Here is a 144179-nt window from a genome sequence, read left to right on the forward strand (position 1 = left end):
TTTACTTTGCACTTCATTTCACCCAAATATCACAGGTGTAGAGCTGGTAGAGCCCTGGGTTGGTAGAGCTGACAAGGAGGCTGGACTTCCACCCACCCTCTATCTCCTGCAAATTTGCTCTCAGCCCAGCTAATCAAATCAAATCAAAAATCAAATTTATATAGCCCTTCGTACATCAGCTTATATCTCAAAGTGTTGTACAGAAACCCAGCCTAAAGCCCCAAACAGCAAGCAATGCAGGTGTAGAAGCACGGTGGCTAGGAAAAACTCCTTAGAAAGGCCAAAACCTAGGAAGAAACCAAGAGAGGAACCAGGCCATGTGGGGTGGCCAGTCCTCTTCTGGCTGTGCCGGGTGGAGATTATAACAGAACATGGCCAAGATGTTCAAATGTTCATAAATGACCAGCATGGTCAAATAATAAAAATCACAGGCAGAACAGTTGAAACTGGAGCAGCAGCACGGCCAGGTGGACTGGGGACAGCAAGGAGTCATCATGTCAGGTAGTCCTGAGGCATGGTCCTAGGGCTCAGGTCCTCCGAGAGAGAGAAAGAAAGAGAGAATTAGAGAGAGCATACTTAAATTCACACAGGACACCGAATAGGACAGTAGAAGTACTCCAGATATAACAAACTGACCCTAGCCCCCCAACACATAAACTACTGCAGCATAAATACTGGAGGCTGAGACAGGAGGGGTCTGGAGACACTGTGGCCCCATCCGAGGACACCCCCAGACAGGGCCAAACAGGAAGGATATAACCCCACCCACTTTGCCAAAGCACAGCCCCCACACCACTAGAGGGATATCTTCAACCACCAACTTACCATCCTGAGACAAGGCCGAGTATAGCCCACAAAGATCTCCGCCACGGCACAACCCAAGGGGGGTGGGCGCCAACCCAGACAGGAAGATCACATCAGTGACTCAACCCACTCAAGTGACGCACCCCTCCTAAGGACGGTATGAAAGACCCCTAGTAAGCCAGTGACTAATGGACCAGGCTCCCACCAATCACTGCATGCAAAGGAGTTGCAATGAAGTAGTTAAAACTGACCAAACTTGGTGGACTAGTGGAGAGCCAACAAAGTCAAAGTAATTGAAATACATATTTCAAATGCATGTACTTGAAATTCTGTCCCTGTAGGCGTATAGTTGAAATACTGTGTTGGCATGTAGTTGACATACTGTGCTTTAACTCAACCAGCAGCATAGATCAAACTATGTTGTCTCCATTGAAATAACACTGTGCTGTCTGTTTGTTCCAGTCAGAGTGTATTGGACTGGAGTGCAACTATCCTGTATCACAATGGCCCCCCAAAAAGTTGAGAGGAAAGCACTGACAGGTCAATATTCTGGACAGTTGGAAACCTTTCATGAAGTTATACTTTAGCAAGACAGCAGGTTACGCAGGTTTTCTTTTGCATGTTAACATTAGCTGCAATGTTTTAACTAAATGATAACATTAGCTGCAATGTTTTAAGTAACTGTTAGCTTCAACTATACATAGTCTATGTCACGTTGTCTCATACATAAAGAACATTCAGAGTCTCAAACAAACTAACAAACAAGTGTGTCTGTGTGTCTGTTCTATGATCCAAAATGTTTAACAGCAAACTCTGTCGCCTTCTGGAATATTCTACAAGAGAACAAAAGCTCAAAACAAGCATTTATATTTTTTCCCCCTGACGTGCTTCGCTGTATCGGTGCATGAAATCAGGTCTCGGTGTATTTGATGTTAACCAGAGAGCAATTAAACAGTAACTCTGCTGAGGATTGGTCTCCCCCACTCATCCGCCCACCTGGCCTCTGATTCAGCCCCGGCTTGGTTCTTCTCAGCCTTCTCCTTCTGTCAATCACCAGCCCTCTCTCTTCAGTCTCCACTCTAAACCCAGCAGGAAGTTCACTGCTAGTGGGCCTCGTGCGTCTTCAACAACTGCAGCTTTGTTTGGATATCACCACCAGGCACCTCAACAGAGGCTGCTCCTTATCCCTATCCTCTTGTTGCAGGGATAAATACACCAGCACAGTGGTAAAAAAACTCTAGTTTCCAGTTAATATCCCAACCTGGTAATGTTTGAAGATTTATTATCCAAAATGAGCAACCTGTTTGAACTCTCAGATTCCTTTAGTTCACCAAAGTTTTGGTGTTTGTATGATGTACACAGAGTGTACAAAACATTAAGAACACCTGCTCTTTCCATGACAGAGTGATGGCTATGATCCCTTACACCTTTATTTAACTTGGCAAATCAGAAAAAAAATATTATTTTCAATGACAGCCTAGGAACAGTGGGTTAACTGCCTTGTTCAGGGGCAGAATTTTTACCTTGTCAGCTTTTTACCTTGTCAGCTCGGGAATTCGATCTTGCAACCTTTCAGTTACTAGTCCAATGCTCTGACCACTAGGCAATAGATATCGCTTGTTAAATTCACTTCAATCAGAATAAGGGGAGGAGGCAGTTTAAATGATGATTTTCAAGCCTTGAGACAATTGAGACATGGATTGTGTATTTGTACCATTCAGAGGTTGAATAGGAAAGACAAAAGATTTGAAGTGCCTTCAAACGGGGTATGGTAGTTGGTGCCAGACGCACCGGTTTCAGTGTGTTAAGAACTGCAACGCTGCTGGGTTTTTTACACTCAACAGGCTCCCGTGTGTATTAAGAATGTTCCACCACCAAAGGACATCCAGCCAACTTGGCACAACCGTGGGAAGCATTGGAGTCAACATGGGCAAGCATCCCTGTGGAATTTTGACAACTTGTAGAGTCCATGACTCGACAAATTGAGGCTGCTGCAAAGAAAATTGCTAAGAAATTGCCCTTTGGGGACAAAGAACATGTATTGAAATCTATACCCTTATGGAAAAATGACATGATTTCATGTGGAAAATCACACTAGTTGAAATGTGAAATCATGTAAAACCATGTTTTTCACATGAAGTTTCAAGTGTGGATTTTAGCGTGATGACATAAAATTCCATAGGTTATGTCATGTTAACCAAAAGTCATTATGATACACAAAGTGCTTTTAACAGAGTGTTTTCAACTTGCATATTTGACACACTTTGACACTACATTGTGCATGTTTATTTAGTAATTATTATTAAACATGCCTTTACCTGCCTCCCGAGTGGTGCACCAGTCTAAGGCACTGCATCGCAGTGCTTGACGCGTCACTACAGATCTGGTTTCGATCCCAGCTGTATCGCAGTCAGCCATGACTGGGAGACCCATGAGGCAGTGCAAAATTGGCCTGGGTTTGGCTGGCCAGGATGTCCTTGTCCCACCACGCTCTAGTGACTCCTGTGGTGGACTGGGCGCATGCACACTGACATGGTTGCCAGTTGTATGATGTTTCCTCCCAGCACATTCGTGCTCCTGGCTCCGGGTTAAGCAAGCAGTGTGTCAAGAAGCAGTGCGGCTTGGCAGGGTTGTGTTTTGGGGGACGCAAGGCTCTTAACCTTTGCTCCGTACGAGAGTTTCAGCGATGGGACTACCAATTGGATATCACGAAAAAGGAGTAAAAAGTCAAGTTTAAGAAATTGAAAAATAAAGAAAAAAACTCTTTACCTGGGATTTGAACTCCCAACCTCTTGATTCACAGCATTCCAATCATCCTGCTATGCCATCATGTCTGCATCAGTAACTGAATTTACCTGTATTCCTACACTATATTCCTTATTCGTATTCGTACACCTGTATTCAGCTTTGCTAAAAAAATAAACTAAAGAAAAACTATTGTATTCATTCAAGAGTAACAACAAAACAGAATAATATGCCTCATCAACATTAGACAACTAAACAGAAAACCTCAAATTGCCATTGCTGTTACAACTACACAGAAAATACTGTTAGGCATTGCTGTTAATTTTGTGGTTTAAGGTACATTTCCACAGTAATATGACAGTGTATTAGTGTTTTGCAGTATATTTACAGTCAATCGCAATACACTCGGGTACTTTTTGGCCCGTCCTGCAAATTAACTTGGCATGCCTCACTTGCAAATGCATTTAAACAAATAGGATACATTAGATGCTCTTGTGCCATAAACTTTAAAAAATAAAATAAAAGTCATTTTATAGTAAGTTACAGGCTACTGAGTTGCGGTGATAAAAGTGGAAACAACTTTAGTTTTTTTCCACAGCTGAACTGTATTTTGTCAGTAAATATACAAAAACGAACTACACTACCGTTCAAAAGTTTGGGGTCACTTAGAAATGTCCTTGTTTTTGAAAGAAAAGCACATTTTTCGTCCATTAAAATAACATCAAATTGATCATAAATACAGTGTAGACATTGTTAATGTTGTAAATTACTATTGTAGCTGGAAACGACTGATTTTTAATGGAATATCTACATACAGTAGGCGTACATAGGTCCATTATGAGCAACCATCCCTCCTGTGTTCCGCTGGCATGCTGTGTTAGCTAATCCAAGTTTATCATTTTAAAAGGCTAATTGATCATTAGAAAATCATTTTGTAATTATGTTAGAACAGCTGAAAACTGTTGTCCTAATTAAGGAAGCAATAAAACTGTCCTTCTTTAGTTTAGTTGAGTATCTGGAGCATCAGAATTTGTGGGTTCGATTACAAGCTCAAAATGGCCAGAAACAAAGAACTTTCTTCTGAAACTCATCAGTATATTCTTGTTCTGAGAAATGAAGGCAGTTTCCAAGAAACTGAAGATCTCGTACAATGCTGTGTACTACTCCCTTCACAGAACAGCACAAACTGGCCCTAACCAAAATTGAAAGAGAAGTGGGAGGCCCAGTGCACAACTGAGCAAGAGGACAAGTACATTAGAGTGTCTAGTTTGAGAAACAGACACCTCACAAGTTCTCAACTGGCAGATTAATTAAATAGTACCCGCAAAACACCAGTCTCAACATCAAGAGTGAAGAGGCCACTCCGGGATGCTGGCCTTCACGGCAGAGTTGCAAAGATAAAGACATATCTCTGGAACTCTGCCGCGAAAGTCAGCATCCCGGAGTTACTGCACTTTGAAAAGTAGCTGGGGCATTGTGCTGGTGGGGCTCATTTGCATATTTGGGGTTCTAAAATATGCTGTATTTGTTTCCAACTGTTAGTGGAAATGCTGTACCAGTTTAGGTGGTTTTATCGTTATGTTGATGAAGCTTGAGCACCCATGTTGACATATTCAGATCTGTACTCTTTGTGAAAATTAAGCGGTGCATGGTTAAGAGATTACTGTGCATTTTCCAGTAGCTTAATGGCAGCTGGTTCAGAGAAAGTCAATGTTTAATGTTCAATGTCTGACTATCAAGTAGTTACAAGTGAGTTATTGTAAAATTCATCATCACTGACCTGACGGTCTGGTAGGAAAGTGAATATTAAGGAAATTGTTCACAAACATTGGCACATTCTAAGATCCGATGATAGAATCGGTAATGTGTTTTTGGACCTTCCCTTGGTCGTATTCTCTTCGGGCAGAGTCCTCAGAGATCAACTGGTAAACTCTGACTTACCACCCCAAGATATCGCTGAACAACGTGTATTTGCACCCCTACTGGGTGGAAACTACAAGTATAATGGCTGTGTTCAATGCAATGGCACTTATAAATGTACAGTAGATCCTTCAAACACCCCCAAACAGGGAAACAGATCCCAATCAAAGGTGTTATCATGTGCTCCACTGAGGCAGTTATTTATCTTATAACTTGTCCTTGTGGTAAAAATGATGTGGGTAAAACAAAGTGCGTATTTAATGTGCATATCTCGGAGCATCGTAGCACCATTAGATGCAAAGACTTGACTTACCCAATTGCGGCCCACTTTTTGGAAGAAAACCACTCGATTTCGTCTCTACGTTATATTGGCATCGAACATGTCACCTACCCTAGGAGAGGGGGTGACCTCAACAATTTATTGTTAAAACGAGAGGCTGCTTGGATCTTTAATTTAAAGACCCTTGCTCCCTTCGGTCTTAACGTAAACTTTGATCTGAAGCCATTCTTGTGGTTATTGTGATTTTGCTATTGTAAATGTTTGTAGGCTTATGTAGCCAAATTGTATCTATGATCGAATGCTATCCATTTATGTTTTTTGTATGCTATTTTAATATGAGAATTAACCAATGATATCAGGCCACACCCGGCCATGATTACAGACACCTGTGTGTCTTTTGACACTATAAAAATGAGTCATCCTGCAGTGTTTGTCATTATACCCTGATGAAGACGGCTTGTCTGTCGAAACGTTGGACATAAATATGTTTGCATCTGAGCTCCTAGAGTGTGTGGCTCTCCTTTATGTTTAGGAAAGTGAGTATTACAATAACATAGTTACTAGCTACAAATGACATATCTTAATATTTGTCTCAGGGAAGGTCAGCTGCATCCTCGTCGTCCTCACCTGGGTCTTTTAACTTGACCTTCAGTGGGCAAATGCTCACCTTCAATAGCCACTGGCACACTGGAGAACTGTGCTCTTTATGGATGAATCCCAGTTTCAACTTACCAGGCAGATGGCAGACAGCATGTATGTCTTGTGGGTGAGCGGTTTGCCGATGTCAATGTTGTGAACTGAGTGGCCCAATGGTGGTGGTGGGGTTATGGTATGGGAAGGCATAAGCTACATGATGCCATACACATGGTCTGTGGTTGTGAGGCCGGTTAGACTGCCAAATTCTCTAAAATGACGTTGGAGGTGGCTTATGGTAGATACATTAACATTCAATTATGTTAAGCTCTGGTCTAAATTTCTGCAGTCAGCATGCCAATTGCAAGCTCACTCAAAACTTGAGACATCTGTGGCATTGTGTTCTGTGACAGAACTGCACATTTTAGAGTGGCCTTTTATTGTCCCCAGCACAAGGTTCCTCTGTGTAATCATCATGCTTTTTAGTCAGCTTCTTGATATGCCACACCTGTCAGGTGTATCTTGGCAAAAGGAGAAATGCTCACTAACAGGAATGTAAACAAATTTGTGCACAGAGAAATCGTTTTTTGTGGGTATGGAACATTTCTGGGATCTTTTATTTCAGCTCATGAAATATGTGACCAACACTTTACATTTTGCATTGTATATTTTACACTGAACAAAAATATAAAGGGTCAACTCAAGGATGAAACCAGATCAATGTATGATGACCAAAGTATGAAAAATGTCTGTTGCTTCTACATTGATAAAGTTGGATCATAAAGTTACTGTTCCCCTCCCCATGTCAAACACTTGGATTCAACATTAAGGGGATAGGGTGACATCACCCCAACTCTCATTTTAATACACCCATGGTAACATGATATTCTCTTACGTAATTTAAATGAGTTCTGCCTTGTAATCAACACCGGAGAGCGTGTGGTTTATAAAGCCAGATAGCTACTCTACTGGTGCCAACATTTTACTGTATGGTGTCAGCAGCTATAATAAAACGTTTACCCTATTCATCTATTGCAAAGATACTTATATGTTTCCACTTTCATCTGTGTCTGGTGTTAGCTAGTTGCTAGCTAGGTCTTCATCCAGCATGGAACAAAAGGGGGTGAAGGGTCATTCATAACTCTGAAGCAGTTGTCAAATCAACACATCCATCAGGCAAAGCTCCGCCTTATCTCAGCTCACTGGTCACGATGGCAACACCCATCCGTAGCACGCGCTCCAGCAGGTGTATCTCATTGATCATCCCTAAAGCCAACACCTCATTCGGCCGCCTTTCGTTCCAGTACTCTGCTGCCTGTGACTGGAACGAATTGCAAAAATCGCTGAAGTTGGAGACTTTTATCTCCCTCACCAACTTCAAACATCAGCTAGCCGAGCAGCTAACCGATCGCTGCAGCTGTACATAATCTATTGGTAAATAGCACACCCATTTTCACCTACCTCATCCCCACAGTTTTTATTTATTTACTTTTCTGCTCTTTTGCACACCAATATCTCTACCTGTACATGATCATCTGATCATTTATCACTCCAGTGTTAATCTGCAATATTGTAATTATTCGCCTACCTCCTCATGCCTTTTGCACACATTGTATATAGACTCCCCTTTTTTTCTCTGTGTTACTGACTTGTTAATTGTTTACTCCATGTGTAACTCTGTGTTGTCTGTTCACACTGCTATGCTTTATCTTGGCCAGGTCGCAGTTGCAAATGATAACCTGTTCTCAACTAGCCTACCTGGTTAAATAAAGGTGAAATAAAAAATAAATAAATAAATCAGTGATGCTGTGAACTGCATCACAAAAGACATGCAAAATGGGGGCTGTAAAAAAAGAAGAATGAAATGACATTATTGATGCGATTTCAATGTTGTTTGAGTTGCTGTATCACCAAATAAGCTTGAGATGATTTTACTGCAACACCGCATCCAAGTTGCTTAAAATAGGCATTTTCAAAGAGCTGTCAGTCAAGGCGAGCTCATGAATATGAGCTCCCCGCCCACTCAGCCTGTCTTTTCACACTTCCTGGTAATCAGCCATGAGAGAAAAAGTCATTTTTCCCACATTTCGAGAATTTCTATCCAAAACAAATATTATGGGTGATATTTTAGTCACTCAAAAGGCTATTTTACATGGGAATCATTATGACTGTTAGGGACCTTTAAGTCCTTAGTGATTTGGACTCGGAGGACCTTGAAGCTTTCGACCCACTCCACTGCGGTCCGTCGATGTGGATGGAGGCGTGCTCGACCCCCGTTTCCTGTAGTCCGTGATCAGCTCCTTGGTCTGACTGATGTATCCAAGTGTGCCTTTAGAGTGAACACTGGAATTACCACCCATGACTGTGTTTGTCAGTGACAGAGACTTACTCAATTGCATTCACTTGCATGTGAAACCTCTATCAAGGGTTACATAAAACATGTGATTGTAAGTGTTCAACTACCAGAAGGTACATCTTTAATTACTTGTTTAATGCCTAGCACAGCCAAACAATATAGCTGACTCTCACACTACCTTAAGCCATTTTGAGAAATTATAATAACCTTCAGAGTGATGTTTAATTTCCCTTAAAACCCAAACAAATGTCAAATTTGCAATATTTTTATTAATTCTTCAAGCGCCTTTAATATTCAGACTGATTGCAAAGGTGGAGAGTTTGAAGTAGGCAAGACAACCTAAACCATATTAACTGTCTCCACCATCTCAATAACGGGTGCAATAAATCCAATCACTAAGAGATTAGAGCAGATTTTTTTTTTAAATGTTGTATTTGTTTTTGTTTGAATAACATAAATAACAATCAATGTACATCCAAAAACAGAGATATAGAAACAAAGAATTTGAAAAACGGACTGACAAAACAGCATTCTGGGAAATATGTTAATCAGCCCCCTTAAAATGTGTTTTTCCAACGTAAAAGTAAGCGATATAACTTGTTGTAGTCCTCTGTAGCTCAGGTGGTAGAACATGACTCTTGCAAAGCTAGGATATTGGGTTTGCTTCCTGGGATTGCCTTTACGTTAAAAAAATGTATGCATGACTGTAAATCGCTTTGGATTCAAGTGTCTGCTAAATGGCAAATGTTGTAGAATTATAAAGCAATGCAGTGTCAACGGGTGTATTAGAGGCGAAGTCAGGTGCACGAGAGTAGAGTGATGTAAACAGGCGCAATTTATTTTAGTTCCCAAACGAGAGCACTACATAAATGAAACACGCTCAAAACACGGAACATAACAAATGTAAAGCACGTAATAAAACACCACAATAACATGAAACAATTACACACAAAATATGATGGGAAACAGAGGGTTAAATACAAGTATATTGATTAGGGAAATGAAAACCAGGTGTTATGGAACAAGACAAGACAAATGGATATTTGAAAAAAGGAGCCGCGATGGCTAGAAAGCTGGTGACGTCGATCGCCGAACGAACAAGGAGAGGAGCCGACTTCGGCGGAAGTCGTGACAGTACCCACCCCTTGACACTCGGCTCCAGTGGCGCGCCGACACCGGCCTCGAGGTCGACCCGGAGGATGAGGCGCAGGGCGATCCGGCCAGCGACGGTGAAACTTCCGCAGAAGTTCAGGATCCAAAACATCTGCAACCGGAACCCAGCACCTCTCCTCAAGCTTGTACCCTTCCCACTCCACGAGGTACTGAAGGCCCCCCACTCGACGCCTCGAATCGAACGATGTACGGGGCCCCCTCGATGTCCAAACGGGGCGGAGGAACCTCCCGCACCTCAGATTCCTGGAGCGGACCAACCACCACCGGCCTGAGGAGAGACACATGGAATGAGGGGTTAATACGATAATCAGAGGGAAGCTGTAATCTGTAACATACCTTGTTCACCCTCCTCGGGACTTTAAATGACCCCACAATCTGCGAACCCAGCTTCCGTCAGGGCAGGCGGAGGGGCAGATTACGGGTCGAGACCCAGACCCGGTCCCCCGGTGCGGACACCGGGGTCTCACTGTAGTGACGGTCCACGCTGGCTTTCTGGCGACACGTGCTCGCTGGAGATGGACACAGGCGGCCTCCCATGTCTCCTCCGCGCACCTAAACCAGTCGTCCACCGCAGGAGTCTCGGTCTGACCCTGATGCCACGGTGCCAGAACCGGCTGGTACCCCAATACGCACTGAAAAGGGGAGAGGTTAGTGGAGGAGTGGCGAAGCGAGTTCTGTGCCATCTCGGCCCAGGGCACGAACGCTGCCCACTCCCCCGGCCGGTCCTGGCAATAGGACCGCAGAAACCTGCCCACATCCTGGTTGACTCTCTCTACCTGCCCGTTACTCTCAGGGTGAAAACCTGAGGTAAGGCTGATCGAGACCCTCAGACGTTCCATGAACGCCTTACAAACTCTCTACGTGAACTGGGGACCCCGATCCGACACTATATCCTCAGGCACCCCGTAGTGCCGGAAGACGTGTGTAAACAGGGCCTACGCAGTCTGTAGGGTCGTAGGGAGACCAGGCAGAGGGAGGCCTGGCCCACCTTGCCTGAGGAGGATTCAGTCTCCTCACTGCCCGGATGTACTCCAGGTTGCGGTGGTCAGTCCCGGTGAGGAAAGGGTGTTTAGGCCCCTCAAGCCAATGTCTCCACGCTTTCAACGCCTTAACCACAGTCAACAACTCCCGGTCCCCCACATCATAGTTACGCTCCACTGGGCTGAGCTTCTTCGAGAAAATAACCTAACTGGAATTATATTGCACATCAACTCCTCATTAGAAAACATTTAAACAATGTATATAATTATTTAATTCAAAACAAAGTTTGCATTCAATTTCAATGTTAAATGCATTAACTCCAGTAATTGCAATATGCACAATTATAATACAATTCAATTTTTCAAATTCTATCCCAAGGATGTTTTTATTTTCCAATTCAAATTCCGACATTTCAATTCCAATTCCAATTCCATTACAAGGATGGTTCATGTTCAATTCCAATTTCATTCCAGGGATGATTTTCTTTTACAATTCCAATTCAATTCCAATTCAGACAGTCTTAATTCTAATTAAATTCCCACATTTTTTAAAGACTGCTGCCATTCCTAAAGACTTTTGAAGACTGTACCACGTGAGCTCCTATGTGTACCTGTGAAGTGTACCTTTGACCTTTTTGTACCCCAGGTAGCAGCACTGTACCCTAAACATAAACATATTTTTTTAGAATATAGAATGAATAACAGGGATGTAACAATTCACATCTGTCCCCAATTCAAATGTTTAAGATAAGACTGTATAGGTCCAGGTACCCCAAACCAACCCAAATGTTTAAGATAAGACTGCATAGGTCCGGGTACCCCAATCCAATCCAAATGTTTAAGATAAGACTGCATAGGTCCGGGTACCCCAAACCAATCCAAATGTAGCATGCATCGGTCTGAAAATCAATTAAAACGTTACGAATCGCCTAATAAAAATATTTTCTTTCTAACTTCCAAAGATACCTAATCTTTTGTGACAACTGATGTGTCATCTCCTTCAGTGTCAAACTAAGCATGTAACTGTGTTGACAGTGATCTACAAGTCACTTTGCATGCTGAACAACCCCAGGGAATATCCGTAGCCTAGTCAAACCGCACACTGCGCCCAGCTTCATGCTGACCAATGCGAGGAAGGCAGCAAATGTTAGGCTTTATTAGTTGGGTGAACCTATGTAATTTGCTAGGTTATTGTTATCTATGCCCTGTTGAAAATGGTGTTTTACCAGAATAAAAGAAAGCTAGATCATCTGCATAGCTGTGGGAAGTAGGGGTGCTGAGCAATGTTCCCTTTAAAAAATGTAGCCGTTGAGCAAACTGCAGGTCTGCTGAGCACAAACTTTGAATGTTGTGAAAATTCTGTGCAACTTCCAGCATGCATTTGCTGTGAACACTGAAGCTGTACCCACTTTATAACAGCAGCCAAGTAGGCTACTGTGGCTATTTGATCATAATGTAGGCTTACCAGAGTGGCCTACCATCAGAACTAATGGAGAAAAACACGTCCCATAACATTTTAACATGTAAATAACTGTTATAATATTCAGCCTACAGTAGCAGTGTTGTAGCAATGTAGGCCTACATTCAGTGGTGTAAAGTACTGAAGTAAAACTACTTTAAAGTACTACTTTTCTTGTACATTACTTTACTATTTATATTTTTGACTACTTTTACTTCTACTTCACTACATTTCTTATGAAAATATGATACTTTATACTCCATACATTTTCCCTGACACCCAACAGTACTCGTTATATTTTGAATGCTAAGCAGGAAAATGGTCCTATTCACGCACTTATCAACAGAACATCCCTGGTCATCGCTACTGCCTCTGATCTGGCAGGCTCACTAAACACACATGTTTACGTTTGTAAATTATGTCTGAATGTTGGAGTGTGCCTCTGGCTATCCATAAATGAAAAAAACAAGACAATATTGACGTCTGGTTTGCTCAATATGAGGAATTTTAAATGATTTATACTTTTACTTTTGATACTTAAGTATATTTTAGTAATTAGATTTACTTTTGATACTTATGTATTACTAGGCTTCATTAGAGTTTACCAGCCTCAGAAATTGCAGCCCATATAAATGCTTCACAGAGTTCAAGTAACAGACACATCTCAACATCAACTGGCCTTCATGGTCGAATTGCTGCAAAGAAAGAGAAGAGACTTGCTTGGGCCAAGAAACACGAGCAATGGACATTAGACCAATGGAAATCTGCCCTTTTTATCTGAGTCAATTTTGAGATTTTTGGTTCCAACCTCCGTGTCTTTGTGAGATGTGAACGGATGATCTCTGCATGTGTGGTTTCCACCGTGAAGTATGGAGGAGGTGTGATGGTGTCGGGGTGCTTTGCTGGTGACAATATCAGTGATTTACTTAGTATTCAAGGCACACTTAAGCAGCATGGCTGCAGCGATATGCCATCCCATCTGGTTTGCGCTTAGTGGGACTGTCATTTGTTTTTTTTAACAAGACAATGACCCAACACACCTCCAAGCTGTGAAAGGGCTATTTGACCAAGAAGGAGAGTGATGGAGTGCTGAACCAGATGACCTGGCCTCCACAATCACCCGACCTCAACCCAATTGAGATGGTTTGGGATGACTTGGACCGCAGAGTGAAGGAAAAGCAGCCAACAAGTGCTCAGCATTTGTGGGAACTCATTCAAGACTGTTGGAAAATCATTCCAGGTAAAGCTGGTTGAGAGAATGCCAAGAGTGTGCATAGCTGTCATCAAGGTAAAGGGTGGCTACTTTGAAGAATCTAAAATCTAAAATATATTTTGATTTAACACTTCTTTGGTTACTACGTGATTCCATATGTGTTATTTCATAGTTTTTCTGTCTTCACTATTATTCTACAATGTAGAAAATAGTCAATTAAAGGAAAACCCTGGAATGAGTAGGTGTATCCAAACATTTGACTGGTACTGTACGAATTACATTTGAATTCATAGGCTAGGTTGTAGCAACCTCATGGGAAAAGGAAAACATTTGAGTATCATGTAGTCAATGTTACATTGAACTGGGTGAACGGAATATGATCGACAGTCCTCCAATATGTTGTAACAGAAATAAGGTCATGCTCATGAAGAAAAAATATTTGTCCTCCCTCATCTTAAACAGAACTGACTGCCACTGGAGGCCATGTTTCTAGATAGTATCAAATGGTTTTGAAAGGGAAAGTTGCACATTCCTGACGAATAACTATGAACCTGATGGTACTCCCAACCGAGAGGTCACAAGTTCAAATCCCTAAAGAATTCATGTGTACTCTATGACAAGTGTCCTTGAGCACGGCTAGTTTTACATTGATGTTTGAGTGTACTTACTCTTGCTCACAGATAAAACTGAAGAAATGCCAAATTTACATTACTAAGAATTGCAAAACACTCATTTAAAATACATAGCACATAATACAGGACAATTACAGGACATTTTTCATGAAGGACATGAAGGAAATGTTAAAGTGTGATCGCTAAAACGATAATTTTAGGGGGGAAACATTTAAGAACTAGAGCTCTGACAGCAGTGGTTAGAGTGGCGTTTCTAAAGCGGTTCGTACGGACAGTTATACAGGACAGTTCATAGCTGTTTCTCAGGAGTCTGGTGGTGCAATTACTGTACTTCAGGTCATTCAGTGGGTGGCCAAGAGTCTACATGTTCTTCACCAGGTGCACTGCAGCCTGCTCTCGCCTCGCAGTGATGCAGCCTGCTCTCGCCTATCGCAGTGATGGGAGCTGTGGTTGGACTGCTCCACCTCTGGAGATGATCCTCAAGGCCCTCCTTTGCACCCTGTCTAGCTGGGACTGCTGCTTTTTGCTGCATCCAACTAACAGCACTCCACCATATTCCAGACAAGGCCTGACCAGTGTAGTGTATACTGTGACCAGAACTTCAGTGGGTAGGTCATTTCTGGCAAGAACAGTCAAAACGTACAGGCGCTTTGAGGCCTTCCTCACTGACTGCTCCGCATGTGTCACCACTGAGATTAGAGTCTAGATTAAAACCAACATACTAGGGCTTCCTGAGTGGCACAGTGGTCTAAGGCACTATATCGCAGTGCTTGAGGTGTCACTACACACCAGGAGTTGATCCCTGGATGTGTCACAGCTGGCTGTGACCAGGAGACCCATGAGGCAGTACACAATTGGCCCAGCATCGTCTGGGTTAGGGGAGGGTTTGTCCAGCTGGGATTTCCTTGTCCATATGCTCTATTGACCCCTTGTGGTGGGCTGGGTGCTTATAAGCTGACAGTGGTCACCAGCTGGACGGTGTTTCCTCTGACACATTGGTGTGGCTGGTTTAAGTGAGCAGTGTTGCTTGGCAGAATTGTGTTTCAGAGCATGCATGCCTCTCCTGTAGGGGAGTTACAGTGATGGGACAAGACTGCTACTACCAATTGGATGTCATGAAATTAGGGGTAAAACATATGCTTGGTTGTTGTTACCACTGTCCTCCTAGGATGGGTGGTGATAATTTGACAGTTATTTTCTTGATTCTGGGCAGCTTTAAGCAAAGTGCACAAATGCAATCTTGCCAATAAGTTTGTGGCGATATTGCTATCACACTCCCAGATCAGGTGGTGTAGCTGCACTGTAGCAGGAAATTTCAGGTTGCTAGTGACCAAGAGGTTATGAGTTAAAACCCCATGTAAGGCTCAGTGTCCCAGTTTGGTCATAGTACAAAATAAATGTAAACAAATGTTTGTTTTTTTACACTAATTGAAATCAGAATACAGCAACATATTGTGGAGTTTACAGAAAAAAACACCTTCAAGTTGATTGTATATGTATACTTTATTTTTACTGCAACGTTAGGCAAAGTATAGAAATGTATTCTTTCCTATCGCCATTATGTCCACAGACCTGGTGGTGCAGCAGGAACTTCAGGTAGCCAGGAATAAAAAAGGGTGTGAGGTTAAGTCCCAAGAAATCAGCATGTTGCCCATTAACTTTGCTTTGATTTAGCTGTTCAAATACAGTAACTGGTTGTAGATTTATCGTATTTTCACTGCATTCAGACAAAAAACTCCAGTGGACCATGACACAACGTCCTAGGGGTCATCCCTGGAACAAACTGGGAACAAGACAAAACCTGCAGGGGACCATGATTAATGTCAAATATGTCTTTCACAGTAAAATATTCTAAAATACATTTGAAACCTGGGTTTTCACATGTGCTCAAATGCTGCCACGTGTAGTTTCACGGTATCACATTTTGCTTCACATGGTGCTTCACATGTTATCACATTAGCTTCACATTAAATAACGTGATCACACGTTCACGTGAAATTGTGTGGGTACTGTTGAGAAAGCTCTGTAATTCCACTAACGAGTAATAATGCTAATAATAATAACAACTGGACTTTATGATTCTATGTTGTTAGGAGTTGTTGGGGTTGAGGAGAGAAGGACAGGAGTGAAGTTTTTAGTGGTGTTGGACTTCTGCCAAGAGCAAACTCTTGCCTGTCAAACAACTTCAGGAGACATGGACTTGCCTGTTAATAGATATCCTCAAGAACACTCAAGCACGCTCATGCATGCACATACATGCACACACCCACGCAGTACGTACATACACACATAATTATACGTGCACATTTCCACGTACACACACAAACTCAAGGTTACACTGACTCAATGCCTACACAGGCTAATGGCCACACACCCCCGCAGTACATATACACACACATAGCATAACACGTGCACATTTACTAGGCTTGGGCGGTATACCATACATGTCAGTGGCGGGGGAGGATGTTTTTTGTTTTTTTCATGAGCATGGCCTTATTTATATTACAGGATATTGGATGACATTCATATTCCATTCACCCAGCTCAATGTAACATTGATAGTTTTGGGCTACCACATGATACTCAAATTTCCCCTGTACCCATCATGAGGTTGCTACAACCTAGCCTATGAATGAAAGTTTACAATGAAGAGAATTTTGAGTAATCAAGGTGACAGACAGTGACACATTCAATACCGCCTTGCATACTCTTGCCTGCATCTATCTGATTTATGGAGTAATCATTCGCCATACAGTTGCAAATGTGAATTTCTATTGGACAAATTCAGGTATTTTATCCCTGTTTCTTTCCGTTTGCTTCCATTTAAGCAATGTTTTTCAACAGAATCAGCGGAACGAATACATCCCTGATCACAAGCAAACACAGTTCACTTTCATAGCAGCCACATAAAAACAACATGATCATTTTGCTCATTGTATATATAATTCCTTTTCGCAACTAACTGCGTGCTCCTCTCACATTTTCCCTTTACTTGTGGACTTCAGTGCACAACACATCAGCTGTCTGTGACTAGGCGAAAAAACATTTCAGAGCCAAACCTTCATACTATATCATGATCGCTATAACCACTATACACAGCCTACATCATTGTCATGACATAGTCAACATATCTAGCTAGCTAGCTATCTACCTATCTAGCTAGTTGTAGCGATCTATCTAGCTAGTTGTATCTATCTACCTAGCTATCTACCTTGCTGTCTCTATCTACCTAGCTGTCTCTATCTACCTAGCTATCTACCTAGCAGTATCTATCTACCTAGCTATCTAGCTAGCTGTATCTATCAAACTATCTAGCTATCTGTATCTAGCTAGCTCTAGCTATCTTTCTAGCTGTATCTATGTCGCTCCAGTTAGCTGTATCGATCTAACTCTAGCTAGGTCTGTCTGTCTGTCTGTCTGTCTGTCTGTCTGTCTGTCTGTCTGTCTCTCTCTCTCTCTTTGGATGTAATTAATTTGTTCAAAACTGAATGTCTTTCTCTCTCTTTGAGTCAACTACTCACCACATTGTATGCACTGCAGTGCTAGCTAGCTGCAGCTTATGCTTTCAGTACTAGAATCGTTCTCTGATATATTGATTGGGTGGACAACATGTCAGTGCATGCTGTAAGAGCTCTGATAGGTTGGAGGACATCCTCCGGAAGTTGTCATAATTACTGTGTAAGTCTATGGAAGGGGTGAGAACCATGAGCCTCCTAGGTTTTGTATTGAAGTCAATGTACCAAGAGGAGGACAGAAGCTTGCTGTTCTTCGGCTACACCATGGTGCTACCCTACAGAGTGCTGCTTAGGCTACTGTAGACCCTCTTTGCCAAACAATTATTTGGTGATGTGAATATATTTAGTGAATATATTTAGAATAGTTTTACCTAAAAAGGATGGTCCTCCCCATACTCCTCTGAGGAGCCTCCACTGGTATATACCGTAGCTATATTTGTATCTATTTTTTCATTTGAATTTTTTCACCTTTATTTAACCAGGCAGGCAAGTTGAGAACAAGTTCTCATTTACAATTGCGACCTGGCCAAGATAGAGCAAAGCAGTTCGACACATACAACAACACAGAGTTACACATGGAGTAAAACAAACATACAGTTAATAATACAGTAGAAAAATAAGTCTATATACGATGTGAGCAAATGAGGTGAGATAAGGGAGGTAATGGCAATAAAAAAGGCCATGGTGGCGAAGTAAATACAATATAGCAAGTAAAACACTGATTTGCATTGGAAGAATGCAAATTAGAAATAAAAAGAATAAGGTGCAAAGGAGCAAAATAAATAAATAAATAAATACAGTAGGGGAAGAGGTAATTGTTTGGGCTCAATTATAGATGGGCTATGTACAGGTGCAGTAATCTGTGAGCTGCTCTGACAGCTGGTGCTTAAAGCTAGTGAGGGAGATAAGTGTTTCCAGTTTCAGAGATTTCTGTAGTTCGTTCCAGTCATTGGCAGCAGAGAACTGGAAGGTGAGGCTGCTAAAGAAAGAATTGGTTTTGGGGGTGACCAGTGAGATATACCTGCTGGAGTGGGTGCTGCTATGGCGACCAGCAAGCTGAGATAAGGGGGGACTTTACCTAGCAGAGTCTTGTATATGACCTGGAGCCAGTGGGTTTGGTGACGAGTATGAAGCGAGGGCCAGCCAACGAGAGCGTACAGGTCGCAATGGTGAGTAGTATATGGGGCTTTGGTGACAAAACGGATGGCACTGTGATAGACTGCATCCAATTTATTGAGTAGGGTATTGGAGGCTATTTTGTAAATGACATCGCCGAAGTCGAGGATCGGAAGGATGGTCAGTTTTACGAGGGTATGTTTGGCAGCATGAATGAAGGATGCTTTGTTGCGAAATAGGAAGCCAATTCTAGATTTAACTTTGGACTGGAGATGTTTGATGTGAGTCTGGAAGGAGAGTTTACAGTCTAACCAGACACCTAGGTATTTGTAGTTGTCCACATATTCTAAGTCCGAACCGTCCAGAGTAGTGATGCTGGCCGGGCGGGCAGGTGCAGGCAGCGATCGGTTGAAGAGCATGCATATGGTTTTACTTGTATTTAAGAGCAGTTGGAGGCCACGGAAGGAGATTTGTATGGCATTGAAGCTCGTCTGGAGGGTTGTTAACACAGTGTCCAAAGAAGGACCAGAAGTATACAGAATGGTGTCGTCTGCGTAGAGGTGGATCAGAGACTCACCAGCAGCAAGAGCGACATCATTGATGTATACAGAGAAGAGAGTCGGCCCAAGAATTGAACCCTGTGGCACCTCCATAGAGACTGCCAGAGGCCCGGACAACAGGCCCTCTGATTTGACACACTGAACTCTATCAGAGAAGTAGTTGGTGAACCAGGCGAAGCAATCTTTTGAGAAACCAAGGCTACAGTCTGCCGATGAGGATGTGGTGATTGACAGAGTCGAAAGCCTTGGACATGTCAATGAATACGGCTGCACACTATTGTTTCTTATCGATGGAGGTTAAGATATCGTTTAGGACCTTGAGCGTGGCTGAGGTGCAGCCATGACCAGCTCTGAAACCAGATTGCATAGAGGAGAAGGTGCGGTGGGATTCGAAATGGTCGGTAATCTGTTTGTTGACTTGGCTTTCAAAGACCTTAGAAAGGCAGGGTAGGATAGATATAGGTCTGTAGCAGTTTGGGTCAAGAGTGTCATCCCCCTTTGAAGAGGGGGATGACTTTGATTTTTAAGTAAATACCTGCAGTCAACATGTGCAAAATGTTAGGAGAAAAAGCAGATTTCCACCGGTCTAATGTCCATTGCTCAGGTGTCTTGTCCCAAGCTAGTCTCTTCTTCTTCTTGGTGTCCTTTAGTAGTGGTTTCTTTGCAATTCGACTATGAAGGCCTGATTCACGCAGTCTCCTCTGAACAGTTGATGTTGAGATGTGTCTGTTACTTGAACTCTGTGAAGCATTTATTTGGGCTGCAATCTGAGGTTCAGTTATTCTGTCCTCTGCAGCAGAGGTAACTCTGGGTCTTCCTTTCCTTTGGCGGTGCTCATGAGAGCCAGTTTCATCATAGTGCTTGATTGTTTTTGCAACTGCACTTGAAGAAACTTTCAAAGTTCTTGAAATGTTTCGTAATGACTTACCTTCATGTCTTGAAGTAATGATGGACTGTCGTTTCTCTTTGCTTATTTGAGCTGTTCTTGCCATAATATAGACTTGGTCTTTTACCAAATAGGGCTATCTTCTGTATACCAACACCACCTTGTCACAACACAACTGATTGGCTCAAATGCATTCAGAAGGAAAGAATTTCCTCAAATGGACTTAACAAGGCACACCTGTTAATTGAAATGCATTCCAGATGACTACCTCATGAAGCTGGTTGAGAGAATGCCAAGAGTGTGCAAAGCTGTCATCAAGGCAAAGGTGGGTACTTTGGAGAATCTAACTTTTTTAGTTACTACATGATTCCATATGTGTTATTTCATAGTTGTGATGTCTTCACTATTATTCTACAACGTAGAAAATAGTTAAAATAAAGAAATTATGGAATGAGTAGGTGTGTCCAAACTTTTGACTGGTACTGTAGAAAGTTGGAAAAATAGTCAAGAAGCATAGGCTCTGAGGATGCCTTCTGAACTGTAAATGCTTATCGCTTGGGCTTATGGCATCCCTTAGCTGTCTAGCCTATTTGATTAACTTGATAGACCTTTTCAGGACTCCTTGAACTAAGACAAGAAATAATCAACTATTCTTGGGATAGGCAGATTCGATTGAGTATTAGTTTAAGGGCAGAGTGGGAATGTAGTTTGACAATACCACCTCTTCATTAATGGAAGGGTAATGGGAAACAGTCCTCCCACATACTAAAGAAGACACACACTCACTCTTCACCCTCTACAGATAGATTTGTCCCACCAGGCCCCCACCGCCCTCCAAACTGGTGCAGGCGTGGGCGTGGGGCCTACTGATCAAAGCGGACACTAAGCTTCTCACTGCTTCTAAAGAACCCCTCTACTACTCCAGACACAACCTCTTAAGGCTTGCATACATCGCACCGAATGTGGATCTAGTGTTTGTCTGCTGATTGTTCAGCACGCTATGGTTTAGGGACCACCCGCTGTAGACTTCTGATTGCAGACGTTGTTCACACGATTCTACATGTAAAATTGGTGCAAACTTAACTTGGTTTGCAAATTACGTTCAGAGATACTAATTACTCTCTATTTTTACCCATCTACCAATAGGTGCCCTTCTTTGTGTGGTATTGGAAAACCTCCCTTGTCTTTGTGATTGAATCTGTGTTTGAAATTCACTGCTCGTCTGAGGGACCTTACAAATAATTGTATATTTGGGGTACAGAGTTGAGGTAGTCATTCAAAAATCAAGTTAAACACTGTTATTGCACACGGTGTGAGTCTATGCAGCTAATGTGACTTGTTAAGCAACAAAAAAAATACTTAACTTATTTAGGCTTGCCATAACAAAGCGGTTGAATACTTATTGACTGAAGACATTTCAGATTTTCTTTTTTTATTAATTTGTAAACATTTCAAAAGACATAATTCAACTTTGACATTATGGGCTATTGTATATGGGCCAGTGACCCACATTCTTTTAAATAAATGGGGCAGCAGGTAGCCTAATGGTTAGAGCGTTGGGCCATGGTCTAAGGACACACCAATAGCATATTTTCTTCTCCTCTTGCTTCAGCTATGCAGTGCGCATTGCAAAAGTGATTGCTTTCCTCGTTATGAAATTATGAACTTCACCCTATATATAAAAAATGACCGTATTCAGTGCCTTCAGAAAGTATTCACACCCCTTGACTCTTTCCACATTTTGTTGTGTTATAGCCTGAATTTAAAATGGATTAAATTGAGATTTTGTGTCACTGGCCTACACACAATACCTTATAATGTCAAAGGGAAATTGTGTTTTCAGACATTTCTACAAATTAATTGAAGATTAAACGCTGAAATGTCTTGAGTCAGTAAGTATTCAACCCTTTTTTTATGGCCTAAATACGTTCAGGAGTAAAAATGTGTTTAACAAGTCACATAATAAGTTGCATGGACTCACTGTGTGCAATAATAGTATTGAACATGATTTATTAATGACTACAGTACCTCATCTTTGTACGCCACACATACAATTATCTGTAAGGTCTCTCAGTCGAGCAGTGAATTTCAATCACAGATTCAACCACAAAGACCAGGAAGGTTTTCCAATGCCTCTCAATGCCTATTGGTAGATGGGTAAAACTTTAAAAAAGCAGACATTGAATCTCCCTTTGAGCATTTTGAAGTTATTCAACTTTGGATGGTATATCAATACACCCAGTCACTACAAAGATACTGTAACAACTCTCGTGGGTTGAAGAAGGAGAACAAGGTGCAGCGTTGTAGGCGTTCATGATTTTTTAATAAACTGAACACCTCAACAAAATAACAAAGTAGAAAAAACCGAAAGCGCACAGTTGTCAGGCAACAAAACAGCTAAACAGAAAATAACTCCCCACAAAACCCAAACGAAAAATTACAACTTATATATGATCCCCAATGCCTCTGATTGGGAACCACACTAGGCAAAAACAACAAAGAAATAGAAAACATAGATTCTCCCACCCGAGTCACACCCTAACCTAACCAAACATAGAGAATAAATAAGGATCTCTAAGGTCAGGGCGTGACAGATACAGGCGTCATTCATAACTCAGTTGCCAGAGAGGGAGGAAACCATTCAGGGATTTCATCATGAGGCCAATGGTGACTTTAAAACAGCTACAGTGTTTAATGGCTGTGATAGAAGAAAACTGAGGATGGATAAACAACATTGTAGTTACACCACAATACTAACCTAAATTGACGGCGTGAAAATAAGAAAGCCTGTACAGAATAAAACTATTCCAAAACATGGATCCTGTTTGCAATAAGGCACCTAAGTAAAACTACAAGAAATGTGGCAAAGAAATGAACTTAATGTTCTGAATACAAAGCGTTATGTTTGGGGCAAATCCAACACAAAACATCACTGAGTACCACTCTTCATATTTCTAAGCATGGTGGTGACTGCATCATGTTATGGGTATGCTTGTCATCAGCAAGGACTATGGAGTTTTTTAAAGAAAAAAATTTATGGAATAGCGCTAAGCACAGGCAAAATCAGAGAGGAAAACCTGTTTTAGTCTGCTTTCCAACAGACACTGGGAGACAAATTCACCTTTCCACAGAAGAATCATTTAAAACACAAGCAATCATTTCACTGTAACATGTGTACATGTCCAATCAACTTTTATTTGATTTGAGATAGAGGAACATCAGCACAATGAGACTGCAAATAGGCCTGCTTCCTCACTAGGAGAAATGGTACAGTACAATCTCAGAGCAAACTGATCTGTTTTGAGACCATAGTGAATTCAGAAATAATCTTTTGGGGGTGGAGAGGGGTGGGTAACTAAGAATGTTTACTTAGAGACTGAGGGGAGGAGGAGGAGGAAGAGAAAGGGGGGATGAGTGTCTGAAAAACAAACAGTGGTATTAGCATAACTTGGGGAGGCAGGCAGCAGCAAGCCAGGCAGCATATGTGACAGTAAGCCCTCAGCCCAGCGTGGGCGTGCCTGTCAGGAAAAGCCGCCGCCGTCGCCTCAGCATCCTAGAGAAATGAAAAAGCCGCCACGTGCTGCCTGCTGTGTGCGTCCGCCCACCACAAAAATCCCCCTTCCATTTTCAAAGGGCGCAGAAACAGCAACAAAAATGACATTTTCATCTGGCCTGCTTTTAAGTTTTTTTGGTGCTTTTTTTTGTTGCATTTTCCCTCTTTCCTTGTCTGTCTGTGCCCATCCTTGAGTATGTGGGAGGTGGGAGGTGGAGATACTTTCCATCTCCAGCAGCTTATATTTCAGTGTTGTGAACCATGGTAGGCTACTTTGGTGCTTTTAGCAATATGGGTGTATTTAAATACACCAGCGTTGCTTTCAATTGTATTGGGTTGCACAAAAACAGCCCGTGGGAAGCCAGACAATAAATACAATTCCGTTTCAATTTAATGTGCCGGTGAGCTGGGCGGTTGGTCATCATGACAGAGGAAATTTGAAGACATTTCTAAAGGATTATATTATTATACAGACTTTCCAAATGTGGGTCTATTGTAGACCCACTTCCTCTTTACTTACCTCATGTCAAAATGAAAGTCCTGCACGAGCTCCATATGTGGACCACAAATGAATAACTTGTGGAGGACTTTTATTTTGATGTGACATATACTAAGAGGAAGTGGGTCTACAACAGACCCACGTTTGGAAAGGCTGTTTAATAGTACAATCCTTTAGATATTTTGTCTCAAATTCCCCATCATAACGACCAACCTTCTGTCCCCAAAATATAAAAATAAATATTATTATTTTTTATTGTTAGACATAAAAGACTGTAAAAACACTAGGATATGAGCTCCAAGTGATTTCAATTTAAGACATTTGTTCCCAAGTATTCTCACACATAGGAAAACACGTGATCATATACAATGTATATAATCAATGAGTGTCATTCATACACAAAATGGGGACTCTAACATGGTACAGTGCAGTCAGTGCAATGCGGAAGCCTATTAATTGCAATTTTACTGAATTCTACACCTTTGTTGTTGGTTCAAAGGATTTATAGGAAGTATTGTTTTAATGCAACAATTAAACACTTACTGTAGGTTGAGGTTGATTCAGGTCCACACCTGCCCACCCGTCCAGCAATCCTACTCTGGACGGTTCTGACTTAGAATATACCTAGGTGTCTGGTTAGACTGTAAACTCTCCTTCCAGACTCACATTAAGCATCTCCAATCCAAAATTAAATATAGAATTGACTTCCTATTTCACAACAAAGCATCCTTCACTCATGCTGCCATACATACCCTCGTAAAACTGAGGAAGGAACGGTAGGATAGTTCCTACCGTTCCTTAACTTCAGTGATGTCATTTACAAAATAGCCTCCAACACTGTACTCGGTAAATTGGATGCAGTCTATCACAGTGCCATCTGTTTTGTCACCAAAGCCCCATATACTACCCACCACTGCGACCTGTATGCTCTTGTTGTCTGGCCCACGCTTCATACTCGTCACCAAACCCACTGGCTCCAGGTCATCTATAAGTCTTTGCTAGGTAAAGCCCAGCCGTATCCTAGCTCACTGGTCACCATAGCAGCACCCACCCATAGCATGCGCTCCAGCAGGTATATCTCACTGGTCACCCCCAAAGCCAATTCCTCCTTTGTCCGCCTTTTCTTCAAGTTCTCTGCTGCCAATGACTGGAACAAACGTCAAAAATCACAGAAGCCTCATATCTCCCTTACTAACTTTAAGCACCAGCTGTCAGAGCAGCTCACAGATCCCTGCACCTGTACATAGCCCATCTGTAAATAGCCCATCCAACTACCTCATCCCCCATACTGTTATTTATTTTGCTCTTTTGCACACCAGTATCTCTACCTGCACACTCATTTTCTGCACATCTATCACTCCAGTGTTTAATTGCTATATTGTATACTTTTTTCTATTGTATTATTGACTGCATGTTTGTTTCGTCCATGTGTAACTCTGTGTGTTGTTTGTGTCGCACTGCTTTGCTTTATCTTGACCAAGTCGCAGTTGTAAATGAGAACTTGTTCTCAACTAGCCTCTAAAATTAAAATTAAAATAATGAATTTCACATCTTCCTTAAGTATCCACGAGGGGGAACCACAGGGGGCACCCAAAGGTAGTCAGAGTCAGAAATCATCAAACTATCCCAGGCAATGGTGTTATTATTGATAAAATAATAACTTGATTATTTCTTGCAACACGTATTATTTTGCCATCAATTGCCTAAACACGCTCATTCTTGTCATGCTTTCAATTTCAATGCAGATGCTGATCAAGGCGAAAGCAATCAATCACGGTTGCGTGAACTACAACTGAAAATACGTGATGCAAGCTCAAGCTGTTAAATGATTGTAAAACAACATCAAAGCGTATAAATATATATTCAAATAACATACATGTAGATTGTTTGTTCACCAGAGAAAAACGTGATATGTTTATCAGTATCCTTTACTTTGGTCTAATTCGTAACCACCGAATTTGAAAGTACAGGGAACAACAATAGCTTGCTTGCTAACAACAACTAGGAATTATGAATCCTTGCTCCGATATATCAATTTTATCCATTTTAGCTGTACTGGCAAATGTCGTATGTGTACAAGTTGAAGGAAGCCTTGGCTTTTCAGACGCAGGTGAATGTTGTAGCTAAGTAATGACTGTAACGTTAGCTAGCCTATCTTGCTAACGACAGTATTTTTTTCCCCCTATCCACTATTGCTGTTAGGTAACGTAGTTAGCTAGTTGGCTATTTAGCTAACTAGTCGGTTTATTTTGTGTAACATCCATATTACTGTATGATTGGTCTGTCAATTAATTCAGAGCAACGTTTGCTAGTAATAACGTTAGCTAACTACATAAGTTAGCTAAATTATCCATCAACATTAGCTAGTCCATGAAGAGCAATAATCTTGGGAATTTACTTAGCTAGCTACTAGCCATTTTAGCTAGTTAACGTACTAGCCATTAGTAAAGTAACTAGCTTACTAATTTCACATTAAATATAGCTAGTATGTCTGATTAACAAGTTATTGTTGTATTCTTCCAGACTGCACATATCTTAAAGAAAATCAAAACACCACTCATTTTGGAACAAGATGTTTCTGTTACAATTCTGGCACAGTGATCAAATGGAAAGACATCTGGTCCACCTTTCAGGTAAGAAAGCTACACATGTCCTGTAGGTATACCATGGGTGCTTGCTTCACAACAGCTCAAGATTAACTGTTGATACTCATGTGTACACCAAACACGAGACACGTTTTGTGTGTGTCTATATGTTCCCATACAATAAATTAGGCAAGTTACTGCAATGACATGATAGTTGTCGTTACTATGTTGTAACAGCAACAAACCAAACATTGCTCATATAAAGCATCTATCTGACTCTTCTTCAAGGTGCGAGTGACAGGTGAAGAAGGGGTCTACATTGTGTACCCCATGGAGGGGACCAGGAACTGCTACGAGCCAGGCCACTTCCTCACGTTGTCCTGGTGCCTGGTCAACCACTATTGGCCTCCCAGCCCCAGTGTGGCCAGGGAGAAGAGCCTGGACATCCCACTGGAACAGGAGGATGTGTGCTTCATGGTGAAGACCCCGAGGGCCAATTCTGAGCACTCTCTACATGTTAGGGGCAAACGTGAGATTATCTTATTGTTGTTGTTGTTAATTGCAGTTAACCTACCGGTTTGGTCTAAAGTTCAGAATGAGTATTAACAGCCATACATACTCTTTACTTACAGGGTTAAATAAAATACGATTTGGACTCTTTGCATGTGGCCTCGCCCTCTTCTACTTTGCTGGGGCTTTGTGTAGGTAAGGTTTTACCATTTTTACGCTGTGTGTGTGTTAGTTATATTTAGTAATGCTCAATCCTATTGTCCTGGTAAACATCCAGTGTGAGACTTTAAAGGTCCAATGCAGACATTTTTATCTCAACATCAAAACATTTCTGGGTAACAATTTAGTACCTTACTGTGATTGTTTTAAATTAAGATGGTCAAAAAGAAACAAAAATAGCTTCTCAGCTAAATGCAATTTCTGAAGCAATAATTTTGCTAGGACTGTCTGGGAGTGGTCTGAGAGATGGGCCTAATTGGAGGAGCTTTATGGGAGGGATGTGCAACCTGAAAACGTTCTGTTATTAGCAGAGAGGAGGGCAAGCTCTCTTAGTTGTTGGTCTATTAAAGTATACATAAAACCCCCACCCAGCCAAACAAGCTGAAATTTCAGGTGGTCTTTTCAAACAGCTCTTACATTAAAAGTGCGTTATAATAATTTTCACAATTTCAGTATTATTCCAACCTCATAGTGTGTAAATATATATAAAACACAGGAAAAATCAAATTTTTGAATGCACTGCTCCTTTTAAAATTTGAATATTTCAGTAGCAGAATAACCATCCTGTAGGCCACATATACAGGGCATTCGGAAAGTATTCAGTCCCCTTAACCGTCCTTCTACATCTGCATTGCTTGCTGTTTGGGGTTTTAGGCTGGGTTTCTGTGTAGAACTTTATGACATCGGCTGATGTAGAAGGGCTTTATAAATGAATTTGATTGATTGATTGATTGATGAGGTCGAAGAAATTGTCTGTAGAGCTCAGAGACAGGATTGTGTTGAGGCAAAGATCTGGGGAAGGGTACCAAAAAATGTTTGCAGCATGTGGCCCCCATCATTCTTAAATGGAAGAAGTTTGGAACCACCTAGACTCTTCCTAGAGCTGTCCGTCCGGCCAAACTGAGCAATCGGGGGAGAAAGACCTTGGTCAGGGTGGTGACCAAGAACACGATGGTCACTCTGACAGAGATCCAGAGTTGCTCAATGGAGATGGTTGTCCTTCTGGAAGATTCTCCCATATCTGCAGCACTCCCCCAATCAGGCTTTTATGGTAGAGTGGCCAGACGGAAGCCACTCCTCACTAAAAGGCACATGACAGCCTGCTTGTAGTCTGCCAAAAGACACTTAAAAACTCTCCGACCATGAGAAACAAGATTCTCTGGTTTGATGAAACCAAGATTGAACTCTTTGGTCTAAATGCCAAGCGTCACATCTGGAGGAAACCTGGCACCATCTCTACGGTGAAGCATGTTGGTGGCAGCATCATGCTGTGGGGATGTTTTTCAGAGGCAGGGACTGGGAGACGAGTCAGGATCGAGGCAAAGATGAACGGAGCAAAGTACAGCGAGATCCTTGATGAAAACCTGCTCCAGAGCACTCAGAACCTCAGACTGGGGGTGAAGGTTCACCTTCTAACAGGACGACGACTCAAAGCACACAGCCAAGACAACGCAAGTGTTTCTTCGGGACAAGTCTCTGAATGTCCTTGAGTGGCCCAGCCAGAGCCCAGACTTGAACCCGAACAAACATTTCTGGAGACCTGAAAATAGCTGTGCAGCAACGCACCCCATCCAACCTGACAGAGCTTGAGAGGATCTGCAAGAATAATGGGAGGAACTCCCCAAATACAGGTGTGCCAAGCTTGTAGCGTCATACCCAAGAAGACTCAATGCTGTAATCACTGCCAAAGGTGCTTCAACAAAGTACTGAGTAAAGGGTCAGAATACTTATGTAAATGTGATATTTATGTTTTCTAAAAATCTGTTTTTGCTCTGTCATTATGCAGTATGGTGTGTAGATTGATGAGGATTTATTTTTGTTTTATACATTTTAGAATAAGGCTGTAACTTAACAAAATGTGGAAAAAGTTCAGGGGTCTGAATACTTTCCGAAGGCACTGTAGTTCTACAACTGAATTGACCCTGTGATTGAGCTATTCTAGGTTGAATAGTGGTACTACAGAAAACAATAATGTATATTTTTCTTTTTTGGCAGGAGTTCTTTGTTTTTTTATTCCTCAGGAATCTCAGTGGGAGTTCTCTCCATGGTTGTCTTTCTGTTGTTGATCCTGAAAAACGCTATACCGGTAAGAATCACCTTTAGGCTCAAGCTGTTATTGCTTTAGGCTAATTATAAAAGGAGCCCCACATTTCAATTTGACAAGCTTTGCTAATCAGTACGGTCAATGCACTCTACTTAATTTTCTTGCTTTGTTTTACCATAGCCCTTTACACGTGCATGCAGTGGCTGTATAGTAACATTCTATACATGACGTCAGAGCTCAGGGTCTCCACTTAACAGCTCTGTATGGGTTTTGACAGAAGTTGCTCCATCCCTCCTGCTAATGTGGCAACTTTTGTGGGTGAGGCTAGGTCTACATAAGGGAGCTCATTTTTTAAATATTACTAAAGATCTGACGAAGGCTGTGAGGCCAATACGTAAGCTTATTACATCAAGCTTGTGACTCTACAAACTTGTTGGATGCATTTGCTGTTTGTTTTGGTTGTGTTTCAGATTATTTTGTGCCCAATATACAGTGATGGGAAACAATGATTTGATCCCCTGCTGATTTTGTACGTTTGCCCACAGACAAAGAAATGATCAGTCTATAATTTTAATGGTAGGTTTATTTGAACAGTGAGAGACAGAATAACAACAAAACAATCCAGAAAATGCTTGTCAAAAATGTTATAAAGTGATTTGCATTTTAATGAGGGAAATAAGTATTTGACCCCTCTGCAGAACCCTTGTTGGCAATCAGAGGTCAGACGTTTCTTGTAGTTGGCCACCGGGTTTGCACACATCTCAAGAGGGAATTTGTCCCACTCCTCTTTGCAGATCTTCTCCAAGTCATTAAGGTTTTGAGGTTGACGTTTGGCAACTCGAACCTTCAGCTCCCTCTACAGATTTTCTATGGGATTAAGGTCTGGAGACTGGCTAGGCCACTCCAGGACCTTAATGTGCTTCTTCTTGAGCCACTCCTTTGTTGCCTTGGCCGTGTGTTTTGGGTCATTGTCATGCTGGAATACCAATCCACGTCCCATTTTCAATGCCCTGGCTGAGGGAAGGAGGTTCTCATCCAAGATTTGACGGTGCATGGCCCCATCCATCGTCCCTTTGATGCGGTGAAGTTGTCCTGTCCCCTTAGTAGAAAAACACCCCCAAAGCATAATTCTTCCACCTCCATGTTTGACGGTGGGGATGGTGTTCTTGGGGTCATAGGCAGCATTCCTCCTCCTCCTCCAAACACAGCGAGTTGAGTTGATGCCAAAGAGCTCCATTTTGGTCTCATCTGACCACAACACTTTCACCCAGTTGTCCTCTGAATCATTCAGATGTTCATTGGCAAACTTCAGAAGGGCATGGGACCTTGCGGGCGCTGCAGGATTTCAGTCCTTCACGGCGTAGTGTGTTACCAATTGTTTTCTTGGTGACTATGGTCCCAGCTGCCTTGAGATCATTGACAATATCCTCCCGTGTAGTTCTGGGATTATTCCTCACTTTCTCATGATCATTGCAACTCCACGAGGTGAGATCTTGCATGGAGCCCCAGGCTGAGGGAGATTGACAGTTATTTTGTGTTTCATCCATTTGCGAATAATCACACCAACTATTGTCACCTTCTCACCAAGCTGATTGGCGATGGTCTTGTAGCCCATTCCAGCCTTGTGTAAGTCTACAATCTTGTCCCCGACATCCTTGGAGACCTCTTTGGTCTTGGCCATGGTGCAGAGTTTGGAATCTGATTTATTGATTGCTTCTGTGGACAGGTGTCTTTTATACAGGTAACAAGCTGAGATTAGGAGAACTCCCTTTAAGAGTGTGTTCCTAATCTCAGGTCGTTACCTGTATAAAAGAGACCTGGGAGCCAGAAATCTTTCTGATTGAGAGGGGGTCAAATACTTATTTCCCTCATTAAAATGCAAATCACTTTATAACATTTTTGACATGTGTTTTTTGTTGTTATTCTGTCTCTCACAGTTCAAATAAACCTACCATTAAATTTATAGACTGATCATTTATTTGTTAGTGGGCAAACGAGGATCAAATACTTATTCCCTCACTGTAAATTAATAGTAAATAATGTATTGTCATTTTGGATGTACTTTTATTGTAAATAAGAATATAATATGTCTCTAAATATATCTAGATTAATGACACTCTGCACTCCAGAGTACAGATACAAAACATTTGACACTGTCCCAATACTTTTGGAGCTCACTGTATATAAAAGGCCATCGCACTGCCTAAAGACTTGATCCAAATGATTCATCAGGGTGATTGATCGAAATTAGTTTTAGTTTAAAGTGATGGGACCAAACATATACATATTCTTAACTAGGAGATATGCCCTCCATAACCGAGGGTTAGCCTACCACCCCAGCCCCCTCAGAACTTGCCCTTTTGGACGAAGCCTCCACCGTGCCTGTAAAAATCAGATGGCCAGACCCCAAACGTTGTCACTCTGGCCTGGCTTATCCTAAAGAGAGATGTCTTCTAACTGTAGAATCCAACATTTGGAGAGAGTTATTCAATAGAGAAAGAGTCCTCTGGGTGGCTCAGATGAATTAGGCTTACCTTGTTATATTACCTGCCTGTGTCACCTTCAGAGGGCCATGTTCATCACGCTGTTTGGTGCTGGCTCCGGCCTGTCCTACCTGGGATACCAGACGCTGTTCAACCACTGGGAAGACATCACGACTCTCTACTGGAAACATGCCTTGGGTGAGTTGGTTTAGTTAAGAGATTGTTGCTTAAAATAAGGTCAGTAACTAGGACTTGAACTGTTCAGTTAGCAGTAGGAGGCATTTAGCCTACATTGAAATTATGTCTTTGCGAGGCCTTGCACATTTGAACCCAGTATGAACACTGTTTGCATGAAGGCCCCTGATAAATTATACGCTCTCACTACAGACATGATACTGTAATATATTCATGACTAATGAGGATGGGTCAGCGTCCACTCTGAGTCATTCACTCCCAGGAGTCTGTCATAATAAGAGGGCCAAGTGGATGTGGAGTGGTGAAGTAGACTACAGGTTACTGACTGCCTCTCCACACTCCTCAATGGAGTGGATTTGCTGCCAAATCAATTTGCCCTCTCTCTATGCACACACTGGGTTGAAAATGGTTGAATCCGCAGGCACGTTAGGATTAAGAGCGCGCGGCAATGCTGCTGGAACATTGATTTCTGTGCTTGGAAACAAAAAGGGCTTTGGGTGGATTAGCGTTCAAATGTGTTCTTTTCACCCTTCCTGGCATGCCTCAAATCCACTGGGTTCCACTGTTTCACTGTTCCAATTACACAGGGCTTTCAATTGGAGTATTTCATCTAACCCGTTATGTTTTTGTTACTGTGTCTTTGCTTATGTTGCTTTCTCTATAAAATATTATAATCACATAGAACCAACAGATCTCTCAATTTCTCTCTCCCTCACTTCATCATTTTCTCTATTTCCAGGCTACCTGGTAGTAACGGGCCTGATCAGCTGGGTGGTTTGCTACAAGCACGGGCCCATCAGCAGCGAGCGCACCCTGTCCCTACTGACCTGGGGGCTCCAGTGCCTGGCCATGGGCCTCATGTACTACGGAGTGACCTACCCCCAGGCTTCCTACCTACTCCTGGGCATCCTGCTGGTGTTCAAGGCTCTGCCCTATGCCTACAGACTGCTGCTGGGGACATGCAGGTACACAGTCAATTTGTGGTTTGACATGAGATATACTACTAAGGTGGATTTGGGTAATGGAGATGAATAGTATTGGCTTTTTAGCAGATGCTTTCGATCCAAAGTTGTGTGTTTGATTGATGGCTGTCCCTCCTTCTCTCCCCCAGGCTAACAGGGCATCTACTTTCCTCTCTCCTGCGTGTGTTTGGGCGTAGCAGGAAGCCCCAGGTACGCCTCCTCACAGATGAGGAGTACAGAGAGCAGGGGGAGGTGCACACCACAGCCTCCCTTGAGGAGCTCAGGAGGCTCTGCACTACGCCTGGCTTCCCTGCCTGGGAAATGGTCCTCCGACTACGCTCTCCACAACGGTACGGGACAAACACGCAAACTACATCACTCACATCCTAACTAAAGTAGGACATATCTTGTCCTCAGGGTCCAAATTAAATCATATTGTAATAGTCACATGCGCCGAATACAACAGTGAAATGCTTACTTACGAGCTCCTAACTGACAGTGCAGTTTAAAAAAATACGCATGAGAATAGCTCCCTGCATTTAAAACATCACAACAGTATGAGACTGACACACAAATATTCTGAACTTTCTGCTCTAAAAGCACCCAGCTGATGAGAGCTTGACTGAACGGAGTGCTGGTGAATGACTCAACTCTCTGCTAAATTACATTTGTAGGTTTGCAGCCTTCCTGACGGGCGGCGGCCACGTGACCCTGGGGGAGCAGCAGAATCACGGACAGCAGTACGGCCCGGGAGCAGCCAACAACGAGGACATGCTCTTTACCTCTGCCCAGCACAGGGTGCTGGGGTTGGGCACTGACGAGGACCTCAGCGAAGACGAGATGGACAGCTCCGTCAGGGCTCCGCCTACACCTAGCCCCCTCCCCCTCTACACACCAACCACCCCCACCACCATGCCCCGTCCGGACAGCTCCGCCCCCTGGCTGCCCCCACCCTATCCCGCTCCTTTCTACCCTCCTTATCCTCCCACCCCTGCCGCCTTCACCCCGCCTTTAGAGCCCCATGTCATCGAGGACGTTGAGGAGGAGGACATGGAGCTGTTCTAAGATGAGATTTTAAACCTCTGTAGTGGACAAGTTGGTTCCTAATATGGCCAGTTAACACTAGGGGGCAATACCACTCAGGTTGATCTTTGGGGTCGAACATGCTGGCAAAAAATATTTAAGTGATTTATGAACTCAATTGATCAACATCTTCATACAGAATGAATCAACATGAAACACATTAACAGCTAGGAGTATAAATTAAGCTTCATCATATGTACCAAATAGAATCCCACTATAAATTTAGTCCGAGTGATTGTGAATCATAATTCCACCTAAGAGAAGACGGGGGACTTGGTGTGCCTATCCTATCCTGGCTCAGAGATATATGTATATTTTTAAGGGGCGGCCTTGAGTTAATCTGACTTTGGGGTTCCCACTCTACACTGCAAATGAAATCAAAGCCGAATTCTCCATCTCAAATCCAAAACTCTGCATCATAATTGCAGGAATCACAAGAATGACTTTGAACTCATGTTTACAGCTCTCAGGAAAACCAGCAACAATCATGAGTACATTGTTTTTTCCTCCTCCGGTGTGTGGTAAGTGCCTGGGGTTATGAGACCTGCTTCCCTGCTGGGTAACTGTAACAAACTCTCACGTACTCTTCTTGCCTGTGGAATCCAGTCAACTACTATCTACCGCCCCCACCTGGCTGCTTAGGAAACTGCCGCCTTTGACAGCCAGAACAGCTGTAAACATCAAAGGGAGTTTTTGATTGGACCAAATCTGCCAAAAGCAATGTTTTTCTCCCACAGGCCAGAAAGGAAAAAAAAGTTTATTGTAATTTTATATCAAACAACATTTTTAATGTTTTTGTATTTTGGGAATGATGATTTGGGCCATTATGATCCAATGATGATTCTTTTTAAGGTTTGTTTCAATTCATTAATAAAAAAAAGCCCATCTTTTTTCCAGTGACATTGTATTGTGAACTGATGTTTCACCTTAAAGAGATACGAAAAGGCCACAGAGCACTGAGAGTAGTAAAGGCTGCCTGATTTAAAATACATTGGCTTAGGCTACGCAGCAGACAAGCCATGCCATGTAAAATGCTCAGGTCATTACAACGTCTGAACAGTTTTAGATAGTCCTGGAGGAAAGCAGTTTGACATACTTGCAATTTCTGTCTAAATAAGACGAGTTAAATATTTTATGTTTGTGAAATTTTGGCCAGGCATTAGACAAATATGCATGTGAAAATACATTCGGGGGGGTCTCCATAACTAATGGAGTTATAATTAAATAGACATTACAGACCCTGAAAGCCTGGTGGATATCAGATCTGACACGATCACTTCATAACCCTTTTTTAAATAAGTATTTTTCCACGGCATCAGTGGTTGATAGTCAGACTAGACACAGTAAACATTTACATGTAATAGCAGGGCCACATTCAGGAGAGCAACTTGTTCCAGATACAGCCTAGTATGTAGAACAAACATGTCTCTCTGACTTTCTGTCAGTTCCAATCATAACATTTCTCTCTGCAATGTTCCACAACGTTTTCTTATTGAACGTGCCCCTAAACTATATGTAAGCAGCCATTACACACATGGCTATTTAGATTGAGTGTGTCATTTCTGCATGAGTGTGAATCACCAACCTATGACGAGGCTCAGGCACTTGATCAGTTTGAGGGCCATTGAGACAAATATAACCCTATTCAATCAAACCTAATATCCAGATTTCCAAGTTTAAAAAAATAACTTACAATTTTTACATCCATTTGAAAGTGCAACAGTAGCTACTTCAAGGCAAGAGCTTTTCCTCAGATCCCTAAAGGCACTGGTTAAGTCCTCTGCTAAGAGGAAAAATATAACCTCTCATTTTGGCCTGTATTTTTCTTCTGTCCAGTCTGTAAAATCATACTCTTCACTCTTTTAATAACTGGTCTTCCGCCAGCACTTGACTGGGGACAGTTTCTCAAAATGTGCAATGTGTTCCCTCTTTACTGTGTGTGGCCAGTGGGGAGGGGTGGTTGGTCCGCAGGCATAGGGGGATCCTGGTCAGGTAGGGGGGTTCCCCCCTGAGAGGGTCCCGTCTGTGGGGACCTGCTGGGGGGGTCTTGAGATGAGGACTGGAAGGTTTCCTCTGTTGGTTCATCTATGCTGATCTCATTGATCTCCTACCAAACAGAGCAAAGGTAAAGTGTTGCATCATAGTTATTTGTAATACTGTAAGTATAGTACTTGGCACAGATATGCAAAAATACCCTCATAAAATACAGTTCTAAAGGCAGGTATTATATTCTCACCTTTCTTCAAAATGGGACACATGACATAAAAAAGACAATTCTCAGGAGGACATTATACAACATGGAACCTTGGCTGGAATGTGCACAAATCCCTAGATAAACCACCTGTGTTCCACATAAAACTACCTACTGTTTAATTCTCTGCCCAGTGACAGCACCTTTGGGCCCAGCCTCAAATCACAGCCTGAACCTAGAAGTCTATGCCTAAACCCCAGGAGCTGCCACCCTGTCTACCTACCTTGAGCGGCTGATGGTTGTTGGCAGGGCTGCTCCTGGCCAGGACAGCGATCTCTCTGATCTGGTGCAGGGCGAAGGCCAGGGAGACCCAGGGCGAGGCGGACACCACCCAGGCGGGCTTGCTCATGTCCTCCTGCTCCTCTTGGTTCTTGGTCTTCCTTGGTGGTGGCGTTATTGCGGCGACGTTATCTGATTGGATAACGTCGATGGTTGCTATGGGAACAGGACTGGAGGGGACGGGAATGTTCTCCGCCAGCATTTTGGTATCTGGAAAACAACGTAAGCAACATTTTTCATAACGATTAAAAATGCTTATTCTACTAAGATGTCTGGCCTAACAACTACCGCTATTATTGACATCCTAAACATTTAACATTACATTTAAGTCATTTAGCAGACGCTCTTATCCAGAGCGACTTACAAATTAAACATGATTGATTCAGCATTCTAATGTCTGAATATCTCAGTTGCTGATAGAAAAACTGGATTTAAAGTTAGTGGTAGTGCTTGCCACAGTGGGAGCCAGTCACTTCTCCATTAAGGGGCATAATAGGTGCAGCAAATGCTGTTTTTCTGCCCATGCAGAGGCACAGTCTGAAGCAGACAGGGTAGGATAGGATCAACTTTATTAACACATACTTTTCTCCCCACTCTGCACAGCCAGCCATTGGATGAGAGCGAAGAGGAGGAGGATGACGAGGGAGGCGATTCCTATCCCTCTGAAGGTGTGGGCTGCTCCTAAACCATAACCCAAATAGACAAAGGTGTTCACAGTATTTCTTAATTCCAAATCAACCCTGAGCCCTTACTCCCTAGGCCAGGGGTATTCAACTCTTACCCTATGAGGTCTGAAGCCTGCTGGTTTTCTGTTCTACCTGATAATTAATTGCACATATCTGGTGTCCCAGGTCTAAATCAGTCCCTGATTAGAAGGGAACAATGAAAGAATGCAGTGGAACTGGCTTCGAGGACCAGCATTGAGTTTGAGTTCCCAAGGCTTTGGAAACAAAATATTCAAATACATTTATGTATTTCACTCATTGCTTTTCAAATGAAACTGAAAATAAATATACATTTCAGCACTGTAAGGGATATATTTTACCCCCCCCCCCAAAAAAAAAAACATATTTCAGAGCTTAGAGAGAGACACACAGAGTTGTTATTCTGAGAGTGCAGCCAAATACATTCCAGACCATACAATTCCTATCCTTACGATTTAGATGGGACTGGTGGTAGTTTATTAAGGAGTTAAGACCTGGATTATTTTATGAAAACCACAGAGGACAGGGCATGTTTATAAGGAGGGGAGGCGTTGTAAAACCTTTTGAAAAGGCATGTGGGACCACTATGACTGTGAGTTGGTCATGTAGAAGTCACCGTTGAAGGTATAATCCGGATTACTGCTCTTCTCAATGGTCATTTAAATTAATGCACATTTAACAAATTGTACCTTTTAACAAGTGACAATAGTTCCATCTCTCTCATTGGTTGAACTGGGAGACACGCAATTCAATTCAATGCAATTTTGAAACAATCCAGCGGGGGTTTTTCCATCACAGTGGCTCTTACCAAAGAAGTTGACAAACACTCCCCCCACCATGGCCCCACAGCCCCGGCCCAGCCCCAGGTGCAGGCCCTGGAGGATACCCTGGGCAGAGGTCCTCAGCTCTGGAGGTACAGCAGCACTCAGGTAGGAGATACACGCTGCCCACACTAAGGCATGGGTCACACCTAGATACACAGAGAGACTGAGTGCAAGAGAGAAACGCACACTCGGGCACATCTCCACAAATACGCATACGTCTTTATACTAGGTCAGGGCAGGGAGTAATACGATTAGGACAAGTTATTGGCTTGTTCATTTAATATCATGAAACCCCCCCCAGAGATATACAGTAGTGGGTCATGAAAAGAAACATCTGTAGAACAAACAAACATTTAAATGAAGTCCCTTTCACATCTTTGTTTATAACCAGAAACAAACAAGCAGACCCGTTAAACTGTCATTTGTTTTCATTAAAAGCGGTATACAACACCATTTGGGAGGGAAAATAAATACATTTTGGGAGACATTTTCTAATTGATGTCAAAGGGAGGACATGTCCTGTGTGTGTTCGTGGCAGGTGACAGGCGAGAGAGAGTGGACTTAACCATAGTCATTAACACTCGCTTGGGTGTGTCATGTTTGAACTGGCTCAACTAGCCAGTTTACATCCAACACGCCTCGTTTTCTCATTGTATAGCTACCAATAATAGGACAAAGCTATCAAACCTGCTACCATATCCTCCTTAGCCCTGTCTGGCTTGCCTCGCCCCCTATTCAGCTCTTTAGCTAGCCCATATCGTCACTATCCTCCCAAACCAGAGCTGCGGCCATCACTTGTGTCTTTGTCTGTTACGGTCATACCACTTCCTTTAGAATTGTGGAGATTTTGAAATGAGATTGTGTGTGTCTCTAAACATAGTTATTTGGTGTTGTTACACCGTTAGTGAATGATTACAATCATGATAAGCATCCTTCAATGTTACTTATTCGCGTATAGCTGCAACGTTGTAATTCATGGCCTAAATGTGGCTATCAGAGTAGTCCAGATACGGAGGAAAGGGGCGTTTTCCAGGCGAAGGACAAGCTTTTCTTGCCATTGAGGGGAGCTATCCTTTCCTGAATTTAACTCTGAGAGGCCACATGGCAACAGCGTAAGTGCACTGAGGACTCCCAGTCCAAACACGACTTCCTCCTCCTTTCAATCTAATGTCAACATTTATGCTAAGCAAAGTCAATAGATATCACATGCGTTGCAGTGCCGCGAGTCCCGCGACCCGGTGTAGCCTCACCTTGAAGGACCTCCATGGGCAGGACAACCCAGGCGTTCTCCAGGTAGGAAATGTACAGATAGCGGGCCGTGTTGCAGGCCAGCCCGATGTACAGCACCCTAGGGAGGGAAAGGGGAGGAGGAGGTCAGATAACACTATTTCAATAGTACACTACAGATGGTTTATAGATGAACTTTCACCTCTGTTTACCTAACCATCCACCACTCCCCAACATAACCCTAAAACTATCCTAAAGCTATAGCAAGTTATTACATATCAACGGAGTTGCAGGTGAAAGTAAGGCCAAAGCTCAGAGGTTAAATCCGAACTGTCCCTGAACAGACTTCTATATCATTCTGAGCAGACTTCTATATCATTCTGAGCAGACTTCTATATCATTCTGAGCAGACTTCTATATCATTCTGAACAGACTTCTATATCATTCTGAGCAGACTTCTATATCATTCTGAGCAGACTTCTATATCATTCTGAGCAGACTTCTATATCATTCTGAGCAGACTTCTATATCATTCTGAACAGACTTCTATATCATTCTGAACAGACTTCTATATCATTCTGAGCAGACTTTTATATCATTCTGAGCAGACTTCTATGTCCTTCATTCCCACACTGTTGGATGTTTGGTGCCCGTCTCCTATGACAACATCCTGTCCAATCAAACCCTTGACCTGATTCACCATACACTCCCCCCAGAAATGTGCTGTTACATACACTGAGTGTACCAAACATTAGGAACACCTTTCTAATATTGAGTTGCACCCTCCCCCCTTTTATTGCCCTCAGAACAGCTTCAATTCGTCAGGTCATGCACTCTACAAGGTGTCAAAAGTGTTCCACAGGTGGCCCATGTTGACTGGAATGCTTCCCACAGTTGTGTCAAGTTGGCTGGATGCCCTTTCGGTGGGGGACCATTCTTGATACACATGGGAAACTATTGAGCATGAAAAACCCAGCAGTGTAGCAGTTCTTGAAACAAACAAAGGTGCATGACACCTACTACCAATACCCTGTTCAAAGGCACTTCAATCTTTTGTCTTGCCCATTCAACCTCCTGAATGGCACATGTACACAATCAATGTCTCAAGTGTCTCAAGGCTTAAAAATCCTTCTTTAACCTGTCCCCTACTCTCATCTACTGATTGAAGTGGATTCAATCAATCAATCAATCACATTTGATTTATATAGCCCTTCGTACATCAGCTGATATCTCAAAGTGCTGTATAGAAACCCAGCCTAAAACCCCAAACAGCAAGCAATGCAGGTGTAGACAAGAGACATCAATAAGGGATCATAGCTTTCACCTGGAGTGTGTGTTGTGTATACTCAGTGTATGTGGGCATGAACACATTACAACTACAAAAACATTATGCAAATATACTGACACATTTAACAATTCCAGTTTACATACTGTATGCATATTTTACATATATTGACCATGGACATGCAATGCTGTAGGTACTGTTTTAGGCTTTTTCTCTCATGGGCTATTTTTGAGCTGGGTGTGTGTGGCTCTTTAAGCCTGTGTCATACAGTGAGTCATTCTAACCCCGGGGCAGGCTGTGTCTGACAACACTAGGACCAGTCACAAGGACCAGATAACTGCTGCACAGAGACGAGAGCTGGACAGGAAAGGAGGCATGCACAGACTCATACACACAGCAGTCATCTAACTGGTCAATGTGTTACCATACACAGACACAAACAGACACAGACAGCAACGACTAATTCCGTATCTATCTCCACATAGTCTTATGCCCCATGTAAATCTCAGGCATGGAGCGATACCCATGCAAATCTTAGCGTGAGGCAGGCAATTTGAATAACAGCTTAATATGAAAAGCCCCTGCGCAGTGTTTCTGTGCTCACCAATCGATCCGCACAGGCATTTAGTTCAGGAGATCAATGGAGAGCCTCATGCTGAAGTAATGGACAGGATTGGGTTATACGCACACACGTCCCCAGAGGAACAAAAGCCTTCCACAGGCCCTGCCAGCAGCCAAGGCAGAAACCAGGCCATCAAACAAAGATCTGACAGAGTCCAGACACACACACCACACACACAGTGAAACTCTGTGGGAGAAGAGCAGAGCTCTCCTCCATCGATTCAGCACAGCACTGTCCATTCATTCTCTACAATGCTGATGGCATTGTAAAAAGTATAAATATTGGTGTAAATGTTAGTTGTTTTTACACATGTACCTGTATTAGTAGTTTATACAGTGCTTTTTACAAACTAATCCATAGTTAGTTTATAGTTTGTTGATAATATGAATGCAATGGTTAGAGACTTTCCCATTGTCTAGGAAACTGCTCTGGCTGCACTTAAAACAACCATATTTGAATAACATAAGCGGCACATTGTAGCTTTGTACTGGGAGACCAGCCCTTGGCTAACCCTTGTTATTACAAATGATTCATCCTGTTCATAGATAGGCGTGGGTGATTTGGCAAGTGTCACCCGCCTGAGAAATATCACAGGGCAGACGGGAGACGGAAGAACTGACAAAAAAAATCCTCTGAGCTCTCAGGATGGGTCTTCCTGTTTACCAATGTTTCTTTCCTTTCCCTTAAGCAAAACGCTGCATTTAAAGCTTTGGAAAATAGCAAATGTCTAAAGAAAAAACAGCTTGTCCATTCTGCAAACTCTGTGCCAATTTGGTCAATGCCCACTTAGTCAACATCTGGGTTTCTGCCTTTCCCTCCTCTCCCTTCCTTTCGCTCTCTCTCTCTCTCTCCAATCCAAACAGACAATAAATCACAATTTAGAAAGAGAGAGAGAGAAAGAGACCACACTAGCTGGAGGGAGTAGGTTTCCCTCTTAGAAATTTAACAGAGCAGAGCTCTCCCAATGTCTGTCATCCTATGAATTGACGGTATGTTTGTTTGAGGCTGTTGGGCGGTCTGCTATAGCCTATGTAGCACACCTACGTCTTCTGTTAGCAGGCTACTACATCACCCCTGAAACTCCCTTACACTCCACTCACTCATTGTGTCACTCTAGCACGCAGCTTACTGGTCAAGTTCCCACAGGGACAGGGCAGGAAATTCACATAGATTGTCGATTCACTGAATTCACTGAATGCTTGAGGTTATTTAAATTCACTGACAAAAAGTAAACAAGTGTAAAGTCTGAACAAATGATGCTTTCTGATACGCCTAAATCCCATCAAATCTCCAAGAAAGTTGGCTATTATGTGGAATTCAATCAAACTGAAAGAAATCAAATAATATTGTGACTTTGCATACAACTATACTAAAATAATCTAATTTTGGCCTTGCTTTTGTCGCTTGTTTCCAGATCAGTTTGTGCTGTCTAGCTAACTTCTAGGGTTATTGTCACGCAGGAGTTGACAAAACGTACAGAAACACTAACAGATCTGGGACCGGGCTATTGCTTTTGACCCATGCCCCCTTGATATACCTTATATGGCCGATGAGCTCGATGAGCTTGTGGCTGGTGAAGTAGGCTACCAGCTCCGAGATGTGACTCAGCACCGAGCAGACTCCAAAAAGCATGGTGGTCCCCTTCAGGTCCTCCAGGTGCCAGTAGAGGAAAGTGAACACGAAGCCGTAGCCGAATCCCATAAACCAGGCCACGAAGAGCACCGAGCCGTATTGCACACTGCACAGCAGCCGAAGGAGGTCCCAGTAAAGGAACCGCTGGCTGATGGAACTTTGAGATTCTAACGATTCCACCGTATGCCCTTCGGGAGATGAAACCTCACTGGACGTTTGAGGAGATTCCATATCCTGTCTCTTATCCTCCTCCACCTGTGCCTCCATTGGCCGATGCTCATTAGTACTACTCTCAAAGTAGAACTGAGTAGACACTACAAAAGCAACGGCCATCAGGACACCAAAGACAATAAAGGCTATTTGGTAGTTCTTGTAGTCAGGCACGATGCAGCCGGTGCCCTGGATGAAGAGCTTGATGTGGGTGTGGTCGATCCAGATGCCCACGCACAGCATTGCCAGGCCCCAGCCCAGGGAGCCCCACATCCTCTGCAGACCATAGAGGTCCCGGTGGGGGCCCAGGTACTGCAGGGTGCGCGTGTCCACGATGGTCATGGTCGGAGCACTGAAGAACTCGCCGATGATGATGACCAGCAGGATCAGGAGGAAGATGGTCTCCACCTGGTCGTGGTTGGAGATGATGTCATAGACTTTGGTAGTGGTGGTTGTGGTGGTTGGTTTGGTCATGGTCAGATTTGAGGCAGGTTTTGAGCCGGCTGTTGTTGTTGCTGCTGTTTTTGTTGTTGTTGTTTTTGTTTTGGTGGTGGTGGTGGAGGTGGAGGGGGAAGATGTCAACATTGTTGTGGAGATGGTAGAGGAAGGCACATGTCCCGTGACAGTACTGGGTCCAGTGATATTACCACCATCGCTCCTCACATACCTGTGCAGGGGACCGCTAACTGAGTCTGATGCAAAAGAGAGGGGGAAAAAGTCTCCACTCGCACCCCTGCGGTTCCTGCTGTGATTGGCCAACGGACCGATCTGGGCGGGACTGGTGGGGGACACGACTGTAGGTTTCCTTTCCACGCAGGTCATGGAGGCAGGCTTGATGAAGCCGATGCCGCAGTTGAACACCAACCAGCAGAAGACGGAGAACAGCAGCACCACCTTGCCCTTCTTGAAGCGGTCCGCCACCACCCCCCAAAAGGGGGCGCTGCAGAATTCTATGAAGTACCGAATCCCGACCAGCAGGCCACTCTGGCTGGGCGTCATGCCCAGTTGCTTGTAGTAGACAGACAGCAACGGGTGCAGGGACCCATAGGCTGCATAGAAGAAGAAGTAGAAGACCTTGGAGATGAGTAGGTGGTTGTCGATCTGCACGCAGTTCCTCTCCAGGCAGTCATTGCTGGGGGTGTCAGATGTGTCTGTCGGGGGTGATGCCGGACCTTGGGAGGCAGCGGTGGTGTCCGCACCTGCTGCCATCTGATCCAAGGTTTTGGACAGGGTGTTGAAGGGTTCTGCCATGACGTACTTCCTCTTCTGATCCTCCTCGTCGTCTGTCAAGATGGCCACCTGGTCGTCACTCGCCATCTCCCTGGGGGATGGGGGGAGGGGGAGAGGGAGAGAGATGACTGAATCCGTTTTTCATTAAAGGAACAATGTGTAATAAACATTTCTGACCCAGACAATTTTGGCAAGCTATGGGAGATGGGCTGGCATGTCCATAAGATTGCAATAATAGTTCTAAAACACATTTTGAAGCTGTATCTTTTTTTTTTTTAGCAAAGACTCAAACGACAACAAAAACAAAAACAATGGAGTAATACAACACTTTGGGTTATGACAGGCTAAGACAATAACCTGTAATAAGCCGATAAGGCATTTATTCTGAATGTCTGTCACCTTACCTACATTTCAGCACAACTGAACAGGACATTTGATTCAATAAACCTTTTCAAAACACATGGTGTTGTTACTCGACTGTGTTAAATTCATTTCCATTAACTCTGAGCCAAAAAAAGATGTTGGAGGGGCCTCAACATCATATTTCCCAGCATGCTTTGTTGCGGGTTGATAGATTTTTTAAAAACTGTTTCCTCAAGCACATTGATTGATTAATATTATACTGTACAATTTTTCTAAACTAATCCAATCTGTAAGGGTTGGATTTATTGCGCCTGTTACTGAGATAGTTGTTCCAGTTTAGATGGTCTTGGTTGTGAAATCAAAATAGCAGTTATTGAAGGTTGTGAATGACTACACACTAAAGTATTGAATGCAACAATGATGTCTCTGTCACTAACAAACACAGGCATGGGTTGATTTCTCTCACATTCACTCCAAATGCATTCTGGGCCATTTTCAAATACATTACATTTACAGCCTTCGAACAGCAACCCAAGTGTCTTGTGTTTAAAACCTAAACGCCTTGTCCCGAATAAACATGTTCCTGTGTGTAAAAAGCTTTACAGTGAGTAAACATGTTCTGGAATTGACTTGTGATTACAATCCAAACACTGTGACTCATTTTCATCGATATTCTAAATGCCTTGACATGCTTAAAAAGTGTTACAAATAAATGTTGAGCCATGTGTTCACATCCTAAATACTTGGTTTTAGAGTGACGGAGTATGATATTCAAGCTCTTACATTTTGTTTAGGGCTAGGGTATATGAAAGACTTGGAACATATATAATAGCCCATTTGGCTACTGCCTCTACAGCAGGAGACATGACTTCACTATTCCCTGTAGCCTATACAATTATAAATGGTAGCCTGTAACTGTATAACTGTTCTCAGACCAGACAGACATTGCCCGAGAGAAATATATGACTGGAGAATAATAAGCTGTTTCATTGCCGCAGCTCTGACAAAACGTATCATGTCCTTAGAAACGTTTCTTCTTGTAACCACGCATTCAATTGTTGTTTTCTCTATTCAACTTAAAATGGTAAAGAAACACCGAAGGGACATATCTAAGCCTGTTATTCCTGTGAACACAAATATATTATTAAGATGAAGGGAAAAAAAGAAAACTAATCGACAAAGATATTTTCTTACCACAATTATTGTTTCAAAGTTTCAAGGTTGTTGGAGGATAGACCGCTTGTATAGAATGTAGCCTATCTTCTTGAGTCCATCATTTAGGTGTCCAATTGGCGACGACTGTCATCGGGTGAATAAACTGTCGTTTAAAGTCACACATTGACAAACAAAAAACATGTGTTCAATAGTAATCACATTTATATGGGGCAAGTAATATTGAACGCGTCTATTTCAGAGAAGTTTGCATTGACGTCATTTCTCACCTGCCCACGACTGACAAACCATTTCGGAGTTCGAGACACTGCTGCTGTGGAAGGGATTGCGCACACACAGTCTAAAATTAGTCTGGCGGCCGAGCATTGAATCAATGAGTGCATCTCAATAGTCTGAAGTGGTTTCCTCTCCTTGTCTATTCACGTAATTGACACAAATCCAAAAACGAAAAAACAGGATGGATGAAAAGAATATGGTAGTAAGCAAATGGGGAGTTGCTTTTACATATCAATTTATTTTTTAAGTGCAGACAAAGGAAAGGAGCAGAGGAAGACAGTTTTGAGAGTTGAGATGAGCCCTATTCCCCCATAGAACAACTGCCTTTGTGCGTGTCGAGCAAGGCACTTGGGGTAACGTGGGGGTAACTAGCTCCCCCTAAGAACAATGTCCAATTGCTGACACAAAAAAGCAACATTTCGATAAAATGTGGTATGTGGGCGACGGTCATGCTTAGGCAAACAAACTATGAAGGGAAATAGGTGTCTACAGTTTACTCTTTTGTTGTTATTTAACAAAACGTTGTTTTTAGAAAAGGGTTTTTAGAAAAATGTTCTACTAATATGTGCCCTTCTTTGCGAGGTATTGGAAAACCTCCCTGATCTTTGTGGTTGAATCTGTGTTCGAAATGCACTGCTTGACTGAGGAACCTTATAGATAATCGTATGTGTGGGGTACAGAGATGAGGTAGTCATTCAAAAATCCTTGCAATTTATTATGACTTGTTAAGCAAATGTTGACTCCTAAATTTATTTAGGCTTTCCATAGCAAAGGAGTTGAATACTTATTGACTCAAGCCATTTCAGCTTTACAATTTTTATTTATTTGTAAAACTTTGACATTATGGGGTATGGTGTGTTGGCCAGTGACAAAACAATCTCAAGTTAACCCATAAGTGTCTAAGCCCTGTCTAAACCGGAGGGTGTTCTACTAAGGTATATGGAATTGTTTTAAGAAGGTCATACCAACTATTTGATTTAGAATTTGAAGACCCTTTGAAGTAACAGTAAAAACGGAAAACAATTATTTGATGAAAAATGAAATGTGTTCGTATGGTCTTATATTATAATACCATACGAACACATCGAATAACAGATTCACTACATATAACAACTGTAACGAGTTTCCTCCTCTTCTTCCGAAGAGGAGAGGCGAAACGGATCAGAGGACCAATACGCGGCGTGGTAATTTTCCATGGTACTTTTTAATGCGATAAGGTACACATGAACAAACTAACAAAACAAGAAAACGTGAACTCAAATTACAGTCCTATCTGGTGCATACACAGAGACAGGAAACAATCACCCACAAACACACAGTGAAACCCAGGCCACCTAAGTATGATTCTCAATCAGAGACAACTAATGACACCTGCCTCTGATTGAGAACCATACTAGGCCGAAACATAGAAATTCCCAAAACCTAGACAAACAAACATAGACTGCCCACCCAACTCACGCCCTGACCATACTAACTAAACACAAAACACAGAAAATAAAGGTCAGAACGTGACAGTACCCCCAAAGGTGCGGACTCCGGCCGCAAAACCTTGACCTATAGGGGAGGGTCTGGGTGGGCATCTGTCCGCGGTGGCGGTTCTGGCGCGGGACGCGGACCCCACTTCACCATTGTCTTTGTCCGCCTCCGTGGCTTTCTCACCATGGCAACCCTCTCAATGACCCCACTGGACAGAGGGGCAGCTCGGGACAGAGGGGCAGAAGCTCTGGACAGAGGGACAGGGGCTCTGGACAGAGGGACAGGGGCTCTGGCGCTTCTGGGCTGAGGGGCTCTGGCGCCTCTGGGCTGAGGGGCTCTGGCGCCTCTGGGCTGAGGGGCTCTGGCGCCTCTGGGCTGAGGGGCTCTGGCGCCTCTGGGCTGAGGGGCTCTGGCGCCTCTGGGCTGAGGGGCTCTGGCGCCTCTGGGCTGAGGGGCTCCGGCAGCGACGCCGGACAGGCGGGACGCTCTGGCAGCGGCGCCGGACAGGCGGGAGGCTCCGGCAGCGGCGCCGGACAGGAGGGACGCTCCGGCAGCGGCGCCGGACAGGCGGGACGCTCCGGCAGCGGCGCCGGACAGGCGGGACGCTCCGGCAGCGGCGCCGGACAGGCGGGACGCTCCGGCAGCGGCGCCGGACAGGCGGGAGGCTCCGGCAGCGGCGCCGGACAGGCGGGAGGCTCCGGCAGCGGCGCCGGACAGGCGGGAGCACCTGCAGAGAGGAGACAGAGAGACAGCCTGGTGCGTGGAGCTGCTACAGGAGGCAGCGGCGCCGGACAGGCGGGACGCTCCAGCAGCGGCGCCGGACAGGCGGGAGGCTCCGGCAGCGGCGCCGGACAGGCGGGAGGCTCCGGCAGTGGCGCCGGACAGGCGGGAGGCTCCGGCAGCGGCGCCGGACAGGCGGGAGGCTCCGGACAGGCGGGAGGCTCCGGCAGCGGCGCCGGACAGGCGGGAGGCTCCGGCAGCGGCGCCGGACAGGCGGGAGGCTCCGGCAGCGGCGCCGGACAGGCGGAACGCTCCGGCAGCGGCGCCGGACAGGCGGGAGCACCTGCAGGGAGGAGACTGAGAGACAGCCTGGTGCGTGGGGCTGCCACAGGAACTACCAGGCTGGGGAGACTTTCAGGAGGCTTGGTGTTAGGAGGAGCCTGAAAGACCGGGCTGTGGGGGAGCACTGGAGCTCTGGTGCGCAACCTTGGCACCACTTCCCCAGGCTGGACAACTACTCGAGCCCGGACCCTCAAAAGTGCAGGCACAGGTTGAACCGGGTTGTGGGTAAGCACGGGAGATCTAGTGCTTACTACACGCACCTCTCCCCTAGGCTCCACTCCCACAGTTGCCCGGTACGAGCGGAGCGCAGGCAGAGGACGCACTGCACCCTCCCAGCGCCCCGGAGACACAGCACGCAGAGCCGGCGCAGGATAACCTGGACCCAGACTGCGTACCGGCGACCAGACCCGCTGAGCAGGCACCATACGCCCTGGCTCAATGCCCACACTCGCATGGCACTCTCGGGGCTGCCCTATAGCGCACCGGGCTATGGACACGCACTGGCGACACCGTGCGCTCAACCGCATAACACGGTGCCTGACCAGTAATGCGCTGCTCATAATAAGCACGAGGAGTGAGCTCAGGTCTGCTACCTGGCTTAGTACCACCCCTCGTGTGCCCCCCCAAAAAAAAAATTTGGGGCTGCCTCTCGTACCTGTCGCACTGCCGTGCTGGCTCCTCATATTGCCGCCGATCAGCTTTCGCTGCCTCCAGCTCTGCTTTGGGGCTGCGATTTTCCCCAGCCCGTGCCCAGGGTCCCTCTCCGTTCAATATCTGCTCCCATGTCCAGGAGTCCTGTGATGGTGGCCTCTGTTGTTGATGCTGCTGCTGCTGTCGTCGCTGTCCTTTACCACGCCGCTTGGTCCGATTGTGGTGGGTGATTCTGTAACGAGTTTCCTCCTCTTCTTCCGAAGAGGAGAGGCGAAACGGATCAGAGGACCAATACGCGGCGTGGTAATTTTCCATGGTACTTTTTAATGCGATAAGGTACACATGAACAAACTAACAAAACAAGAAAACGTGAACTCAAATTACAGTCCTATCTGGTGCATACACAGAGACAGGAAACAATCACCCACAAACACACAGTGAAACCCAGGCCACCTAAGTATGATTCTCAATCAGAGACAACTAATGACACCTGCCTCTGATTGAGAACCATACTAGGCCGAAACATAGAAATTCCCAAAACCTAGACAAACAAACATAGACTGCCCACCCAACTCACGCCCTGACCATACTAACTAAACACAAAACACAGAAAATAAAGGTCAGAACGTGACAACAACCGATAGTCCCCCCCAAAAAATCAAAAGGAAAGTTTGTTCTGAAGTGTCTCCCTATATCTGAGAGAAATACAAAAAATCTGGATATATATATATTTTTACATGTATTTAACCCCTTATTTTTGGCACGAAACAGTCTCCATGTAAACTTCCACAATTTTTTTCAACTGGTACCGGGGACCTTCAGACGAGTCTTGCGAGGCCTGTGGGCGTTCTAAAGCAGTCTCACCTTTCCACAGAGGGGTCGTAATAGTTCGTAGGCCAAACTGTTCTGACGCTACAGAGAATTTTGTAAGAAGACCGATTTCGTGATGCCTCATGGTCTGACAAACACCTCTCTAGCTCTGTCACCTTTCACCACAGATGTGGAAGTGCAACATAGGCGGATGCGGTGGATTGAGACGCATCCAATGCAAAAAAACCTCCAGATATCTCTAGCTTAAACTGTCAGATTAGTATTTTTTTTACTTTTTTTAAAAAAACATTTTAAATTCCAGCTGTAACACAAGATATTGAAAAAGTCCAGGGTTGTGAATACTTTCTGAACGCACTGTATATATAACTTTTCTAAATTACGAAACATTTGATCAACTTACCTCAGAATCGTTTTGTTTGAGTGATTAAAAATTTAGATGAGACATGACATTTTTAGTTGAGCAAGAGTAGTGGAAGCCAGGGAATGTGCTGAATGTTTTTGGGGGGGTGACATAAAGGGGTTTCTGTGAGAATTACAGCGGTGGGAGCAGTTAACCCGCTGGGCTAGATACCCCACATTACCCTAACCCCAAATTGATCTCCATCCAGGAGAATCTGACTCTAAGTATGTGTTGGAGGGTGTTGAGAAAGGCAGAAGATACATTTCTGCATATGTGTGAAATTAGTTTTTATAGCCTTTATAGTTTATGTGTAGGTTTAGATGGGCCTTTATCAGCTGGGCAGGCAACTGGTGGGAGAAGGATGAGCAAAGGGGAAATGTAAACATTCTATAAAACTGCTTACTAAATAATTAGCCTAATCGTGTAGCCTAGGTCTACTGCCCGTTCCTGTGGACTGTTGATCCTGTCCCGTCCTGTACCGAACTAGACTTTAGAATTCTGTGTCAAGTCCCCAAACATAAGTGATGCTATGCTGTATGTTTCAGTTATTTTCTTGATTTTGGAGTTTGATAAGACAAAAAAAAGTGTTTTTTCCCTCACTGAAAGCCAGGGGCTTCAATAGTCACAGTTTGCCACTATTTCTGCTCATTCAATTCTATTCTCTGGGATGGGCAAAAATGACAAAATGCTGATACAAAATTCCATAAAGATCAATGCATCACAATAAACTACAACATACTTGTGATGTATTTGTAATGTATTTAATTAAAATACATGTATTTCGTTGTTTAAATCAAATCAAATGTTATTACTCACATGCGCCGAATACAACCTTACAGTGAAATGCTTACTTACGAGCCCCTAACCAACAGTGCAGTTTCAAAAAATACAGATAAGAATAAGAGATAAAAGTAACAAGTAATTAAAGAGCAGCAGTAAAAAATAAAATAACAATATTTACAGGTGGTTGCCGGTACAGAGTCAAAATGCAGGGCCACCTGTTAGTTGAGGTAGTATGAGGTAGTAGATGACAACAGAGAGCGGCAATGATGTGGAGGGGGGCAATGTGAATTGTCTGGGTAGCCATTTGACTAGATGTTCAGGAGTATTATGGCTTGGAGATAGAAGCTGTTTAGCAGCCTCTGAGTCCTAGACTTGGTTCTCTGGTACCGCTTGCAGTGTGATAGCAGAGAGAACCATCTATGAGGGCCTTCCTCTGACACCGCCTGGTATCGAGGTCCTGGATAGAAGGAAGCTTGGCCCCAGTGATGTACTGGGCCGTTCGCACTACCCTCTGTAGTGCCTTGCGGTCGGAGGCTGAGCAGTTGCCATACCAGGCAGTGATGCAACTAGTCAGGATGCTCTCGATGGTGCAGCTGTAGAATCTTTTGTGGATCTGAGGACCCATGCCAAATCTTTTCAGTCTCCTGAATAGAGTTTTGTCTTGCCCGCTTCACAATTGTCATGTTAGTTTGTTGGTGATGTGGACACCAAGGAACTTGAAGCTCTCAACCTGCTCCCCTGCAGCCCATAAGATGAGAATGGGGGCGTGCTCGGTCCTCTTTTCCCTGTAGTCCACAATCATCTCCTTTGTCTTGATCAAGTTGAGGGAGAGGTTGTTGTCCTGGCACCACACGGCCAGGTCTCTGACCTCTTCCCTATAGGCTGTCTCGTTGTTGTCGGTGATCAGGCCTACCACTGTTGTGTCATCGGCAAATTTAATGATGGTGTTGGAGTCGTGCCTGGCCGTTCAGTCATGAGTGAACAGGGAGTACTGTGTTGAGGATCAGCGTGGCAGATGTCTTGTTATCTAGCCTTACCACCTGGATGCGGCCCATCAGGAAATTCACGATCCAGTTGCAGAGGGAGGTGTTTAGTCCCAGGGTCCTTAGCTTATTGATGAGCTTTGAGGGCACTATGGTGTTGAACGCTGAGCTGTAGTCAGTGAATGGCATTCTGACATAGGTGTTCCTTTTGTCCAGGTGGGAAAGGGCAGTGTGGAGTGCAATAGAAACTGCATCATCTGTAGATCTGTTGTGGCGGTATGCAAATTGGAGTGGGTCTACGGTTTCTCGGTTGATGATGGTGTTGTGAGCCATGACCAGCCTTTCAAAGCACTTTGTGTCTACAGACGTGACTGCTACGAGTAGGTAGTCATTTAGGCAGGTTACCGTAATGTTCTTGGGCACAGGCAATATGGCGGGCTGCTTAAAACATGTTGGTATTACAGACTTGGACAGGGAGAGGTTAAAAATGTCAGTGAAGACACTTGCTAGTTGGTCAGTGCATGCTCGCAGTACATGTCCTGGTAACCCTGCAGCCTTGTGAATGTTGACCCGTCTAAAGTTCTTACTCACATCGGCTGCGGAGAGCGTGATCACACAGTCTTTGCCTGTTTGATGGTTCATCGGAGGGCATAGCGGAATTTCTTATTAGCTTCCGGGTTAGAGTCCCACTCCTTGAAAGCGGCAGCTCTAGCCTTTAGCTCAGTGCAGATGCTGCCTGTAAACCATGGCTTCTGGTTGGGGTATGTACGTAAGGTCACTGTGGGGACGATGTCATCGATGCACTTATTGATGAAGCCAATGACAGATGTGATGTACTCCTCAATGTCATTGGAGGAATCCCGGAACATATTCCAGTCTGTGCTAGCAAAACAGTCCTGTAGCTTAGCATCAGCTTCATCTGACCACTTTTTCATTGATATAGTCACTGGTGCTTCTGTAACGGATGTGAAACAGCTAGCTTAGTTAGAGGTGGTGCGCGCTAAATAGCGTTTCAATCGGTGACGTCACTTGTTCTGAGACCTTGAAGTAGTAGTTCCTCTTGCTCTGCAAGGGCCGCAGCTTTTGTGGAGTGATGGGTAACGATGCTTCAAGGGTGACTGTTGTTGATGTGTCCAGAGGGTCCCTGGTTCGCGCCCGCCACGCAATAGCTCGAGACTTCCTTAGATATCGTGCACCAGCTGTTGTTTACAAAAATACATAGACCGCTGCCACACATCGTATAACCAGCCAGCTGTATGTTGATATTGTCGTCATTCAGTCACGACTCCGTGAAGCATAAGATTTTACAGTTTTTAATGTTCCGTTGGTAGTTTAATCTTCCCAGTAACTCATCCATTTTATTGTCCAAAGATTGCATGTTGGCTAGCAGAATTGAGGGAAGTGGGGGTTTATTCAGACACCTCAGATCAACTCAGTTATTTTTGTCAATAAGAGACGGTAGCGGTAACATTATGTACAAAAATAGTAAAAAAATAACTTACAAACAACGCAGATTAAAAAACAAAGAAATACAATCAGTTGGGGGCACATAAAACGTCTGCCTTCGGCTCCGGATCCATCTTCATAATAGTATTGTTATCTATAATTTACATGTGCTCTGCTTAAGTTTGTCAGTAGAAGAGATGCTGGATCATCATCCGGAACAGCAGAGACACAGTTGATCCACATCCAGCCTCAGCCAGTACTAACACAGACCCAGTACAGCCGGCTTCAACAAGTACTAACACAGACCCAGTAGAGCCATCTTCAGCAAGTACTAACACAGACCCAGTACAGCCGGCTTCAGCAAATACTAACACAGACCCAGTACTGGCAGCTTCAGAAAGTACTAACACAGACCCAGTACAGCTGGCTTCAACAAATACTAACACAGACCCAATACAGCAGTCTTCAGCAAGTACTAATACAGACCCAGGTGAAGTACAGGCATCCTCAGGCAGTACTAGCACAGCCAGAGGTGTACAGCCAGAATCAGATACTAGTAGAACTTCCGGCGCCGATAGAGATGGCCGCCTCGCTTCACGTTCCTAGGAAACTATGCAGTTTTTTGTTTTTTTTTACGTGTTATTTCTTACATTAGTACCCCATGTCATCTTAGGTTTCATTACATACAGTCGAGAAGAACTACTGAATATAAGAGCAGCGTCAACTCACCATCAGTACGACCAAGAATATGACTTTCGCGAAGCGGATCCTGTGTTCTGCCTTTCACCCAGGACAACGGAATGGATCCCAGCCGGCGACCCAAAAAAACGACTTCGAAAAAGAGGGAAACGTAGCGGTCTTCTGGTCAGGCTCCGGAGACGGGCACATCGTGCACCACTCCCCAGTATACTTCTCGCCAATGTCCAGTCTCTTGACAACAAGGTTGATGAAATCCGAGCAAGGGTAGCATTCCAGAGGGACATCAGAGACTGTAACGTTCTTTGCTTCACGAAACATGGCTCACTGGAGAGACGCTATCGGAGTCGATGCAGCCAGCTGGTTTCTCCACGCATCGCGCCAACAGAAACAAACATATTTCTGGTAAGAAGAGGGGCGGGGGCGTATGCCTTAGGGCTAAGGAGACGTGGTGTGGTCACAAAAGCATACAGGAACTCAAGTCCTTCTGTTCACCTGATTTACAGTGCCTTGCAAAAGTATTCGGCCCCCTTGAACTTTGCGACCTTTTGCCACATTTCAGGCTTCAAACATAAAGATATAAAACTGTATTTTTTTGTGAAGAATCAACAACAAGTGGGACACAATCATGAAGTGGAACGCCATTTATTGGATATTTCAAACTTTTATAACAAATCAAAAACTGAAAAATTGGGCGTGCAAAATTATTCAGCCCCTTTAAGTTAATACTTTGTAGCGCCACCTTTTGCTGTGATTACAGCTGTAAGTCGCTTGGGGTATGTCTCTATCAGTTTTGCACATCGAGAGACTGACATTTTTTCCCATTCCTCCTTGCAAAACAGCTCGAGCTCAGTGAGGTTGGATGGAGAGCATTTGTGAACCGCAGTTTCCAGTTCTTTCCACAGATTCTCGATTGGACTTTGACTTGGCCATTCTAACACCTGGATATGTTTGTTTTTGAACCATTCCATTGTAGATTTTGCTTTATGTTTTGGATCATTGTCTTGTTGGAAGACAAATCTCCGTCCCAGTCTCAGGTCTTTTGCAGACTCCATCAGGTTTTCTTCCAGAATGGTCCTGTATTTGGCTCCATCCATCTTCCCATCAATTTTAACCATCTTCCCTGTCCCTGCTGAAGAAAAGCAGGCCCAAACCATGATGCTGCCATCACCATGTTTGACAGTGGGGATGGTGTGTTCAGGGTGATGGGCTGTGTTGCTTTTACACCAAACATAACGTTTTGCATTGTTGCCAAAAAGTTCAATTTTGGTTTCATCTGACCAGAGCACCTTCTTCCACATGTTTGGTGTGTCTCCCAGGTGGCTTGTGGCAAACTTTAAACGACACATTTTATGGATATCCTTAAGAAATGGCTTTCTTCTCGCCTCTCTTCCATAAAGGCCAGATTTGTGCAATATACAACTGATTGTTGTCCTATTGACAGAGTCTCCCACCTCAGCTGTAGATCTCTGCAGTTCATCCAGAGTGATCATGGGCCTCTTGGCTGCATCTCTGATCAGTCTTCTCCTTGTATGAGCTGAAAGTTTAGAGGGACGGCCAGGTCTTGGTAGATTTGCAGTGGTCTGATACTCCTTCCATTTCAATATTATCGCTTGCACAGTGCTCCTTGGGATGTTTAAAGCTTGGGAAATCTTTTTGTATCCAAATCCGCTTTAAACTTCTTCACAACAGTATCTCGGACCTGCCTGGTGTGTTCCTTGTTCTTCATGATGCTCTCTGCGCTTTTAACGGACCTCTGAGACTATCACAGTGCAGGTGCATTTATACGGAGACTTGATTACACACAGGTGGATTGTATTTATCATCTTTAGTCAGTTAGGTCAACATTTGATCATTCAGAGATCCTCACTGAACTTCTGGAGAGAGTTTGCTGCACTGAAAGTAAAGGGGCTGAATAATTTTGCACGCCCAATTTTTCAGTTTTTGATTTGTTAAAAAAGTTTGAAATATCCAATAAATGTTGTTCCACTTCATGATTGTGTCCCACTTGTTGTTGATTCTTCACAAAAAATACAGTTTTTTATCTTTATGTTTGAAGCCTGAAATGTGGCAAAAGGTCGCAAAGTTCAAGGTTGCCGAATACTTTCGCAAGGCACTGTAGAATTCCTCACAATCAAATGTCGACCGCATTATCTACCAAGGGAATTCTCTTCGATTATAATCACAGCAGTATATATACCCCCCCAAGCAGACACATCGATGGCTCTGAACGAACTTTATTTGACTCTTTGCAAACTGGAATCCATACATCCTGAGGCTGCATTCATTGTAGCTGGGGTTTTTACAAGGCTAATCTGAAAACAAGACTCCCTAAATTGTATCAGCATATCGATTGCGCAACCAGGGCTGGAAAAACCTTGGATCACTGCTATTCTAACTTCCGCGACGCATATAAGGCCCTGCCCCGCCCTCCTTTCAGAAATGCTGACCACGACTCCATTTTGTTGATCCCTGCCTACAGACAGAAACTAAAACAAGAAGCTCCCACGCTGAGGTCTGTTCAACGCTGGTCCGACCAATCTGATTCCACACTCCAAGACTGCTTCCATCACGTGGACTGGGATATGTTTCGTATTGCGTCAGACAACAACATTGACGAATACGCTGATTCGGTGTGCGAGTTCATTAGAACGTGCGTTGAAGATGTCGTTCCCATAGCAACGATTAAAACATTCCCAAACCAGAAACCGTGGATTGATGGCAGCATTCGTGTGAAACTGAAAGCGCAAACCACTGCTTTTAATCAGGGCAAGGTGACCGGAAACATGATCGAATACAAACAGTGTAGCTATTCCCTCCGCAAGGCAATCAAACAAGCTAAGCGTCAGTATAGAGACAAAGTAGAATCTCAATTCATCGGCTCAGACACAAGAGGTATGTGGCAGGGTCTACAGTTAATCACGGATTACAAAAAGAAAACCAGCCCCGTCACGGACCAGGATGTCTTGCTCCGAGGCAGACTAAATACGTTTTTTGCCCACTTTGAGGTCAATACAGTGCCACTGACACGGCCTGCAACCAAAACATGCGGCCTCTCCTTCACTGCAGCCGAGGTGAGTAAAACATTTAAACGTGTTAACCCTCGCAAGGCTGCAGGCCCAGACGGCATCCCCAGCCGCGCCCTCAGAGCATGCGCAGACCAGCTGGCTGGTGTGTTTACGGACATATTCAATCAATCCCTATCCCAGTCTGCTGTTCCCACATGCTTCAAGAGGGCCACCATTGTTCCTGTTCCCAAGAAAGCTAAGGTAACTGAGCTAAACGACTACCGCCCCGTAGCACTCACTTCCGTCATCATGAAGTGCTTAGAGAGACAAGTCAAGGACCATATCACCTCCACCCTACCTGACACCCTAGACCCACTCCAATTTGCTTACCGCCCAAATAGGTCCACAGACGATGCAATCTCAACCACACTGCACACTGCCCTAACCCATCTGGACAAAAGGAATACCTATGTGAGAGTGCTGTTCATCGACTACAGCTCAGCATTTAACACCATAGTACCATCCAAGCTCATCATCAAGCTCAAGACCCTGGGTCTCGACCCCGCCCTGTGCAACTGGGTACTGGACTTCCTGACGGGCCGCCCCCAGGTGGTGAGGGTAGGCAACAACATCTCCACCCCGCTGATCCTCAACACTGGGGCCCCACAAGGGTGCATTCTGAGCCCTCTCCTGTACCAACAGTGGTAGGCTTGATTACCAACAACGATGAGACGGCCTACAGGGAGGAGGTGAGGGCCCTCGGAGTGTGGTGTCAGGAAAATAACCTCACACTCAACGTCAACAAAACTAAGGAGATGATTGTGGACTTCAGGAAACAGCAGAGGGAACACCCCCCTATCCACATCGATGGAACAGTAGTGGAGAGGGTAGCAAGTTTTAAGTTCCTCGGCATACACATCACAGACAAACTGAATTGGTCCACCCACACAGACAGCATTGTGAATAAGGCGCAGCAGCGCCTCTTCACCCTCAGAAGGCTGAAGAAATTTGGCTTGTCACCAAAAGCACTCACAAACTTCTACAGATGCACAATCGAGAGCATCCTGGCGGGCTGTATCACCGCCTGGTACGGCAACTGCTCCGCCCACAACCGTAAGGCTCTCCAGAGGGTAGTGAGGTCTGCACAACACATCACCGGGGGCAAACTACCTGCCCTCCAGGACACCTACACCACCCGATGTTACAGGAAGGCCATAAAGATCATCAAGGACAACAACCACCCGAGCCACTGCCTGTTCACCCCGCTATCATCCAGAAGGTGAGATCAGTACAGGTGCATCAAAGCTGGGACCGAGAGACTGAAAAACAGCTTCTATCTCAAGGCCATCAGACTGTTAAACAGCCACCACTAACATTGAGTGGCTGCTGCCAACACACTGACTCAACTCCAGCCACTTTTATAATGGGAATTGATAGGAAACTATGTAAAATATATCACTAGCCACTTTAAACAATGCTACCGAATATAATGTTTACATACGCTACATTATTCATCTCATATGTATACGTATATACTGTACTCTATATCATCTACTGCATATTTACGTAATACATGTATCACTAGCCACTTTAACTATGCCACTTTGTTTACATACTCATCTCATATGTATATACTGTACTCGATACCATCTACTGTATCTTGCCTATGCCGCTCTGTACCATCACTCATTCATATATCTTTATGTACATATTCTTTATCCCCTTACACTTGTGTGTATAAGACAGTAGTTTTGGAATTGTTAGTTAGATTACTTGTTGGTTATTACTGCATTGTCGGAACTAGAAGCACAAGCATTTCGCTACACTCGCACTAACATCTGCTAACCATGTGTATGTGACAAATAAAATTAGATTTGATTTGATTTGATTTTGAACACTTGCTGTTCCACCAAATGACCCAGCAGATTGGCCCCCAGTCTTAACAGACGTTATGAGGTCTGAGTTAGTGCGCAGATGTCCATTCAAACCAGGACTGGGTTTTTCTTTCCCTAAAGACAAGTCTAGAATAGGTTTACATTCAGGCTTATTACAAAGACAGCTGTCAAATGGAAAAAAGACTACTGGGAGGTGGCTCTCACACTCAATCAAAAACAACACTGTGTATTGTTTTTGCTGTAAGCTATTTTCTACAAAAGACTACAAAATAATAAAGGAAGGCGTGAATGACTGGTCAAATATCAACGCCATTCTGAAACACCATGAGGGTAGTCCTGAACACACAGACAATAGGTTTAAGTGGAGAGAACTTGATCTGTGCCTTAGTCGGGGACAGACTCTTGACCAGATACAAATGACAATTTTGGATGCTGAAAGAAAGAGATGGCGGGATGGCCTTACACATTTAATAAATATCACCCAGTCTCTGGCTGAAAGAAACCTAGCATTCAGGGGTTCATCAGACAAACTATTCCAACCAGATAATGGAAACTTCCTAAAAGAGGTTGAATTACGGGCAAAATTTGACCCCGTTATGGAAAGTCATCTCAGCAAAATTAAAGATGGAGAGACACATGCTCATTACTTGGGAAGCGCACACAGAATGAGCTGATACAGATTGTGAGTGACAAGATTCTGGAAGCAATAGTGACTCAAGTAAGAGACTCAAAGTACTTCTCCATTATCTTGGACTGTACACCTGACAGTCACCAGGAGCAAATGTCCATTATTCTGGGAAGCGTGGCTTTAAAGGGAAAGCCAGAGATCAAGGAGCACTTCCTCAGCTTTGTGAATGTTGAGGTTACAACAGGCTTGAATCTGTCCACTGTCATCTTAGATAAGTTGAACAAGCTGAAGATTCCATTTGAAGATTGCAGAAGGCAAGCTTATGATAATGGGGCCAACATGAATGGCAAGCACCAAGGAGAACAAACCAGACTGCTTTCAAAAAATCCCAGAGCTGTGTCCGTCCCATGTGGAGTACATACTATATACCTTGTCAGTGCAGATGCTGCCAAATCTTCAAATGATGCAGTTGAGTTTTTTGGTGCATGTGCAAAAGCTCTTCACATACTTTTCAGCGGGCACACAAAGATGTGAACATAACCGTAAAGTCATGGAGTGACACAATATGTGAGAGTAGGCTCCAAAGTGTTCATGCAATCAGGTATCAGGCTTCTGAGGCTCGGGAGGCATTACTGGAAGCCAGACAGGCAATCAACGATCCTGTGGCCAGAGTGGAGGCGAAAGCATTTGCAGAGGAAGTTGGGTCCTACCACTTCTTGATGTCGTATGGTGTGAGATACTGACAATGACAAACAAGGTGAACCAGCTCCTCCAATCCACCTCAATGCAGTTGGATATCGCAGTGAATGTAATCTCAAATACAAAGGCCCCCCTCACTACACACCGGGAAACTGGATACTCTGAGGCCCAGACAACAGCCAAAAGCATTTGTGAAGAAATTAATGTGGAGGCTGTTCTGAAAAAAAAGAGACTGAGAAACAGCAAGAGGCATTTCAGCAATGAGGCTCCTGATGAACCAGTGACTGATGCGCTGGAAAACCTTGACGTCAACTGCTTCAACATTGTGGTAGACTCTGCTGTGACATCCATGGATGAGAGATTTGAAACACTCAACCAGGTGAAAACCAAATATGGAGTGCTGCTGAACTTCTCAGATGTCCAGTGAATCTTTAAAGGCTCACTGCATGGAAGCTGAAAACACTAACCTTCAGAAATGACTGTGACATCAGTGGAATGGATCTGGCACATGAGATTCTGAATTGACCTGATCTGCCATCAGATAAGATGACTGCCTTTGAGCTGCTTTCCTATCTCTGTGAGAAAGACCTGGAGGAACTCTCTCCTAACCTTTGGTTGCCCTAAGAATTGCAGTCACCCTACCAGTAACAGTAGCATCAGCAGAGAGGAGCTTTTCAAAATGAAAGTTCATCAAAAGCTACCTGAGGTCTTCCATGCCACAGGAACATTTGAGTGGTCTGGCCGTCATGAGCATAAATCATGACATAGGGAAACACATGTCCTATGATGACATCATTGATGATTTTGCCTCAAGAATGTACAGAAAAGGAATATTTTGATGGTAAGATTTTAATTCAACATTCAAATGCTTGCACACTTAGTAACATTTAAGATGATATGGCAAAAGTGAATTTGTGTAAAGGACTGCTTAACTAACTATGTGACATACTTTCTCAATTCCTTCCAGACAGTCCAGATTGACTGGTGCCCATGCTGATGCTGAACATGCCCAGGCTGTTGTCACACAGCTGTATAGGTTTTATTTGACTATTTTGAGACATATAGCTGCAGCCATAGCCTATAGGCTTATGTTTACATTGTATAGACACAGCTAATTGTATAATATTGTGAGGACTGGACTAATTACCAGGCAGCAGAGCCAAAGCTCAGTGTTACATTTGATTATTTTCTACATTTGATATTTTCTACAATTTCTTATTTATGTTAATATTCACTTATCTTAAGATTCTATAGGAAATATTTAATTCAATAAATATGGTTTGCTTATACCTCATTCTGTTCTGTATAGGTTGACTTTTTCTTAAACCGACAGATGGAGAAAAACGTTTTAAAGGAGGGAGGATTGTAATGTGAGCACTGGAGTCTCAGGTGTGACTGTGTGGAAATGGCAAATGGTTTACATGGCTCACGGGTCAGGTAGGAGGGCCCCTTCGCAGAATTTTGCTTAGGACCCCAGGGAGGTCAGGACCGCCCGTCTCTGTTGGTACCTTAGTTGTTGTGCTTACTAACATGATAATTTACTGAACAGCTAAGGTAGCATATTGACATGCATATTGGTATTAAAAGACAGCAATGTCTGACAGCAATGTCAGCAACAACAAATATGTGTTTAAAATATCCAGAAAATCATTAGTTTGATAGCTAGCTGTCCAATTAAATATCCAAAAATATGATCGCTAAAGTGAGCCAGCTAGCCAGTCAGTGGCACTGACAGGTTGGTTGAAACTGATACAGCAACAACATGTGTTTCACTCTATCCCATAAGACATGACATATCTAACCAGGCATCAATTAGCCAACACAATTTAAAGTTTATTAGGACCTTGAATCAATAAGTTAGACACTCACCGGACAACTTTGGAGCTAGGTAGATTTTCAACAGATTTTTCTTCTCCCCTTGACTGGTAGTCAACTGTTACTGGTCTTGGAACTTGTGTGTTCACCAGAAACAACTTCTGGTAAACTCTTTGCCACTAGTAGCAATACATATTGTTGCCACAGGTTTACCACAGATTAAAATAGAATTTCGGGAGATTTGTTTGTCAGAAGAAAATCTCTGGCAAACTGTTTGCCACTAGCTGCAATACATATTATTGTTGCCAAAGGTTTGCTGCAAATGTACCACTTCTGGCAACATTTTGTGGCACACGATGTAGTTTGTAGAAAATTTGCCACAAACTTGCGGGAAGTTTGCAACTACACATTCATTTTTGTAAAGGCAGAGAGAGGCTAGGCAGGCCTAGAGATATATAATCACTCATGTTGTCTCATGTGCAAAGGCTGTAAGACAGATTGGTGGAACTATTAGGTGGACTGATGGAGCTACCATGGCTGCTCCTGTAGTAAGTGGACCTACTGTCAGAACTGGTGCTTCTACTAGTCCTGACATGGTTTCGAGACCTGTTCAGAAATCTTGCTCCCATAAATGTGCTGCGTCAAAGGACACTTTATAGTAAAACACATTTACTTCATAGCTTTCATTGGAAAGGTTATCAACAGGACTCGGATTGTGGAAAGCATAAATGCCAGGTTAAAGATTTTTTGTGGATATGATAAGAGAGTTATTAGGGGTAACAGATGTTACTGTCAACATGATTTTTGAAATGTTGAATAATCCTAAGGATGGAATGTCTCAACATGATAGAGGGAACATTTGAAGAGGTTGGGAGGGTTTTGGGGATGGGGGAGGGTAGTTAATAGGGATTTATTTGTTTAGTATTACAGAATAGAGTACCACAGTATGAGTCAAAATACCCATAAAACCTAGCGGTCAAACAGGGAAATGGTTCCAATCGTTTTCCCAACATTCATTTTTTCCATAGGGGATTTTATAAACACTTAAAAATAAGGTCTGTTTCATGTAGTCTTACCGTGGCATGATGTTTTGATGACCATGTAAATCTCTCTAGGAGACAAGGTGACTTTTTCAAAATATTTGTTCGCCTGTATTTATCCCCCCAAAATTAGACGCTAATTTTCTGCTAATGTAACTATCATAAAGATCTACAAATGCCATGATGATCTGAATAAGACAGCTGAATCGACACAATACCTGTTAGCAAAGGTGTCAATTAAAGAAGAAGTGCAGGAGCTTGCACGGATTTGTAGGCTTTCATGATCTATTTTGAAGGTAATTAGCATTTTTGAAACTAAGAGTAAATAGAGACCAATATATTGATACAAGTTACCATATCCGAGAGAGATTTACACTCTTATTATAATGTCACGCCAGGGTAAGCCTACACGAAATACAGTCCTTTTTTAAAGTTTTTCTAAAATCACCTATGGGAAAAATGAGTGGTGGAAAAACGACTGGAACCATTTCTCTGTTTGACCGCTAGGTTTTATGGATATTATGACACAACTGTGGGGCTTGATTAGGCAAACCATGATTGATCGTACACTCCAAAACAGTAGGTGGCGGCATGCACGTAAATGTTTCTTTACGGACCGCCATTATACCATAGAAGAAGAAGAAGAAGAAGAAGAAGAAGAAGATCGTCACTTACATACCAGAAGTGACGTTTTTTGCGCTCCTAGCGAAACTTTGGTGCCACGCATACAGTTTGTTGACATGATGATGATGATGCTGCCGAAATCTCTTGTGCTTAACTTATTTTTATGTCTACAGATTTATAATGTCATTGTTGATGTTACAGTTGCAGTTGCGTCAATCGATGATGTGAAGATAGAGGTGTTATTCACGCCAGAGGACTGCTCAAAAAAAAGCAAAAAGGGAGACCTAATGAATGCACACTACGATGGGTATCTTGCTAAAGACGGTTCTCAGTTCTACTGTAGGTAAGTGTCCCAGATTTACATATAAAATGGCATCAACAATGTAATACTTTTGTTAAAAGAAATGGATTTGCACACCATGTGAGTTTTATAATGAGGGAGCCAGGAAAGGCTCGATTTTGGTCGTAAACTATTTGATAAAACAATTTGTAATACTTTTCTACTGACCAGATCCATCAATGAAAACAGACATGAGCTGGTAAATGCATAATTATTCTATCAAAAGCTTGTAGACAGATCCAGTGACAGTGTAAAGCCACAATCCTGGATTTTTAGACAAAAAGACAACCCATCCACTTTGGTATAGCTGAGGGATGGCCCTGACACGTGAACCAGATAAGCTCATGGCTCATTAAAAGTTAATGAATGTGCCTATTATTTCAGGACAATACCATGGTAAGACAGTGACACACTCAATACTGTGTTATGTAGACCTATGTGTACCATGAGTTGAGTGCACCTAATGCATCTATCCATTTTCCTTTTTGTGTTTCAGCCGCTCAGACAAAGCTGGACATCCTCAGTGGTTTGTGTTGGGAGTCGGACAAATCATCAAGGGCCTGGACATGGCATTGAATGACATGTGTGCTGGGGAGAAACGCAAAGTCACTGTTCCACCTGAGCTAGCCTTTGGAGAAAAAGGAAAAGGTAAGATGGGGGGTAGAATAATCATATGTGCAATATTTGAGCCATTAATGTGATGCTTAAAGAGGCCATACAGAACCTCTTGAGCCGAAAGCAGTCCCGTGGCATAAATATGGTCCAAAAATGACTTCCTTGGACGGAAAGGGGCACACCTCCCTGTATGTATGTATATCTGTGTGTGTGTGTATATATATATATATATGAAACCACACAAATGCATATATGAAACCACACAAATGCATATATACAGTGGGGAGAACAAGTATTTGATACACTGCCTATTTTGCAGGTTTTCCCTACTTACAAAGCATGTAGAGGTCTATAATTTTTTATCATAGGTACACTTCAACTGTGAGAGACGGAATCTAAAACAAAAATCCAGAAAATCACATTGTATGATTTTTAAGTCATTAATTTGCATTTTGTTGCATGACAAGTATTTGATCACCTACCAACCAGTAAGAATTCTGTCTCCCACAGACGTGTTAGTTTTTCTTTAAGAAGCCCTCCTGTTCTCCACTCATTACCTGTATTAACTGCACCTGTTTGAACTTGTTACCTGTATAAAAGACACCTGTCCACACACTCAAACCTCTCCACAATGGCCAAGACCAGAGAGCTGTGTAAGGACATCAGGGATAACATTGTAGACCTGCACAAGGCTGGGATGGGCTACAGGACAATAGGCAAGCAGCTTGGTGAGAAGGCTACAACTGTTGGTGCAATTATTAGAAAATGGAAGAAGTTCAAGATGATGGTCAATCACCCTCGGTCTGGGGCTCCATGCAAGATCTCACCTGGTGGGGCATCAATGATCATGAGGAAGGTGAGGGATCAGCCCAGAACTACTTGGCAGGACCTGGTCAGTGACGTGAAGAGAGCTGGGACCACAGTCTCAAAGAAAACCATTAGTAAAACACTTTGCCGTCATGGATTAAAATCCTGCAGCGCACGCAAGGTCCCCCTGCTCAAGCCAGCGCATGTCCAGGCCAGTCTGAAGTTTGCCAATGGCCATCTGGATGATCCAGAGGAGGAATGGGAGAAGGTAATGTGGTCTGATGAGACAAAAATAACTTTTTGGTCTAAACTCTACTCGCCATGTTTGGATGAAGAAGAAGGATGAGTACAACCCCAAGAACACCATTCCAACTGTGAAGCATGGAGGTGGAAACATAATTCTTTGGGGTTGCTTTTCTGCAAAGGGGACAGGACAACTGCACCGCATTGAGGGGGAGGATGGATGGGGCCATGTATCGCGAGATCTTGGCCAACAACCTCCTTCCCTCAGTAAGAGCATTGAAGATTGGTCGTGGCTGTGTCTTCCAGCATGACAACGACCCGAAACACACAGCCAGAGCAAGTAAGGAGTGGCTCTGTAAGAAGCATCTCAAGGTCCTAGAGTGACCTTGCCAGTCTCCAGACCTGAACCCAATAGGAAATCTTTGGAGAGAGCTAAAAGTCCGTATTGCCCAGCGACAGCCCTGAAACCTGAAGGTCTGTATATCCCTGCTGCAGTGTGTGCAAACCTGGTTAAGAACTACAGGAAACGTATGATCTCTGTAATTGCAAACAAAGGTTTCTGTACCAAATATTAAGTTCTGCTTTCCTGATCTATCAAATACTTATGTTATGCAATAAAATGCTAATTCATTACTTAAAAATCATACAATGTGATTGTCTGGATTTTTGTTTTAGATTCCATCTCTCACAGTTGAAGTGTACCTATGATAAAAATTACAGACCTCTAAATGCTTTGTAAGTAGGAAACACTGCCGATTTTGCAGGTTATCAAATACTTGTTCTCCCCACTGTATATACATACATGAAACCACACAAATCCATGTGATAAAAAATGTAATAATATATCATATTAAAGCCAACATTTTACTTCAACAATTCACAACTTTAATTCAATTTCAAGGGACATTCATTCAATCTTCTTGAACTAACACCTATTTCTTCATTTTTGCTTATCGTGTGTTATTTCCACAGCAGTTTCTTTGAAGGATTTCCTCCCCTGACAGTGTACATCGCACTGCTTCCTCTTGGCATGTAAGCATGTTGGGCATATGGTGCATTCACAGCATACAGCTGATACTCAGACAGCAGCTTTGCATGCATGTTTCAAGTCTTGAACAGTGGTGGCTTGGGATGGGATTAGGATGACAACTGGTCCACTCTTTATTGTATAATTGTCCTTGTAGAGGGAGTAGCTACCATGAATGCATGCCGTGTGTTGAAGTATTTCGCATGTTTCTTTGTATGGCAATGGCATGAACTATTATATTAACATTTATGACTGCTGGAAAGGAGAAAGAAATGAATTCATTACTATAGCGAATAAACTAGAAATGTCGAATTGGAAATGAAGTTATTCCGTCTGAAAACATAGTCATTCCAGTATTAAATGTTTGCAGTTGTGTTTATGTGTGAGTCAGTCCAAAGAGTGTTGCCATTGTTTTTGGATGTCACTATTTTGTTTTCACTTTGGGGAGAATATTGCTGTAATGTATTTAAAATGAAATCACATTTTGTTTGTCACATGCTCCGAATACAACAGATGTAGGTAGACCTTACAGTGAACTGCTTACTTACAAGCCCGAACCAACAATGCAGTAAAAATAAAGATTAAGAAATAAAACTAACAATTAGTCTGGTTTACTAGGTCCTGTCCCACCCAATGCTACATTGATCTTCGATGTGGAGCTCTACTCTGTGTCCAAAGGGCCACGCAGCCTGGAGTCCTTCAGAGATATAGACCTGGATGACGACAAGGTTCTCACTAGGGATGAGGTATGCTAGTTCACCTGTATTCACAAGTCTGAGCAAAGAAACTGAAGACGGCATTCTGGACAATGTTAGTCTGGGGTGATCATGCATCATGTCTTCAATGAAATTGTCCATTGTTCAGAGGAGGACTAACCCATGTTTTGTTTGTTGTTTTGTAGATGACATTCTACTTCAAGGTGGAGTATGAGAGAGATGGGAGTAAACCTCGTGAAGACTCCTTCTATGAGAGAATGGTGAATGATGTGTTCCAGAAGAGTGACCACGATAGAGATGGATTGATAACGGTGAAGGAATACAATGTCTATGAACATGATGAGCTCTAGGACCCACCAATGGCTGCACTGACATACAGTATGAGGGTACATTTGTTATTGTTTTTTTACACACTACAAACATCAGTGGATATTCCACAGATGCTGATTTGGCTGCAGAGTTTGACTAATAAAACCACTAAATTGTACAATTGTCTTTTTTTTCTTTTCATTCAAGCGCTAACACACACAAGCGATCCCAGCCCCTCGCCCTTGCTTTACGACTCCGTTTTGACCACCAAGATGAGGTGTAGTCAAATTCAGCTTGGAGAAGGATCTCTCCATTGTTGCTGTGCATAATGGCAGTGTTGCAGATCTGCAGCATTTCAGAATATTGAGACCCACTGCTGTTGTCTTTCAAAGTGTGGAGGAATTTAATGTAAACCTTTGCTCAGTACCCCTCCACTGTTGGCTCTAGTGCACCGTGTTAATACCAAACAGCACTTTTCTCTGCCTTTCTTGACCAAGGCCCGGTCTCCCGATAGTGATTGAAGTTAGGCTTATGAGTGTTTATTTTTAAAATGTATTTAACCTTTTTAACTTGGCAAGTCAGTTGTTAAGAACATTCTTATTTACAATGACGGCCAAACCCGGACGACGAAGGGCCAATTGTGCCCTTAGGGACTCCCAATCACGGCTGGATGTGATGCAGCCTGGATTCAAACCAGGGACTGCAGTGATGCCTCTTGCACTGAGATGCAGTGTCGTAGGCCACTGGCCAACGATGCATCTTTCCTACAACGTTCGCTTAGGCATGTCTGGATACTGATAGGATCGAAAGAAAGTCAATGCTGCTCTTGGATCAGCTTTCTCCATTCAAATCTTACCTTTAATATTATGATTATTCCTCAATACTGACAATGGATCAGCTCCTAGAAAGATATCACCTATGGCTGCAAATATTGAGGTGGCTAATTCTAATGCTTACTCTATAATGCACTAAATCAAAATTTGGCAAATCATTGCGCACATTAGGCTACACATGAACTATATTGAGACAAATTACAGACATTAACCTACAAGTAGCAAAATAGAACTCCATTGATTGAACATGAAATGTATTTCAATATGATTGAAATAGACCTATAGCCTGTATTTATATTTGATTGCAGTCATCCTGGTATTCATTTGAAGCATCTTCTTATACAGTGTATAAAGCACACCTGCTCTTTCCATGACACAAGACTGACCAGGTGAAAGCTATGGTCATTTGTTAAATACACTTCAACCAGTGTAGGTGAAGGGGAGGAGACAGGTTAAAGGATTTGGCCTTGAGACATTGTTTACAGTGCCTTGCAAAAGTATATATCCCCCTTGGTGTTTGTTACAACAAAATACAATTTAAATGTATTTTTGTTTGGATTTCATGTAATGGACAAACACAAAATAGTCCAAATTGGTGAAGTGAAAAAAAAGTACTTGTTTAAAAAAAATGTACAACGGAAAGTGGTGCATGTATATGTATTCACGCCATGAAGCCCCTAAATAAGTTCTGGTGCAACCAATTACCTTCAGAAGTCACATAATTAGTTAAATAAAGTCCACCTGTGTGCAATCTAAGTGTCACATGATCTCAGTATATATACTATACACCTGTTCTGAAAGGCCCCAGAGTCTGCAACACCACTAAGCAAGCAGCACCATTAAGACCAAGGAGCTCTCCAAACAGGTCAAGGACAAAGTTGCGGAGAAGAGCAGATCAAGGTTGGGTTATAAACAAATATCAGAAACTTTGAACATCCCACGGAGAACCATTAAATCCATTATTAAAAAACTGAAAGAATATGGCACCACAACAAACCTGCCAAGAGAGGGCCGCCCACCAAAACTCATGGACCAGGCAAGGAGGGAATTAATCAGAGAGGCAACAAAGAGACCAAAGATAACCCTGAAGGAGCTGCAAAGCTCCACAGCGGAGATTGGAGTATCTGTCCATAGGACCACTTTAAGCCGTACACTCCACAGAGCTGGGCTTTACGGAAGAGAGCCCAGAAAAAAAGCCATTGCTTAAAGAAAAAAAAATAAGCAAACACATTTGGTTTTCGCCAAAAGGCATGTGAGACTCCCCAAACGTATGGAAGAAAGTTCTCTGGTCAGATGTGACTAAAATGTAGCTTTTTGGCCATCAAGGAAAACGCTATGTCTGGCGAAAACCCAACACCTCATCACCCCGAGAGCACCATCCCCACAGTGAAGTATGGGGGTTGCAGTGTCATGCAGTGGTGATGTTTTTCCATCGGCAGGGACTGGGAAACTGGTCAGAATTGAAGGATGGCGCTATATACAGGGAAATTCTTGAGGGAAACCTGTTTCAGTCTTCCAGAGATTTGAGACTGGGTCGGAGGTTCACCTTCCAGCAGGTCAATGACCCTAAGGATACTGCTAAAGCAACAGTCGACTGGTTTAAGGGGAAACATTTAAATCTCTTGGATTGGCTTAGTCAAAGCCCATACCTCAATCCAATTGAGAATCTGTGGTATGACTTAAAGATTGCTGTACACCAGCGGAACCCATCCAACTTGAAGGAGCTGGAGCAGTTAGCTTGAAGAATGGGCAGAAATCCCACTGGCTAGATGTGCCAAGCTTATAGAGACACACCCCAAGAGACTTGCAGCTGTAATGGCTGCAAAAGGTGTCTCACCAACGTATTAACTTTGGGGGTATTTATGCACGCTCAAGTTTTTTTTGTGTGTGTGTTATTTGTTTGTTTCACAAAAAGTATTTTGCATCTTAAAAGTGGTAGGCATGTTGTGCAAATCAAATGATACAAATCCCCCAAAAATAGGAAAAATGCAAAGGAGGGTGAATACTTTCGCAAGCCACTGTATGTGTGCCATTCAAAGGTTGAATGGGTAAGACAACGGATTGAAGTGCCTTTGAACAGGGTATGGTAGTAGGTGCACCGGTTTGTGTCAAGAACTGCAATGTTGCTGGGTTTTTAATCCTCAACAATTTTCTGTGTGTATCAAGAATGGTCACACCACCTAAAGGACATCCAATCAACTTGACACAACTGTGGGGAGCATTGGAGTCAACTTGGGCCAGCCTCCCTCTGGAACACTTTAGACACCTTGTAGAGTCCTTCCCCCTTACAATTTGAAGCTGTTCTGAGGGCAACTCAATATTTGGAAGGTGTTCCTAATGTTTGGTACATTGCTTGTTTGTATCAATTGCAAAGACATTGGCAACTTTATTTGAAGTCAACTTTTTTCTGAGGTTATCGGCAGTCACAGAGGTGGATAAACCATGTGATTCGATGTTTAGCCAAGATCTTTTGTGTAAGGGACACAGAAGGGCAAACAACCTCTAATGACCCACTTAGCTGTTCTACAAGTGGTCTTAGGCAGGCGTTAAATTACGAGTGTTTAGAAGTGCAATGTAAATAACTATGGATTTGGGAAAACAGCTCGGAGATTTAACAATGCTCCTATGAAGGTTCTAACGATGAATTTACTAGTCTTAAAATGCTTTTGGGAAACCAGGCCCAGGAGTTACCTTGTTCTGTCTGCCATCTAGTGGCAAATTGTGTACATTACATTATTTAACATGGAGGCTACAGATTGAAGTCGGAGGTTTATGTAGATTATGTAGATATATTGAAGCAACATCTCAAGAGATCAGTCAGGAAATTAAAGCTAGCTCACAAATGGGTCTTCCAAATGCACAATGACCCCAAGCATACCTCCAAAGTTGTGGCAAAATGGCTGAAGGACAACAAAGTCAAGGTATTGGAGTGGCCATCACAAAGCCCTGATCTCAATCCCATGGAAAATGTGTGGTGCAGAACTGAAAAAGTGTGTGCGAGCAAGGAGGCCTACAAACCTGAATCAGCTACACCAGCTCTGTCAGGAGGAATGGGCCAAAATACACCCAATTTATTGTGGGAAGCTTGTGGAAGGCTACCCAAAACATTTAACCCAAGTTAAACTATTGAAAGGCAATGCTACCAAATACTAATTGAGTGTATGTAAACGTCTGACCCACTGAGAATGTGATGAAATAAATAAAATTGGAATTGTGAAAAACTGAGTTTAAATGTATTTGGCTAAGGTGTATGTAAACATCCGACTTCAACTGTATATAGAGTAAGTTATACAATTTTATAATACAGAACTGTGTGTAACATACTAACAGGAAAAAGTCATATTGAATGTAATTTCTTACATTGTGTGTGTGATTAGGCTGCCCCTCCCCAAGGTTGTTTTCTCCTCTGCTCTGCGTGTGTGAGTGCTGTCTGTAGCTCCTCGGGTGTCACCAGGCCGAAGCGCACTAGAGCGTCCTCCAGCTGAGAGCGAGAGTTCCCAATAAAGGAGTGGGACAAGAATGAGGGAAGCCCTCCTTCTCCTCCCTTTAGTGTGTAGAGAGGAACTCGGACCATCCCCATCACCTGGAAGAGAGGAGGAGGGGTTGAGAAGGTAGCGGGGAGATAGGATGCGAGGAATGCCGGAAAGTCAAATGAACATATACTGTACACACAATTGCTACCTCATGGCCATGGTCTGTTGCTGTGCTAGCAGCTGCCTTTTCGACCTCCCTGATCTCTTTCTCTTCCATTCTCCGGGCATAGAAGTGAGTAATGAGGTGAGAGGAAGAGGACGAAGGGTTGTGGCAGGAAGACACATGATCCTCCAAGGTGACTGACAGTGAGAAGCCCAGCTCCTCCCACAGTTCCCTGCTCAGGCCCTCCTCTAGGGATTCTTCTGACGGGTCAACGAGACTGAGGTCAAAGGTCAGATGTCAGAGCACATATACAGTATTCTGAATCCCAATCCATCCCTTCCACTAGTCTAGAGTAATGTTCTCTGTATGACGTCACTCACCCGCCAGGGAAACCCAACAGACCATCGAAACGCATCTGCATCTGTGGAGAGAGATAAATGCAGTAACTAACACTAGTCTCTCATGACAGCTGGCCACCCTGACCAGTGTGCCCAGGAGATTTGGTTCTGAGTGTGGAGATCACGAACACGTGCACGCACACACCCTGCTCTCTCACCAATACGATGTGTCTGATGGGGATTTCTTCGAACAGCTGAGCTTCTGTGTCTGCATAGAGCAATATGTGACACGCATGTCTGCACCCCACACACGCCAACGCCTCTTCTCTAGACAGCTGTCCACTGGCCATGCTGCCGCCTGTACACACACACACACACACACACACATTAACGCTCCCTCTGTACAGCTGTCCACTGGCCATGCTGCTGCCTATACATACACACAAGCACACTCTGTACACACCACCAAACTCTGCTACTCCAATTTATAGATCTGTTCCACCTTCATCTGTCCCTCTTTTCAAGTCTCGGAGATTCTATCATATATTGTATTGTAAATACATACAGCTACTGTAAAAGTGTGGCTGACTGATCTGTGCAGTGTGGACCACCACAGCCAGCTGCAACTCCTTTCTGTTTACAACCAGAAGCAGGAAGCTTCTGCCTCGTTAGGAAATGGGTTAGCTGAAATCAGGATAAGGCTTATATCGCCACCTGGAGGGCTGGAGTTTAGCTCCCACTTAGAGCTTTTGACCAGTGGCATCTGCTTGTACAGTAGAGCAGAGGGTTCTCAAACCTTTTGCGGTTTGGGACCCCCAGGAACCCCCTTTGTGATAGCAAATGAATCGGGGACCCCTTCATAATCAGAACACAACTCGAGTTAAATAAAAATAGCATACAAGGAGTTTTACTATGACTTTGGCAGTGCAGGGCTAGACAAACCAAGTCTCTGGCCTGGGAAGGCCCATCCCTTGGCATCTAGAGAACAAATCTGTTTTCAAGCTAATATCCTTCAATTCGACACATTTTACCATGAGGCAGAGATAACTTTGCAGTTTTACAGCTTAAATTACAGTGCATTTATGCAACAACAACAAAAGTGGGGAATTACAATAAGTACTGAGTTGAAAAATGTATAATTGGTGGAATACTGTGGATATCAATATCCCTGTGAGCCTCCAAGGCCCATGTTGCCAGATTAAGAACATAACTTGTAGATTAATAATATTACCAGTGTCTAATGTTAACTTTTTTTTCGCTCATTGGCCCATTTGGCCAGGGGCAAAAAATCTACTGGTGTAATTTTCACCTGTAATAAAATTATAGTAAAAGATTACAGTTGCGAGAGCAAATATTTTTGGGTGAGAGAGGTAAAATCCATGTGGGGATGAAGTGTATTTGTGAGAGTACAGTATCTCTGCAAAACAAAACAAAAATCTCTGCTCTCAAATTAATATTGAACATTTTTCAGTCAAGAACCTATCTAATCAACTAGTATTTCAACATTATGTTATTAAATCGGGCTATTGATTAGGCATGCTAGGTTAGTGTCAGCTAGCAGTTCATATTTAACCACGTATAAAAGTTACCCGTATGTTTGATTTAACCAAGAGCATTGTAGCTAGCGAGCTAAGTTATCAAGGGGTTAGTATGGAATGACCAGCATGACTGGGAGGGAGTGGCAGAGGATGGAGAGGCAGGAGGAGAACAGACACGGAAGGTCCTCACTGGGGAAGAGGTCCTTGATTGAGATGGGGTGAGGGGGAGCCAAGAGTGATCAGACTCCAAACTAAATAGCCAATAGTGTAAACCACTAACTGCACACTTTGAGAAAGTCTATTTGAAATACAGATTTGATTACTTTTACTCTGGCAGTTTTTGTGCAGTTACAATAGAAAAGAATGACCTCTCTCTCCATCCCTCTTTGCCTAGCTGACAGAGATGGGATACAGGAGTCCACTCTGTTCCAAGTACCTTGGCTCTCCTCTATGCACAGCACTCTGGGGACTTCCTGCAGGTAACCATGACTTATTTCGCTCACTGACCGTAACTTAATCATTAGTGGTACTGAAACGTCCTCGAATTGATATTACATTGCATGGAGGCATTGTCATTAAGACAGTTGTCATTTAGAGAGGATGACATGTTATTGACTTTGACCAACTGCTGTCTATTCAGTTAGAAGGATGGTTCTATACTGAATGTGTACAAGTAGGTTAGGTAAGGGATTAAGTGAAAACCTATAGTAGGATAGCTCTCCACAATGAGGGAGGGGGGCATGAAATGATAGCAAGCTGTTCAGTAATGAGCCATACTAACTCACTGACTGACTGATGAGTGGTGTGGATAGGTACAACTCGCCTCAGTCCCACTTAGTATGTTATCACTTATTTGGATAAATGATTATACAGCAGCCTCTTGATACAGCAGCAGTCTTATCATGGACTGTTACCTTGGACACTAATACGTTAAAACTTTTCAACTCCAATTGATTCTCTGTGACATTTCCTAACATGTTCTATTTTCACTCTCTCTCTCACTGCAGTTGTTCTCAGGAGACAGCTCAGTGTGTGTGTGTAGAAAACATATGGCTGACAAGGTGGAGTCGGGCTTCTGACATAACTTTCTTGGAAGGCTTTTGGGGTCATGGAGTGTTCCCTAACTCATCTTACACAACTCAGCACGGTATCCCTCCACCGTCTATGTACCTGTTGTGTTGGCGTAGTTACCAGACCAGTGGGAGGAGGTGTTGATGACAGTGATGCGTCCCAGTGTGGTCTCAGCAAACAGGCGCTGTGCCAACACCGTGCCTGATGATGACAACCAGATTCCTCCACCCTGAATCATAGTAAACACACACCTAGTCTATCTCTCTGTGTATGTTTGTTGCGTGTGAGAGAGTGAGTAATGGGTCTTTATATGCAAGTGTGCTTGTGTGTGTTGTGTAGGGTATAAGCATTACATGCCTGTGTTTTCTTTGCACACACTTTTCTTGTGTGTGATTTCGTGCAGTGTTTTGTGACAGCCCTCTCTTGTGGGTGCTCCCCAGACCAATGTTTAGAGGCGGGGATGGACTACATTGTTCGTCTGAGCTTGCCCCTCTACTCTGCACTCATGGGGACTGCATGTCGAGTCCCCATACACGCTCATCGACTCGGTTAGTTCCCACACACACGAAGTTAAACACCTAGACATGACTGATACTTTTCTGTAAATCATGCATTGATGTCACTTTGATAAAAATTAGAGCTACAAGGATTTTAAGTTGGGATTCAGCCTTTCAACTCCATACCAAATCTAATTCCATCTTCTGTATCTTTCTGTCCTCTCTACAGATTGTGCTGATGTCCCACTGTAAGAACCTGGAGATCTTCTGTCTGGAGAACAGCCTGGTTGGGTCAAGACGTCCTATGTAGTTGCAAAGCAGCTAAAAAGTAGTAAGTAGTTGAAAACGTACTAAATAGCTAAAACGCTAAAGTTGTCCATGGTTAGATTCAAACTCGCAACCTTTGGGCTGATAGACGTTTGTGTTATAGGCCCACCCTGACCAACCACACACCTTTCGTTTTTGCCTTAACTAACCATCTGTCTTATGTCCCCATACCAAAAGTAGCATATCATACTAAATGCAGGGTCTCGGATTTATGAACATAATAATACGAAATGCTCTGAGACCAGGTTGTCGCTCGGGGCTCGGCATAACTGGACCTCGTGGGCTGACCAACTCCTACAGGGCTCTTCTTCTTTGAGGTTTATTGGCAGACTACACTCATAAGGTGTATTGCCGGCACCTACTGTACAGGGTAGTAAAAGAAATTACCTCAAAACAAAATATGTTTTAGATGAACAAATTCATACTAAATACCAAAAACCAATAACACTAACCAAATTCAATACCCTGAATTTAAAACTAAAAAATAAGTTTTTCCTTCAGTCTGATTTAAATGTCTATTCAGATCCCTACACAGGCTCAGGAACCTGGGAGGGAGGGGGACCTCTTCATTCAGTACTCCCAAGTGGCGCAGTGGTCTAAGGCACACATTGTTATCATATCCTGCCACATGTTACACAATCTACTGCAAATCTAACGCCCCCCTCCTGGATGAGGGGACCTCTTTCCCTGTTATCAGTTTCACAGTGGTCACAAGTTGTCTGCCACAGTTCCTTGTCTGCTAACAGTCCCTCTTTTCCTATGCACATACATTCAAGAATACTCTTAGTTATTGTCTTACCATTACTTTAAACGTATAAATCATTTAGTCATTTATCTTACCTTCATAAACATATAAATAATATGGATTTCTATAACACACTGCAGCGGCTTCTGTCGGATCAGATCTTACCGCATACCTCACATACCCAAGTTTTACATAAGTTGGGAGAACCACTTCATCAAATGACAGTAAAACCGATAGGCTTCGCTCCTTTCCGTCCATAATTCAATTCAACTGGCGTGCGTCTACCGCTCCTGGAATGTTTTCCCTAAACCACACAGCCTCTATTTCCAAAAATACACCCCAGATGACACCTTTAACCGGTCCCCTACTCTGAAAATCATAGCGTTCCACATCAGACGTCGACATCTTGTAGAGCCACAGAGCTTTCTCCTTTTGCGCTTTTGACACACACGAAAGCAACATCATACCGCTCCTAGTCGCTCTGATGATTCCGCTTTACCCAATTTGTCCCTCACCATCTTCTAGACCGCAAACGGGTCACCCAAAAAAAACACCCTTGCTCGTGAATCGCACTCCAACCATAAACTGCTGGACATATCCAACTTTAGCCCTTTTTACTCCACTCTTCTTCACCATCGTTCACTCATTCTCACCAACTGTACTCACACACAATACTTCCCCTCAACCCCCTCTCTTGCAGCGCTCAACTGAACAGACAAATCAATCAACCCTGCGCTGGACAGTCAATTCATCCTTACGCATGGATCAACCGGACTGCAACATGCTGACCAAGCACAGGGGCCCACCCAACTGGGCACCTGTGCAGTCCATTTAAAAATAATTAATTCTTCCCTCGCCCCTTGCCCTGCAAGTGTCAACTCATCAGACGTTATGATACGTCATCAGAAGTGTCCACTTCATTTGAGGGCTGAGTGGAGAGGGTGTGTCTTTTAAGTGTTTGGAATGCAGCCAGGGATTCCCCCAAGGGAAGTGGCTAGCGCAAGGGCTGAGAGTGGGAAAATAACGTGTTTGGAAGCAAACCGGCAGCGCCACTTTCGTGTTTACCGCTGTTACTTCGGAGACAAATTCCCAAAAGACTGCAACCCGGGGCCTGTTGCACAAAACTAGGATAAGGGATTAAGCCAGGATATCTTGGTGATCCTGGCTCAATTGATCCGTAATCCGGTTGCACTAAAGATGCATAGGGGCAGGAGGATATGTTATGGTATAAATTACCATGGAGATTTATTCTGTGGAGCTAGCCTGCTCCAGACCAGGCTAAATTCCAGGATCTATTTAATCTCATCCCTAATGTCAGTCAGCAGTCACCACAAATGGAAACCAATAGTTATTTCACTGCTCACTATACATTGTTATCACATATAACTAGACCCACTGTCATTAAACGTTTGTGATCATTAATTTCAATGATTTTGGATAAAAAATGATTTTTAGATGTTGCTATCATTAGATAATTTACAGTTTCCCATAGACTATATATAAAATGATAGAATATTAGGGCCACAGAGGGAAAAAAAAGACAAGTCATAATATTGTAACCAGTTGTTTTAAAGGAGGACAGTTGTTAAAATGACAGATGCGGGGCATTTCGTGAAATTGTACTTCAGTATGGTTTCATAAACAAAGACATGCTGATGTGCCAGAATATTAAGTATCACATTGTCATAAGTATCAAAACTGTAAAAACAATATGTAGCTTTTCTGCAGAAAGAACCAGCCTCATAAATTTATGACTTTATCCTTTTTCTTCAGTGTGGCCCTAGTACTCTGTCATATAAACAAATACACATTCCATATGAATATAAAAACACAATGTGTAACATTATGTTCCTTTATTGAATAAGGACTAAACAAAGCAGGTAAACCATCAGCTCCTTTCGAAACTGAAGTCACAGTGACTCTACAAGATGGAAAGCACAGAATCCAAGCATATTATACAAAATGATACATACACATTCAAAGGTCTGTATATAACACACCCTGCATGTCTGCACACTAAAATAAATGCAGGACAAATCCATACACATCAACTGAACAGACAAATGAATGGATGCAGTAGCCTCCCTGCAGCCTTGTATTACACACAGTATACCGCACAAACATCATAAGAGGCCAAATTCGTAAAAAAACTAACCCAAAAAAACCCAAATTCCTCTGCCACCGCAGGACATATTTAACCAAAATTGAAAGCACACATACTAACTAAAATAATTCAACACATATTGGTCCCTCAGCAGCCGACCACTGTCGTCATCAGGGAAGATTGCCGGATTGTCCCAGTCCATGGCTGGTGGCACTCTGGGGGCCCTCTCCTTCCTCAGGCAGGCCACATTGTGGAGGACAGCACAAGCCACAGTAATATCACATGCCCTAACAGGGCTGACCCTTAATTTGTGAAGGCAGTGAAAGCGTGCCTTCAGGAGGCCAAAGGTCATTTCAACTCTGGCCCTGGTCCTGGCATGGGCATGGTTGTAGGCCTGCTGTGCTTCCTGGGGGTCTGTGAAAGGTGTCAGGAGAAAAGGCTGGCAGCCATACCCCCTGTCTCCCAGCAACACACCAAAGAATTCACCTGTCAACACAAAATCTCATCATTACTACCTCATAAACACAGTGATATTCTTGACACAGCCATGATGGTTATAAATAGGGGTTGTGTGGCTTACCTTGTGATAGGCACTGATAGATTTCAGAGGCCCGAAAGATTCTGGAGTCATGGACTGAGCCAGGCCATTTTGCCACAACATTGCTGATCACACAGTCAGCATTGCAAACCATCTGAAATCATAAGATGAGGAATATTACACCAATCAATGCACATCACTGGCAATGCAGAGTGTTTGTCAATGGACAATATCAAAAGTTATGTTCACCTGAACATTAATGCTGTGAAAGGATTTCCTATTCACAAAATCGGCCTCATGGGCACCTGAGGGGCTTTTATCCTATGTGTGTGCAGTCCACTGCACCAATGACATTGGGGAAACCTGTCACACAAAGTAATGAGTATCCTACTATGTGTTAACAGTTGTCCTGTAATTTGTAGATCCTCTTACCTGCAATCCTATAGAACTCCTCTTTGATGTCACAGAGTCTTCTGTGGCCAGGGAAGGAGATGAAGACATCTGCTAATGCTTTGATAGCCAGACACACACTCCTTATTGTGCGGCAAATTGTGGCCTTATTCAGCTGTTCTGCATCCCCCACTGAGTACAGGAAGGTTCCACTAGCAAAAAGCGCAAGGCCACACAAACCATTTGCTCCACACTCAGTGCATGGCTCCGTGCAGTGCGGTGCTTAATTCTGGGACCCAGTAGTCTGCATAGATACCTGATGCCATCTGCAGAAAACCTGTATCTTTCATATAGATGGTCGTCAGGGAAGGCCAGTGGGTCCAACCGGTCCCTGAAGACCCTTTCTCGCCTGAAGGCTCTCCTCAGCACAAGTGCTTCTTCATCCACCACATCTCGCACGAATGGGCATGCCATTGTCAGAGCAGAAAGGAACACACAATTTTGGGCCTTCATATAGGCTAGTGGCCACACCTGGTGCTGGGGGGTGGGCAAAAGAGGGCGATGCCTTGGTTGTACTGATTGCTGGGAAAATAAAAAAAACCTTAGAAAGATGCCACCGTCCTGTGTGCTCACAATAAGAGCTCATATGTCATGGCTCACTTGACTTTACGAGAATATACCTAATTTTTATTTTGAGCTGTGTCATCTTCTTGGAGCTGGGGGAGGAAATACAAATAATGATTAATACATTTGTGTTACAGTTAGCATACAGTGTACATTGAAGGCATATCTCACCTCCCTCTCAAGTTTTTTTATTTCAAGGTCCAGTTTCTAATTGTCCTCTTTTTTATTTCGGACTCCAGTGCAAGATTTTCCATCTTTTTCTTCTTGTACTGAATGTCTATGTCTGCCAGTTCTATTTGGCGCCGGAGGTGGTTGCCATACAACTTTCTGATAGCTTGTGAGCTCTGTGAACACAATACAATTAGCACAGCTGGTATTTGGCAGGATGTGGTGTCCTTTATTAATACGCACTATGTTGCCAGGCTGGTTTTCCCACTGTATAGCATCTGGGTCCTGTAAAAGAAATGAGATTTTTGATTTTGATGAGGACTCCTCACCATTGTAGAGTAAATAGTACTTTCACAGTCTTACCATGATACCTCATGCCTTCTGGAATCCAGAGAGATGGTCTCCTCCTCATCATCATCATCGTCTCCATCATGTGCTGTTGCTGCTGCACTGGGGCCTTCAACCTATCACATTTAATCGGATTCATATTGAAGCTAGTAGACAAGACATGCCAGGCCTACAGTATGCCTTTGATGGAGTACTCACTGGATCAGCATCGTCTGGTGCTTGTGCTGGTGGCTCTAACAGGAACACAGTGCTGCCAGACACTGCAAGGCAATAGGTAAACCAAAGTCAGACAGTCCAAATTGATTCAATATGAATGTGGTTGTATCCCATGTAGAGATGGAAGGACATACCTTGAATGAAGCGGGTGGCATCTTGGGAGGAACCTATGCTCGTCTCTTTCCCCCAGGGATCCCCTCTAAGACGGGCCTGCCTTTATTTAGCTCCAAGGCCATGTCCTCTGCTGGGGTAAGGTCAGCCTTTGGTGACCCACCACCCGTGCCTTGTCTGTGGGTATTCTTTTTCACTGCTAAAACAGTACAGACAATGTGTGAGCAGGCACCTTCTGGGTACAATATATGCTTGTGCTTTGTTAAATATTAGTCAGGGACCATACCATTCTGCAGAATGTTCTTGTATTTGATTTTGACCTGCTGCCATGTCCGTTTTGGCCCGTTCATGTTTAATCTACACACACACACACACACATTTAATGGAGTCACACTGCAAAAATTACTTGGTATTTTGTCTTGTTTTCAGTAAAAATATTTTTAAAAAAACTTAAATAAAGATGTATTTTCTTGATTTGCTAAATGACCTAGCAAAATAAGTATAGTTTAGACAAAAATATAAACTTTAAGTAAATGTGTGCTTAAAACAAGCAAATAAAAAATCTGTCAATATAATAAAAATTCTCTTGAAATAAGTTTACTTTTTCCATAAACACTTAATTTTAGAAAAGTTCGTTTCACTGGCAGATTTTTTGCTTATTTTCCTAGGTAATTTTGCTCAAGAAAATATTCAAGATTTTTTAGATATTTTTTTTACTGAAAACAAGACAAAAATACTAAGTAAGAAAGACATTTTTGCAGTGCAGTGAGCAACCGACCTTGGGTCCTTTGAAAGGCGCTATATAAATGAAAGTGATTATTATTATAGCTCATCTATTTATTCAATTAAATTTTATTTATATAGCACTTTTCACAATTGTTTCATTCTGTCAAAGCAGCTTTACATTAATGAAAGCAGGAGAAACACAAAAAAAACGGTGGACAACATAAGAAGCAGAGTACAACAGCTAAGATTAAACCGTACTGAGCGTAGTAACGTTAAATAATAATGTACGGCTTTAATAATAATTTATCATAGCTTTATACAGTGTGATGGACTTACTTTACACAATTTCACTCATATCTGCAGTGCATTTCAATTAAAAATTTAACCGTTTCATAATTACAGTACAACTGCGTTTTTGGAGATGTGAATTAAATATTTGAATTGTAATTGTGATGTTTCAGCGGAGCGGTGAGTGTGTAATTGTGCACTACTTACGCATTCAGGCGGTCTGCAATACTTTGCCACGCTTTTTCTCTTTGCTTTATCACTGTGGCGGTGTTGCCTTTCTTCTTAATTATATCTTTTACCTCCTCGTATGCCTCCATGAGGATTTGTGCTTCCGACGGGGAAAAGTACTCGGCTCTAGTTGCCATGGTAAATCAGTTAATCTGTGATCTGTGGCGGGGTCTATTTGAGTGAGCCGTGAGCGCGCACCTATCCAGGATTGGTTTCACCTGGTTTAATGAATCCGTGTCTGCTCATCCTGGCTTGGTCTTTGTGCAACCAATTAAGCCCGGACGCACATGTTTTGGCTTCATTGAGCTCAGCTGAGTCATTTATCCCGGATGTCTTAATTCTACTTTTGTGCAACAGGCCCCTGGACTCTAGAAACTCCACCGTCAATTTGAGGCTCCTCTGTTGAGATAGGCAGTGCAATGTTGTTTTGATTATTTATCGGCTCTGGCTGCGACCGAAAGGAAGGAGTATCTTTACATTGCGTAATCTGTACATGCACAGATATTTAACCACTTTGAGGCTAGCCTGTGGTTGCCGGTTTTGTATGCTGATTGGCTGCATTTATTTATAGTAGGCAAACAGTTGTCATCGTCCCCTAAAGAGCGAGGTTAGGCTATACATGCTTTATGCCTATTTTCCTCTAGCTGATTTTGGTACCTTGTTTGCCACACACATTTGATATTGAATAAATTGCATAATTTACTGTGTCATAGTGTTCTATTTATTGGAACAGTTGCGTTGGTTGCTGTGCTTCAGTGTGCTACTCATTGAAACAGAATTGTGTGTTTTTGCATGGCAAGTTTGCGATTTGCTGTTTTTAATATTTACTTTTTGAATTTTTAATATTAACTGCATGAATTTGGCCATTTGGTTTACACTGCCTGTCTGTACCTCTGGTCAGGGGAAGAACGTAGCAGTAGAACTGAGCCTCTTTTGGGACTGTTTTGCCGCTTGACTGTCTGCTATGGTTAGAGTCAGTTCTGGCCACTATAGGGCCCTAAGTGACCATGTTTGTTAGTTTTGTCTTACCCTACCAACGAGTACTGACTACTCCCTATACATTTTCTACAATAAAGATTGTGTATTTAACTGCTACCTTTTGTGCTGTATTGTGTGTTATGGGGATCCAAAAAGAACCGGTAAATTTTCCACTTTGACATTCATTGCTTCTAATTTGGATCTCTCGCGCAACATGGGACATCTTTTGTCAACACCGAAGCCATGCACAGGATAATCAGTTCATCCTTGTGCATGGTCAACTGGACCGTGCTCACTGACCAATTCAAACGAATCCGCATGGCGCGAGCGGACCAATTGAAGGCAATTTTGTCTGTTCATTCCTTCTCAATTGTCATTTAGATCTCTCTCGCACTAAATTCGGCCAGCTTTTGTCCACATCAGCACCTCCTAGATCTGAAGCACATATTTGACGTCATGCACCCAAGAAGACTCAACCAATCACACTACACACCGTTGGACTGGCTAAGGGAAAGCATTTGTTCGTTCCTCTATCACTCCAGTGTAAGTGACCAATCTAAGGTTTCACACCCGCCTCAAAGCCCACTCCCCACCAGCCTGAAATCCACTTGAGGAAAACATCAAATGAAGCCTAAAACAGCAACTTCAGAAATTAAGAGTGAAAACTTGACAAAGACATGTGACCAGTGGCAAATTTAGCACGTTAATCTTGGTGGGTACCAGCAAAGCCACAACATTAAACAATACATTAATTGCACTATAACAGTGTCAAAATGCCCACAAACGTTTAGGGACAACATAAAGCTGTACCAACAGCAGAGATTTATGTTCAGCACCATGGAGTGAATCCTTACCACTGCTACACCTGGCTATCAGCGGAGCCTTGTCTGGCAGCAACACAGTTCATTCAGCCTCATTTACTGCCTTTGAGAAAAACAAAAAACTGACATGGCTGACTTGCTTAAACAAAAGTGGTTTCTACTGACAATTGAGATGTACAAACTATGTCATAAGGGGACGACGAGCAGACAAGACCGTGAGCGAGCTAGGATGGACGTAGTCAATATAAGGGTCAAGGAGGTGAAGTGCATATTTTGTCTGAATGAAATGTTTTCCAAAATCAACAACCAATCTATACACATATGTTATTGTAACGTGTGCGCTGGGAAGCAAGTTCAGGGACTGAATCATTTGATAAATACATGAAAACATAATACAAAACAAGAAACACAAACAACTCACAGACATGAAACAATGACACCTGTGGAAGCAACCAAAGGGAGTGACATATATAAGGCAGGTCAAGGAGGTGATGGAGTCCAGTGAGAGTGTCATTATGCTCGTGACGATGGTGACAGGTGTGCACCATAACGAGCAGCCTGGTGACCGAGAGGCCAGAGAGGGAGCACATGTGACAGTTATGTAACTATGCCCTTTCTCTTTTATTGAGTCCTAAAAGAGTTAATAGTTAAATGTGAAGGAAAAAAATGGTGCTCTACAGTTTTTAAAACGTTGACTGTCCGAAGACGAATGCAATCTAAATAAATGTTAATAAAACATCTCAAATCATAACAAAACTGTCAAACGTTTATTCTGGCATCATGTGTCTGTATGGGGAAGACAGTTTAAGCAGAAAGGTTGTAAATACTTTTGTCTGGAAAAATAGCCTTCATAATTATCATTCGGTGCAACAGACATAAAGTCACCATTTTGGATCAAATCACATGATGGTGACATCATTAAGATGCCTTTGAGATACCCTTTGGTTAAGAATAAAGTTTAGCAAGTCTCTCGTAAATGTTTTGATAATTTTACATTTCCACTCCCTGTCAGGTTTACACCAAAAATCGGATCATTCTGTGCCACTGCTAAAAACCAATAAGATTTTTGAATGATCTGAAAAGCTTGTGTTTTATTTTCGATACTCAAGATACTTGTTGTCAAAGTCAAGTGTTCACATGGGTGGTGCACAAGCAGTTGCCTCTAAAATATGAGAAAAGTCATACGGTGTAACCACAATGATCATTCGGAGTCGCCAGAAATTACGGTTACACCATATGACTAAAACGTACTGAATGATGTCAATATGTTTGTCTTTGTATTAAGTTATCTATTCATCTATATTTATTTTTTGTACATACACACATCATATATCCTTTTGTAGGATATTAGTGTTTTGTGTCAGTTTAAAAATATATATATATTGTAGTGCATATCAAGCAGCTAATACTGAAAATATGTTTACGTAAATAACTCGTATCCTAATCTATCCATATTTATTGAGGGCCAATTTGCTATGCCTTTATCAAGCAAATGCCTTTATCGTCAGGACACAGATTATTGCTGACTCAGTTGCAAATAGGCAGCCGCCTACGATCCATACAAGTGTTGTGTACACATCAGAAGGTAGCCATCCTGCACCACCATATCTGACTCCCTTAGACATGGTGAGAGAGCAGTATGGGCTCACCTGGAACATGTCCTAAGAGATGTCAAGAACAATAATCCACAAATCACGACCCTCCACATGATGAGCGATGGTCCAGTCACCCAATACAGAAACTAGAAGAACATGTACCTACTCAACAAATCACCTGGAACTTTTCTGAAAGGTCCACGGGAAGGGTGAGGAATATTTTTGTCTGGCCCTCTGTGCCAGACATGACCTTCTACTATGAAGGAGATGTGAAGTCAATGATCAAGTGAGCTCAAGCCCTTCAGCTCTCGGCTATCCAACACAGACTAGGCTGCTTTCATGTCACTCTAGTTCAACAACATCAAACACACCGTTTTAAGAATGCAAGTTTGGATATTGTCAACTTCAATGAGTTTGTGTTACAACTTTTGCTTCAAAGTAACCATTTCTATGTCTTTAATGTTTGAATCTCATGAATTGTTTGCACAATTCAACGTTTGATTCTCAATTTTAATCTTGCATTGTTCTGCACAAACTTAATCACATCTGTTGATGTTTTAATAGTGGAATTAGAAAAACGTTATTGTCCACGCACGCAATGTGGAGATTTGAATGCTTTTAAAAGATATTGCACAGAACCATTTGACTTTTTCCTAAAACGGTAATGTAATGTAGATTAACGCTGTGTTTTTATGCATTTTAAATGTTAATATTTGAATGTTGAATGACTGTTTTTAATAACTTTACTATTCATGTATTACAATAATTCTTAACACTGTTTTGAAGATTGTTTGAAAGATTCATCATAATGCATTATTTTAATCCTGTTTTTAGAAGTTTATTGTCATATTCATGATGAAATGTTTCTAAGTGATAATCATTTGAGTCACATTTTCTTGTATTTTATTAAAGCACTGAAAGGCATCGTTGTTGAATAAGAAACCATGTTTACTCTTAATGTGTGTGCATTTGATTAAGAGGGAAACAGAGAGATCTGCCTACGAAATGACACTATAACAAAATAGTAATGGAGGTGCGAACAGCTTTGATCATTTGGTACAACCAGTGTTAATGTTAAAAAACAATTAAATTACGTTATTGTCTCAAATCTAGAGAGAAGCTCAGTAGATAAGAGAAAAATGGCTTTCTGTGAAAGTCAGAACAGTAGGCTAAGTTAGGAAGAGGAAAGGGACCAAATTATTAGAGTGAGGCACATGGGCTACTAACAGCGTACTACACAGCATACACTTTGGTATTACTTTCTTATCTACATTATACATATCTCCCTGGCATATTACATAATTTATGCAGCAGCATACAATACATTTTTTGACTCACCTTGTTGTTCTGTGCTCACTTGAAGAGGAAGGTGGCTCAGCGTTTCTTCTTGGGCAAATTTTGTCATCAAAGTCTGTCATTCTCTGGATTTATGGTGTTTTCAAGACAACTGGGAACTCGGAAAAGTCGAATCATGACATCAGTCATCTTCAGGTCGGAGCTCTAGAAAGAGGCCCGAGTTCCCGACTTGAAATTCCGTCAGAAGTCATGCTGGATCGACAGCATGGCCAATGTATTCAACCTTTTCTGACCCATCATGTTGAATGTTTATTATTTTAAGCTTGGAAAACAGACCCTTATACCCAGACTTGGACCACACACCCACTCCACTGAATAGCAGGCTAGTGATTGCTTTGCAACGCTTGCGGTGAGCCACTGATTCCTTCCAAACCACTTGTTGAATTTGCCATTTCTAACTTGTGTAATGTCTATGTCCAATGTCCGATGAGCACCGATATGTTTTAGCTATAATTCCTCTTCATAATTGAAAATTATTTGCCAGTAGATTGTCGACTGAATTCATGATGATGACGTCTTGCAAGATAAGATTTTGAAAGTATGATGTTGACATGATCAGTCCACTCAAAGCTACGGTAGATATAACATGATTTGACGTCATTTTATTGGTTGTCAATGACCTTGAGCCTTCTTGGTTGGGCACTTCTAATGTAACTCAATGGCAGCACCCAAGGGGCTTGAATTTTCAAGCTCTACCTGTAAATTGTTCAGTGACGTAGTGTCACCATGAGTGACAGAACACTGAGCCAATCACGGCGCAACTAGAGAACATTACCAACCTCTACACTCCGTATTTTCTGCTGACTGCCCCACCACCACAGAAAGCACTGAGCTAGACTGAAACACCTGTATTTTGGAGCTGTCTATTTCAAGAAAGCAAAATAGTTTGTACGCGGCTTTATTTTCTCAAATATAAATATACATTTTAAATTGTTTGCAAACTGATATGTGACACGTATTAATGCCAAAATAACATGCAACACAGGCAACCAAAAAGGTTATTTAAAAAAAAGAAAAGTGATTCGCTAAACATGAATGATGATTCGCCACTTCATGTGAATACTGTTAGTGGACAATTTTTTACACATTTGTACCATGTTTCTTAGCTTACGATTCTATATTTTTTCATCAGACATACTTTTTTTTTTTTGGAACTGCGGCATTGATGTTCTGCTTGCCCAAAGTCACACCCTCAAGTTTGGCCTGTCTTCTAAAGGGACACATCCTCTACTCTCTCAACCATCTCTTGCACAACGGACCTGTGGCTGATTTGACGCAATAGTTGTACAGATAGCATGACTTTTGGTAGACTGCCACAGAGCAGGTAAATGTTGAACTGGAACGCAAAAATGCTCTGAGGTTACTGGTCGGGCCAGTGACTGGCGAAATCCAGCGGGCCATCTTGTCGGAGTCGGACCTTTATCACATTGTATTGCATTACACCCTCTAAGCTTAATCCACCAGATTCCTTGGCCAGAATTGGTTTAATCTTTTGTTAGTAATATTATTTAAAAAATGAAATGTAACAAAAATCAAACATTTTGAGATCTGTCTGCGGACCCCCTGCTGTACCTCCACGGACCCCAGGTTCCCACTTTGAGCACCCCTGCAGTAGAGCACAATGTTGAAGTATATCAGATAGAAAGAAGTATATCGTTTAGAACCTATGTGCAACTCTATGTAAAGTGAGTAGTAATGTCAGCTCCTATACTAGAAGTTTTATATGACTTTGTGTAACTTTTTTGTTGTTGATTTAATCACCAATGAGGTGACCGTATTATAGACACTGCATTATGAAATCTGCATCGAAATGATCATTGAGTGATTGCAATTGAAAGGGACAGAATGAAAAAGGCCGCCCCCTACATCAACCTGAAGTTCTTTACTCAACCTCCTTGGCACACTAACATAAGCTCTGTAGCTTGCCTAAACCTTCTGTGGATCTGTCTACTTCTCATGTGTCATGGCATTGGGTGATGTAGCCTACAGTATGACATTGCACTGCTGTTCAAGGGCCACTCCCCTTTACCTGAAGCAAAACAGTTATTCTGGTGTAGTAGGCGTTGGATCTCAAACTGTTCGTTGAGGTATACACAATAGGAACTCAGTCTAGTGTGAGAGTAACAGACAGGAAAAGGCTTCAGTTTCAGAGAAGAAAGTGCTGAGACGCTGAGACAGACACTCTTCTGCTTGCTGATAGTGTTTTCTGCTGCTTTTCTGAACTGTCAAGAGGACAGGAATAGCCAGGTAAGGATTTTACTTTATTAGTTATCGAACTGGGTCAGACTAATTTAATTTCAACCTGAATTTCATTCAAATTAAATAATATTTTTCACCTGTGGTTTTGCCAAACGTATGTAAGTTGCACATATAACACAACAAAGTACATTGCAGTGCTGGGACAATTAAAATTAAATAAGCTTGCTAATAAGGGGGATTGTAAATTGGACAATTGATGGCTACAACCATCAAACTAGTAGTAGTAGTTAAATGATTAAAACAACTGTGGTGCACATTAATGCTATAAATGTATTGTTCTATTTATTCACATTATGGATGTCCAAAATCGGCCAGCTCTAGTTCATTGCACAATTAGTCGTTCTAAAAAGACACGCAACACTAACTACATAGCTAGACACTAAATGTAATGCACAGGGATGTTTGGTTGGGTTTACAATATACTGCAAATGTATAATAGATCAGAATGATGTTAGAATCAATGTTGCACAACTGATATACCTAATAGAGTTGAGTTGACTGAGACATCCCCATATCTTCTTTTCATGCAGCCCATGGAAATGCCAGAAATGGATGTTGACCTTTCTCTCTTCGTTGAATTCCTCAACTTCACTTATCCTCCCATAGACGAGCTCATGGGGGTCCCTTGTAACGTCTCTATCTTGGGCTTGAGCAGTGTTGGTCTAATGATCACCTACATCGCTGTGTTCATCTTCAGTGTGCTGGGTAACAGTGTAGTCATCTACGTGGTGTGCTGCATGGCTAGGGGCCGGACCACCACAGACGTCTATCTGATGCACCTGGCAATGGCTGACCTCCTCTTCTCCTCGACCCTCCCCTTTTGGGCCGTCTATGTCTACTCCCACTGGATTTTCGGTACCTTCCTCTGCAAGTTCCTGTCTGGCCTCCAGGATGCTGCCTTTTATTGTGGGGTTTTCCTGTTAGCGTGCATTAGTGTGGACCGCTACCTGGCTATCGTGAAGGCCACGCGGGCACTGGCCCAGCGGCGCCACCTGGTGGGGTTGGTGTGCGGAGCTGTGTGGCTGGGGGCGGGGCTACTCTCATTGCCCGTGGCACTCCAACGGGAGGCTATCCAACCCGAGGATCTTGAAGGCCAGATCATCTGCTTTGAGAACCTGACTGCGGCGAGCAGCGATCGGTGGCGGGTGGGTGTGCGGGTGATTCGCCACGTGCTGGGCTTCTTCCTGCCACTGTCGGTCATGGTCGTCTGCTACAGCTGCACTGCAGCGACGCTGTTCCGTGGCGTGCGCATCGGCGGCCAGAAGCACAAGGCCATGCGCGTCATCCTGGCCGTGGTGCTGGCGTTCGTGGCATGCTGGCTGCCGCGCAACATCAGCGTGCTGGTAGACACGCTGATGCGGAGCGGCTCGCTGGGCGAGGAGACGTGTGAGTTCCAGAACAAGGTGAGCGTGGCGCTGTATGTGACTGAGGTGATGGCGTTCACGCACTGCGCCGTCAACCCCGTGCTGTATGCCTTCATCGGGCAGAAGTTCCGGAACCAGCTCTTGGTGGTGCTCCACAAGCATGGGCTGATCAGCAAGAGGTTGATGGTGGCGTACCGCAGTGGCTCAGTCAACAGCACGGCCAGTCAAAGGTCTAGGAACACATCTGTTACCCTGTAAGGTTTCAGTAATCAAGGGGTGGTGTGGAAGGGGTGAGTTTCATTGGTTCCTCACACCGTATGGTCAGGGGTGCAGGCATGGCGAGAAACTTGTTCTTCATGTTCTAGGGGTGTGTGTGTGTGTGTGTGTGTGTGTGTGTGTGTGTGTGTGTGTGTGTGTGTGTGTGTGTGTGTGTGTGTGTGTGTGTGTGTGTGTGTGTGTGTGGTCTGGGGTACAGGTTGGGGGCATGGATGATTCTATTGTATAGGTCCAATCCAATGTTTTTCATGTGATGCTTCAATGCTTGCTAAGTATAAACAGCATACATGTCAAGGCCTAATGTGTATTAAATCTTCATATTGCAACTTTTTCTTTGTCAATGCCTGAAATAACTATTTGAGAAGAGCCGGAACATTGTGATATTTGTCAAGTGATGACCTGATAATGAAAGTCTTATCTACCAAAACAGAGGGAAATAGTTACGTGGGCGAAATGACTCAATCTGTATTGCAAAAGCACACCAACATGACTCTAATGTTGCCATACTTTCGCTCTGTTTACTTGCATCCTCATTCCTCAATGACCACTGCATCTATAATAATAATAATAATATATGCCATTTAGCAGGCGCTTTTATCCAAAGCGACTTACAGTCATGTGTGCATACATTCTACGTATGGGTGGTCCCAGGAATCGAACCCACTACCCTGGCGTTACAAGCGCCATGCTCTACCAACTGAGCTACAGAAGGACCACTGCATCTCTCACTTACTGCCTCAATTGCATAATTGGATCAATCTGCTGTATAGGTCTATGGGTCGTCCCACGAACAGAGTGCAGTTTATGTCCCTCAGACATTGTGTTTACATTTAGATAAAACACTCAATTTAAGAGTTGGATCACATACATCTGTAACTAAACCATGTTGAAATTTCCAATAGTGCCCTTACAGAAAAAACATGCACTTCACGTGTGAACGCATGATCACAAGATTAAATGTGAAGTTAATGTGACAACAAGCATGTGAAGCAAAATGTGATAGCATAAAACTGCACGTGATAGCATAAAACTGCACGTGATAGCATGATCTCATGTGAACTGTTACATCTCTGGGGAAGATGGATGATTCTATTGTATAGGTCCAATCCAGTTTTTTTTCTCATTTTTCCTTTATTTCACTAGGCAAGTCAGTTAAGAACAAACTCTTATTTTCAATGACGGCCTGGGAACAGTGGGTTTAACTGCCTTGTTCAGGGGCAGAACAACATATTTTTACCTTGTCAGCTCAGGGATTTGATCTTGCAACCTTTCATTTACTAGTCCAACGCTCTAACCACTAGGCTACCCTACCGCATTGTTGCGTCAATGCTCGCTAAGTATAAGCAACATACATGTCAACGTCTAATGTGTATTACATCTTCATCTTCCAACCTTTATTTGTCAACAGACGTATAATGTATTTGTGTTCCCCTTACAACAATAGAGAAAATGCTATTGTACTCATAAATAAGATGCACACATTTAAAAACATATTTCAACTTATGTTAGGATCAACCAGCTCAAATAGGGTTCTGTACTTTGTCAATGTCTAAAAAACAAGTTGAGATGAGCAGGAAAATGGTGATCTTTGTCAAGTGATGATCTGATAATGAATGTCTTATCTATCAACACAGAAGTGGTTATGTGAGCAAAATAACTCCATTTATGACTGTGATCTGTATTGCAAAAGCATACCACCATGACTCTAACTGTGTTCCATTGAAATGTTGCCATATTTTCTCCCTGTTTACTTGCATCCTCATTCCTCAATGACCACTGCATCTTCTCACTTCCTGCCTCAATTGCACAATTCGATCAATCTGCTGTCAAGGCCTATGGGTCGTTCCACGAACAGAGTGCTGTTTATGTCCCTCAGACATTATGTGTGTACATGTTTAAGAAACACTCAGTTTAACAGTTGGATCACATTCACTCAACTCCTGAAACTGACCCCATTCTGCTTTCCCAAATATCAATCTCCTCAATCCATTTCCTACTGAATCTTGCACACTCATTCCTACAGTACACATGGTAGTATAGTGATCACTACCCCATGTAGATTCCTCCAAAACCTCCCAACTACATCTGTCTGCCCTTGAACTTAAGATCATTGTAAGATCCAGAGCAGATTCATTAATTTCCAGTTACTGGGCCGATCCTGGTTCCCCGGCCATCATTACGATTCACAAGCCCTTTTTCATCAAGTAGTTCTTCCAACACTTGTCCATTTACATCAGACTGTAACCCTCCCCAGAGTGTACTATGAGCATTAATATCCCCCACAACACATTACACATCTCCTATCTTGACCTTCTACTGTACATTCCCAAGGGCCATCAACTCTAGTGTCTTACACAGGTTGTACAACTTCACTATTACCATATTCCCCCCTCCCAACCACATCTCTACCACTACATACTCGTGCTCAACACAGTCTCCCACACTCCTATATGAGATCCCCTGCTTTATAAAGGTAGCACACCCTCCCCCTGCCACACTATCGCTATGGACCGCAACATATCTTTGTATATCCACAGCTAGAGTAGGTTTAAGCCATGTCTACTGGAGACATATTACATTAGGTTTGTCTAGTAACTCCTCAAGAAACTGTTTGAACGCTTTCCCATTAGCCATCAAACATCTAGCATTCACATTGAAGGATTAACACCATTATGAAAATGAATCAATACATTATTCCTGACAGGACTGATTCTCAATCTTATCGATGTCATCCTGTAAATGTTCCCATATTAGTCCTTTGATCCCAAGACACTTCACTGCCTGCTCCACTATGATCTGTGTCTTCTTACTACTAGATTGTCATTTTTTTCCTTGTCACAAATGTAACAATCTTCCTGGTGTCTACTACCAGTCTTACGCCCCCGACCGGCATCCCCGTCTGCCCCGGAGTACCTGCTCTTCTAGGTGCCCCGGGTGTTTCTGCGTTGAGTTACATTAGCTGCGTCTGCATTTGAGATTTTACGCTCACTCCTCACTTGCTCCACTTCCACCCGTCTTTTCATCACTGCACAACACCCATATGCCACACTATGGGCACCCCCACAGTTACAGCACTTTAACTGGACCCTGTCTCCACAATATGCATGTTCTCCACCACACTTCGCAAATGTCCTTTTGCCTTTTCAGACCTTTGACAGTTATGGCAACGCAATGGTTTCGGAACATAAGCTTGCACATAGTAACTCCTTTACCCAAGCGTAACTTTTTTCCTGGCTGTAGGAGATCCTCAAAGTTTAGTAGCACTGACAGGCTATCCACCTTCTTCCTATCTCGCGTCATCTGGAGACACTTTGCCCCTTCAAGTAGTTTTTTATTTATGTCGTGTTATCAATTTCTGGAACTCCTGTAATAACTCCCTTCAGCCACTGCCATCCAGTTTGATCTGGCATGCTACTATCAACCATATGTTTAATATCTGCTTGAGTTTGAGTGCTTTCTCATACTGTTAAGTATTGACACACACACCATCACCAAACTTCCATCACAAAGAATTTTATCAGACACAACCTCTCCTACTTTACTGTCCAAATCCCGAGTCAATGCGATCTCATTCACCACCGTGACTCCGCCCGTGTCCTTAAATTTCTTTAAATTCTTGCTATTTCAACCTCATTCACCCTTACAGGGCACAACTGGAACACAAGCATTTCATTACATCCGCAATAACATCTGCTAAATATGTGACCAATAGAATTGGATTTGGTCTGCAGGACCGTGTATCCACTGACTCTTCAACAACATATACAGGCAGGTATCCTAGTGGTTAGAGCGTTGGGCCAGTAACCGGAAGGTTGCTGGATTGAATCCCTGAGCTGACAAGGTAAAAATCTGTCGTTCTGCGCCTGAGCAAGGCAGTTAACCCACTGTTCCCCGTGGATGTCGATGAAGGCAGCCACCCGCACCTCTCTGATTCAAAGGGGTTGGGTTAAATGTGGAAGACACATTTCAGTTGAATAGATTAATTTGACTGACTAGGGATCCCCCTTTCCCTACAGTATACTCAGTCTGCACACACTTGCCACTTGTCCAACATTGCAATGGACTGTTCACAAAAACTCACTACGTATCTCATATACCCCAAATGTACATGTGTATGGAGAAACTGTTCATCAAAAGGGCTAGCTAAGTATGATTCCCAATCAGAGACAACGATAGACAGCTGTCCCTGATTGAGAACCACACCCGGCCAGAACATAGAAAACAAAACATAGAATTCCCACCCCACATCACACCCTGACCTAACCAAATAGAGAAATAAAGCGGCTCTCTAAGGTCAGGGCGTGACAGTTGAGTCTCAATTTCCACCAAGACACCAGAGAAGACACATTTTATCTGTGTCCTGCTCAGAAAGTTAAAGCTTTCCACTTCATACTCCCATGATTTTCAGAGCCACAATGCACATTTCTTTTGTTCTTCTGATACACAATAAATCAATACCATACCGCTTCTGGTAACTCTGGCTGATTCCACCTTTCCCAATGCGTCCTCCACCATCTGCGCGACAGCAATTGGGTCTCCCAAAAATATACTGAGCAAAAATATAAATGCAACAAAAGTGTTAATCCCATGTTTCATGCTCTGAATTAAAACATCCCAGAAATGTTTTGATATGCCCGAAAAAACGTGTTTCTCTCAAATTTGAGAACAAATTTGTTTTCATCCCTGTTAGTGAGCATTTCTCCATTGCCAAGATAATCCATCCACCTGACAGGTGTGGCATATCAAGAAGCTGATTAAACAGCGTTATCATTACACAGGTACATACTGTATCACAGGTGCACTTCTCTCAATATGAGCAAGACAATGGAGCTGATCGTGGACTATAGGAAAAGGAGGGCTGAAAAAGCAGGGCTTTCTGACATACAGTATATACTAGGCGGTGTCAGAGAAGGCCCAAAAAATTGTCAAAGACTCCAGGCACCCAAGTCATAGACTGTTCTCACTGCTACCACATGGAAAGCGTTACCGGAGCGCCAAGTCTATGAGCTTCTACCCCCAAGCCATAATACTGCTGAACAACTAATCAAATGGCCACCCAGACTATCTTGTTTTTACACTGCTGCCACTCGCTGTTTATTATCTATGCATAGTCACTTTACAAAAGACCTGGGCCAGGGCACTCGCCTGGGCTGCGGCGGTGTTGGAGCAACAGTACACCATCTGCCTTAGTTTAGAGAAGTTAGTTGTGGAAGTTCAGAAGATGTTTGATTCTCTGTTGTCTGGGTGAGAGGCTGCTCGTAAGCTGCTCCAGCTACACCAAGACTTCTGTAGTGTAGCAGACTACGCAATGGATTTTCGCATGTTGGCGGCTGAGAGCGCCTGGAACACGGAAGCATTGTTTGACATGTTCCTTCACAGATTATCGGAGGTGGTCAAAGATGAGCTTGCAGCCCGGGAGCTGCCCATGGACCTTGACTTCCTCATAGTCTTGACCATCCGGATCGACGGGCGGCTTCGAGAACGTAGGAAGGAGAGGGAATCTGTGCCCTGTCGCCCTCATTGGCGACCGATTCCCACCTCGTCTCCGAAGAATCCCCGGTGACCCCCGAAGTCTACATGTCCGAGTTCTCTCGGGAATCACAGAGGGCTGCCGACTCGCCTCCTTTCGGAGTCCTGGCACCTGGGCAGGGTTAGATTGACTCCTGGTGAGCGCTTACGCCGACTCCACACCCAGAGCTGCCTATATTGTGGAGCTACGGGACATTTTGTATCTACCTCCCCTTTCTAAAACCAGGCTCATCAAGAAGGACTCTGGGGCCGATGACAGTTTTTTGGACGCTATCCTGGCGTCCGAGCTGGGCATCCCAACTCAGCCCCTCTCCATTCCCTTGAATGTTAGAGCACTGGATGGGCGCTCTATAGTGAGCGCCAGCCAACGAGAGCGTAGAGGTCGCGGTGGTGGGTAGTATATGGGGATTTGGTGATAAAACGGATGGCACTGTGATATTTTGCTGAGTAGAGTGTTGGGGACTATTTTGTAAATGACATCACCGAAGTCAACGATCGGTAGGATAGTCAGTTTTATGAGGGTATGTTTGGCGGCATGAGTGAAGGAAGCTTTGTTGCGAAATAGGAAGCCAATTCTAGATTTAATTTTGGATTGGAGATGCTTAATGTGAGTCTGAAAGGAGTTTACAGTCTAACCAGACTAGGTATTTGTAGTTGTCCACATATTCTTGGTCAGAACCGTCCAGAGTAGTGATGCTAGTCAGGCGGGAGGGTGCGGGCAGCAATCAGTTGAAGAGCATGCACTTAGTTTTACTAGAATTTAAAGCAGTTGGAGGCCACGGAAGGAGTGTTGTATGGCGTTAAAGCTCGTTTGGAGGTTTTCCAAAGAATGGCCAGATGTATAAAGAATGGTGTCATCTGTGTAGAAGTGGATCAGAGAATCAGCAGCAGCAAGAGCGACATCATTGATATATATATATATACAGTGGGGCAAAAAAGTATTTAGCCAGCCACCAACTGTGCAAGTTCTCCCACTTAAAAATATGAGAGAGGCCTGTAAATTTTCATCATAGGTACACTTCAACGATGATAGACAAAATGAAAAAAAAAAATCCAGAAAATCACATTGTAGGATTTTTAATGAATTTATTTGCAAATTATGGTGGAAAATAAGTATTTGGTCAATAACAAAAGTTAACATATAACATCCAAGTAAAAATTCCCTGTCTTAGGTCAGTTAGGATCACCATGTTATTTTAAGAATGTGAAATGTCAGAATGATAGTAGAGCAAATGATTTATTTCAGCTTTTATTTCTTTCATCACATTCCCAGTGGGTCAGAAGTTTACATACACTCAATTAGTATTTCGTAGAATTGCCTTTAAATTGTTTAACTTGGGTCAAACGTTTTGGTTAGCCTTCCACCAGCTTCCCACAATAAATTAATTATGGCCCATTCCTCCTGACAGAGCTGGTGTAACTGAGTCAGGTTTGTAGGCCTCCTTGTTCACACATGCTTTTTTAGTTTTGCCCACAAATTTCCTATAGGATTGAGGTCAGGGCTTTGTGATGGCCACTCCAAAACCCTGACTTTGTTGTCCTTCAGCCATTTTGCCACAACTTTGGAAGTATGCTTGGGGTCATTGTCTATTTGGAAGACCCACACGCTTTAATTTCCCGACTGATGTCTTGAGATGTTGCTTTAATATATCCACACAATTTTTCTACCTCATGAAGCCATCTATTTTGTGAAGTGCACCAGTCCCTCCTGCAGCAAAGCACCCCCACAACATGATGCTGCCACAACTGTGCTTCAAGGTTGGGATGGTGTTCTTCAGCTTGCAAGCCTCCCACTTTTTCCTCCAAACATAACAATAGTCATTACGGCCAAAGAGTTCTATTTTTGTTGCATCAGACCAGAGGACATTTCTCCAAAAAGTATGATCTTTGTCCCCATGTGCAGTTGCAAACTGTAGTCTGGGTTTTTTTATGGTGGTTTTGGAGCAGTGGCTTCTACCTTGCTGAGCGACCTTTCAGGTTATGTCGCTATAGGACTCGTTTTACTGTGGATATTAATACTTTTGTACCTGTTTCCTCCAGCATCTTCACAAGGTCCTTTGCTGTTGTTCTGGGATTGATTTGCACTTTTTGCACAGAACGCCTCTCGTTCCTGAGCGGTATGACGGCTGCGTGGTCCCATGGTGTTTATACTTGGGTACTATTGTTTGTACAGATGAACGTGGTACCTTCAGGCATTTGGAATTTGCTCCCAAGGATGAACCAGACTTGTGGAGGTCTACAATCGTTTTTCTGAAGTCTTGGATGATTTCTTTAGATTTTCCCATGATGTCAAGTAAAGAGGCACTGAGTTTGAAGTTAGGCCTTGAAATACACCCACGGGTACACCTCCAATTCACTCAAATGATGTCAATTAGCCTATCAGAAACTTCTAAAGCCATAACATAATTTTTTGTTATTTTCCTAGCTGTTTAAACGCACAGTCAACTTAGTATATGTTAACTTCTGACCCAAGGAAATTTTGATACAGCGAATTATAAGTTAAATAATCTGTCTGTAAACAATTGTTGGAAAAATTACTTGTGTCATGCATAAAGTAGATGTCCTAACCGACTTGCCAAACTATAGTTTGTTAACAAGAAATCTGTGGAGTGGTTGAAAAACTCGTTTTAATGACTCCAACCTAAGTGTATGTAAACTTCCGACTTCAACTGTAGATATATTTTTAATGTATTTTAGAATCTCTTTAGATATAAAAAACATATATTTTTAATGAAATGTTGAATTTGGCCTTACTACTGTTAGTCCATAGAAACACGTTGAATAACAGATACATGCATGGAAAATGTATTAAAAGGAAGTTTGTTTTGAAGTGTCTGTCCTATATCCTATATTTTTTTATCCATATTTAACCCCCTTTTTTGGAACTAAACTATGTTGATATACTGAGTGCACAAAACATTAAGGACAGCTTCCTGGACCATTCTTAATACACACGGGAAACTGTTGAGCGTGAAAAACCCAGCAGTGTTGCAGTTCTTCACATAAACCAGTGAGCCTGGCATCTACTACCATACCCCGTTCATATGCACTTAAATGTTTGTCTATCCCAATCACCTTCTGAATGGCACACATACACAATCCATGTCTTGTCTCAATGCTTAAAAATCCTTCTTTCACCTATTTCCTCATCCTCCATCTTCACTGATAAGTGAATTTAACAAGTGACATCAATAAGGGATCATAGCTTTCACAAGGATTCACCTGGTCAATATGTCATGGAAAGAGCAGGTGTCCTTAATGTTTTGTATAACTCAGTGTATACTTCCATTCATTTATTAAATGGCTTGTGGACGTCCTATAGCAAAACAGAAAACATCATAGTGTTTGTGAGAGTCTCATCTTTCCACAGAGGGGTCAGATGTTTCCATTGAGGGGCCAGACGTTTTCATGAGAAGATCGATTTTTGGGATGTCTCCTGGTTTGACAAACACTTCTGTAGCTTTGCAAACCTTCCACCAAAGATGCGAAGGCCAACATCGGCAGATGAGGTGGATTGAGATGCGGTGGATATTTCTAATTTAAACAGACAGATTGTTATGTTTTCTGACACACTTTGACATACACTGGCTAGGTTTCCATCTAATTGGTGACAGATTTTCATGAAAAAATATTCTCAAATCCGCATAAAAACAATATGCACATTTTCCCACCAGAGATGTGTTTGATTTCAATTGATTTGATGCGGATAAATGGCTGTGCATGATGACGTAGTGCACATAAAAAAACATTTTGCGGTTATATTCCCTTGAAAACACAGTGCCTTCAGAAATTATTCATACTCCTTGACTTTTTCCACATTTTGTTGTTACAGCCTGAATTCAAAATGGATGAAATATATTTTCTTTCTCACACATATACACACAATACCCCATAATGACAAAGTGAAAACATGTTTTTAAAAAAAGGTAATTTATTGAAAATGAAATATAGAAATATGATATTTACATAAGTACTCACACCCCTGAGTCAATACATGAAGAAGCACTTTTGGAAGCGATGACAGCTGAGTCTTTCTGGGTAAATCTCTAAGAGCTTTCCACACTTGGATTGTGCAACATTTGCCCATTGTTCTTTTCAAAGTTCTTCAATCTCTGTCAAATTGGTTGTTGATCATTGCTAGACAGCCATTTTAAGGTCTTGCCATAGATTTTCAAGTAGATTTAAGTCAAAACTGTAACTCAGCAAGGTTCCCTGTCTTCTTGGTAAACAACTCCAGTCTAGATTTGGCCTTGTGTTTTATGTTATTGTCCGTTTGAAAGGTGAATTCATCTTCCAGTGTCTGGTGAAAAGCAGACTAAACCAGGTTTTCCCCTAGGAATTTGCCTGTGCTTAGCTCCATTCCGTCCACAAAAACTCCTTAGTCCATAAAAGCACTGTGTATCATAACTACACATTTTTGTCTGCAGGGCATGGCCTGTGAAATCTGACCTTCATTAGCCGTGCACTGTACTCCTTTAATCTCCACCCGGCACAGCCAGAAGAGGACTGGCCACCCCTCAGGCCCAGGTTCCTCTCTACGTTTCTTGCCTTTCTAGGGAGGTTTTCCTAGCCAGTAATATCATCACATGTGAAATCATGTGATCTTCCACATGTCAAATCATATGGTTTTTCCATAAGGGTAGTGTGTTTTCATTAAAATCAATTCTTTTTTTTTCTCTGAAAATCCCCATTTTGCCATGTTCCACATCATGTTTGTCCAACTTCTATAGGAAGACCTTAAACCACATGACCCCAACATGTCCCTGTCATTGTAAAGCCCCAGTTATTTTGTTGCATTGACAAAGATGATTATTTATTTCATGAGACGATTCAATTGAGGTCAACCCTGTTATGTGAACTGACTTTAATATGGCTAAACTACTCCTTTAAAATTATATTTGTAAAAGAAACATAAAAAATCTAAGTGTAGCAGGTGAGCTACCCCTTTTTCTCCCCAATCAGTAGTTACAGTCTTGTCTCATCACTGCAACTCCCGTACAGACTTAGGAGAGGTCACCCAGCCCGCAACAGGAGTCACTAGTGCATGATGGGACAAGGACATCCCTGCCAGCCAAACCCTCCCCTCAACCGGACAACACTGGGCCAATTGTGCGCCACCCCATCGGTCTCTCGGTGGCTGCAACAGAGCCTGGCCTCGAACCCAGAATCCTTACGGGCACAGTTAGCACTGCAATGCAGTGCCTTAGACCACTGCACCACTCGAGAGGCCCCGGTTGTACTCTTTTAGGCAATTTTCTGTTGTTTTGTGTTGGAAAACTGAGCGTGTCGAGCACAACACATCAACCCGGTTACCCATTGGTATATAGGCTAGAAATGTTTTAACAAGGTCAAACATTATTGTTATGATTGCATTCAATTTCCCCAAACTGTTGCACACAACAAGCTTCCATTCTCCCTGTAAGATAAGATTGTGGTTCTGTCCATACATAACACATGATTGAAGACAGACAGAGGACTATACAGACAATAAATACAGGTAGAAAAGTGGAATTCATGAGTGATCAATGGTTAATCTGTACACTATACACAACAGAACACTCTATCAATGTTGTGCCCTGGTACCCTGTAAAGTCACCCCGAGGGGAGTAGCTCAAACTCCTGGTAAAGCGGATTAGTACCTTGTGGGCTTTTGTGAAGGCTCTTATATCATTAATGACCTCCAGAACTTTCTGCTTGACCCCTAGAACCTTATTAGCAGAGCTAACAATTTCTCTTACAATATTTCTATGAAAGATATTAGCATTTCCGTACCAGCAAATGGTATTTATACTCCTTCACTATCTCTATGTCTTGTCCTTAACAAAAATAGGAAGATGTTACATTTTTCATAAAAATCAATGTGTATCTCTTTGTTCTTTTTTGTATTGAGCACTGAGAGTCGTCACATCACGTCAAAAAGTCTTCCAAGACTGGCCCATGCACCTCCTCATCATCCTGGAGTAAACTGACTAGTGCTGTGTCATTTGCAAACTTTGAAAATAAAAACTTTGCAAATGCAAAATTTATCAGGTGTCTACTAGGGCAGGAGCTTTTACAGTCATCAGTGTACAAGATGTACAACACAGCAGAGAAAGCACACAGCCTTGAGGAGATCCCACGCTAGTGGTGCGCTTGGCCGACATCCACTGTCCCACCTTGACCTGCTGTGTCATGTTGCTAAGGAAATCAAGGATCCACAGCATCAGGCTTCCATCCAATGAGAAATAGTCTATTATTCTCTGGGCCAAGGTGGAGGGCTGGATGGTATTAAAGGCTGAGGAGAAATCAACAAATAAGTCCTTAGCATGGCATTTACCTCCCTCTAGGTGTTTGTAGATAAGGTTAAGTAGCATGAGGTTTGGCATCATCAACCCCCCTACCAGCCATACAGGTCAACTGAAGGGGATCAAGATTCTGCTGGGTAGAGTGCAGGATGTGGTTTTTGACAATCTCCTCAAAGCAATTCCTAACCAGGGACGTTAAAGCTACTGGCCTACAGATGGGTTTGTTGATTTGGGGATGGGTACTATAGTATAGCTCTTCCATAGCATAAGTACAAAGAGGGTTGAAAAGTCAAAGAGAAAATACCGCCAGTTGCTCTGCACAATGTTTTAAAACTTGACCACAGATGTTGTCTTGGTCCATTGCTTTTGTAGGCATTCCATTGAATATTTTCACGACATCTGACTGATTAACAACAAACCTATCTTCCATCTCCAGTGGAGCTTTGTCCTGACGGACGCCAAACAGAGGGTCCTCTGACTCCAACCTTGAAAAGAACACATTCAATTAATTTGCCACGTTAAGTCCCTCTCCACCTCCAAGGGGAGCACTGGCTACCTCTAGGCCCTTGTGGGGGGGCACTTGCCATGTTTTTTAATTCCCTGCCAGGCAGCTCTAGAATTGCCTGGTGATGGAACTTTTTCAACCCTGAGTTCGTAAGCATCTTTGTCTATCTGGATCTGTCGTTTAACCTCTCTTGTAGGTCCTTCATTACCTGTGGATTGCCCTCTGCATGACAAACATGTTCTTACTTAGCACCACTTTCAATGTCTTAGACACCAATTTTGCTGGTCTTGGTGGGCACTACTAAATCCACATGAAGGTTCATATACTGTAGCTTGAAATTCATTTATATCAGCAGAGGTCTCCTCAAGAATGTCCCACATTGTACGTGTTAACGACAGGTTTCTCTCTTTCAAAGAGTCTTTGGTAAGTTGGTAGTACATACGCAACATTACGGTCCGAGCCTCCCCAGCGTGGGCTTTATCGTGGCAGAGTATGCATTTGGTATATTTCCATAGCAAATGTCTTGTGATGTATTTTCTCTCCCGTGGAGGATTTCACGTACTGATGGTACGTACATAAAGTATTGCGTAAGGAGCAACTGTTAAAGTCCCAGAGGATTCGTTTGGGAGCATCAAGAGAGAGAGTCTAGTTTTTGAGATAGATCAAGTATTTCATTCAAAGCTTTGGCTCTGCTTTAGGATGTTTATAAAGAACAGGGCAGGTAAAAGGATCGTAGGGACACAGGCAGCAGTTCCACGTCTGGAGTGCAAAGGTGCTCTCTTACCATGATTGATTTGCCCCACTGGTCCTTGATAAGTAAACAGACACCATCATTGTGATGTTTCCCAGTAGTAGCAGAGTCTGGATCCTGTCTGATCATAGTTAAAACAAGTCGGCTCCACTTCGCTGTTAGGCACTCGATCGTCCAGCCAGCTCTCAGTGATTGTCAGGATGCAGGAGTCCTACTACTCGTGCAGGTTGTGCAGGTTAGCCATCAGCTCGTCCACTTTCCTTGAGCCTTTGATCGGCAGAGTAGTCTGTAAGGGAAGTTTATTGCAGGAACTTCCTGCAATAATACTGGATACCGCTGCCCACGGCGTTTCCATAGCTGAGTCCATTTGTGCTTTCAAACGTGCTTTAAAGTATCAGGATCAGTACTTAGCTCCACAACTTAGTTGCCATGATTAAACACTGACGATCAAAGTAGAGGTGATAAAACATCACATGAAAACAATAAGACGGCAAACACAAACACAAGCCGCAGGTCACCACCGTGTAGCACACCAACTTTGTCACAACCTGTCATCAGCATCGGGCTCTGAGGAGCATTCCTCAGACACGAGGCCTATGTCAAACTATTCAATAACATTCATATTGCATTCTGCCTCTTGTCATTCAGTTAAGTCTGTACTTGATTGAACTGGAGTTATTCATGACTATAAACAAAAACATGTTTTTCTAAAAGTGAGGAAAAAGGAAGGGTGATGAGAGTGACCTACTCTGTTACACAAACACGTCTTGTCATATCAACAGTTTCGGTTTCAGTGCTCAGATAAGAATCCTCTTAGCTTTTTCTCAGAACCAGAGATCATAGCACATATTCAGCAAAGGCCTCTCCCTGTAGATACAATTGTAGACAGATATTAAACTGTTTTTAAAATAAACCAGGTTCACAGAGTTTAGGGTCTGTGAACAGAGTATGGTGTGTTGTGACAAATGTCAGATGAGAAGTTGTGCACCACAAGTTGGATTGGTTGCCAGTTCCTCCTCTTGAGACAGTTATTGTACCAGAAACAATAACTTCTTATCATTGTTTTGAATCTTTGGTCATGTTTTGGGGGTTTTGACTTATGTGAGATGCCCAGTCCAATACAACAAGTTGGTCATGATACCACAGTTCAGTTCAGTTCTCTTATTCAGGTCTAGCATCTTGAGAACTGAATTAAAAAGACAAATCAATATTTATAATAAACATTTACAAACAACATAGACGACAACACCAGGTCACACAAACAGACAGAGCAATACATGTAGGCCTAACGGTACAGGTTACAACTGTTAGCAAGTGAAACAGCATGCGGCTCTCTGCACAATACTTTTATTTGCACATTCTCCTTATCTGCCACAAGATGGCGAGCTATATTAATCTGCACCAGTGTTTCCAAGTTACAGACAGTCTTGTGCCCCCTAGTCATGTAGCCACTAAATCACAACCTCCCATAGAGTAGATATGAGCCTAATATTATTGTGTCAACGTATATCATAGAAATATAAATACCATGTCAACCATATTGTGCGTACCCATGAGGGTGCAGTCTAATTGGAATGGTCTGAGAGGCTTTGTCTATTCCAACTGTTCTATTTCTATGGTGTAGACATCCTGGAACCAGCCCTTTAATTAACAAACATTTGCCTTGAAAAAAAACATAGGTGCTATGTCAGTCAAGACCATTGTATGCTTACACACAACTGCAGCTACAGTAAATCTGTATTACAACTATAAATTATGGAGGCAGTCACATACAGACATGCCTCGCATTGACATAGTGGCGATGGTGGCATGGTGCCAGTCTGTGTTCTGCGTTGTGGTTTCGCTGTCACTCGCCGCCTGCCCCTAAGCCTGTTGGCATGTTGACATGTTGGCATGGCGTTAGTGAGGGCAGATTCCTCTGGCGCCTTCCAACCCCAGTAATAATCCCTACTCACTACTCCACGCCAGAGTCTGGTATGCCAGACAGGTGCTCAGTAACCGGGGTGAGTAGAGCATTTGCCAGCTAATTGCATTTTCTTATCTTGTTTGCTATGTGATTATCTGTACTGTATGTAATTCTTACGTGTTTTTTCTGACCTCCTTTTTATTTTTATTTAAAAAAATGGTTCTGTTCACAGCTCACAGAGAAATTCCTATTTTAGCAGGAGAAAGAGAGAGCTGCATTGGGGACTTGAACCGTGGCTTCTAATGTGCAGAAGCAGAGGTGAGTCTGTTGTTGTCTCCCAAACATAAAAGAAAATCTATCCATATCCTAACGAGGCAGTGTTTCTTTCTTTCTGGCCTGACGAGCATAAAAAAAAAAAACGGAGGTTCTCTTCTGCACTGTTCAACCAATCCAGTAAATGTGGAGGAGGAGTTAAGATGGAGGGTCGACTTGTTAATGTCTCAAAGCGGAAGTCGCGTCGAAGGCTACCTTTTAATTTCCCCTTAAAACCAGATGTTACCGGTTTTCACGACCCGCTGAGGGTGATCAATCCATGACTGTTAACAGGTAGGGGGATGGACACTTTGAAGAAAGGCACTTAGAGCCAACATCAACAACATCTTAATGACATTAGCTGTTCAACAGTCTGATGGCCTGGTGGTAGTAGTTGTCTCTGAGCCTGTTGATCCGAGACCACTTGCCAGAGGGTAACAGAGTGAACAGTCCGTGGCTCAGGTGACTGGAATCCTTGATGATCTTTCGGCCTTCCTCAGACACTTCCTGGAGTATATGTCCTTTTAAGGGAAAGGACCCAGTGATGTATATTGGTCCGCACCACCCTCTGTAGAGTCTTTCGGTTAAGGGCAGTGCAATTGCCGCACCAGTCTGTGATACAGCCGGTCAAGATGTTCTCAATCTTGCAGCTGTAGAATTATTTGAGGACTCGAGAGCCCATGTCAAATTTCTTCGGGTCACCTGAGTTAGAAGAGGCGCTATTGTGCCTTCTTCACCACGGAGGTGTGATTGGAGCATATCAGGTCAACTGTGATGTGCGTGCCGAGGAAATTACAGCTTTTGACCCTCTCCACTGCAGCCCCATTAATGACAATAGGGGCGTATTCCCCTACAGGAGGGTGCTGAGCATGCACCCCTGACGGTCAGCATGGCAGAGGTGCTGTTGCCTACCCTCACCACCTGGGGTCTGCTGCCTGTCAGGAAGTCCTGGATCTAGTTGCAGAGGGAGGTGTTCATACTCAGGGCCTTGAGCTTAGTTTCGAGCTTGGAAGGGACTATGTTGTTGACCCGCTGAGCTGTAGTCGATGAACAGCATTCTCATATAGGTGTTCCTCTTGTCCAGGTGGGATAAGGTGGAGCTGATGTGGTCCTTGACCTGCATGTCGAATCACTTGATGATGACAGAAGTGAGTGCTACAGGGATTTAGGGAGGTTTCCCCAATTTGCTCAGGAACAGGGAAAATGATGGACTTCTTAAAGCACGTGGGGATCACAGACTGGGACAAGGAGAAGTTGAATATGTCTGTGAACATTCCAGCCAGTTGGTCTGAACATGCTCTGAGGACACGGCCGGGGATACCGCCTAGGCCGGCTGCTTTGCGAGTATTCACACGCTTGAAGTCTTACTCATGTTGGCCAAAGAGATTGAGAGCTCACATTCCTCTACATCAGCGACTGTGCAAAGCTGTCATCAAAGCAAAGGGTGTCTACTTTGAAGAATCTCAAATATAACATATATTTTGATTTGTTTCACACTTTTTTGATTACTACATGATTCCATATGTGTTATTTCATTGTGTTGATATCTTCACTATTATTCTACAATGTAGAAAAACCCTGGAATGAATAGGTGTGTCCAAACTTTTGACTGGGACTATATATTTCTATAGCCATCATTCAAAGTAAAATGACATATCTTCATTTGTACTGGTAGTCTTTGTTCTATATAATCATTGTGTAGACCAAAGGTCGTTGCAACAAACTGGAGAAAGCAGGCATGTCCCTGCATACAGTCAGTCATGCTCCTGACATTGTTATGGGGGACGTGAAGGAACCATTAGAAAATATGAAGCTTGACTTCTCACTCGTACGCTACATCAAAACTGGTTTATTTCCCTCCAAGAAAAAGAGATACGATCAAAGACCTAATATGAAACAGACTGCCTTGCTTAGCTCTTTGGGGATGCAACTCGACATTCTGTGATTTTCAGATTGGGGTTCATTCTATTTCGCAAAGAGGGGCTCAGCCAAAGAGAAATGTCGATTAATGTCTATGATTATAGTAAGCGCTGTTATGTTTAAAATCTTATTCCCAAAGAGTGAAATGTCGGTATGCTTTCATCTAGGTCTTTATAACATCAAATTGACGTACGCGGTTATACTTGGGGACTTCCCAGAGATATCACTGGTCTCTACAAGGGGAGTCTATGATGAGATAATTAATTAACTAAGGTTCCCTTTTCCAAACAGGGAAATGGAAGAGAGGACATCAGTAAAACACCTGGAGACGGGAGCTTGAAGCAGACAGCAAAAGTTTTGGCATCCGGAACAAGAATGAAAATATATTCCAGAACAGAGTGCAATGGAGAGATGTTGTAGAATAAGTTAGTTTCCCAACTTCGTCTCCCATGGTGTATTTCTGAACAAGGTCAAGGTAAAGGTCAATGTAATCAGAATGTTCTGCTTTTTTTTCTACCCAAATGGCCATTGGTATTTCCGAACTGCCACAGGGAAGCTTCAGTACACCCTGGTCCTAAAAACACATGAAGGGATTACTGTAGCCTCCTGAGTTTTGGGGAGAGTAAGAAGTTTAGAGTTTGGGCACCACAGTCCTTGAAAGTTGTTTCAAGGGCCTGGCTTTGGCTGACTTTAAGAGGGAAGGGATTGCAACTTACCTTTTCAGTTGGCAACAGATCCCAGGCCCATAAGCGCTGGCAAGCCAATTTTAGTTCTGGAATCAGGTGGTAGAGGAAAGAGTCATTTTTAGCCTACTGCATACTAGCAACTGAAAGTACTCTTACTTAAATTCTGACATCGGACTATTCACAAAACGTAGTTCGACCATCATGCACACAAATCAATGACAACTGTGTAAATGTGTCTAGTCCTATCTATATCTTCCCCTCAAACCCTTCATAAAAACCTTTCAGAAATCAAAATGAAAGAAGTTTCGGAAGTATGTGGCTTTTATCCTCACTCCCCATCTCACCATCTGTATAAACAGCTAGAGGCTATAGGCCAAGACTGCAGGAGCTCCAGAAGGTCGATTGAGCATCAATAGCAACCAGATGACTAGCACTTTGGTCCAGGGAAGACGACTGCAGAGTGCTCCTCAATCAAGTTGATAGATCACACAAACATATGGAACTGATGCTCATTTATAGGTATTTGGGCTACTATTCTAGAGTTGTTGGGAAAGTTGTAAATGAGAATATGAGCATTGTAAAAAAAATATTGGTTCATGGCAGAGGGTTTGAAATTGTTTCTAAAAAATGCACTGTCCTATAATAGAGCAAGAGTTACCATGGCAATTATACAACTTGTGGTCCACAATATCCAGTGCTTAATTTGTAAATCAGGAGGTGCCGGAACAGAAAGTGAGCGTGAGTGGGGTGAGACCTGGGGAGCTCTGAGCTACCAGAGCGCTTGAGAAAAAAAGTACCTTTATAATTAATCATTGCATGCATATCATTACATTTGCATAGTGGCATAGAGCAGTAGAGTAGAGGCACTTACAGAAGTTGCACACATGGGGAGAATTTTGAGTAGCCTAGGATCCGGGAAAAATTTCATTCAATTCTACTTTTAATACCACACTTATTATCGAAATAACAGGCTACACTGTCAAACTGACAATTTGAGATCAATAAAAACAACCTTATCTTGAATCCATTAATAAATAGACTAGACCTAGGCATGTGGAGACATATTGTAGTCAACAATATGAATGGGAAATTATATTACTAAAATGCTTTCCAGTTTCACTGACTCACCCAATGATGCACCGCTCACTCGCCGGTGATGGCCGATGCACTCTTGCCAAAAGCCTATCTCTGTTTCACTTTGTAAAGCAATATTTGGAAGTTGATCAAATATTTTTGTAGCCTACGGCAGACAGATTAGAGTTTTCTCTTTTCTTCTCTGTGTTTTCCCACAATTGCATTCGAAAAATTGCGAAAGGCCTGTTATGTCTGCATGCTGTTCACTGCATGCTGTTCACTGCATGCTGTTCACTGCATGCTGCTCACTGCATGCTGTTCACTGCATGCTGCTCACTGCATGCTGTTCACTGAATGCTGCTCACTGCATGCTGCACATTCCAGACTGTAGGCTTTGCCTTGTTATTGGGCTACACACAATCCACAGCTAGGCAATAATAATTTTAAAAAGCTATTACTCTTCTGTGGCTAAATTATAGGCCTTCTCATGGTGTAGTAGGCTATTCTGAATTATTTCATTTATTTATGGCAGACAACAGTAATTCTATAACTTTGGCTAATTTATTTCAATTCATCAGGGGTGCTGCAGCTCCTCCAGAACCCTTCGCGCAGCTACAATTCTATAAGGAAATTAATTAAGTGCAACGCTGGAGATATGAGAGAAGGAGAGAGATCATAGAAAGTGAATCTCATTGTAGTTCTGTGAGAGATACAGGTGTGCTTCTCACACAGCCATGGCCACGCGTTGGTCTCCAACATAGGCGTAGGCTGCAATATTGTGCAAACCATTAACCTGGGCCGGCCCAACCAGAATCAACTCTTAGAATATCAGGTCCTTGCTAAAAATCACATTATGTGTTTTTTGGGGGATGACAGGAGAATTAACAAAGAGGAAACTTGAATGAACTTCGATAGTTTTTATTACAATTTTTACATTGCAAAAAGAGAAACATTTTCATGCCATGAGGTTCCGGAACAAAATAGGCCAAAACGGGGAAATGCCATGATCCGGCTTAAATTAAGCACTGAAAATATCTATTGCGCTATTAGCTATCAAGGCACAAGGCGAGACCCAGATGCAGACACAGGAGGCAGATGGTTGGAGTCTTACAATGTTTATTAATCCAAAAAGGGGTAGGCAAGAGAATGGTCGTGTACAGGCAAAAGGTCAAAACCAGTTCAGAGTCCAATAGGTACCGAAGGGCAGGCAGAGTCAAGGTCAGAGGGCAGGCAGGATGATCAGGCAGGCAGAAAAGTAGTCCAGAGTCAGGCAGGGCTCTGAACCAGGAAGACTGGCAAAAGAGAATAGAAAAGGAGTTTGGGGAAAAACACACTGGTTGACTTGACTAAACATAAAAGACAAACTGGCACAGCGAGATAGGAAACACAGGGATAAATACACTGGGGAAAATAAGCGACACCTGCAGGGGTTGGAGACAATCACAGGGACAGGTGAAACAGGTGAGGGTGTGACAATTAGCTGTGAAAATACTGTAGGGGGGCAGAAAATGTTTAGAATGACTATCTAACATCTAGTGCTAAGGATGACTCTTACTCTTACTCAATCCCCTAGTGAAAGAAGGGAACATTCACCAGGTAGAAAAGTCTGAGACTCCATGATGACACCGTCAGGAGCCAAAGTACGGTTTCATAAAGGACTGCAACAACAGAGGAGAAAACACTATTCATCCCACCTCAAAACAACTCATAACAGCCACCATTTAGTCCAATGCCCATTAATCGGGAATCTTTGCTCTAGATAAGTGATAGGGATTTAAAAAAAATATATATATATATATATATGCTGATATGATTTCAACACTGCGTCCTGTCTGGTGTGACAAACAAGGGAACTGTGTTACTCTGTGGTTTGACAGGTTTGCAGGAAAACAAGACACACGCCCATCCACCTTTCACTTGACTGGCTGTCGATTCAAGGCCCAAAGTCGAGATAAGAGGGGTTGTGGAATGCTGTTGATTGTCAATACCCCGGTTTCCATGGTAACCCGTAAACACATGGCTGGGTCATTTACTGTGAGCTGTAAATTATGTCGTATGGGGCGACTGCTGAGGGGTTTCTAACACGAGGAGTGGTTCAGACAAACAACAGCAGCTCGTATGTATGACACAGGGAGCCCAACCAGGATCATTCTTTTTCAGTGTTTTCCTTTATTTGAAACTTAAATTCAAGAGTGGCAGAGAGGCGGGTTCCAATTTTTCAGAGTAAATAACTCATGGACACTAGAGAAGCTTAACCAAGTTCAATACTTCCCAAAGGGTCGTTACAGGTATAATTCAGACAAAGACATATTCTCTTCCACTACTTTATATACTATGCTTAGGCTCATAACGATGTTCAAAGTTTACCCCGAATCCAACAAGTGCCTTGCAAAAGTGCCTTCATCCCCCTTGGCGTTTTCTCCTATTTTCTTGCATTACAACGTGTAATTTAAATATATTTTGATTTTGATTTCATGTAATGGACACACACAAAATAGTCCAAATTGGTGAAGTGAAAGGGAAAATATTACTTGTTTAAAAAAATTATTAACATTTTTAAAGGGAAAAGTGGTGTTCTGAAAGGCCCCAGGGTCTGCAACACCACTAAGCAGGGGGCACCACCAAGCAGCGGCACCATTAAGACCAAGGACCTCTTCAAACAGGGACAAAGTTGTGGAGAAGTACAGATCAGGGTTGGGTTATAAAAAATATCAGAAACGTTGAGCATCCCACAGAGCACCATTAAATCCATTATTAAAAAATTGAAAGAATATGGCACCACAACAAATCTGCCAAGGAGGGCATTAAATCAGAGAGGCAACAAAGAGACCAAAGATAATCCTGAAGGAGCTGCAAAGCTCCACAGTGAAGATTGGAGTATCTGTCCATAGGACTACTTTAAGCCATACACTCCACAGAGCTGGGCTTTACGGATGATTGGCCAGAAAAAAAGTAATTGCTTAAAGAAAAAAATAAGCAAACACGTTTGGTTTTCACCAAAAGGCATGTGGGAGACTCCGCAAACATATGGAAGAAGGTACGCTGGTCAGATGAGAATAAAATGTAGCTTTTTGGCCTTCAAGGAAAACTCTATGTCTGGCGCAAACCCAACACCTCTCATCACCCAGAGAACACCAGGCCCACAGTGACGCATGGTGGTGGCAGCATCATGCTGTGGGGATGTTCTTCATCGACAGGGACTGTCAAACTGGTCAGAATTGAAGGAATGATTGATGGCGCTAAATACAGGGAAATTCTTGAGGGAAACCTGTTTCAGTCTTCCAGAGATATAGTTGAAGTTGGAAATTTACATACACCTTAGCCAAATACATTTAAACTCAGTTTTTCACAATTCCTGACATTTAATCATAGTAAAAATTCCCTGTTTTAGGTCAGTTAGGATCACCACATTATTTTACTACATTATTTTATGTCAAATGTCAGAATAATAGTAGAGAGAATGATTTATTTCAGCTTTTTTTCTTTCTTTACATTCCCAGTGGGTCAGAAGTTTACATGCACTCACTTAGTTTTTGGTAGAATTTCCTTTACATTTTTTAAGTTGGGTCCAATGTTTTGGTTAGCCTTCCACAAGCTTCCCACAATAAATTGTGTGAATTTTGGTCCATTCCTCCTGACAGAGCTGGTGTAACTGAGTCAGGTTTGTAGGCCTCCTTGCTCGCACACGCTTTTTCAGTTCTGCCCACAGATTTTCTATAGAATTGAGGTCAGGGCTTTGTGATGGCCACTCCAATACCCTGACTTTGTTGTCCTTCAGCCATTTTGCCAAAACTTTGAAAGTATGCTTGGGGTCATTGTCTATTTGGAAGACCCATTTGCCACCAAGATTTAACTTACTGACTGATGTCTTGAGATGATGCTTCAACATATGCATATAATTTTCCTACCTCATGATGCTATCTATTTTGTGAAGTGTACCAGTCCCTCCTGCAGCAAAGCACCCCCACAACATGATGCTGCCACCCCTGTGCATCACTGTTGGGATGGTATTCTTCGGCTTGCAAGCCTCCGCCTTTTTCCTCCAAACATAACAATGGTCATTATGGCTAAACAGTTCTATTTTTGTTTCATCAGACCAGTGTACAATTTTTCAAAAATACGATATGTGTCCACATGTGCAGTTGCAAACTGTAGTCTGGCTTTTTTATGGCAGTTTTGGAGCAGTGGCTTCTTTCTTGCTGAGCGGCCTTTTCACGTTATGTCAATATAGGACTCGTTTTACTGTGGATATAGATACTTTTGTACCTGTTTCCTCATCTTCACAGGGTACTTCGCTGTTGTTCTGGAAATTATTTGCACTTTCACAACAATGTCTAGGAGACAGAATGCGTCTTCTTCCTGAGCGGTATGACATCTGTGTGGTACCATGGTGTTTGTACTTGCGTATTATTGTTTGTACAGATGAACGTGGTACCTTCAGGAATTTGGAAATAGCTCCCAAGGATGAACCAGACTTGTGGAGGTGTACAATTTTGGCTGATTACTTTTTATTTTCCCATGATGTCAAGCAAAGAGGCACTGAATTTGAAGGTAGGTCTTGAAATACATCCACAGGTACACCTCCAATTGACTCAAATTATGTCAATTAGCCTAACAGAAGCTTCTAAAGCCATGACATCATTTTATGGTATTTTCTAAGCTGTTTAAAGGCACATTCAACTTTTTGTATGTAAACTTCTGACCCACTGGAATTGTGATACAGTGAATTATAAGTGAAATAATCTGTCAGTAAATAATTGCTGGAAAGACTACTTGTCATGCACAAAGTAGATGTCGTTTTGTTATTAGATATTTGTGGAGTGGTTGAAAAACGAGTTTTAAAGACTCGAACCTAAGTGTATGTAAACTTCCGACTTCAACTGTATATAATAACTTAAAAAAATGTTAAATCCTCAAAGACAAGCCCTCCTCTGAAGGCATCTTTAGTAGAGGAGGAATGAATTCAGTAAAAGGAAAGGACTTTTATGTTTTTGATGCCATTCCATTTGTTCTGTTCCAGCCATCATTTTGAGCCGTCCTCCCCTCAGCAGCCTCCACTGATATCAAGATACCGGTAATCCTCATGCAGGCACTGGTGTGTTTTCTCTTGAAACATCCCCGTAACCCAACCATCTACAAATTCCTCTGTGAAAGCTTCTGATCAAGTCCATGCCATGTGGGAATGTGCAGAATATTATGTTGGATATTCCTGGAAAGCTGGTTTGAATCGTGTGGAGGGATCTGCTCTGCTGGCCTCTGCATGAGGATTGGGAAGCATAAATGTAAGGAATTCTGGGCAGTGTTCAGTAGAAAACACTGTAGCAAAATGTTTTGCAACAGAAAGCAAAAATCGGTGTTCTTATTGGTCAAGTTCTGGTAGTACTTCCCTGTTTCAAAAATATGTCCACCTACTGATCAGGACCCAGGACAAATCGCAGAGAGAGCGATAGAGAGATGATGGTGAGAGAAGGTGGACTCGTAAAGCAGTGCAGGCCAAATCCAGAAACAACACCCTCTCAAATAGCTCCCATCTGGCTCCACAGCAACTATGTCCATGGCCCATTACACATATACCTCTTTTGTATCATTTTAATTAGAATACATGTATTTTGTATTTTCCAATACAAATATATACTTGCAAGTAGCCCGCTTAACTACAACCATCTCAGTAATGGTAACATAATCTTTATACTTGCTATGACTGTGGTATTTCCTTGTTAACCTTAGTTTGACTGTAAGACACTCTGGATAATTGTGTCTGCTAAATGACCAAAATGTACATTTTAAAATTAACACTTGCAAAGCACACTACTGGGTATTATTCTAATGACCTTCACCCCCCCCCAAACGAGGCCAATTTTGATTTAAAAAAAAAGTTTGAGGGTGGAACTCATTAGAATAATACCCAGCAGTGTGCGTGGCAAATATATATATTTTTACCATTATCGTTTATCATTTAGCAGACGCTCTTATCCAGAGGACCTTAGTCAGTCAGAGCTTTCATCTAAGGTTGATAAAAAAGCACATCAAATCATATTTTATTTATCACATGCACCGAATACAACTGTTGTACATTTTACAGTGAAATGCTTGCTTATGAACCTTTCCCAACAACACAAAGTTTAAAAAATAATAATAACAAATAAAATAGTAACTAACACTAGAGGAATAATATAAAATACACATGAATGGAGCCATATACAGTACAGGGAGCACCAGTACCACATCAATGTGCATAAGTACGAGGTACTTGAGGTAGATATGTACAGTACATGAAGGCAGGGTACAGTGACTAGGCATCCGGATAGATAATAATAAGAGTAATGTAAAAAACAGAGTTACAGCAGCAAATGATGAGTGTGTTGTGTCGGTGTTATTTGTGCGTGTGCGTATGTAGTATTTCAATGTGTGAGGGATTTGTGTGGTAGTGACAGTGTAGTGTGTCTGAGTGAGTGTGTATATGTTGTGTATATAAAGTCTAGTGAGTGTCCGTAGGGTCAGTGGAAGATAGAGTTAGTGCAGGTAGTATGGGGACCATTAATTGACTATTTAGCAGTCTGGCTATTTGGCAGTCTTCTGGCTTGAGGGTAGAAGCTGTCTCGGAGCCTGTTGGTCCGAGAGCCGAGGCTCCGGTACCATTTGCATGATGGTAGCAGAGTGAACAGTCTATGGTTTGGGTGGCTGGAGTCTTTGTACATTTTTCGGGCCTTCCTCTGACACTGCCTGATATGTAGGTCTTGGATGGCAGGGAGCTCGGCCCCAGTGATATACTGGGCTTTCCGCATCACCCTTTGTAGCTCTTTGTGGTCAATGGCGGTGCAATTGCCATACCAAACGGTGATGCAGTCAGTCAAGACGCTTTCAATGGTGCAGCTGTAGAATGTTTTGAGGATCTGAGGTCCCATGCCAAATATTTGTTTTATTTTTTATTTCACCTTTATTTAACCAGGTAGACCAGTTGAGAACAAGTTCTCATTTACAACTACGACCTGGCTATTTTCAGCCTCCTGAAGGGGAAAGGTGCTGCTGTGCCCTCTTCATGACTGTGTGGACCATGTTCCATCCTAGGTGATGTGGATGCTAATGACCTTAAAGCTCTCAACCCGCTTCACAACAGCCCCGTCGATATGATGGGGGCGTGCCCTCCACTTTTTCTCCTATAGTCCACGATCAGCTCCTTGGTCTTATTGTCGTTGAGGGAGAGGTTGTTGTCCTAGCATCACACTGCTAAGTCTCTGACCTCCTCTTAGTAGGCTGACTCATCGCTGCCGGTGATCAGGCCTACCACCATCGTGTCGTCAGCAAACTTGATGATAGTGTTGGAGTCGTGTGTGGCCACACAGTCGTGGGTGAACAGAGAGTGCACACACCCCTGAGGGGCCCCCGTGTTGAGGGTCAGCGTGGCGGAGGTGTTGTTGCCTGCCCTCACCAGCTGGGTCCGACCTGTCAGGAAGTCCAGGATCCAATTGCAGAGGGAGAGTTTCTGTCCCAGGGTCCCTAGCTTGGTGATGAGCTTGGAGGGGACTATGGTGTTGAACGCTGAGCTGGTCTATGAACAGCATTCTCACATGGTTATTTTCCCTCTTGTTCAGGTGGGAGAGGGCAGTGTGAAGTGCTATTGAGACTGCATCATCTGTGGATCTGTTGGGCCAGTATGCGAATTGGAGTGGGTCGAAGGTATCTGGGATGATGGTGTTGATGTGTGTCATGACTAGCCTTTCAAAGCACTTCATAATTACAAATGTGAGTGCTACAAGGCGATAGTCATTTAGGTTACCTTGGAGCTCTTGGGAACAGGGACAATGGTGGTCAGTTTGTAACATGTTATAGACTGGGACAAGTCTGTGAACATGTCTGTGAAGACACCTGCCAGCTGGTCTGCTCATGCTTTGAGAACACACCCTTGTATTCCGTCCGGCCCGGCGGCCTTGTGACATATCACAGTCAGAGCAAGTAAAACATTTCTGAGAATGTTTTTGCAGTTAACGATACATTGGTCTTCAATGTATCCTGTATTGGTAACAAGATACCTTTTCTATGTTTTATATCTCTGCCCATCTCTGGCTAGTGCATAGTACGTTACTTTAATATTCACCGAAACTTGCCACCAGCTTACTATAAGTTGCTGTAAAATGCAGAGCAACGACACATTACAAGACTGTAAAATTAGCCTACTATACTGTAAGAAAGTAAATACTACTGTAATTGTTGTTATTTTGCTGTAATCGTTGTTGTTTTACTGTAATTACATGGAATTAGTGCAAGCAGGTTGGCTGCTAAGTATTTGTATATTACAGCAGGTTTAAGAATAGTCGGTGTTTTATATCACTTGCACTTGTAGAGGTCTTAACAAAGGCTTCAAAACTGTCAGTGACTACAGGGCAAAACAGACCAAAAGGACATGGCTAAACACTTAACCATTAAAGGCTTGAGATTTACTATATAAATAATAAATAAGATTACGGTAGTGTATTCTGTGGGGTACAGCATTCTCACTGATGGGTGCAACAAATATAGCCTCTGACAAGGCACGCCTCAAAATATGTTAATGTGCCGGGTGATTATTTCATTTTCCGACAATGCACCATAATTCACAGTATGCTGCTGTAAAAAAAACAGAAAAACAGGTAATACAGTACTTTACTGTATAATTATATTGTACAATTACAGAAGTGTAGCTGAATGCCATTGAGCCCCCCATAATAAATGTCTCTGTACATTACTGTAATACAGAATTACAGGAGCTAACTTTATACATTTGGCTGTAAATGTACAGCAATTTGTTACAGTGCTGTCTATCTGTTTGTCTGTCTGTCTATCTGTAGCTTAGCCATACAAATAAACTACTATCCGGTGCTCAAGAGTCGTGTTTCCTTATTTTTCACTTGACTAAAATATCCTGCTTCTTCCTACTATTAGTGGAAAACGGGATCAAAGTTTGGTGCAAGACATGAATTGAGAAATTCAGAGACAGCCCATCGAAATTATGACTTGTTTATATAATTTAGAACTGTTTTATAGAAGTGCTAGCGATATTGCGTCCAGTTCGACTTGTTTCGTCATTTGGGGGAAAGAGCACAGCAACTGTTTTTTATTTTTTTAATGATTTTTATTTTTTTTACATGCGGGAGTAGTTTAAAGTGTCGGCGAGAGAGAATTCACGATCCAGATTGGTACGCATAGCTCTGAAATATCACGTTTTTGAATGGGTCCACGAGACTCTGATCTGAATTTGCCTGGATGGGATGCACGGTGAGTTTCATCTGTTGTGAAGACGACTTCATGCAAATGCCTCTTGGCCAACATGAGAAAAATAAAGAGGATAAGAGACTGTTAAACAAGGTAAGGACCCATTCCCATAATGAACGTGTGAGTTTCTAAACTGTAGCAGGGAAAGAAAATAGCACGTTATGAATTTGACAATGCATTTAACGAAGCATGCGGGTTCTGCATGTGTCTACCTGCGGCAGCGTGACAGCTGTTCAAGCCACACATCGAGTGATAGTCGCCTACAGATTAAGCCTAAAGAGTAATAACGCCTTCATTGACACAATACAAGGTGACCAAACATGACATGTCTTCGTGAACTTGCAACCAGAATGATTTAAAATGAAATTAAACATGTCATGCCTGTGATGCAAGTTGAACAAATTATGTTTAAAATATATCACATAAACACATAGAGATTTTGCTAAATCAATTTCAGAACAGCATAGATCAATTGACTAGAAAGTAACCAAATAAAATCATGTACACATATTTTGCAGACGTTATCGCAGTTGCAGCGAAATGCTTGTGTTTCTTGCTCCAACAGTGCAGTAATACCAAATAATGCAAAACAATACACACAAATCCCCAAATTAAAAGTAAATGTATTAAGCAATGTTAGGATGAGCAATGTCAGAGTCTAGAACATCAATGTCAATTCAAATCAATTTGTATTTGTCACATGCGCCGAATACAACAGTTGTTGACCTTACGTGAAATGCTTACTTACAAGCCCTTAACCAACAATACGGTTTTAAGGAAACAAGAGTTAAGGAAAATATTTACTAAATAAACTAAAGTAAAAAAAAAGAGCAGCTCATGTATATATGTATATAATGGTGTCTATAAACATTATAGACAGTATATTAATAGAAAAGGTGGGTACAGCAGTAGTTATTAAGGATGACCCTTGACTAGAATACAGTATATTACACATGAAGTGGGTAAAACAATATGTGCACATTATTAAAGTGGCCATTGACTATGTACATAGGGCAGCAGTCTCTAAGGTTCAGGACTGGGTGGTAGCCGGATAGTAACTGTGACTAAAGTTCAGGGCAAATAACTACAGTAGGCTCGACAATAATATGGTCTAACCTTGATTTGTCAGGTTACTTTGTAGTCAATTGATCTATGGCTATGCTGTTCTGAAATTGATTATTGTTCTGAAATATTATTGTCTCTAGACGGGCAGTCAAGACAATGGTAACATGATATTCTCTTACATAATTAAAATACGCCTTGGCGTGCTTGCCGTGAGGTGTGATTTAAATTGCTGGATAGCTACTCTACAGTGCCAAAATTTGACTGTAGGCTGTCAGCAAATATAATTAAAGTTTACACTATTCATCTATGGCAAAGACACTTCATCTGTGTCTGGTGTTAGCTAGTTACAGGTTAGGTAGGTGTTCAGCCAGCATGGAACAAAAGGGTTGTTCAAAACTTTGACGCAGTTGTCATGTCAACACATCCGTCAGTGCTGTTGTAAAACCGCATTCCAAAATACATGCCAAACGGGAGATGTATAATAAAATTGACATCATTGATGCAATTTCAATGTTTGAGAGGATTTCACTGCAGTACTGTTCACTCCATTCAAGTTTCTTGACATAGGCGTTTCAAAGAGCTGCCACTCAAGGCAAGCTCATGAATATGAGCTTCCCACCCACTTGGCCTGTCTTTTCAAACCTCCTGGTATCTTGACCTGAGAGAAAAAGTAAAATAAATAAATAAAGTTAACACTTCTATCGCCCAAAAACAGAACTGATATTTCAGTCACTCAAAATGATATTTTACATGAGAATTAAAAAGACTGTTAGGGCCTTTTAATATTTTTTAATTGGAATATGTAATTTGCAGTAATATTTAAGAACAATTTCACATGATCACTAGGAATGATATTTACTCTCACGGGTGGCCAAAAATAAATGCCATGCCCCTAAATGCCATGCCCGTAATAAGACACATCCTGGAAATAACCTATGGATTACATATAAAAATACCCAGCTGCTTGGTCAACCCAGCATAAAAGCGGATGAAAACCCAATTGATGTTTAAATTAACTCATGTTTGGGAAATTCAAACAACCCCACGTGTAAGGTTAGACATGGAATCTGTCAAATTATGCCGGCTTTCAAAGAGATGTATAATTCCTATAGAAATTCAGCCAGAATGTGGATATACAACCTTCAACAATGTATTCACCCACAACCTGTATTTATCATAACTGCCAAAGTTGGGACGTTGCAATATGAGACTACCTGAAGCATCTAAACTGGAACAACCATTTTAGTAACGGGTGCAGTAAGTCCAAGTAACATATGGGATTAGTTTAGAAAATGTATGTAATTTATATTTGAGAAGCATAAGATGAATTGATCAATCCAAAAACATACATATCGAAACAGTTCATTAAAATCAACTGCAATAGAGCATGCTGGGAAATATAATAATGATGGGCTTAGTTTTGCTTCAACTCTGGTAATTAACACCAACCCAACCTTTTAAACCAATGAGTGTTAATTCAACACATACAGAGTGAATTGTTATGGAAGAGATAGGCCACAAAAGTTCACAGAACGGGGCCGCCGAGTGCTGAAGACCGTAGCGCGTAAAATGAATCTGTTCTAGGTTGCAACACTCAGAGTGGAGGCTGTTATAGCAACAAAGGGGGGACAAACTTCATATATATCCCATGATTTTGAAATGAGATGTTTGACGAGCTGGTGTCCACATACTCTTGATCATGTAGTGTATTTCTAAGGGCACAAGCACTGTTTATGACAAACTGTTCACACCTCTCTTGTTGTTGGAGAGAATTTTGCAGGTTTAAAGATTATTTCCTGCAATTCTATACATTTTGCCATGTCTTAATGTGTATTCATGTGATATTTGAGTGACACAAAAATTACAACAATATCTATGGGCTAAATAGCTGACATGTGTGAGTTGTTCTGGACATTTCTGACAAGCTATAGATAGCTCTCTAAGGTACAGTGCATTACAGCCTTGTTCTAAAATGGACAACTTTAAAAAAATCAATCTATACACAATACCCCTTGATGGCAAAGCAAAAACAGATTTTTAGAAATGTTAGCAAATTTACAAAAAAAACAAAAACAGAAATACGTTATTTACATAAATATTCAGACCCTTTGCTATGAGACTCGAAATTGAGCTCAGGTGTATCTTGTTTCCATTGATCATCCTTGAGGCGTTTCTTCAATTTGATTGTGGAGTCCACCTTTGGTAAATTCAATTGATTGGACATGATTTGGAAAGGCAGTGCAGTGACAGTGCATGTCAGAGCAAAAACCAAGCCATGAGTTCGAAGGAATTGTCCATAGAGCTCCGAGACAGGATTATGTCAAGGCACAGATCTGGGGAAGGGTACCAAAAAATGTCCGCTTGGAGTTTGCCAAAAGGTACCTAAAGGACTCTCAGACCATAAGAAACAATATTAGCTGGTCTGATGAAACCAAAAATGAACTCTTTGGCCTGAATGCCAATTGTCACGTCTGGAGGAAACCTGGCACCATCCCTACGGTGAAGCATAGTGGTGGCAGCGTCATGCTGTAGGGATGTTTTTCAGCGACAGGGTCTGGGAGACCAGTCAGGATCAAGGGAAAGATTAACGGAGGATCTCAGACTGGGGTGAAGGTCCACCTTACAACAGGACAACGACACTAAGCACACAGCCAAGACCACGCAGGAGTGGCTTCGGGACAAGTGTCTGAATGTCCTTGAGTGGCCCAGCCATAGCCCGGACTCGAACCCGATTGAACATCTCTGGAGAGACCTGAAAATAGCTGTGCAGCAACGCTCCCCATCCAACCTGACAGAGCTTGAGAGGATCTGCAGAGAAGAATGGGAGAAACTCCCCAAATACAGGTGTGCCAAGTAGAGGTCGACCGATTATGATTTTTCAATGCCGATACCGATTATTGGAGGACTGAAAAAAGCCGATACCGGTTAATCGGCCGATTTTTAGAATTGATTTGTAATAATGACAATTACAACAATACTGAATGAACATTTATTTCAACTTAATACAATACATCAATCAAATCAATTTAGCCTCAAATAAATAATGAAACATGTTCAATTTGGTTTAAATAATGCAAAAGCAAAGTGTTGGAGAAGAAAGTAAAAGTGCAATATGTGCCATGTAAGAAAGCTAACGTTTAAGTTCCTTGATCAGAACATGAGAACATATGAAAGCTGGTGGTTACTTTTAACACGAGTCTTCAATATTTCCAGGTAAGAAGTTTTAGGTTGTCGTTATTATAGGAATTATAGGACTATTTCTCTTTATACCATTTGTATTTCATTAACCTTTGACTATTGGATGTTCTTATTGGCACTTTAGTATTGCCAGTGTAACAGTATAGCTTCCGTCCCTCTCCTCGCTCCTGCCTGGGCTCGAACCAGGAACACAACGACAACAGCCACCCTCGAAGCACCATTACCCATGCAGAGCAAGGGGAACAACCACTCCAAGTCTCAGAGCGAGTGACGTTTGAAGCGCTATTAGCGCGCAACCCGCTAACTAGATAGCCATTTCACATCGGTTACACCAGCCTAATCTCGGGAGTTGATAGGCTTGAAGTCGTAAAAAGCTGCTGGCAAATGCACGAAAGTGCTGTTTGAATGAATGCTTACGAGCCTGCTGCTGCCTACCATCGCTCAGTCAGACTGCTCTATCAAATCATACACTTAGTTATAACATGATAACACACAGAAATACGAGCCTTAGGTCATTAATATGGCCGAATCCGGAAACTATCATCTTGAAAGTAAGACGTTTATTATTTCAGTGATATATGGAACCGTTCCGTATTTTATCTAATGGGTGGCATCCGTAAGTCTAAATATTCCTGTTATATTGCACAACCTTCAATGTTATATCATAATTACGTAAAATTCTGGCAAATTGGGCGGCCCAAACTGTTGCATATACACTGACTCTGCGTGCAATGAACGCAAGAGAAGTGACACAATTTCACCTGGTTAATATTGCCTGCTAACCTGGATTTCTTTGAGCTAAATATGCAGGTTTAAAAATATATACTTCTGTGTATTGATTTTAAGAAAGGCATTGATGTTTATGGTTAGGTACACATTGGAGCAACGATACTCACCGCATCGATTATATGCAACGCAGGACACGCTAGATAAACTAGTAATATCATCAACCATGTGTAGTTAACTAGTGATTATGATTGATTGATTGATTGTTTTTCATAAGATAAGTTTAATGCTCGCTAGCAACTTACCTTGGCTTACTGCATTCGCTTAACAGGCAGTGTCCTCGTGGAGTGCAATGTAATCAGGTGGTTAGAGCGTTGGACCAGTTAACTGTAAGGTTGCAAGATTGAATCCCCCGAGCTGACAAGGTAAAAATCTGTCGTTCTGCCTCTGAACGAGGCAGTTAACCCACCGTTCCTAGGCCGTCATTGAAAATAAGAATGTGTTCCCTAACTGACTTGCCTAGTTAAATAAAGATTAAATAAAGGTGTAAAAACAAAATTGGCCAAATCGGTGCCCAAAAATACAGATTTCCGATTGTTATGAAAACTTGAAATCGGCCCTAATTAATCGGCCACTCCGATTAATCGGTCGACCTCTAGTGCCAAGCTTGTAGTGTCAGACCCAAGAAGACTCAATGCTTTAATCGCTGCCAAAAGTGTTTCAACAAAGTACTGAGTAAAGGGTCTGAATTCTTATGTATATGTGATATTTCGGTTTGTTTGTTTTTATACATTTTCAAACATTTCTAAAAAAATGTTTTTGCTTTGTCATTATGGGTTATTGTGTGTAGATTGATTAGGGGGAAAAAAACAATTTAATCAATTTTAGAATAAGGCTGTGACAAAATCTGGAAAAAGTCAGGGGTTCTGAATACTTTCTGAATGCACAGTATGCAATGACTAACATGACAAGAGGAACTGACGATGCACTACCCAATTCCAAAATTGCACCTTGTGCATTCTAATATTACAACACTGTGATATAACGTAAATGTTGAGCGGCTTCACTGCAGGTAGATTGTATGTTTTAAAATTCTATAAAATATATATATTCAAAAAGACACTTTGGGATATATGCAAATAAAGCTTACACTCAGCAGTGTGTTAATTCAACACTGTGTCTATACAGGTCCACACGTTCAGTGTTAATTTAACACTGAGGAATTTGCTGTGTAACAGTCCATATTTTTCGGGGAATTAAGGCATAGATATGTTTTTCAATCATCTTCCATCCCATGGAAAGCAAATGCTTTGATTTCTGGTCATACAGATGGAAAAGGGATCATACATTATTTTTACTAGAAAATATCTTAATAGGTATTGGAGAAAGAAATACATCATAACACAATAGTGTTGAAGTAAGGCCCCTGCTAACAAATATCAACGTTTATATTTAGTTGTGCAGAAATCATTTGCCTTCTGTAAGTTTAAGAAATTTTGCCTAGTGTCTTTTCATTCTGTTCCCAAAACCCACATATCGTTTCTAATTTATCTTATTTATCTCCCTCATGAAAGAAGGAAGGAGGGAGAATAATTAAAGTTAACACAAGTAATAAGTAAAGGTAAACCTACCAATTAGGTATAGTGTTTTTACTGATAACAATTTTGTTTATGAAGTATTAAGTATTAAGTGATTACAATGTGCCAAATTGATAATAGAGTTACCGAAAAATCTGTAAAAGAATGACTGCAATTGAATTGGCCACAATGGAAAATTATAGTAGTCACAAACCACAGTTGCAGTAGACCACAGTACAACACAGTACAGTAAAGTACAGCACAGTAAAGTACAGCACAGTAAAGAAAAGTGAATGAAAGTAGAGTGTAGTTCAGGACAGTAGAGTAAAGAAAAGTAGAGTATAGTTCAGTACAGTACGGTAGAGCACACATGAGTAGAGTACAGTATAATGTAACATACTCAACTTTACGCTACAGGACTATACTATACTCTACTTTTCTATACTGTACTATGCTGCACTGTACTGAATTATACTCTGCTCAGGGGCGAAAGTAAGGTGGTACGGTCCGGCTTCCAGGCAAAATAAGTAGAGGGGGTATGCAGTACCTGTAAAATATGAGCCTATCACAATAATGTAGAGGGGGTATGCAGTACCTGTAAAATATGAGCCTATCACAATAATGTAGAGGGGGTATGCAGTACCTGTAAAATATGAGCCTATCACAATAATGAAAACAAAATGTCAAGAAAACTGTTGGCTATTACACCACTATGTATCATTACCGCATGTCAGAGGGATGAACAATTAGCGAATGGACTTGAAAACGAGTGGGATAGCCTGCGCTATGCAGTGGAGGCATTAATCCTGGCTTAATGACAATTGCATAATGTCATTACACTTTTTGGTGTTTTGTGTAACAGATGTCTCTTTCCAATCACCACCACTATTGAGACTGGAAATAAACTCAGCAAAAAAAAGAAATGCCTCTTTTTCAGGACCCTGTGTTTCAAAGATCATTCGTAAAATTCCAAATAACTTCACAGATCTTCATTGTAAAGGGTATAAACACTGTCTCCCATGCTTGTTCAATGAACCATAAACAATTAATGAACATGCACCTGTGGAATGGTCGTTAAGACACTAATAGCTTACAGACGGTAGGCAATTAAGGTCACAGTTATGAAAACTTAGGACACTAAAGAGTCATTTCTACTGACTCTGAAAAACACCAAAAGAAAGATGCCCAGGGTCCCTACTCATCTGCATGAACGTGCCTTTGGCATGCTGCAAGGAGGCATGAGGACTGCAGATGTGGCCAGGGCAATAAATTGCAATGTCCGTATTGTGAGACGCCTAAGACAGTGCTACAGGGAGACAGGATGGACAGATGATCGTCCTCGCAGTGGCAGACCACGTGTAACAACACCTGCACAGGATCGGTACATCCGAACATCACACCTGTGGGACAGGTACAGACCTATATTCATCCTGCCCTGCCTTTCTAAAGTCTTCAAAAGCCAAGTTAACAAACAGATCACTGAACATTTTGAATCCCACCGTACCTTCTCCACTGTGCAATCCGGTTTCCGAGCTGGTCACGGGTGCACCTCAGCCACGCTCAAGGTGCTAAACAATATCATAACCTCCATCAATAAAAGACAGTACTGTGCAGCCGTCTTCATCGACCTGGCCAAGGCTTTCGACTGTCAATCACCGTATTCTTATCGGCAGACTCAACAGCCTTGGTTTCTCAAATGACTGCCTTGCCTGTTTCACCAACTACTTCTCAAATAGAGTTCAGTGTGAGAAGTCGGAGGCCCAGTTGTCTAGACTTCTGGCATTCTCTATGGATGTACTTCAGGGTTAAATTCTTGGGAGAATACATTTCTCTGTATATATCAACGATGTCGCTCTTGCTGCGGGTGATGCCTTGATCCATACTTATTTTCCACCATAATTTGCAAATAAATTAATAAAAAATCCTACAATGTGATTTTCTGGATTTTTTAGTTGAAGTGTATCTATGATGAAATTACAGGCCTCTCTCATATTTTTAAGTGGGAGAACGTGCACAATTGATGGCTGACTAAATGGCTGACTTCTTTGCCCCACTGTATCTCCCTCACTAACTTTAAGCATCAGTTATCTGAGCAGCTTACCGATCGCTGCAGCTGTACACAGCACATCTGTAAATAGCCCATCCAACTACCTACCTCATCCCCATATTGTTTTTATTTACTTTTTTGCTCTTTTGCACACCAGTATTTCTACTTACACATCATCATCTGCACATCTATCACTCCAGTGTTAATTTGCTAAATTGTAATTACTTCGCTACTATGGCCTATTTATTGCCTTACCTCCTTACGCCATTTGCACACACTGTATATAGACTTTTTCTATTGTGTTATTGACTCTACATTTGTTTATTCCATGTGTAACTCTGTTGTTGTTGTTTGTGTCACACTGCTTTGCTTTATCTTGGCCATGTCGCAGTTGTAAAAGAGAACTTGTTCTCAACTGGCCTCCCTGTTTAAATAAAGGTGAAATATATATATATATTTTTTAAAGGTACAGGATGGCAAAAATAACTGCCCGAGTTACACCAGGAACTCACAATCACTCCTCAGTGCTCAGACTGTCCGCAATAGGCTGAGAGAGGGTGGACTGAGGGATTGTAGGCCTGTTGTAAGGCAGGTCCTCACCAGACATCACGTCGCCTATGGGCAAATATCTACCGTCGCTGGACCAGACAGGACTGGCAAAAAGTGCTCTTCACTGACGAGTCACGGTTTTGTTTCACCAGGGTTGATGGTCGGATTCGTGTTTATCGTCAAAGGAATGAACGTTACACCTTGGCCTGTACTCTGGAGCGGGATCAAATTGGAGGTGGAGGGTCTGTCATGGTCTGGGGCATCATCGGACTGAGCTTGTTGTCATCCGTCATGTGTCACAGCATCATCGGACTGAGCTTGTTGTCATTGCAGGCAATGTCAACACTGTGCGTTACAGGGAAGAGATCCTCCTCCCTCATGTGGTACCCTTCCTGCAGGCTCATCCTGACATGACCCTCCAGCATGTAAATGCCACCAGCCAATACTGCTCGTTCTGTGCGTGATTTCCTGCAAGACAGGGATGTCAGTGTTCTGCCATGGCCAGAAAAGAGCCCGGATCTCAATCCCATTGAGCACGTCTTTTCTTTTAGTCACATGTCTGTGGAACTTGTTCAGTTTATGTCTCAGTTGTTGAATTTGTTCATACAAATATTTACACATGATAAGTTTGCTGAAAATAAATGCAGTTGACAGTGAGAGGACATTTCTTTTTTTGCTGAGTTTATTCTGCCAGTGGATGAACGTGTGCGGGTAGCCTAATTAAAGAGCCTGAAAACATCATTACTGGTTGTGTTTATGCCACAAGAAAAGGTAATACATTTAAACAGTTAAATGACAAATCTTTATGACTAGGCCCACAGAGATGCTATTGAATTAATCGAGATTCTAAATATAATTCTATGATTAGGCCCCACGGCCGGTCCGCCCCCATTAGGCAGGATTAGGCAGCCACCAGAGTGGCAGTTTGATGAGGATGGCATTTTCCGAGCAAAACTGACCCAGACGTTTTTTCTGTAGCCCATAGACTGGAGACCAAATGTATTACAATGTCACGTGACAGACACTTTTTAAATCATTAACATGTTAATGAGAAGAGAGAGTGCAGGAGAAAGTAAACTAAAAAGGCAAGCGGGCAGACATCAGCTGCTGCCTAATCAAATAAGAGATAGACAGCAATGGTGCTGAAAGTAATTCATTTCAACAATTGTCTTGGTTTTAATTCAACTTCACTCACAACGAGGGCTTTGTTGGAGCCTATTTCTTCCTGTAAGAGGTCGGCCTGCCTGTTTGACACATGCAGTTATGCTATCCATAGATTTGTCGGTATAACCAAATTCTCCAGTACTGTCACTATGCACTCCACAATACCTCCTTGTCTGGGAAGGGCTTGGCAGGACCCCCCACCGTCCCCTCAGATGAACCCCTGATTTGGAGGTCCTGGGCTGGCGTGGTTACGCGTGGTCTGCGGTTGTGAGGCCGGTTGGACAGACTGCCAAATTCTCTAAAATGATGTTGGAGGCAGCTTACGGCAGAGAAATTAACATTCAATTCTCTGGCAACAGCTCTGATGGACATTCCTGCACTCCCTCAAAACTTGCAGACATCTAAGGCATTGTGTTGTGTGACAAAACCACATATTTTAAAGTGGCTTTTTATTGTCCCCATCACAAGGTGCACCTGTGTAATGACCGAGCTGTTTAATAAGCTTATTGATATGCCACACCTGTCAGGTGGAGGGATTATTTTGGCAAAGAAGAAATGCTTACCAATAGGGATGTAAACAAATTTGTGCACAAAATTTGAAATAAAAAGCTTTTTGTGAGTATGAAACATTTCTGGGATTTTAATTTCAGTTTATGAAACACAGGACCAACACTTAACATGTAGCATTCACATTTTTGTTCAGTGTATATAAACCATGTCACACCTTTATTTGGTGGGAAAAAAATGAATGGTGGGAAAACGATTGGAACCATTTCCCTGTTTAGCCTCAAGGTTTTATGGGTATTATGACACCTCCGCTGTGGGCCTCTATTGTCCCTCTAACCTCTCTGACATCATTGCAAGTGCAATTGAAAATCACAAACACTTAGCATCAAAACAGTATCTTGCTTTTAAAACTCACCTCAACGTGATTGATCGGTTTGTACAAAGAAGTTTAATTACAGATTGAATCTGAGTGGAATCATGGTTGTTTGGATGTTGTTTCAAAGCCTAACACAACACAATGGACAGGGCTTTCTAGGGGGGGTGATGATTAATTCAAAACACCCATAAGCATATTAGAGTATACTGTATTCATAGGCATATACAGTATATCACAAAAGTGAGTACCACCCCTCACATTTTTGTAAATATTTGAGTATATCTTTTCATGTGACAACACTGAAGAAATTACACTTTGCTACAATGTAAAGTAGTGAGTGTACAGCTTGTATAACAATTTGTAAATTTGCTGGCCCCTCAAAATAACTCAACACACAGCCAATAATGTCTAAACTGCTGGCAACAAAAGTGAGTACACCCCTAAGGGAAAATGTCAAAATTGGGCCAAAAGTGTCAATATTTTGTGTGGCCGCCATCATTTTCCAGCACTGCCTTAACCCTCTTGGGCATGGAGTTCACCAGAGCTTCACAGGTTGCCACTGGAGTCCTCTTCCACTCCTCCATGACGACATCACGGAGATGGTGGATATTAGAGGCCTTGCACTCCTCCACCTTCCGTTTGAGGATGCCCCACAGATGCTCAATAGGGTTTAGGTCTGGAGACATGCTTGGCCAGTCCATCACCTTTAACCTCAGCTTCTTTAGCAAGGCAGTGGTCGTCTCACTATTGTGATATACTGTATATGAGCCCAAGCCTGAAAAAACATAATTAAATAATGATTGTGCATAGCCTACAGCATATTACTCACAGCATAAAAACTGATTTAAGATGTCTTTGGTACATAATTGGTCTAGCCTGTACTCCAAAATTAAACAAATTCTAGTAATCTACTTTGAGTGTGTACTGTAAAATGCAAATTAATTACTTAAAAATCATACAATTTGGTCAGCAACAAACAATCAAGATTTCTGGTTCTCACAGACCTGTAACTTCTTCTTTAAGAGGCTCCTCTGTCCTCCACTCGTTACCTGTATTAATGTCACCTGTTTGAACTGGTTATCAGTATAAAATACACCTGTCCACAACCTCAAACAGTCACACTCCAAACTCCACTATGGCCAAGACCAAAGAGCTGTCAAAGGACACCAGAAACAAAATTGTAGACCTGCACCAGGCTGGGAAGACTGAATTTGCAATAGGTAAGTAGCTTGGTTTGAAGAAATCAACTGTGGGAGCAATTATTAGGAAATGGAAGACATACAAGACCACTGATAATCTCCCTCGATCTGGGGCTCCACGCAAGATCTCACCCCATGGGGTCAAAATGATCACAAGAACGGTGAGCAATAATCCCAGAACCACACGGGGGGACCTAATGAATGACCTGCAGAGAGCTGGGACCAAAGTAACAAAGCCTACCATCAGCAAGGGCATTGAAGATGAAACGTGGCTGGGTCTTTCAGCATGACAATGATCCCAAACACACCGCCTGTGCAAGAAATGAGTGGCTTCGTAAGAAGCATTTCAAGGTCCTGGAGTGGCCTAGCCAGTCTCCAGATCTCAACCCCATAGAAAACTTTGGAGGGAGTTGAAAGTCCATGTTGCCCAGCAACAGCCCCAAAACATCACTGCTCTAGAGGAGATCTGCATGGAGGAGTGGGCCAAAATACCAGCAACAGTGTGTGAAAACCTTGTGAAGACTTACAGAAAATGTTTGACCTGTCTGTAACGGTTTTCTTGAGGTGAAGGAGAGGCGGACCAAAACGCAGCGTGGTGGTTATTCATGGTTCTTTAATATAGACACTATACATGAATAAACTAACAAAACAAGAAATGTGAAAAAAAAAACAGCCCTATCTGGTGCAAACACAGAGACAGGAACAATCACCCACAAGCACACAGAGAAACCCAGGCTACCTAAGTATGATTCTCAATCAGAGACAACTAATGACACCTGCCTCTGATTGAGAACCATACTCGGCCGAAACATAGAAATACCCAAATCATAGAAAAACAAACATAGACTGCCCACCCCAACTCACGCCCTGACCATACTAAATAATGACAAAACAAAGGAAATAAAGGTCAGAACGTGACACTGTCATTGCCAACAAAGGGTATATGTTATTGACCAAATACTTATTTTCCACCATAATTTGCAAATAAATTCATTAAAAATCCTACAATGTGATTTAGGATTTTGTTTACCTATGATGAAAATTAACTTGCACAATTGGTGGCTGACTAAATACTTTTTTGCCCCACTGTATGTAAATGTGACATTTAAGTTTTTTATTTGTAAAACATTTGCCCCCCTCAAAAATAATACAGTTTTTGCTTTGTCATTAATGGGTATTGTGTGTAGATTGATGAGGGAATAAAAAAAAATCTATTTTAGAATTAAGCTCTAACGTAACAAAATGTGGCAAAATTTTAAGGGGTCTGAATACTTTCCGAATGCACTGTATATTAATTAGCGGTCAATTAATGTGAGTCTTTTGCATGACAATATCGAAATGTCATGTCATGACTGCCACAGCGCTTGTGATGTCACCCTGTCCCGTTAATAATCCTGCCAGCTGAATGCAGGGCTGAATTTAGGGCTCCTGAGTGGCGCAGCAGTCTAAGGCACTGCATCGCAGTGTATAGAGGCATCACAGCAGTCTCTAGTACGAATCCAGGCTGTATCACATCCTGCCGTGATAGGTAATCCCATAGTGCGGCGCACAATTGTCCCAACGTCGTCTGGGTTTAGTCCGGGTAGGCCGTCATTGTAAATAAGAATTTGTTCTTATCTGACTTGCCTAGTTCTAGAAAAGTTCAATCAAAAATTAAATGCAAGTGTTTGACATGGGGGAGAGACCAGTACCTTCATAATCAAACTTGATCAATGTAGAAGCAACAGTTATTATTCATTCTTTGGTCATCATACTTTCATTCAAATGTCATAACATTTCATGATAAACATGATTTTGACTGTTCATTACCTTTAAAAATCACATCACTTTTAGGAGCCACCACTGCTTAATGAATACAGGGGAAACACTCAGGACCCATGTGGTCATTCTGTTCACTTACTCTAGTTCAATAACCGAAAGAGATTTTTTCAAACTCAAATGTCATATCATAGCTGACACCCCAGACATCTTTAAATCTTAATTCAAAGTAGATATATAACAGCGTTTTTGGAAAACGTGGTCACATAAAAAAACTGAGGCAGATTTTACGGTCATTCTGTTACCAAACTGCATCTGCGCTGTCCCTCAAGTAAATGTGTCCTACAAACATTTTCAGTGGCAATTGCTCAAAGTAGACTTTTTGGTGTATAGTTTGTTCAACTTTGCAATCAATGGTTTTGGTGTGAGTCTCGGCGTCACTTTGTTATTGTAGAATTGGCCCTCAGTGATGAACAGTGTGTATTTAAGACAGAGGCCATGAAGAGTGCTGCTGCGACATTGTGGTAGTCTGCACTAGGCAGTGTCTGGGCGATGGGCAGAGAAGTGGGTTAGGGGAAAGGGTCAAGGTAAGGAGGGGTGATGAGGTAGGGATAACAGGGACTGCTTTGTTGTCCATGGCTTCATAAGTGGAATGAATAGAGGAATGTGGTCACAGACCTGTGCTCTGAATCCCTTCTCTAGTTCACACTGCCCTCTCAATTCACCGATTTCAAAGTTTATTTTCTTTAGCCTGACCAAATTTCAAGTTTTTGTTCTCCTATTCTACGCTCAGCACCAACATTTTCAGAGAAAATGCTGAATGCTGTTTGTCAAAAAATATAGAACATTCACATCCTTTATGTGATGGCAATTATACTGTACATACAGTTGAAGTGGGAAGTTTACATACACTTAGGTTGGAGTCTTAAAAACTCGTTTTTCAACCACTCCACAAATTTCTTGTTAACAAACTATATTTTTAGCAATTTGGTTTGGACATCTACTTTGTGCATGACACAATACATTTTTCCAACAATTGTTTACAGACAGATTATTTCACTTATAATTCACTGTATCACAATTCCAGTGGGTCAGATGTTTACATACACTAAGTTGACTGTGCTTTTAAACAGCTTCGAAAATTTCAGAAAAGGATGTCATGGCTTTAGAAGCTCCTGATAGGCTAATTGACATCATTTCAGTCAATTAGAGGTGTACCTGTGGATGTATTTCAAGGCCTACCTTCAAACTCAGTGCCTCTTTGCTTGACATAATGGGAAAATCAAAAGAAATCAGCCAAGACCTCAAGTCTGGTTCATCCTTGGGAGCAATTTCCAAATGCCTGAAGGTACCACGTTCATCTGTACAAACAATAGTATGCAAGTATAAACACCATGGGACCACGCAGCCCTCATACCGCTCAGGAAGGAGACGCGTTCTGTCTCCTAGAGATTAAAATCCAGACTACGGTTTGCAATTGCAGATGGGGACAAAGATCATACTTTTTGGAGAAATGTCCTCTGGTCTGATGAAACAAAAATAGAACTGTTTGGCCATAATGACCATCGTTATGTTTGGGTGAAAAAGGCGGAGGCTTGCAAGCCGAAGAACACCATCCCAACCGTGTTGTGGGGGTGCTTTGCTGCAGGAGTGACTGATGGCATCATGAGTCAGGAAATGTGCATATTATGTGCATATTTTAAAGAAACATCTCAAGACATCAGTCAGGAAGTTAAAGCATGGTCACAAATGGGTCTTCTAAATGGACAACGACCCCAAGCATACTTTCAAAGTTGTGGCAAAATGGCTTAAGGACAACGAAGTCAAGGTATTGGAGTGGCCATCACAAAGCTCAATCCTATAGAAAATTTGTTGGCACTGAAAAAGCGTGTGCTAGCAAGGAGGCCTTCAAACCTGACTCAGTTACACCAGCTCTGTCCGGAGGAATGGGACAGTATTCACCCAAGTTATTGTGGGAAGCTCGTGGAAGGGTACCCAAAAGGTTTGTTCCAAGTTAAACAGTTTAATGGCAATGCTACCAAATACTAATTGAGAGTATGTAAACTTCTGACCCACTGGGAATGTGATGAAAGAAATAAAAGCTGAACTAAATCACTCTCTACTATTATTCTCTTTACTATTATTCTACTAGGATTAAATGTCAGCAATTGTGAAAAACTGAGTTTGAATGTATTTGGCTAAGGTGTATGTAAACTTCGGACTTCAACTGTATGCTCGTGTCGGATGTGTCGTCACTCAATTGCTAAGGGCTCTTCATTTCGGGAAGCGGGTCCTTAGCTTTCTGAGAATTCACTTTTAAACACAGTGAATGTAATCAGGTAATCAGGTTTGCGCTTATGAAATTATACATTCTTTGAAAAAAAGGTGCAGGGTTCTTTTGTTTGTCCCCATTTGGGAATCCTTTTTGGTGCTGGGTAAAACCCTTTACAGAGGGTTCTATCTAGAACTTTCTATGTAGGGTACTTCAAAGAACCCTGTGTATATGGTGCTACCTGGAACCCTCTCTGGAGGGTTTTCACAAGGAACCCTTTTATCTTTGGAGGGTTATTCCTAGAACCTCAATCATCTAAACTGGAACAATCATCTCAGTAACAGGTGCAATAAATCTGTTCTAACAGATTGGACTAGTTTAGAAAACTGTATGTTATTTGTCTTTGTGTCACATTAATGTATCAAACAATTTTACTCTGAAAATCTCCCTGCATTAGAGAATGCTGGGAAATATGATATATCGTTCTATGTAGAACCCTTTTTGTCTCCCGAAGAATCCTTCTTGCCTTCCAAGAGTCATCCTTTTTTCTGAGAGTGTATGGTGCTGCAACTGGTGACACATCTCAAATTCAGCCTTCATCATCATAGGTCTTGCCTGTTGGAATTGTTATTTCCTTCTGAATTACCACCCTTGATTTCTCCATCCATGGAAGCAATGAAGAGGGTTTAGGCTGATTCTAAACGAGGGGAGGTAAATAGTTAGACCATAAAATCACATGACTCGCTTTCCAACATTTGCTGGGCCTTTGCTGGTACAGTGGGCAATGTAGCTTTTAGGACTGAGGGTGCCCATGTACCCATGGGACACTAGTTGCTAGTCCCCTAATTAGGCTTGTTTTCCTGTAGTTAAACAAATCACTGGTGTCTGAGTGTAATTTGGAAAATGTGAGCAGAATGCAAACTTCTCTGTAGGTCATTAATAGACTCAAGCTCAGTCTTAATGATAGCATAGACCAAGAATGGTTGTTATCAGCACTAAACTATACTTCAGGGAAGGGAGTGAGCTGCTATGCTTGAAGTAAAGTATTATGGGGTGTCCTCTACAACATATAATTGTGTGTGTGTGGTACAAATTAATTCATATAAAGGAGAAGTGGCAGTGTGCCTACTGTACATATTCGGTTGCAATCAGCTATCCTGCTAACTGTTCCAAATGTCCAAACTGTATTTGGTAAAAGGGCTTTTATGTACTCTGCGCCATCGTCTTGGAACACCTCACAAAATACTTTTAAACTGGAAGAACCTGTCCCGATTGGTGTTTTTAAATCACTGATGAAGGATTTTGAGGCTGATTCCCTGACCTGTCAATGTTTTTAATTTGCTGTTTTATACTCTTGTGAATTCAATGGTTTTTACTAGATTACTTGTAGTTTTTCATGTTGTCTGTCTGTAATTGTTTTGTAATGACTTGTTGCTGCCTATCTTGGCCAGGGCGCTCTTGAAAAAGAGATTTTAATCTCAATGAGCCCTTCCTGGTTAAATAAAGGTTAAATAAAAATAAATGTAAAAAACACTGGCTGTGATGTCAGTCAGACAAACACACGCTGCTGTAAGCAACACAGAACAGACCTTGGCTCTGGCTGAGATTCCTATGAGTGATAACGAGCAAGCAGGAAAACAAAGCCCACATGTCAAAGCCCAAGCGGGAGACTATGTAAAAGACATACTTTGATCCAGATGAGCGTGTATTGGAACAAGCTTTGCAAAGAATGTGCTCTTGGTTCACTTATGGCTCTTTTGTGTATTTTTGCAATAACATAGGCCTAACTAGGCTAGTACAGAAGTATGTAAGGAGTTTGCTGCAGTGGGGCAAAAAAGTATTTAGTCAGCCACCAATTGTGCACGTTCTCCCACTTAAAAAGATGATCATCATAGGTACACTTCAACTATGACAGACAGAAAATTAGAAAAAAAATCCAGAAAATCACATTGTAGGATTTTTAATGAATTTATTCGCAAATTATGGTGGAAAATAAGTATTTGGTCACCTACAAACAAGCAAGATTTCTGGCTCTCACAGACCTGTAACTTCTTCTTTAAGAGGCTCCTCTGTCCTCCACTTGTTACCTGTATTAATGGCACCTGTTTGAACTTGTTATCAGTATAAAAGACACCTGTCCACAACCTCAAACAGACACACTCCAAACTCCACTATGGCCAAGACCAAAGAGCTGTCAAAGGACACCAGAAACAAAATTGTAGACCTGCACCAGGCTTGGAAGACTGCATCTGCAATAGGTAAGCAGCTTGGTTTGAAGAAATCAACTGTGGGAGCAATTATTAGGAAATGGAAGACATACAAGACCACTGATAATCTCCCTCGATCTGGGGCTCCACGCAAGATCTCACCCCGCGGTGTCAAAATGATCACAAGAACAGTGAGCAAAAATCCCAGAACCACACAGGGGGACCTAGTGAATGACCTGCAGAGAGCTGGGACCAAAGTAACAAAGCCTACCATCAGTAACACACTACGCCGCCAGGGACTCAAATCCTGCAGTGCCAGACGTGTCCCCCTGCTTAAGCCAGTACATGTCCAGGCCCGTCTGAAGTTTGCTAGAGAGCATTTTGATGATCCAGAAGAAGATTGGGAGAATGTCATATGGTCAGATGAAACCAAAATTGAACTTTTTGGTAAAAACTCTACTCGTCGTGTTTGGAGGACAAAGAATGCTGAGTTGCATCCAAATAACACCATACCTACTGTGAAGCATGGGGTGGAAACATCATGCTTTGGGGCTGTTTTTCTGCAAAGGGACCAGGACGACTGATCCGTGTAAAGGAAAGAATGAATGGGGCAATGTATCGTGAGATTTTGAGTGAAAACCTCCTTCCATCAGCAAGGGCATTGAAGATGAAACGTGGCTGGGTCTTTCAGCATGACAATGATCCCAAACACACCGCCTGGGCAACGAATGAGTGGCTTCGTAAGAAGCATTTCAAGGTCCTGGAGTGGCCTAGCCAGTCTCCAGATCTCAACCCCATAGAAAATCTTTGGAGGGAGTTGAAAGTCTGTGTTGCCCAGCAACAGCCCCAAAACATCACTGCTCTAGAGGAGATCTGCATGGAGGAGTGGGCCAAAATACCAGCAACAGTGTGTGAAAACCTTGTGAGGACTTAGAGAAAACGTTTGACCTCTGTCATTGCCAACAAAGGGTATATAACAAGGTATTGAGATAAACTTTTGTTATTGACCAAATACTTATTTTCCACCATAATTTGCAAATAAATTCATTAAAAATCCTACAATGTGATTTTATGGATTTTATTTCTCATTTTGTCTGTCACTATGACAGACAAAATGAGAGAAAAAAATCTAGAAAATCACATTGGAGGATTTTGTTTACCTATGATGAAAATTAACTTGCACAATTGGTGGTTGACTAAATACTTTTTTGCCCCACTGTACATTGGTACACTATGCACCTTCTTGAACTAGTTAGGTACAGTGGCATTCATCTAATGTGGTTTAATGTAGAAGTATTCTGCTCATACAGTGAAATACTGTATCACAGGTAAGTCAATGCCATTGACAGATACAACACACACACACACGCACACACACTGCTCTTACTACCAGTTTCATCAATCAGAGACCGACAGGACAAACCAACGCTTCTTTTCATCCCTCAGGTGGGAATAAATCAGAGCAGATTGAAGGAATGATTCAGTACAAGGGGGGATTCCAGGGATATATAGGGGGTTGAGGGAGAGACTCACCACGTGAGGTAGCCAATAGGAAAAGGAAAGGAAAAGTGTGTGTGGGGGGGTACCTAGTCAGTTGTACAACTGAATACATTCAACTGTAATGAAGAAGGGTAATCTGAAATTTTGTGAACTTCTTTTACTGTATAGAAAATAGAAGAAGTAGTAGTTGTAAAAAAAAATAGAAAACGGTCACTTTACATATTGGCATGGCACTATGCAAATTTGATCAATGGAGCCTTGCTCGACACCTACGGTTGCTGCCTTTGAACTTGCCGGTGCAAAAATGATAATGAATGTTCTTTAATTCATTCATTGGGCCCTACAGAGGAAACCAAATAAAGGAACCACCTTTGGCCTACATACCTGTGTGTTTTCAAGTGTAATCAAGGTAGTGTTCTCTAGATTTGGTTGAGGGCTATAGCTGGCAGCAAACTAATGCTTAAGATTTACAATCAGTGTGCATCTACTAAATCAACCAGACTGCTCTGTTCTGGCCGTCCACTTGATAAGTAGGCTCATTTATATCTCCCACTGTGCCTGAAAGGTTAGATTAAGGGATACTTTCATCCCTATGTTTGTCAAACGTTTTCATACCACATACTTCATACCAACTGGTGTGCAGAACAGATAGTAACACTTGAAGGGTACCTATGTAAGGACGTCACAACCCATAACAAATCAAACCCTCCCCAATTGAACCTTCCCAGACAATTGTGTCATCTATCATTGTCTATGGGATGTACAAGCCACCTTTAATGAAATCCATACAGTAGGAGTCAGGTGCAGAAACGTGCCATTGGTGAAAGTGTTCAAAGTGTCTTTGGCCCTTCCCATTAACCCCTATCTCCCCCCATAGCTGTATGCTATATCATTCAACGTTGCAGCTGTGTTTTGTTCCCTGAGGAATGCTGCATTATTTTTTAGATCTCTTCTTCAGCCTCACCCCAACACTACGCACACAAACAAACATTCACATACACACACACAGCTTTTGCTGTGTGGCTCAGCGAGAATGGGACAGAACTTACTGATCTTTTTGGCTTCTTTGGTTCAGTTGTTTTCTTGCCTGTCTACTGTAATAAATAAATACTGTCTGCTAAATGACTTAAATGTAATGTAAATGTAATAACACAGTTAAGCTGAGGTTGCCTGACTAATATATCCGCCATGCGTCAAACATTGGTGCAAACATATATTGGTTGTTGCTGATCCATCAGACAATTTACATTATAAAACGTGGGACAGCGCTGTTGTTCATCTGAATTGCTTTTACTGATTGGAATGATAGAAAATGATGTGTCTGTCTACTTTGAATGTGATTTTTTTAATTGAATAGTGGTGGGGGCAATGTAGCCGCGGCAGCAGCCTATAAGAATAGTTGGAGGTGTGGCTTTTTTTGGGGGGGGGGGCGTGGCTTTTTTTGCCCACCAGTGAGAGTAATTGTCATTCTAGTTAATCTGGTCTTTTGCATTTGTTATTTAAACTTGCCCAGATAGGTAATTCTGAAGTAAAAAGTGAATTTGGAACAAGATGTGAAAATGGGTTCTATTTACATAATATATAATAATAATAATAATATATGCCATTTAGCTGACGCTTTTATCCAAAGCGACTTACAGTCATGTGTGCATACATTCTACGTATGGGTGGTCCCGTGAATCGAACCCACTACCCTGGCGTTACAAGCGCCATGCTCTACCAACTGAGCCACAGAAGGACCATACATGAAATATTGTTAATTATTTATTAGTTTTGACAAAATATAAATAGGTTGCAGCTTGAATTATAGGTTTGTTACAGGTGGCATTGAATCATATACTGTATTTAGTTTCAACCAATGTTATTTATCAATTGAAGAAACCTAACTTATTTACTTGTCACCAGTTTTAACCATTATTTTGAAAGTACGCTTTTTATTGTAATGTATTACTGCACCGTTGGAGCTAGAAACATTCCACTGCACCTGCGAATGACATCTGCAAAATATGTGTACACGAATAATACCATTTTATATGATGTCAGTTTAATGTATTTTTAAAGTTGATCCAAAGAGTGTTTTTTTTTACAGTGTAAGAAGTGACAATGAGCAACATGTTGATACAGCACTGCAGTGAGCAAAGAAGTGGAAGGCTTTACTAACCCCTCCTCCCAAACTCCACCATGTGTGTAGGTTTTAGTGTTTAGTGCTTCCATAGAATGCTTGTGTTGTGTAATACCACCAAACACCTTGATCTCATGGAGGGCACGTCTTTCAAAAGGAAAAGCAAAACGGCTTTCGCAATATCTTGACTAGGAGAAAAGTCGGGTGGATTTGTGAGCTTACAGGAGGATCCTTCTGAAGCATTGACGTGAATGGATGTGCTTACCCTGGTCTGGGACATAGAGTCAAGGAGCTGCCAACAACGGCTAAAGGTCGAAGACAGTGGGTAGAAAGGGGCAGAAATACAAGCTGTGTTGAGTGATCAACACATGAATGACCAACCAAAGGTGTAAACACTGGTTGAATCATCTTTTCCCCCCCCACACCATTTCAACAAAACGATGTAATGTGATGACGTTGAATCCAACATGGAAAACTTGATTGGATTTGCAAAAAGTAATCATCGTATAGGAATTGTGTTTTTTTTCCCACCCAACTTTGGACCTAAATCCAATGACATGATGCCATTTTTTTTGTTGATTTCATGTTGAATTCACGTTAGTTGACAACTCAACCAAATGTAAATAAAAAACTAGATGTTGAACTGACGTCTGCGTCCAGTGGCTAGTTGATTGTGCCCATAATGTATATTGGTGAAGTAAAGTTATGTGACGATGTTTTAAGGCAGAAAGATCATGATTTATTTCAACCAACTACAGGCTCAGGTCAATGATTCAAACCACATTTTAACGTTCTACATTATTATTTATAGTTTTTTCCCCTTACTAGATATGACTTTGCTGATAGCTACTTTTTTTGAGGAAATATGTACTTACTATGACTGTGATATGTTGTTGTAGATATCTTAAACTAAATGCACTAACTGTAAGTCGCTCTGGAGAAGAGCATCTGCTAAATGTCTAAAATGTAAAATGTAAAATAAATGCGCCTCATTTTATGGAAACCCAAAGTAGTCCATGGACCCGAAAGAGAGTCAGTAGGGGGTTGTTTACTTTTCTACCGCATAGTATCTGGGGGGATTTAGACAGGATATCTGGAGCACTCAAACAAACACAGATCTGGGTAAACTACCCATTTAAAAAGCCCTCCTCTCTCCATCTCATGCCAAAAAACCACTCTCTGACCCCTGCTCAATCAATTCCCACCAAATTGACCTTCTGCTGGCAGGGGGTTCCCCAAATTTTGTAATTACCTGATAAGGGTATGTGGCGAAGTGAAAGTTACCTTACCCACCATCCCGTGCTGCATTCCAGCAGGCTCTAGGCTGTGGGGGAAACAGAGTGTCCTCTGTGCTGTGTCTCTGGGGCAGCCTCGTCTCCCTCATCTCTCTCTTACCTGCCAGCACTGACCCGCCTAGGCCCCAAACAGACCCTGCTCTGTCCATTTTTATTGTGGAAAGATGCCCACTCGTATATATGCCTGACCTGGGAATGAGTTTACATGTCTGCATGTGGAGTTTACTCTCCTTAATTTACCTCTGTGCCTATACACACACTTAGTCTTTCAACTGTGTCCAGTCATAATTTCTGTATTAATTTCCTAGTGTTAGTACCTAGCCTTTAAAATACACATATCCCCATTTTATTCAATAGATGTATTGAACGTTTCTTTTTTCTCTCGTAAGGAGAGCAAAACTTAAAAATGTTGGATAAAGTCCATTTAGCACAGATTGCTCTTATTCTAGAGC

General features: G+C 42.4%; 7 protein-coding genes and 2 long non-coding RNA genes across 17 annotated transcripts in view; 5 read left to right on the forward strand and 4 right to left on the reverse strand.

Annotated features, from left to right (window-relative positions):
• Positions 1-26104: 26104 nt before the first annotated feature.
• nemp2 (nuclear envelope integral membrane protein 2) lies at positions 26105-35304 on the forward strand. 2 transcript variants are annotated; one of them, XM_035773527.2, is made up of 9 exons: positions 26105-26433; positions 26847-26956; positions 27197-27437; positions 27541-27613; positions 29633-29723; positions 32248-32362; positions 33099-33324; positions 33519-33671; positions 33996-35304. In XM_035773527.2, the coding sequence occupies exons 1-9, from the start codon at positions 26334-26336 to the stop codon at positions 34384-34386; spliced, it is 1500 nt and encodes a 499-aa protein (XP_035629420.1). In that variant the 5' UTR covers positions 26105-26333; the 3' UTR covers positions 34387-35304. The 2 variants fall into 2 exon arrangements, with proteins under 2 accessions (XP_035629420.1, XP_035629419.1); XM_035773526.2 differs by having other exon boundaries at positions 26106-26433; positions 33471-33671.
• mfsd6b (major facilitator superfamily domain containing 6b) lies at positions 35144-46565 on the reverse strand. Of its 2 annotated transcripts, XM_035773524.2 has the most exons (8): positions 46474-46565; positions 46226-46349; positions 43134-44759; positions 39713-39810; positions 38447-38608; positions 37517-37615; positions 36879-37144; positions 35144-36511 (listed from the first exon to the last, which is right to left on the reverse strand). In XM_035773524.2, exons 3-8 carry the CDS (start codon positions 44753-44755, stop codon positions 36335-36337), a joined length of 2424 nt encoding a protein of 807 aa, XP_035629417.1. In that variant the 5' UTR covers positions 44756-44759; positions 46226-46349; positions 46474-46565; the 3' UTR covers positions 35144-36334. The 2 variants fall into 2 exon arrangements, with proteins under 2 accessions (XP_035629417.1, XP_052378035.1); XM_052522075.1 differs by having other exon boundaries at positions 46226-46521.
• An 18015-nt stretch (positions 46566-64580) lies between these two features.
• fkbp7 (FKBP prolyl isomerase 7) lies at positions 64581-68755 on the forward strand. Its single transcript, XM_035773528.2, has 4 exons — positions 64581-64860; positions 65354-65505; positions 68168-68295; positions 68451-68755. The coding sequence occupies exons 1-4, from the start codon at positions 64634-64636 to the stop codon at positions 68613-68615; spliced, it is 672 nt and encodes a 223-aa protein (XP_035629421.1). The 5' UTR covers positions 64581-64633; the 3' UTR covers positions 68616-68755.
• zgc:103759 (U8 snoRNA-decapping enzyme) lies at positions 67385-74012 on the reverse strand. Of its 3 annotated transcripts, XM_035773529.2 has the most exons (6): positions 73845-74012; positions 73600-73739; positions 73424-73464; positions 73080-73320; positions 72768-72990; positions 67385-67804 (listed from the first exon to the last, which is right to left on the reverse strand). In XM_035773529.2, exons 2-5 carry the CDS (start codon positions 73729-73731, stop codon positions 72781-72783), a joined length of 624 nt encoding a protein of 207 aa, XP_035629422.1. In that variant the 5' UTR covers positions 73732-73739; positions 73845-74012; the 3' UTR covers positions 67385-67804; positions 72768-72780. The 3 variants fall into 3 exon arrangements, with proteins under 3 accessions (XP_035629422.1, XP_035629424.1, XP_052378052.1); XM_035773531.2 differs by lacking the exon at positions 67385-67804 and having other exon boundaries at positions 69688-72990; positions 73089-73320; XM_052522092.1 differs by lacking the exon at positions 67385-67804 and having other exon boundaries at positions 69688-72990.
• Positions 74013-78961: 4949 nt separating this feature from the next.
• LOC127931071 (putative nuclease HARBI1) lies at positions 78962-80390 on the reverse strand. Its single transcript, XM_052522093.1, has 2 exons — positions 80244-80390; positions 78962-80149 (listed from the first exon to the last, which is right to left on the reverse strand). The coding sequence occupies exons 1-2, from the start codon at positions 80353-80355 to the stop codon at positions 79779-79781; spliced, it is 483 nt and encodes a 160-aa protein (XP_052378053.1). The 5' UTR covers positions 80356-80390; the 3' UTR covers positions 78962-79778.
• Positions 80391-80536: 146 nt separating this feature from the next.
• LOC118401815 (uncharacterized) lies at positions 80537-81837 on the reverse strand. Its single transcript, XR_008139691.1, has 3 exons — positions 81627-81837; positions 81387-81559; positions 80537-81307 (listed from the first exon to the last, which is right to left on the reverse strand). It is a non-coding gene; the product is annotated as an uncharacterized LOC118401815 (long non-coding RNA).
• An 8264-nt stretch (positions 81838-90101) lies between these two features.
• cxcr2 (chemokine (C-X-C motif) receptor 2) lies at positions 90102-92280 on the forward strand. The gene is made up of 2 exons (XM_035774214.2): positions 90102-90297; positions 90840-92280. The coding sequence occupies exon 2, from the start codon at positions 90843-90845 to the stop codon at positions 91929-91931; it is 1089 nt and encodes a 362-aa protein (XP_035630107.1). The 5' UTR covers positions 90102-90297; positions 90840-90842; the 3' UTR covers positions 91932-92280.
• A 14636-nt stretch (positions 92281-106916) lies between these two features.
• Positions 106917-110833, forward strand: LOC118386489 (uncharacterized). Its single transcript, XR_004826229.2, has 3 exons — positions 106917-107021; positions 107157-107242; positions 109448-110833. It is a non-coding gene; the product is annotated as an uncharacterized LOC118386489 (long non-coding RNA).
• Positions 110834-120048: 9215 nt separating this feature from the next.
• tns1b (tensin 1b) overlaps positions 120049-144179 on the forward strand; it is a 287235-nt gene continuing 263104 nt past the window's right edge. For 3 of the 5 annotated variants that reach the window (XM_052522076.1, XM_052522083.1, XM_052522080.1), the window contains exon 1: positions 120049-120258. In XM_052522076.1, coding sequence (XP_052378036.1) covers positions 120157-120258 — 102 coding nt within the window. In that variant the 5' untranslated portion in view covers positions 120049-120156. The remainder of the gene's footprint in view (positions 120259-144179) is intronic. The other 2 variants (XM_052522079.1, XM_052522082.1) reach the window with 2 other exon arrangements.

The sequence above is a fragment of the Oncorhynchus keta genome, chromosome 7, assembly GCF_023373465.1.
Source record: "Oncorhynchus keta strain PuntledgeMale-10-30-2019 chromosome 7, Oket_V2, whole genome shotgun sequence".
Lineage (NCBI taxonomy): Eukaryota > Metazoa > Chordata > Actinopteri > Salmoniformes > Salmonidae > Oncorhynchus > Oncorhynchus keta.

Excerpts from the sequence above, each read along its gene's own strand:
- mfsd6b (XM_035773524.2), bottom strand. The coding sequence starts at position 44,755 with ATGGCGAGTGACGACCAGGTGGCCATCTTGACAGACGACGAGGAGGAT. Across the intron at positions 38,609-39,712 it reads GCCCATGGAGGTCCTTCAAG|GTGTGACCCATGCCTTAGTG; the intron begins GTGAGGCTACAC and ends CTGTGTATCTAG. Across the intron at positions 36,512-36,878 it reads ACAACCATCAGCCGCTCAAG|GAGATCAATGAGATCAGCAT; the intron begins GTAGGTAGACAG and ends TCTGTTTGGTAG.
- fkbp7 (XM_035773528.2), top strand. The coding sequence starts at position 64,634 with ATGATGATGATGATGCTGCCGAAATCTCTTGTGCTTAACTTATTTTTA. Across the intron at positions 64,861-65,353 it reads GGTTCTCAGTTCTACTGTAG|CCGCTCAGACAAAGCTGGAC; the intron begins GTAAGTGTCCCA and ends TTTGTGTTTCAG. Across the intron at positions 68,296-68,450 it reads AGGTTCTCACTAGGGATGAG|ATGACATTCTACTTCAAGGT; the intron begins GTATGCTAGTTC and ends GTTGTTTTGTAG.
- cxcr2 (XM_035774214.2), top strand. The coding sequence starts at position 90,843 with ATGGAAATGCCAGAAATGGATGTTGACCTTTCTCTCTTCGTTGAATTC.
- zgc:103759 (XM_035773529.2), bottom strand. The coding sequence starts at position 73,731 with ATGGCCAGTGGACAGCTGTCTAGAGAAGAGGCGTTGGCGTGTGTGGGG. Across the intron at positions 73,321-73,423 it reads CTGTTGGGTTTCCCTGGCGG|TCTCGTTGACCCGTCAGAAG; the intron begins GTGAGTGACGTC and ends CTTTGACCTCAG. Across the intron at positions 72,991-73,079 it reads ATGGCCATGAGGTAGCAATT|GTGATGGGGATGGTCCGAGT; the intron begins GTGTGTACAGTA and ends CCTCTCTTCCAG.
- nemp2 (XM_035773526.2), top strand. The coding sequence starts at position 26,334 with ATGAATCCTTGCTCCGATATATCAATTTTATCCATTTTAGCTGTACTG. Across the intron at positions 33,325-33,470 it reads CTGCTGCTGGGGACATGCAG|GCTAACAGGGCATCTACTTT; the intron begins GTACACAGTCAA and ends TCTCTCCCCCAG. Across the intron at positions 33,672-33,995 it reads CGACTACGCTCTCCACAACG|GTTTGCAGCCTTCCTGACGG; the intron begins GTACGGGACAAA and ends TTACATTTGTAG.
- LOC127931071 (XM_052522093.1), bottom strand. The coding sequence starts at position 80,355 with ATGGTTTGCAATGCTGACTGTGTGATCAGCAATGTTGTGGCAAAATGG. Across the intron at positions 80,150-80,243 it reads CTATCAGTGCCTATCACAAG|GTGAATTCTTTGGTGTGTTG; the intron begins GTAAGCCACACA and ends TTGTGTTGACAG.